The sequence below is a fragment of the Phycodurus eques genome, chromosome 2 (assembly GCF_024500275.1).
Source record: "Phycodurus eques isolate BA_2022a chromosome 2, UOR_Pequ_1.1, whole genome shotgun sequence".
NCBI classification, from domain to species: Eukaryota; Metazoa; Chordata; class Actinopteri; order Syngnathiformes; family Syngnathidae; genus Phycodurus; species Phycodurus eques.
The window spans coordinates 27,091,185-27,232,365 of NC_084526.1; the positions used below are offsets into that span (position 1 = coordinate 27,091,185).

The 141,181-nt window shown below is 40.8% G+C and overlaps 4 protein-coding genes across 11 annotated transcripts; all 4 read left to right on the top strand.

Annotated features, from left to right (window-relative positions):
• The first annotated feature begins 5,100 nt into the window (after positions 1–5,100).
• Positions 5,101–84,822, top strand: LOC133399064 (ephrin type-A receptor 6-like). 3 transcript variants are annotated; one of them, XM_061670159.1, is made up of 21 exons: positions 5,101–5,604; positions 16,755–16,819; positions 34,947–35,075; positions 35,566–35,715; positions 35,793–35,954; positions 36,052–36,280; positions 56,510–56,665; positions 57,595–57,936; positions 74,963–75,087; positions 75,371–75,533; positions 77,432–77,537; positions 78,290–78,360; positions 79,226–79,351; positions 81,774–81,959; positions 82,060–82,121; positions 82,215–82,430; positions 82,505–82,672; positions 82,738–82,931; positions 83,212–83,316; positions 83,747–83,896; positions 84,119–84,822. In XM_061670159.1, exons 1-21 carry the CDS (start codon positions 5,523–5,525, stop codon positions 84,231–84,233), a joined length of 3,102 nt encoding a protein of 1,033 aa, XP_061526143.1. In that variant the 5' UTR covers positions 5,101–5,522; the 3' UTR covers positions 84,234–84,822. The 3 variants fall into 3 exon arrangements, with proteins under 3 accessions (XP_061526143.1, XP_061526144.1, XP_061526145.1); XM_061670160.1 differs by having other exon boundaries at positions 82,523–82,672; XM_061670161.1 differs by lacking the exon at positions 83,212–83,316.
• A 1,086-nt stretch (positions 84,823–85,908) lies between these two features.
• Positions 85,909–101,262, top strand: arl6 (ADP-ribosylation factor-like 6). Of its 6 annotated transcripts, none has more exons than XM_061670165.1 (9): positions 85,909–86,087; positions 88,859–89,005; positions 89,187–89,248; positions 89,327–89,395; positions 89,471–89,565; positions 90,156–90,285; positions 92,034–92,089; positions 92,197–92,250; positions 101,210–101,262. In XM_061670165.1, the coding sequence occupies exons 2-8, from the start codon at positions 88,886–88,888 to the stop codon at positions 92,220–92,222; spliced, it is 558 nt and encodes a 185-aa protein (XP_061526149.1). In that variant the 5' UTR covers positions 85,909–86,087; positions 88,859–88,885; the 3' UTR covers positions 92,223–92,250; positions 101,210–101,262. The 6 variants fall into 6 exon arrangements, with proteins under 6 accessions (XP_061526149.1, XP_061526151.1, XP_061526148.1 ...); XM_061670167.1 differs by lacking the exon at positions 101,210–101,262 and adding an exon at positions 101,127–101,145; XM_061670164.1 differs by lacking the exon at positions 101,210–101,262 and adding an exon at positions 98,023–98,249.
• LOC133399066 (high-affinity choline transporter 1-like) lies at positions 101,210–113,800 on the top strand. Its single transcript, XM_061670169.1, has 10 exons — positions 101,210–101,297; positions 101,793–102,018; positions 102,710–102,823; positions 103,406–103,410; positions 104,120–104,273; positions 104,378–104,526; positions 104,900–105,043; positions 105,219–105,372; positions 110,896–111,113; positions 111,205–113,800. The coding sequence occupies exons 2-10, from the start codon at positions 101,835–101,837 to the stop codon at positions 111,877–111,879; spliced, it is 1,797 nt and encodes a 598-aa protein (XP_061526153.1). The 5' UTR covers positions 101,210–101,297; positions 101,793–101,834; the 3' UTR covers positions 111,880–113,800.
• A 14,368-nt stretch (positions 113,801–128,168) lies between these two features.
• Positions 128,169–129,974, top strand: LOC133415866 (BTB/POZ domain-containing protein KCTD12-like). The gene has a single exon (XM_061702384.1). The coding sequence runs from the start codon at positions 128,446–128,448 to the stop codon at positions 129,289–129,291; it is 846 nt and encodes a 281-aa protein (XP_061558368.1). The 5' UTR covers positions 128,169–128,445; the 3' UTR covers positions 129,292–129,974.
• The last annotated feature ends 11,207 nt before the right edge of the window (positions 129,975–141,181 follow it).

The following is a 141,181-nucleotide window of genomic DNA, read 5'->3' on the forward strand; positions in this document are numbered from 1 at the left end:
CTGGTTCGGATGCCTCCCGGACGCCTCCCTGGCGAGGTGTTCTGGGCCCATCCCACCAGGAGAAGGCCCAGGGGACGGCCCAGGACATGTTGGAAAGAGTATGTCACTCGGCTGGCCTGGGAACGCCTTGGGATACCCCCCGGAAGAGCTGGACGAAGTAACTGGGCAGAAGGAAGCCTGGGCTTCCCTGCTAAAGCTACTGCCCTAAACCTATTAAGAAGGACTCAGCCAGCAAGAAAAAGAGGTTTTTCAGTTCTCCTGCTTGCGCCTTTGCCCCTCTTGTACTCTGGACTTTGCTGCAATACTGTGATTTATGCAATACTGTGACCTTTCCCAAGAGCAATGATATCAATAGAAATTAAAACAAATTGAAAAAATATTTTTCGAATTTGGAGGCTCCACTCTTGTGAGTGTATGCGATGTTATTGAGAGAAAATAAGATGAAAATTACATGCTTTATGACAATATAAAAAAACTATATATGTACTGGTATGTTTTTCAGCACACAAATGGAGCTCCAGTCCGAACACAAAGCGTAATGTGAGGTTAAGTTGCAGGCAAATCAATAGAAATACAAAGACAAAAGATGCTTGGCATTCAAACGACAAATAATCGTTGGCTTGTAGTCATTGAGGGCTAGAATATGTCTGCTATGAGCACTAGCTAGCCGAAAAAATTCAGTTTCAGCTGTCAAAAAGCTTTTGGCAGTGTGCCTGTTTCTTTTGTGTGAGGAAAAATGCCATTATGTTTTCCTTTGCAATAGGAAAACTCATGTGGCGTTTGAAATAGAAATTGGCTCTACCTCCAGTAAGCACAATTGGCTTTGGTATGTATGTCTCTTTGGTTCAAATAACAATTTAAATAAAATTTTACCAGTAACCACATTTACAGTCAACATGGAAATATGTATTTACTGATCACGACTATCTGCAGCACATATCATGAGAGTTAGTTATGGGGCCATGCTGGGAAAAAAAAAAAAAGAATCCATCTGCTCAGCCACTTTAAGAGCAAAAATAGAATTGAACGAGTACAGCATGTTGTTATGCTACATTCACTCAGCAGGAATTAAATGAGAGAATGTATTAAATTGAATTAAATTGAATTGACCATTACAGCACTAAAGCACATGCTAACAGTCTCTCAAACAGCAGGTACTCTATAGAGAGGATTAAGCAGTATATTGAAGTGAGAAATGTAGCTGGAAAAAAATTTCCCTGGTGTTTATGCAAATTTTTTCACAATTTAAAACAGTTCCAATGTTCTCAATAACATGTCAGGGAAAATGTATGACAAAACATGAAAATGTTTCGTCAGAAATACCCCAAGAACAAAAATTATAGATATGTTTTTACAGCAAATATTTTGCCATCGGCCAATGAAAGCCAAGCTGTTCTTCATATTACAATTGGGGAAGATGAGCGATCCAATCAGAGCATAGCTTATTTACATATCGCATATTGATGAGAAATCCATCCGTCTCAACTGCCAGCTGTAAAAGATCAACTATAGAATAGCTTAAAAAAGGACTTTCTGGGCATTTTCAGAATTCTCCAACAAATCCGATAAAAGGAATTCAAAGGTTATAAAAAATCTGATGGCATGGGACCTTTAATGCTAATACAATTGTCCCTCATCAAATCACAGTTCAGTTTTTGCGGTTTTACTGCATCGCCCATTTTTAAATTCATCCATCCATCCATTTTCTGTACCCCTTTTGCTCACTAGGGTCGCGGGCGTACTGAAGCCTATTCTAGCTATCTACGGGCGTGAGGCTCGGTACACCCTGAACTGGTCACCAGCCAATCGCAGGGCACATATAAACAAACAACCATTCGCACTCACATTCATACCTATGGGCAATTTAGAGTCTTCAATCAACCTACCTCACATGTTTTTGGGATGTGGGAGGAAACCGGCAATTTGGAAAATCTATGTTTTATATATACCAAATATTACTACTATTAGTTTTATACAACCTTCACATGCTTTATTGTTACATTGTAAGTACTAGCTCTGTGTGCATACTAATTGTTCCCAGCCATGTTATGACTACTAGCTGTTTTTCGATAAAGATAAATTGAGTGCAGCTGGACAAAGATAATTGTTTTGCTTTCCTTCTCTATCTCTCTCACTTCGATATAATCAAGGGGTTTTCTTTCTGGGCTTCAGTAAGGGGTGACAAGTCATAAGACTTACCTTTTCCTCTCTTTGCAAATACTTTTCTATCTTTTTTGTAATACAACCCCAATTCCAATGAAGTTGGGACGTTGTGTTAAACATAAATAAAAACAGAATACAATGATTTGCAAATCATGTTCAACCTATATTTAATTGAATACACTACAAAGAAAATATATTTAATGTTCAAGCTGATAAACTTTATTGTTTTTAGCAAATAATCATTAACTTAGAATTTTATGGCTGCAACACGTTCCAAAAAAGGTGGGACATGTGGCAAAAAAGACTGAGAAAGTTGAGGAATGCTCATCAAACACCGGTTTGGAACATCCCACAGGTGGACAGGCTAATTGGGATCAGGTGGGTGCCATGATTGCGTATAAAAGGAGCTTCCCTAAATTGTCAAATTGTCATTCACAAACAAAGATAGAAAGATAGATTCACAAACAAAGATAGATCGAGCTTCACCTCTTTGTGAACAAGTATGTGAGAAAATAGTCGAACAGTTTAAGGACAATGTTCCTCAACGTACAATTACAAAGAATTTAGGGATTTCATCATCTACGGTCCATAATATCATCAAAAGGTTCAGAGAATCTGGAGAAATCACTGCGTGTAAGCGGCAAGGCCGAAAACCAACATTGAATGCCCGTGACCTTCAATCCCTCAGGCGGCACTGCATCAAAAACCGACATCAATGTGTAAAGGATATCACCACATGGGCTCAGGAACACTTCAGAAAAACAATGTCAGTAAATACAGTTCGGCGCTACATCCGTAAGTGCAACTTGAAACTCTACTATGCAAAGCAAAAGGCATATATCAACAACACCCAGAAACGCCACCGGCTTCTCTGGGCCCGAGCTCATCTAAGATGGACTGATGCAAAATGGAAAACAGGTGGAACATGATTTGCAAATCATTGTATTCTGCTTTTATTTATGTTTAACACAATGTCCCAACTTCATTGGAATTGGGGTTGTAATAAACAGGTTTTGTCAGTTGTGGGGACTTCTGGAATTTAACCCACACAATGCATGTGGGACTGATATATGTTTTAACACTGCAGCTCTGCTTTGACTACTGTTTCAAAATGATTTTTTTTCACTCTGGACTTTTGTCAAGCCTAGCTGATTGTCATTGGTGGAGAAACTGTGTGGGAGTGTAGTTATTAGCCCCGCTGTTTTGCAACACTGGGTTGATAGTCCAGAACAACTCAGTCAGACACAGTCAGAAATAAGCAGATAACTAAATATTTTGTTCGTTGTTTAATTTCGCACTTGATGGGTGGCCAGTAAATCTAATTTTAGCTAAATTCTTCCACTGTCAGCTGTCACTGTCTCTGGTGCTGAAATACCTAACGTTCTCTGAGTTGCCACAAAGGTATGTTTGGAAGAAATGTGGGGGGAAAAACACGCAAAAAAAAAGAAAATTGGAACATGCGGTGAATTAAATTGATGGATGAGTTGATAAATAAACGAGATAGCTGTCATTATAACATAAATAAAAGGTGAATTGATAAATATTAATTACACAAAAAGCTCAGCAAAGCAGCAGCTCAGCACTCAAAAACAATGTTCCAAATTGCAGACAAAACAAACAAACAACAGTAGCTACTGAATGCTACTGAATGGCTGTACTGCAATATAACAAAGTGACAAAGAAACCATGGCTGGAATATACATTATGGGCCCTGTTTTCGTGAACAGCATAAATCCGGCACAGCGAGAGGCATAAATGTGCACCAGAGGCGTGTTAGACTGGTGTCGGTAATTTCATGGATGGACGCTGTTTGGCGGATCTGTGGGTGGGCAGGCTGTGCCATTGTGCAAGTGTTTACAGCTGACTTAATTCGCTGCCAATTAAAGTGGCTCCTCTCATTCCCTTTAAATGTGTCACACTTACATGGAGACATCTCTGTGTGGAAGATGACAAAGCGCAATCACAGTGATCCATGCGTGAGTGGAGCATTGTCACTGCTCTAGCCATAGTGTGTCAACAGACAATATGAGCGGGCATACAGAATGAGCTGATGATAACTGCTACTGACTTAAATATGTCCAAGGCTCCAGTGGACGGTTTGTGATATGGTCGATATGGGCAGCCGCCCAGGGCACTCAACTCAAAATGTTGACTAAATTCTTCTCTGCCAGTGGAACGCAGTTACCCAAACATACAACAACCAGTCATTTTATCTTCCACAAATCCACACTGGAGGTCAGGACATGCTGTCAATAATGTTCAGAGTGACACTCACACAAATAGGTTGTTTCACAAGCAACGGCAGCATAAATGTTTGGAAAAGGGCGAACAGTCACATCCTACATAAGCATATTGTAGATCATAAGTACAATTTGACATTGTATGGTGTGTATGCGTGTAAAATGTATTTTATGCTCGTACTTCATGGTATGCTGGTGATAGAATCATATGCATCACTTCACGTGAAGTGCTGCATTTTTACTCCTGGGTAACCACACATGACTGTTTGCACACAAAAAGAAGCACAACAACTTTCAAGAATTTAATAATGGATGAGTGCTTTGTTTGCGCAATCTCTGTTGGTAAGCAAGGCGACTAATTGTCTTGAACAAGGACATATAGTGCATGTGCGTGTATGCTTCCAAATGTGTGATGTGCATATTGTGAATTAGAAACCTATCTGCTTGACTGTGTTAGTACATACTGTACAGTCCCAGACACGTTAATGCTCCAAAACCACATAATCTAATGTAGCTTTATGAGTTGCACTATAGCATGGAAGCGTAGGGCTTCATATTTCCACCCTTCCATATTTCCATCTCTCAAGCAGAAATCACGAGGCAGAAATAAGATAAGGAACAGAACATCACTTGTAACCTACTTGTTCTGTCCTGTTTGTGCATAAGGGAGAGTGCGCAGAGGAGAGTGAACGAGAGAGAGAGAGAGTGAGAGAGAGAAGCGGTAAATCCGGATCTTCTTCCTTCATCTGCCTTCTATTCTGCCTTTGGAATAAAGTCATTCAAATGACATACGGCACTTTGCCCTGAAAAGTTGGCAGCTGAGCAAGACTCCGAAGGAGCCCGCCAGTTGTCTTATTTTGGAAGTTGCTCCAGATGAAGTGTTGCTTTTTTGCGCGCGCTATGGCATCGCGTGTCCATCGCCTTTTCGCTCACCTCCAGCTGGAGCTCCAGAGGGACGAACAGCGATAAGAACAACGAGTGTGGACCACACGACGACCTCGTGTGTTTGGACACCACGGCGTCGTTTCACGAAAAGCCAGTAGCTTTGATTTTGGAGGGTCTATTGAGGGCTGCGAGCACCGCTGTAGCGCCTCCGGAGCGCACCTGTCTGACTCAACCATGTTCTCCTGTGGGAAGTACTGCCTGCTTCTGATCCTGCTCACCAAAAGTATCCTGGCCGACCCAGGAGTCTCAAACCAAGGTGAGAACACGTGTCCGGCACCTTATTGACAGCAAATGGTTTAAAGCTGGAATTAACTTCATTGAAACAACAAAAACACGGGTCTAGCCTAATTTCACGGTACACGCGTTAACCAGTCTAAAAAAAATAAATAAAAACTAGTTTCCATTTTAGAGAAACCTACTGTATATACTGCAGTTCATATATAATGCTGGATGTTATATAATCCCACTGGGGCTCGTGATTGCATTTCACAATGAGGTATGTTTCTCCTTCCGTTCTACCACCACCGGTGAAGTCATATTTACCTACAGTAATACACAAAATTGTACTATATGCATACATGTCTATCTATATAAACAGGTGCATATTCATGTATTAGAATATTGTAGAAAAGCGAATTCATATAATTAGTTCAATTCAAAAAGTGAATACAGATACATTAAAAAAGTAGGAAAATACATGACAAATCATTTGCATTGTTTCTAATGTGATATTCTCATATCTTGAAATGGTTGATTTGAGTTTCCTTTTGTTCTCAGCTACAGGCCTAATCATCAAAATAAAATACAAAATAAAATCAAGAAATTTCATTTTATTTCGTGAATCCAAGAGTTTCCAACAATATTCAAATGTATTGAGATGGACCTGTATATATACAGTATACTGTTAAGAGACTGAAAGTGAGCAGGTGGTGGAGGATGTTAATTAAGCATGGTAAAAATTAACCTTAAATGTTGCCCTCAAAATAATGTCTGCCTCACATTCAGGAGGTCAGGGTTCGAATCTCCATTAGAACATCTCCGTGTGGCGTTTGCATGTTCTCCTTGTGCTTGCGTGGGTGTTGTCCACCCACTCCATATCCTCTCCCGAAATCTTCATCGATTAATTGAGGACTCAATAGAGCCTCTGTGATTGACTGGCGACCAGTCTAGGGTGTACCCTGCCTCTCGCCCAAAGTCAGATGGGATAAACTCCCTCTCACTCGTGTCCCCAATGAGGATATGCGGCGTAGAAGATGGATAGATGGGTAAATCTACCTGCAGTCGTAATCATCTTTGTTTTTATGAACTATTTTCAAGAATGTGCAAGATGAAGTGGTAGTTTGTCTCCACAAGCGTGCTCAGGGTTGAATTATGGCAAATGCTGTGACATTGTTCTCAAACTCTAAAGTCTCAGGGCAGAGAAACATTGTTCCAGTGACAGGGAGAGTGAGAGTAAATGGAAGCCTCTGGCAACTCACCTCTAGGGGTGCTTTGGACCTGCCATTTCCCACCTCTGTGCTTTTTTTGTTGATATCAGACATTTTGGCTTTGAATGTCCCAGACGTATCGCTCACAAATTCACACCCCAGTACTAAAACATCAGGATTTGATCTCATCTTAGAGAGGTGGATTCTTAATATAACAAGACTTTCTGAAATATTTCCAGCCAAAATGGGCAGTATCGTATGAGGAAAGATTGGATATCATAATAATGTTATCGACTCTGACTTATGCTCATAAACCACAGGGGCAAATGGTCGCCTTCATGTCAATCGCCTCTTGAAATCTTCCACTTCACACATTGACAGAGGTCAGTTTAATAATATTCTTCGTCGAGGGTCTGATGTTTAGGATACACATTTTCAAAGATGACAGACAGCCCCTTTCACTAGCCAAATGTCAGAGTCTCCTTCACTTTATCTTTGTGTGTGCATCGCTTTATGTAAGTGCTCCGAGTTTTCCCCACAGGATGCATGTCTGCCTGCTTGCCTGTCTGTACTGGAGACAGGCTTGAAGGGGACGGAAGGCATATGGGAGAAACTTGATAAAACTACGTGAGGAGTTTAAAATGCACTCACAAAGAGACAATACTGACTAGATGCAACGAGTCTGAAATACAAAGTAGGTGATATGTATTTGGCAAAAAAAAAAAAAAAAAAAAAGAATTCAAGTAATTACTAAGTGGCTTGTAAATGTGAATATTGTGTAAATAGAATTTTTTTTAATTTTTGTTTTTTCAAATCATGAGTTGACCCGATACAATTATTGAGCCGGATCGCCATAAACCAATATTTGTCCATTTAATATCTTGCCAATCCATCAAAAGTCATAGCGTTACCACCATGTGGCACACGAACATGAAAGCTTTTATGGGGCAAAGAACGATATTAGGTAAATTAAACCTGATTAAAAATTGACACCTCACTGTCAGGTAGGACTAAAACATTACATATTGTTTTTGGGGGTTAATGTTAAAAATTTCCAAATACTGATTCTTTTGTAATATAAGGTTCAATTTAAAAGCGCTGACTGGTAACTGTATCTAGCTCTGTCATGTTATAATTGAAAAAAAAACCCAAAACTTTTGAGATAGTATTGACTTTTCTTCCGGTTTGATATTTGTAAATAAACAGGAACCAGTATTTTTATGTGTGATGCATGCTATCCATGAGGAACGGCTAAACAGTGAGTACAGATAAAAAAAATAATATTATTGTGTAGGGTGTTGTGTGTTTACAGTAAATGTATGATGCATCAGTTAATGAGTGATTGACCATACATAGCCATTGATTGGTATTATAGTCTTTTTATGATTGAAAAAAAGCCCTTAGATGAGAAATTTGTACTACAATAAAAAGACCACTGTTTGAAACGAATATATACATTTTAAAAGCATATTCATAAATTCACTGTTCATCATATTTGCAGTAATTTCAGTACATAAGATTAAAGTTACTAATTTGTTGGATTACTGTAATACTACATGAAAGTAAATACTGCAGTTTATCTCTTTTTAGAGGAAAATGCAATATCACTGTACCATTGTAAGCTAAATTAAAAGTTGAATGACCTTTACGATCTAAAAAAAAATTACAGTAAATTCCCATTGTGTATTGTGGATGTTAATTATAAAAAACTGTATTCTCCGTCAAAAGTTCTTACCCAAGCATTTCTCTGCCCATTTTCCTTTTGTAAAAAGACGGCCTACTGCTGTAGATACAGTTGCAGCTGCAGCTCTTAAATTAGATCATATTATGTTTGCGAGGAATCAGAATTTGGCCAACAACAGCAAACATCTGGTGGTGCCGAGTGCCGACATCTGCTTCGTCCACATTTCATTGCCTCTTTGTGAAGTTTTTATGCAAGATATGTTACGTTATATGTGTTTATGTACAGTAATATACATAATATAAAATAAAATCATAACATAACATAACAGAGGGACAAAATAAGAAAGACAAAAAACAGAAAACAATCATCAGACATGACACACACGTGCTCGCAAAACTCCCCGCTGTGATACATTCACAAAGTATTGGGTCGAAACGCTCCATCGAGGTGGTGCGCATGCTGCATTGAAAATGTAATATGTATTTAACTATGATTAAAAGTGCCTTAGACGCAGAATTGTCAAAAATATTGTGATGAGAAAAAAAAAAACTGAAGTAGTTAGGGGGTCCAATCCAGTCCTTTATTTTTCAGAGGTATCCCTTTTGTTCTTACAGCTCGATTTTCATAGCAGAGGGCTGTAGGGTGGATACACAATAGGTTTACAGTCTTCCTACTATATACCTCCTATATATATATATATATATATATATTATATAAAATATGTCTAGTTGTGTGTTTATTCTAGATTGTTTTTTGACCAATGTAGTTGGGGAAGTCCTTTGGTCAGAGCAGATCAATGCCAGAGTTCAATGATCATTATCAGCGAGTGTTTCTCACAGTCTGTGAGAAGCTGACTGCTCCCCATTATCTTAGTATTTAGGGAGCCCAAATCCCTCCACTGTTATTTGAATTGACTGATAGCTCTTAAAGAATAGGGTCATTGTAGTATAAAGGATGTAATTGATTGGAAGAGGTATATAAATTAGGTGAGTGTTACCATCTTAATTGCATTGATTTTTCCTGGCTTGTACATGGGTGAGTAGAAGTTTGCCTCCTTCTGAGAACAAACATTTACAACATTCATGCCCCCTGCATTTTTCTGTCTTCTTTTCTGATCTCCCTCTGGGAATGAAAGCTGGTCCGGAAACCTTTTTTGCTGTTCTTTGTTGTCTGTTGTTGTGGCCTTCCTACAGTATCAGTATACAGTAGAGTTGTTTGTGGAAACATTTGAGCAAGTACGTTTGACATTGTCGGTCCCTGAACACAACAGTCAACATTGCATGCTGCACAATCTAATGAGATTCAATACAAAAATGTTATCTTAATGTTTTAAATGGCATTCTTATTGTGGTGTCGATTTAGGAATACAGTATAAATATCTTTATTATTGTCGGTTGTAGTGGTGTAAAACTGCACTGAACAATACTGGGGATGTTTCTCATGTTTGCCCCTTTCATAAAGTCAGATTAGGTTACCAAAATACGAACAATATCTGTCAGTATACTCACTGCATCTAATGGACACAATAATGAATGCATTGCTAATATCTCCGATTGTCAATTAAAATAGTCAATCTCATAAATTGTGCGGATGGACCTAAAATTGTGGCTGATGAAGGTAACAGCTATGAAGTATTCATGCACTAATGCACAAATCACAATGAAGTGTGACATGAACTGTGCATCAACACATACATCAACATATAAAGAAGGAAAGATAGTGAAGCTGTTGAAATATTTCTTTTGTGTGTGTTTAAGGTATGGTGTGGTATTATTTGGATAATCAGGCTCATGTTTCCCGTGGCCACAGCAGCCTTGTTTGCCTGAAATATGCATCATGGTGCATAGTCGATTTTGGCCTTTTTCTCTAAGCTCTGAAGGCTCAAAGGTGCACCACGTTTCAGCCAGTGGTCTACGCCAGATGCCAGTATGTTCCCTCTTGGCGCGTCACATTCCGATGGTGTCCCTCATATTTGTCATGTTCTGTCAAGGTTTTTTTTTGGATGAAACGTGGACGCCGGGCAGCTTTTTAGCATGTTTGTGGCCTCGGAAGAGTCGAACAAACCTACCCGTCTCGAGTCATTGGGGACACACACTTTGGCCCAATAAATGTTTAATATTAGTTTTCTGTCAACAACTAATTTACTCATCCATTCCTTGTACCAAAACATGTAAAAGAACCCGTTATTCACATACACAACGCACAGTGCGCTCTCATTGCTAGAAAACACTGTCTGTCTGTCTCGCTTCCTCCCTGTATTGTATTACGGACTGTCAGGTACCCCATTCTACACTTTAAAAATCTTGATGGGAATCTACGACAATCATGACTTGTCATGTTTTCCCATCCCTTGTCCCCATTCTGTTCCTGTTTTTTGATCGATTGATCAATAAATCAATCAATCAATCAATCAACATTGAATCATATATAAAACCATCCATCCATCCATTTTCCGAACCGCTTATCCTCACTAGGCAATGATACCAAAATAAATGGTACAGAGATGTGATGATAGATGCTTTCAAGCAGTTGAATCTTGTTTTCTTGTGAGTTAAAGGTACAGGTTTACACCATGTGGAAAGTTTCTGTATTTTATATTTATTTTATATTTATGGAGTCATCTCTTGAGTTTTAATTCTGACAATATACAGTACCTACCTCTGGAGTATTCTTGACTTATTTCAATGTTGTGAAGGGATCTAAAGCTTTTCACCTGCTGAAGACAAGGCGAAGGCAGGCCAAAGCCCACAAATCAGCAGAAACTGAATGTGGACGCAGTGACGGCAGACGCAGACTGCAGCCTTGTCAGTGACCGCAAAGGATATCATCCAAGTTTTAAAAAGCATAGTATATATAGTATATAACAGTGTATTTAAAATTATGCTAAATGTCCAAATATGTTTGAGCCACTGAAAATACATCCTATATAAAATCATTGTAAGTCCTGAATAGTCAGCTCAATATTTTTGAAACCTTTGATTCTACACATCAATAACATTTAAATTACCTGTCACTGGGATTATTTGATGTAATGCATCAAAAATGAAATATAATATACATAAATCTGTGTCCGTTTGTAAACTGTAGGGGTAGAATGACTTCATCATTTTTGTAGTTGACGCGAAGGTGATGATAGTTAAATCAAGGTCGAGTAATCCATGACGTTATTGATATTGTTTTCAGTCTAAACTCGCTGTGCAATTTAAAAAAAATTAAAATAAAAACTTGTGCGTGCCTCAAAAGTCCAAATGCAAGTTCGCTCACTCACTCTCCCTGCCGTCCCTGCGCAGATCAAATCACATTTAATCACTCGCTCATCCAATCCTCTTCAGATACCCAGTCGGAATTTGTACAACTCTAACACCAATTCATGTGACAAAACTATAGGGTCGCTACTTGCTGCAGTAGATAAGAATAGTATATATTGTAGTTTTAAAAAAAAAGGAAATGGTTTTCAATAATGAGTTGTAGCAAAGAGTCAGTTTTGTTACATGGATTGTTGCAAGCGTTGTATAAGATGCGACTGTCTTTGAGACCCTGAAGATCCCAAGCACACAAATCTGACTGTAGAGAGGACCACTACACTAACTGTTTGTTTTTCGAATAAAGGGGTTATTGATCGACCATAGCTTGTTTCTGTTTCATTTTGTAATCAGGCGCTACAGTATACGTGAGTGGCGAATAGTCGACATTAAGCTATAACCTACATTGTATAGTGGCAAATTCGATGTGTCGACTAGCCAGTTCAACCCCTAGAAACTGTATCACACATTTGTTGAGTTGAGTAAGACAATCTCACAAACGCAAATCTGCCCTTTCAGTCATCCATTATTTCCTGGTTTGGAGGCTACTTGACAGGAATAAAGATTTTATGCTTATGTCTAGATTATGGTCTGACTATACTGTATTTAGATTGGTGTGGAAGAGATAGTGATCAAGACATTGATGGGAGTAAAACAAATGAGATGCCATCAAACATTGCACAAAGCATTATATGGGAAAATATTGGTCCTTTTGGCCTGTGACATGGCCACCCTGTCATCATAAATCAGCCTTATTTAAGTGCAGAGAATACGTGCTGGCGGGGTTTTTCCTAAATTTTAACTGCTTCATTGAGTCTAATCAAAGGTTATCTGCTCTGTTCCGTGCGACCAGTGCATTAATCCACATATGGAAAAGCCAGCTGTCATGCTGGAGTGGCAGGTCATCTCAAGATGTGACTCTCAGGTTTATGATGTCCACCACTGAAGTGGGACAAGTTTTATTGATAGAGTGGAATTAACTGTCTGTGTAGAGACAAAGGAAATTGCACATTCATCATATCAAATTGGCTCACAGGGTTTAACCAGATAATGACTCTCTTCTAACCTGAACCGTGACCAGAGAGGAGAGCTCGAGATTATTCTTGTTTGTACTCATGCATAGAGAAAAAAATAAGTTGTTAAAACAACTCTGACTACCAAGAACTAACACATAGATCGGTTTACTGTTGAACACATTAATGAGGACATATTGTAAACACATTTGGGTTAAGGGGATGGAGCGACTGTATGGTTAATATGAGATTCTCCCTCGTTTTTGACAAAGCAAGTGAAAATGTGCATCATGTGTTTGTTTCATTGGACAAACAACGAACATTTTTTTAGGTCAAATCACAGGGTAATTACAATCTCAATTGCACTCTTATTTTCTGATAGGACAGCTGATTGCTTTTGGTTTTGGTCCCAAGAGGAAGAACAATAAAACCTCCCATATATAATACAGTATAAAAGACAGAGTCAATACAGTACTTTATGTTAGGAGTACAGTCAAGTCAAGAGCTGTTCGAACTTTGACCACTAATGTCAAATATCATACCAACAGCAGCAGGACATTTGCTCAGCAAAGAGAAATAATAACCTCAGAATTAATAATTCACAATTACAAGTGGTACAAAACTCACCAGGAACCGCTGCAACTAAAAATTCATGAGGTTCTGCCTCTGCTACAAAACCTACCTACAAGTCTGAAGACGATCGAATCTGACTCTGCCACCTGTATAGCAACGAGAAGGAGACGAGTAACTGTCTTCTGACGTGTTGTTTAATTATTACCAAGATATGCAAACATTTTTTTAAATTAAAACTAAAACACTTGGAGCTTTAAAATATAAAAACACAGACCATGGTCCCAAGTAAAACAGTTATAAAAAATGCTCTAAAGGGAATTTAGTATGGAAGTGTACACACTAGTCAATTTTGTTCATAACCATTCTTTTTTTCAAAATTAACATTACAGCAACTTCTGTTCACCATCATAGTGACAACCTCCTTCAACAGACATTCGGCAGAAGACATCCCCAGTCATAAGGATAATTGAAAATGCATAATTAAAAAAAAAAAAAAAAAACTTATCTGTGTGAGTATTGGATGTCAAGGATGGGACTTTCAGATGATTGCAAAAGCCTAATTTGCAAATACCATTTGCAGCAATGACCGGAGAGAAATTGGATGTTTCTAATTTGCAGTAATTGTCACTGTAAATGGTTAAAAAGATACAATCTCAATCTGCTTTGCTAGTTTGGATTTTAGAAGCCTTTTGTCTAAGCATGGATTGCATACCCATTCCAGAGTGGCTCGATACATTTCATAATGACGTGAACAGATTTATTTTTAGGGGAACGACTTCTGCTGCATCTCACTCAGACACTAGTGGTGTCTTTCTGCAGTCTTCCACCGCAGACGGCAGTGAAATGTCTTTTTCAGTCACATGTGTCTGCTTAGATTACATTTTATTGGAAAAGTCAAGTCAGATTAAAAATGTGTCTTTAAATTAACAATATAATCTGTGGCTACTAGAGGTGGGACCAAGTCGTTGCTTTCCAAGTCACAAGTAAGTCTCAAGTCTTTACCATTAAGTCCGGAGTCAAGTCCCAAGTCGAGACAGGCAAGTCCTGAGTCAAGTCGCAAGTCCTTCACTTTCAGTTTCGAGTCGTTTTGAGTCATTTTAACATCAAAGTAATAATATATTTGAATATAATTAATATTTATATATTTAATTAATATATACTTATATATTTAATATCTATTTAAAATCCATTAATTTATCAAAACAAATTTGATAAACAAGTGCATTGAACCTTTATAAGAAAGCTAGGGGACTGATCAAAAATTGTTCCCCTTCAAAACCGATCGACAATACGTTTTCAGTTATTCTATGAAAATGATATGCTATGACTCACTTTATTTCTGAAGTTTCATTAAACAGACCTGGCACAAAATGAGAATTTGCATCCAGTAGTGCTCCAACTAGTAATCGAGTTTCCTACTGACAATTATTTGGAATAATCAAGTAATCGGATAAAATATATTTTTGTTTGATAAAATAGAAATTATGAATACACACGTCAAAATGAGACATTTCACTTAATAATGAATGAGCAATTGGTTTCCTCTTTTGGATAATCAACAGTATTTTTCTTAAATTCACATTGTGCATATAGCAGGAAACTGCATTTTCTTGTCTAAAAACATTTCTAGTGAGGCAATTTCAAACACAAATAAGAAATACATACATGTAAGCTAAAACAAAAACATAAGGCATTAATAATAAAAAAAAAAAAAGGAACCCAGGTTTGTCATCTTGTTTCAAAGGCACAATTTTACCCAACTGCAGTATCTCAGTCAGAATACTAGGGGGCACTGCGTAAAAATATTATGTCAAAAATAGGCGAAGAAGAAAAAACAAAGACTGTTCCTTCATGTCGAATAGATGGTAGCTGTGTGGTGATCGGTAAATGCTGCTAAAGCTAACGAAAACAAGCATACATGATTCAAGATGCGCGATTCCCACAATGCAATTGGGATTGTAATTATTTATTTTTTTTGCAATAATTAACGTCCTTGTTGACTCATTGTCGTTTCTGTGGATGTTACCATTACTTTGTGGATGTGCATGTGTACATGTGTACCTTACCTAACTGCCACATTTATTTCTGATTTATACTGTGCATTCCCCCCCCCCCCAATAAAACCATTGCTTTAAGTAGTGTCTGAAAGAGTGACGTCCTGGTCAATTCCTCATCTTCAATCAACATTGTCCCAGATTATCGCACTACTCGTCACTTTAAACCACATACACTCCTTGAAGACTCAGTGCCCTTTGCACAATGGTTATTGCACTGGACTATTGCAATATTAGTCATTTGAACTGCTCTAAGTGCTAGAGTACTCTGCATCTTTTTGCACAATTGTCCAAAAACATTTTTTTAAATGTACCGGCATTACCAGATAACTAGCAACCCTTTACTGCTCAGCGACTGTTTTTTTTTTTGTCAATGTCTTTATGTCTCAAAAGTGTTCTGTGTCAATTGACTGTCTGTTGTTGTACTAGAGCGGCTCCAGCTACCGGAGACAAATTCCTTGTGTGTTTTTTGGACATACTTGGCAAATAAAGATGATTCTGATTCTGATCTTGAACATGCCCAACAGGGTGTTAGCTGTTAAAAGTAACTACAGGCTATAATTCAGCTTGAGTATGGTGGGACACCTGGGTGATAGGCCTATCTGAGAACATCAACTTTATGGTTACATTATTCTGAAATTCCTGCAAGAAAATAACCATTGACATTTTTGAGCCATTGAGAGAGAGATGCAGTGTTCGTTTTTCAATATCTTGGTAGAAGTCTTTTCAAGTCAAGGGCTCGAGTCGGAGTGAAGTCACGAGTCAATGCTGTTCATTAAATTCATGACTTGAGTCTTACTTGAAACCAAATCATGTGACTCGAGTCCACAACTCTGGTGGTAACCACAGCTAATACTGAACGAGAGCTGGGGTACATTGAGTCATAATGGAACCTGTCCTATTCATAAAATATTAATATTAGTCCATGTGATTGGATGTTGTAGTGGCTTGAAAATGTCTTTCATCCTTCAAACTTTCAAAATGTTCTTATCCAATTTGGAACAATCCCCCTTGACCTCATCACAGGACAGTTCTTATCTTCCTGACTTTCCCTTAGATGGAAGCTAGGTGTCTATTAGAGCTGTGTTGTCCTAGACCTTCCAAAGAGCTGTTATTTCACACTTGGTAGAATCTGTTAAGGCCGGTACGACTCTGCTGCTCATTGACAGCTTGATAAGTATTGTCTGTTCTCTTCCCATTTTGTTGTTTCCATTTCTCTTTAACTTCTCTGTCCAACCTCTTTCACGCCCACCCTCTTCATTCTTTGCCGCACTTCTGCCCCTCACTGTGTTTGAACCGCCCTGCTCTTGCTCTTTCCTCTCCATTTTACATGACTTTCTGTGCTCTTTCCAGTGATTCTTTTGGACACCACAGCAGTACTGGGGGAACTGGACTGGAAGACCTATCCTGTCAATGGGGTGAGTGACATTAGCAATGAGAAGAGTGAAATTTGTATTGAAAGCCTATACCCTCAATAGGCTATAACCAACTGATAAACCTAGACGACTAACTGCAAAAAAACCTCCCCCTTTTTATGTCAATAGATGGCCTGTAAACAAAAAAATACTGTTGCATCTGATGGTCATCTGAACTTGCACTGTGATTTGTATATCAAGAGGAAACAAAATATCCAGACATCAAGGTGCCCCCCCAGCAATGATTTAAAATGATGAAACATTTGCAGAATATCACGTCATGTCATCCATCTCTGAATAGTAGGGCTTATGAAGCAAAATCCATTAAATAGTGATGCAACGCAACAGCCAAACAGCCAGCCAGCTTAGAGATTCAGCTGATTCAGAAGATATTGCAGAGTTGATGACTATTATTTTCCAGTATAGTGTTCTCATCTCATGTATACTTATAAATCTAATATACACACGCACAGTGTAATTATATCAAATACAAATGTTTTAGCAAACATTCTAAATTTAAAAAGACAACTATAATGGGGCGGCACGGAGCGAAACTGGTTAGCACATAAGCCTCACAGTTCTGAGGACCGGGGTTCAAATCCTGGCCCCGCTTGTGTGGAGTTTGCATGTTCTCCCCGTGCCTGTGTGGGATTTCTCCAGGTACTCCGGTTTCCTCCTACATCCCAAAAAACATGTATGGTAGGTTAATTGAAGACTCTAAATTGCCCGTAGGTGCGAATGGTTGTTTGTTTATGTGCCCTGCGATTGGCTGGTGACCAGTTCAGGGTGTAACCCGCCTCTCGCCCAAAGGTAGCTGGGATAGGCTCCAGCACGCCCGCGACCCGCGTGAGGATAAGCGGAACGGAAGATGAATGAATGAATCCACTACAATGGCACTCAGTAAAACACAACACAAGGCAGGCTAAAGGTATCTTTTATTTTTATTTTATTTTGCTAATGAGTAGTTATGCACTGAAATAAAAATTCTTGACCAAAACTGAAAATCAAAAATGAGGAAACCAAGGCCCAAAACTGAAAACCGAAACACGGAAATAAATTACAATTGCATTTATAGCTATGACTGCAGTTGCCAAATTCACTTCCAGAACAATTTTTCTTAATTTCCATATTTTTAAAATTACATCAAGAACATTAACGTTGGCCAGTTATTGCAGTATATTATGTAATAGGATAAAAGTAATTCTGTTCAATAGTAGTACTTAATCATTACTCTAATCGCAATCGTTAATAAATTACGGCTTCAATATTTGCTATTTTAATGTATTTAAAATGCTTAAAATACTTTGTAATGGTGGACGGATTTGCAACCAAATGTCTTCTCTTGCATACTACTTTTGTATTTCCTGTATCCACTACTTCTGCTGAAACGATGCAAATTTCCACTTTGTGGTTTTCTTATATTCTAAATATATATTATATTAATGTACTTTTAAATTTATAGGCCCATTTTCTCAAGTGACGTAGTGGACTAGCGGAGACGTACCAATTAATTTCCGGTTCCTGATTCCTGCCCCTGTGTGGCTGTCCAGCATTGTTGTGTATTACAGCATTCTAGACACTTTTTAATTTGTCTGCTACTTTGCTCTTCAAAGTTGTTTATCCTGCATGGTTCCAGCCACACCTACGTATGTTTCAAGTGCAGTACCACCCAATCAATTATTTCGGTGTTTTGCGACTTCATGCCACGATTAGCATAGCGTCCACGTCTTTTGTTAATTACTCCTCATCCTCCCTGATACATGTCCTAAGTGAAGCTTATTCACTGCCACACAGGCGAAGATTATGCTACATTGACGCTACATTGATGCGGAGGGAATTTTCGCCTCTGCAGCTTTGCATCGCATTTAGCCCCGTTAGCTGTAGCTCATAGTTAGATGGAGTAGCTCAAAATAGCATGCAACAAGCATTCCACCCTTAGTACCCAAAAAGCAGAAAGCATCAAGGTTGGGTGACTGTTCAATGTGTCATGAACGGAACAAAGGACAGGACCCAAAATGCACGACTAATTCAAATGGACAGTTTCAAAAAGAGAGGTTTAATAAACGGGCAGAGGTCAGTACACAGGCAGGCAATAGTATCACAAAAATGTGAGGCAAAAATGCAAGGTCAATAACCAGAACAGGGTCTAGTCTTACTATGAGTCGGTGACATGGAAACAAGGTACAACAAACTGGCGACCAGAAAGAATCAGACACGAGGTTAAATGCATGGGGTAATTAGGGTAAACGAGGCACAGGTGGGGAAGATGCTCTCAGGAGCAGATCTGTACGAGACAGGGTGAAGACAACAACCATAACACATACCCATGACAGGTCTACCCATTTTTTCACCTGCAGTTATTTTTAAAGTGCTCTGTAGATAAAATTTAGTTGAGCTGAGTGTTAGCAAGTATGTTTCCCAGTAAATCCCATTCCCAGTTTTGCATTTTAACATGCTGTATTTCACTGTGGGTTTACACTGCCTTGTTTGCATTCACTGTGGATAACTGTAGCCCAAAATGGCCGCCACATCCCACAATGCTTCACAGACATTGCATAGTGATTTGATAGGGAACACACCAGATTATTTCTTCCTAATAAACTAAAAAACTTTAAAATTATTTCAATTTTGTGCTGTATTTGTTTTTAACGACACACTCATAAAAAACAAGGTAAACATAAATTTGTCCTTTATGGTATTGTAGAAAAGATAAACAACAATAGTAAAATCATGTAACCATACCCAGAAACTGAACTCTCTTATCATTTAATGGATTCTTCTTCGGCTTGCAGGTGTTCCTAATGACTTAACTATACTTTACTCTGTAAATTTATTTACAGTATATTTAGGAGAATTTAGGACATAATATATTCCAAACCACTGTTTCTATGAAAACATTACAGTGAGCATTTTGCACTGTAGCGTGAATAATAGCAAAGGCCTTTTATTGAAATGAGCACAATTGTAACATAAGCCATTTTATTACGCAAAGTGTGAGATTTGTTGTGGCATTCACTTACCTACAATATATAAATCACACTTATCCTCAAACGTACTATAAACATGATTATAAAAACAATATTCTGTACATGTTTGAAACAAAAACATAATGAAAGCATTGGCATGTAGATCTTTGTTCAGTAGGCTTGCAAAGAGCTCAGCTTAATGAGAAATCGCAGTTGATTTCATTCTTATAAATGTATCAGATGAAATTGTGCCACCATCAGCATGGAGCAACAGTCATTTTTCTAGAATGTCAGGCCTAATTTAGAACATGAAATGATAGCTGAACATTTTGTGCTCTTGGCTGTTATTAAAAAAAGTATTACCGTAAATCCTTTGCAGCAAAGCCAATATAAAGCAACAACATAGAGAAAAGGTATGTGGCCAAATACTGTTCCCATCTTGGAAAAACATCTCCCAAGAAAAAAACTCAGGAGGTTTCGCTGTAGGATAACATTGGCTGTAATTGGTTGACCAATAACACAAAACGTCACCACGCAGATTCACATCAAATCAATAATTCATCACAACTGCAGAGATTTTACGTTATTTTCATAATGCTTCTCTTTGTTTAGCCTGTAGGGAGAAGATGACAAATTGGGCAGTTGTAATTTAAATCTCACTGCTATTTGCCAGGTTGACTTTCTCCACTGTTGTTATTGATATAACCACTGTGTGTGTATGCATTTTGTGTGTGTGTGTGTGTGTTAAGATGAATATGCAGTACGTAGCGTTTTATCAATTAAATGCCTAACATCTTAATCAAGTTTTGCATAGTTAGACTTTCGATTCATAATCTGTCAAAGTTCACATTTTATGCCTTTCTTGCCATAATATGATGCTTCTCACATTATCACAACACCAGTGTAATTGCAGTGCAAGGATAACTCATGACCACAATAATAATGAGATACTGTATGTTTTTGGCTGCTGATTAGGTTGAACATGAATAACCTGAAGTAATTTAAAGACCGTTATCACTAGGCTTTACACGATCAGGATTTTTGGGGCCGATCAGTGAGTTTAAAAAAACGATCACCGATCCGATCACAAGATGGAGGAATGTGTCTATTTAAATGACCTGTTCATTTACTGTATATTCTTGTGTACCTAATTGCTCCAAAAAGTATATTTACAATAAATAATGTATCTTTGTTCCTCTATTTATGCCAGTGAGGCATAGTAACAGACAGAACAAATGAATGGTCTTCTATTAGATGGCAGGAATTAAATACAATAATTAATGTATCCACTTTTTGTGACATTTTTGTTTGTTGGTGTGCCGTGAGATTTTTCAATTGTAAAATATGTTCCTTGGCTCCATAAAGGTTGGAAATCACTGCTCCAGTCAGATCGTATATTCTCATCAGTCAAGTCAAACCAACATTACAACATGACAGAAATAATGGGTGCTAACTTACTGTAATTAAATTACTTCATCCATTCATCCATCCATTTTCTGAGCCGCTTATCCTCACTAGGGTCACGGGAGTGCTGGAGATTATCCCAGCTATCAACGGGCAGGAGGCGGGGTACACCCTGAACCGGTTGCCAGCCAATCGCAGGGCACATTTAAACAAACAACCATTCACACTCACATTCACGCCTACAGGCAATTTAGTGTCTTCAATCAACCTACCACACATGTTTTTGAGATGCGGGAGGAAACCGGAGTGCCCTGAGAAAACCCACGCAGGCATGGGGAGAACATGCAAACTCCACACAGGTTGGGCCGAGGATTGAACCCTGGTCCTCAGAACTGTGAGGCAGACGCTCTAACCATTCGTCCACCGTACTGCCTAAATTACTTTATTTTTAATTAAATTACTTCACCCACACCGAAACTTTAGAGCATGGTTCGACAGAACAGAACATATTTACGTCCAACTGTTCGTGCAACCACTTGCTTGCTAGGGTACATGACATTTTATTGCCTGCTTGTTTGTAAAAACGGGATGCGGTGGTATCGGAATACAAGTTTTTATTGCAGTAGTCTGACATAGTGCAATCGTGAAAGAGCAAATTTGGCTTGTAGTCTGATCCACGCATTACATGTTGTCTGTCTCAGACGTGTTGTCGGTCCCACAGCGCCATTGTTTTTTTTTAATAACTTTATTGGCCATCAGATATTTACAGTACTACGTCAAAAGACACGCGACAAGGCTAAAAATAAACTAGCTTTTGGATTCAAATATACTGTGCACGATGGCAAGGCGGAGTAAATGTCTTTTGCGGCGCCGATCAATTACATCATTGATCGGATCGGCGAATTATGACATTAAAGCCGATCAGCTGATCAGCATAAAATGCTAAATATCGGCCGATACCGATCAGATCGGTGTAAAGTCTAGTTATCACATTGACATTGTTACTTTTTCATTGATGTTCATTGCTCACAGCAGGTTTCAAGACATCATTCAAAAATGTAGTATACACTGTTTGTGGCTTTAAAGCTCCATCTTATCTCATTTTTAGCCAGGAAGAATCTTTCTGTTGGTTGAGCTCAGTTGTCAAATATATCTTCCACCAGTTGTATCCAGGCCCACTGGAAAATAGAAAATGCAAAAAGAAGAATTATAAAGTTATCACAGTTTATGGAAAGTTTGCAGTATTTGAATGTTTTTGCAGTGATCGGACTTACCAAATGCTTCTTGATGTCACAGAAGAAGAAAGAAGAGCACCATGAATTTGAGACCACTTTTCAGGCAGCTTGCCAGAGAGAATATTAATGTGTCTGAAAACAATCTGCTGGAACAGTGGAGCCTTTTCCGAATGGAATTCCACTTCATAGAATGCTAACAAATCGGGTGACCCATTTCCAGTTCATGGTGATGTACCATTGGCAAAACCCTGCTAACACCTAGCAGTGGCGTGCAAAGCTCACTCGCTGCCCTGGGCAGGATCTATTTTTAATGCCCCTTGAAAACTGATTGTTGATGCTGCCAAAACCCTGTTTGGATGTACCCAGGGGCACCGTAGCCTACACCCCCACACCCCTTTGCATGCCACTGACACCTAGGAAGGTACTTGTGAGTGTGTCTGTGTGTGTGTGTATGCGTGTGTTTGTGTGCATGCGTGTGCGTGCATGTGCGTAACAGTTAATAGGCTCAGTAATTAGTCAGTACATATCTGATGCAGCCCATCTTTCAGACTAGAGGCCAGAATTTGTTTTCATTCCTTTTTTAACAACATCTTTCATGTCACATCCCAAGGGTGCATTTTAGAACACTGAAGAACGTGGACTAATAAACCATAGTCATTTTCAGTTTGAGAGCATAACGGAACTTAAATTACTTAATGCTGATCTTATGCAAAGTATGAAGTCCTATTGATGTTATTAATGTGTTTTTCCTACAAAACCAATAAGTAGGAAACCGACATAGTCAAGCGTAAAAAACTTCATCTACTGTGTATGCAGTGTCAAATTTGCAAAATTGTCTAATTTTGATTTCATTTGCAAAACTCTCTGGTCATCCTCTTATGGTTTATGAAATACATATAACTGTTGGCTCCCAGTGACAAGACCAAACAAATGGAATCATGCTGAAATTAAATCATCCATCCATTTTCTGAGCCGCTTATCCCCACTAGGGTCGCGGGCGTGCTGGAGCCTATCCCAGCTGTCATCGGGCAGGAGGCGGGGTACACCCTGAACTGGTTGCCAGCCAATCGCAGGGCACATACAAACAGACAACCATTCGCACTCACATGCACACCTACGGGCAATTTAGAGTCTCCAATTTATGCATGTTTTTTGGGATGTGGGAGGAAACCGGAGTGCCCGGAGAAAACCCACGCAGGCACGGGGAGAACATGCAAACTCCACACAGTCGGGGCCGGGGATTGAACCCGGGTCCTCAGAACTGTGAGGCTGAGGCTCTAACCAGTCGTCCACCGTGCCGCCAAATTAAATCATATACGTATATTTATATAGTCGGTGGATGACTGGTTAGCACATCTGCCTCACAGTTCTGAGGACCCAGGTTCAAATCTCGCACCGCCTGTGTGGAGTTTGCCTGTTCTCCCCATGCCTGCGTGGGTTTTCTCCGGTTACTCCGGTTTCCTCCCACATCCCCAAAACATGCTTGGTAGGTTGATTGAAGACTCAGAATTGCCCGTAGGTGTGATGTGAGTGCCAATGGTTATTTGTTTATATGTGCTCTGTGATTGGCTGGCGACCAGTTAATGGTGAACCCCGCCTCTCGCCCGAAGATAGCTGGGATAGGCTCCAGCACGCCCGCGACCCTAGTGAGGATAAACGAAACAGAAAATTTATATGAAGGTTGTATGTACATATATATATATATATATATATATATAATTTTATTTGTATTTGTATTTTTTTATTTTATTATTATTTTTTTTTTTTAAATTAGGTCACTTTTTACATTGACAAAGTACTGAGGTGCACAGAGACAACTGCCACTCACAGTCGGACTACTTGCATCTCTTCGTCACTTTGCTGAAGTGCAATTAAACAGACAGAGAAGACCCCCAAGCTAGAGAAAGCTTGCATGGTGAGAAAAGGGAAGGTATTTAATAGTTAGTGAGACAACCAGCTGATGTTTTTCAACCTCTGTAGTGATATACATGACATAAACCTTAGAAGCCACTTTTTTAGCTTTATGTTACAGTTAAAATGGCATTCATTCACGAAACACATCTAAAAAGCCAGCCTTATTTATTGAGGAAAGAATTAGCCTGTCTACACCTCTGCAACACAGAAACAGTTGAAACACTGAAAAATGACTCCTGGAGTACCCCCCACAGAACCCCCCGAGGGACATGCCTCATCCAAGTCCACAAAGCACATTGTAGACTCGTTGGGCGAACTCCAGTGCATCCTCCAGGATCCTGATGAGGGTGTAGAGCTGGTCCACTGTTCCACGGCCAGGACGAAAACGAAACTGCTCCTCCTGAATCTGAGATTCGATTTACAGATCCTCCTCTCCAGAACCCCTGAATAATCCTGAGTGTGATCACCTTGTAGTTGGAACACCCCCTTTTGGGACCACCACTCCTGTCTGCCAATCCTGAGGCACTGTCCCCGATATCCATGCGATGTTGCAGAGGCTTGTCAGCCAAGACAGCTCCACAACATCCAGAGCCTTTAGGAACTGCGAGCAGATCTCATCCACCCCTGAGGCCCTGCCACTGATGAGCTTTTTAACCACCTCAGTGACTTCAACCACAGAGATGGGAGAACCTGCCTCAGAGTCCCCAGATTCTGCTTCCTCAGACGAAGGTGTGTCAGTAGATTGAGGAGGTCTTCGAAATATTAGGCCTACCGACTCACAATGTCCCGAGTTGAGGTCAGCAGCGCCCCATCCCTACTATACACAGTGCCAATGGCGCACTGCTTCACCCTCCTGAGATGCCAGATGGTGGACCAAAATTTCCTCGAAGTCATCTGGACGTGGTTCTCCAGAGCCTCCTCCCACACCCGGGTTTTTGCCGCAGCGACCACCAAAGCTGCATTCCGCCCATACTCATCAGCTGCCTCCAGAGTCCAACTGGCCAAAAAGGCTCGATGGGACTTCTTCTTCAGCTTGACGGCATCCCTTACTGCCGGTGTCCATCTACGAGTTTGAGGATTTCCGCCACGACAGGTACCGCCCAGGTTATGGCCACAACTATGGTTGGCCGTCTCAACAATGGAGGAGCGGAACATGGTCCACTCTGACTCAATTTCCCCTGCCTCCCTGCCGGAGATGGGAATTTAAACTCCTCCTGATATCGGACTTTGCCAAAAGTTCCCAGCAGGTGTCTGAACTAGTCCCTGGTTTATAGGCAAAAACAACAGTCAGGAGCCATCCCATCACCCAAGGTGGAGGGAAGCTACCCTCTCATCCACCGGGATGAACCCCAACGTACAGGCACTGAGCCGGGGGGAAGTCAATCACCCGACCCCCTGGGCCCCCCCTACAGGTGGTGAGGCCTTGGGAAGGGGGACCCACGTTACCTCTTCTGGCTTTGCCTGGCCGGCTTGCCATTGAGCCCCACCTCCAGGCCTGGCTCCAAATGGATGTTGTTTATCCAAAACAACATCCATTTATTGTCATCATCATAGAGGGTCTTTGAGCATTCTTTGTCTGGTCCCTCACCTGGAGATTTTTGCCCTGAGTGACCCTAGCAGGGGCATAAAGCCCCTGACAACTTAGCTCCTTGGATCATTGGGACGTACAAACCCCCACAATACAGCAAGGCGATGGCTCAAGGATGGGTAGTGCAACAAATGGTGCCGCTTCCGTTGGTTACGGCCGCTCCAGTTTGACATTTTATTTTATTTTTCATAGTCCTATCTATTGAACCACATTTTGAATAACGCCTTTTAGCTGCCTCGTCTCCGTACAGAAATGCTTTGCTTTTTAGTTTAAAATGCCTTACTTTACCCAGGATCCCGATACCATACTTTGGCCACAGATAGAATCACAGGTCTGTTTTGCGCTCGTCTGTGCCATAAATCCTTGCGGCCCGGACCAAGCTGCTGCCTTTCCAGCTACCCTGCCACTTCATAACCTGCTGGCTACCTAACCGCTGTCTTCATCTTTCTTGCTGCTGTGTTGTGTTGTGTGTTTCTTCCATGCAACGTGCCATGGTCGGCCCCTCGAACGATGACATAATTTCACCTTCTGTTTTGACGCTTCCATTATTTGTGCAGCTCATAGGAACAAGACTAACGCAAGCCTCCTTTTTTTTTTTTAACAAACTTTATGGAGATCTTGGTAAGGTCACAATGCATACATGCATAGAAGCGATGCTCACTAAGTCCAAATGGGGCCGGCCGTAAACAACGGAAGTGGCAGCATTGCCAAGCTTCTCCACCTCAGCGTCTTGCCTGCCATCTTCCAGGGCATTTACAGCTTCCTGATGGGCAGGACAGGCAGGTGAGGCTGGGGGACACGACCTCATCCAAAGCACCGGGGCCCCCCAAGGATATGTCCTCTCTCTGCTGCTCTTCTCTCTCTCTACACGAATGGATTCACCTCAACACACACAGCTGTCAAACTCCTGAAGTTTGCAGACGACACCACAGTCAACGGCCTCATCAAAGACAGTTACGAGTCTGCCTATCGACAGGAGACGAAGTGGCTAGAGCATTGGTGCGGCCAATACAACCTGGAGCTGATTATGCTCAAGATGGTGGAGATGATCGTGGACTTCAGGAAACATCCTTCACCACAGCTGCCCCTCACGCTGCCCAACTTCCCTGTGTCGAGACCTTCAAGTTCCTAGGAATTACAGTTTCTCAGAACCTGAAGTGGGAGACCAACATCAACTCCATCCTGAAAAAGGTTCACCAGAGGATGTACTTCTTACGGCTGCCGAGGAAGCATGGCCTGCCACAGGAGCTGTTGAGCGAGTTCGAAACAGCAGTATAGATTCCGTCCTGTATTCATCCATCATAGTCTCGTTCCGTGCTGCTACAAAGAAGCACACAATCTGAATGTAATGGACAGTTTGGACTGACAAAATGATTATCTGATCCCACCCGCCCACCCCCTCTCTGGAGGACTTGCACGCTGCCAGGCTGTCCCTTGGAGATAGGGTGAGAATCTCGGTCACCCGGGAGGGGCTCAGAGTAGAGCCGCTGCTCCTCCGCATTGAGAGGAGCCAGCTGAGGTGGCTCGGGCATCTGTTTAGGATGCCTCCCGGACTCCTCCCTGGTGAGGTGTTCCAGGCACGTCCCACCGAGAGGAGACCCCGGAGACGACCCAGAACACGCTGGAGAGACTACATCCTTCGGCTGGTCTGGGAACACCTCAGGATCCCCCCGGAAGAGATGGATGAAGTGGCTGGGGATAGGGAAGTCTGGGCGTCCCTGCTAAAGCTACTGCCCCCGCGACCCGACCTCAGATAAGCGATAGAAAATGGATGGATGGATGGGTAATCTAAACCAGCATTTCCAACCTTTATTCAGCCAAGGCTCTTATTTTACATGAAAAAGCGTCATGGGTGTCTGTTATGGTTGTTGTCTTCCTCCTGTCTCGTACACACCAGCTCCGAAGAGCATCTTCCCCACCTGTCCCTCGTTTACCCTAATTAGCCCATGCATTTAACCTCCTCTCTCATTCTTTCTGGTCGCCAGTTCGTTGTACCTTGTTGTCACATTCCAGCATTCCTTGTTTCCACATCACCGACTCTTAGTAAGACTAGACCCTGTTCTGATGATTGACCTTGCCTTTTTGCCTCACGTTTTTTGGATACTGTTGCCTTTACGGATTGCCTGCCTGTGTACCGACCTCTGCCTGTTTATTAAACCTCTCTTTTTGAAACTGTCCATCTGAATTGGAGTCGTGCATTTTGGGTCCTGTCCTTTTTTCCGTTCATGACAGAACAAACTGGCCATAGCATGGACCCAGCAGACTTAGACCCGGTGTGCAAAGCCCTCCAACCGCAGGGTCAACGCATCTTGAATCAGGATGAGCATTTTGCTGCCCTCCACCTTTATCTAAAGGGACTGTCAGAGCATCAGAACACTATGATGAGAGGTGGCCTCACAGTTTGAAGTGCTAATGAATATGGTTCAGAACAAGGAACCAGCTGGCACAGCACCTGATGACACCACTGTACCACCGTTTCCATGTGAAGCAGTCACCATGCAGCCACCTGCCATATCCGCTGCTGTCTGCCCACAGCTCTCTCGACCGGAGATGTTCTCTGGAGATTCGGGGAATATTAAGCCGTTCATCACTCAGTGCGAACTCCACTTTGAGCTGCAGGCAGCTTTCTTCCCCACCGAGCGGGCAAAGATCGCTTTTGTCATTTCCCTCCTGACTGGTCGTGCGGAGGCGTGCGCTACTGCTGAATGGAGCCACAATTCCGTCACTTGTCATTCTTGGGCATCTTTTGTAAAGACTATGGACCAAGTTTTTCAGTATTCCACACCAGATCGTGAGGCAGCTCGGTCCCTTGTCACCCTACAACAAGGCAAGTGCAGGGTGTCAGATTACGCGATTGACTTTCGCATTCTAGCAGCTGAGAGTGCAATAACAGGGTACTACATGATGCATTTTTTCAAGGATTATCCCCCGCCATCAAGGATCATTTGGTCCCACTAGACCTGCCGACCGACTTGGACACTCATCGCTCTCGCCAAAAAGATCGACAAAAGGGTTTTGGATCGTGAGCTGGACGGAGATCGGTGGAAGAATGCACCACCGCGCACTTGGAGGACGGTGACCAGCCAAACCAAGGCAAGATCCCCTGTTGCCAGTCTCAATCCACTGGCTAGCGTCACCACGGATGAACCCATGCAACTGGGCAGGTTCCGTCTCTCCCCTGAGGAACCTCAACGCCGGTGACCAGCTAAAACCTGCGACCCTGTATCGATTACCGGGGTCTCAATGAAATATCTGTGAAAGACAGGTACCCTCTTCCTCTCATCTCCACCACCTTTGAGTTCCTGGAGGGAGACAAGGTTTTCACCAAACTAGACTAAAGAAATGCGTATCATCTAGTCAAAATAAGGGCGGGGGATGAAGGAGAATGTGAATGAATCACTGGCAGCCGGGATTATTAGCCGGGATTATTCGGCCATCTTCATCCCCTGCGGGAGCCGGATTTTTCTTTGTGGACAAGAAGGACAAGACTCTGCGACCCTGTACCGATTACCGGGGTCTCAATGACATAACGGTGAAAAACAGGTTCCCTCTTCCTCTCATCTCCACCACCTTTGAGTTCCTGGAGGGAGACAAGGTTTTCACCAAACTAGACTTAAGAAATGCGTATCATCTAGTCAGGATAAGGGCGGGGGATGAATGTAAAACGGCATTTAACACACCAACGGTACATAATGAGTATTTGGTAATGCCTTTTGAACTAACTAACGCTCCAGCTGTTTTCCAGACCTTTGTCAATGTCTTGCGTGAATCGCAAATTTCTACAGAAAGTTAATTAAAAATTTCAGTTCAATAGCCTCGCCTTTGCATGATTTTACCTCGCCATACAGACCCTTTGTGTGGAACCCGCTTTGTCAGTCAGCTTTTCAAAAACTAAAATCGAGCTTTACCTCCGCTCCCATCCTCACTTTGCCAGATCCCAAACAGCAGTTTGTTGTAGAAGTTGATGAGTCTGATGCCGGAAGAGGAGCAGTGCTCTTCCAGAAATGTCTCAAGGATGGTAAATTACATCCTTGTGCTTATCTCTCAAAAAAACTGACTCCAGCCGAGAGAAATTATGACATAGGTGACCGTGAACTGCTGGCTGTCAAGGTGGCTTTGGTGGAGTGGAGCCACTGGCTAGAAGGGGCTCAGACCCCATTTTTAGTATGGACGGATCAGTATCTCAAGTCAGCTAAAAGATTAAATGCTAGGCAGGTTAGATGGGCTCTATTCTTCACAAGATTTAATTTCACGTTATCCTACCGACCTGGTTCTAAAAATGGTAAGCCAGATGCTTTATCGTGTATTTTCTGCGTGGAGAATTCTTTGTCCGACCCTAAAACCATTTTGCCCATGTCGTGTTTCATTTCTGCTTTTGTTTGCGACATTGAAACTGCGGTAAAAGAGGCTCTGAAGAACACTCTTAGCCCTGAAGATTGCCTTGAAAACAGGCTTTAAGTGGTCCCGACCTTAAGGGAAAGAGTCATCCACTGTGCTCACACTAACCGGACTGTATGTCACCCAGGCATTGCCAAAACTCAATCTGTGGTCGAACAGCGCTTTTGGTGGCCTAATGTTAGACGAGATGTTATCCATTATGTCAATGCTGCTAACAAGCCCTCTTGTCAACGTCCTTCTGGGGAATTGCGACCACAACGTCCATGGTCAGACTTTTCCGTAGACTTTGTGACAGGAATACTGGCCTTTGAAGGAAATACCACCATTCTTACAGTTGTTGACAGGTTCTCTAAGATGGCACACTTCATTGCACTGCCGAAACTCCCCTAAGCTAAAGAAACTGCCGAGTTGATGATAAACCAGGTATTCAAGTTTCATGGTTTTCCAAAGAATGTGGTATCGGATAGGGGCCCCCAATTTGTTTCACCATTTTGGAAGGAGTTTTGCAAATTAATAGGTGCTACCGTTAGTCTGTCTTCTGGGTTTCATCCTGAAACTAACCGACAAACTGAGAGGCTGAACCAGGACCTGGAGACTGGGCTCCGATGCCTCGCGTCACAGGAGCCACAATCCTGGACTCAGAAGCTGGTTTGGGTCGAGTTCTCTCACAATTCTCTCCCCTCTGCATCCACTTGTCTATCGCCTTTTCACATTGTGCATGGTTACCAACCATCTCTGTTTCCTGCCATGGTCCCCAAGTTCACTGTTCCATCTGCATTGACCTTGATGAGATGCTGCAGGAGGACCTGGGAGCGAGCCCACCAAATGCTGCTACGCCAAGGACGGTCCTACAAGACCGCAGCTGACCGTAGGAGGACTGCAAAGTGGGTCAGCGAGTTTGGCTCTCCACCAAGCATATTCCACTCCGGGTGGAGTCCCGGAAGCTCGCTCCCAGGTTCATTGGGCCCTTCCCCATCACAAAGGTCATCAACCCTGTCACCATGAAGCTTAGGCTCCCAAGGTCGATGCGGGTCCACCCTGCATTTCACGTCAGCCTGCTCAAGGCCGCCTGGGAGTCCCCTCTGGTCCCGGCTTCCAGGCCCCTTCCTCCCCCCCCCCCGTTTCATGGACGGGGGCCCTGTCTTCATGGTGAGGCGGCTGTTGTCATCTTGTCGGAAGGGGAAGGGAATTTCAATATCTGGTGGACTGGGAGGGCTACGGGCCTGAGGAACGTTCTTGGGTGCCGTCTGGGTTTATCACGGATGACTCACTCGTTCGGGACTTCCACATTGCGCATCCTGGGGCTCCGGGGACGTCTGGGGCCGGCCGTTAAGGGGGGGTACTGTCATGGGTGTGTGTTATGGTTGTTGTCTTCCCACTGTCTCGTACACACCTGGTCCTAAGAGCATCTTCCCCACCTGTGCGTCGTTTACCCTAATTACCCAATGCATTTAACCTCCTGTCTCATTCTTTCTAGTCGTTGTACCTTGTTGTCATGTTCCAGCATTCCTTGTTTCCACATCACCGACTCATAGTAAGACTAGACCCTGTTCTGATTGTAGACTTTGCATTTTTGCCTCACGTGTTTTGGATACTGTTGCCTTTACGGATTGCCTGCCTGTGTACCGACCTCTGCCCATTTATTAAACCTCTCTTTTTGAAACTGTCCATCTGAATTGGAGTCGTGCATTTTGGGTTCTGTCTTTTGTTCCGTTCATGACAAAAAGTGTGAAACCTCGGTCTGTTTAGTTGAACTCAAAGCTATTATTTTATTTTATGAATGGCAACATTAACATGGTTAATTAATTGCTCTGCCTGTCACACTACGTAGCTGGCATAGATAAATGAACAAAGATACATTATTTTTTAGTCAATATATAATAATTTTGGGGACCAATCAAGTTGAATAGGATTATTTCCTGTGGTACAGCTCATGATATCTCATACCACAGTGGTTGAGAATGACTGACCTCAACAGGAGTACCATGCAAAAACGTCCCCCAAAAAAACTAAAACTCAAATTTGTATTGACATAAAATATTACATGCATAATAATTTATAACAGTGTATACATTGGAATGTGTGCTCCCAAACCCAAAAATGTGTCCACTATGCAATAACCCCAGCTCATACATGGGTGGGCACTGGAGATACATTCTATCACTAAACATTTGGTTTTATGAATACACACAGTAAAAACAGAGCTAAGCAAAAGCAAAGCAAATGTATTTATATAGTGCATTGCATACACAAGGTAACGCAATGTGCTTTACATGATAAAAAGCATTTAAAAACAAAGAAAAAAACGCTTATAAACGTTTAAAACATCCATCCATCCATTTTATGAGCCGCTTCTCCTCACTAGTGTCGTGGGCATGCTGGAGCCTATCCCAGCTATCATTGGGCAGGAGGCGGGGTACACCCTGAACTGGTTGCCTGCCAATCGCAGGGCACATACAAACAAACAACCATTCGCACTCACATTCACACCTATGGGAAATTTATACTCTCCAATTCATGCATGTTTTTAGGATGTGGGAGGAAACCGGAGTGCCCGGAGAAAACCCACGCAGGCACGGGGAGAAAATGCAAACTCCACACAGGCGGGGCCAGGGATTGAACCCCAGTCCTCAGAACTGTGAGGCAGACGCTCTAACCAGTCGGGTGACCAGTGCCACCATTTACCATTTACAGCGTACAGTGCAAGAAATATCATTTAAAAGTGGAAATGCTCTAAAAAGCATGGAAACAAAGAAGAGTTTTTAACTTGGACTTAAAAACATGTACACATGGGACTGACGTCACTTCTGTTGCCAACTTATTCCATTTGTGTGCAGCATAATAGCTCAATGCTGCTTCACCATGTTTCCTTTGGACTCTGTGCTCCACTATTTGACCTGAGTCGGTCGATCTCAGAGCCCTGGGCTTATATTCCATTAGCATTTCATTCATGTGTCAGGACCTAAACCGTTTCGTGATTTATAGACCAGTAGCAGAACTTTAAAATCTATTCTAAAGCATACTGGAAGCCAGTGTAAAGACTTTAGAATTGGAGTAATATGCTCTGACCTCTTTGTTCTGGTCAGAACCCGAGCTGCAACATTCTAAATGAGCTGCAGCTGTTTAATGCTCTTTTTCGGGAGTCCAGTCACAAGACCATTACAAGAGTCAAGTCTACTTGATATAATATCATGGATGAGCTTCTCCTGGTCTGCTTGACACATGCAAGCCTTCACCTTGGATATGTTCTTCAAATGGATGAAGGCAGTTTTAGTAATTGATTTGATATGACTGTTGAAAGTCAGGTCGGAATCTATCAGAATACTAAGGTTTCGGACTTGGTCTTTAGTTTTTAAAGAGAGTGACTCCAGATATTTACTAACAGCAAGAGAAGATTTTTGATAAGATAATATTTTTGACAGATGCAACATATTGAAAACATTGGTGGAACTGACTCTGAATTATTGTTATATTTTTAATGGACATTGCATGAGGGAGGTGCATAGGTTGAACATTTCAAGTGACAAGTTAACAAGTAGTAATACATAAGTATTAGTGTGTGTGTGTGTGTGTGTGTGTGTCCATCTGTCCAGACGAAAATGCGTGAGGCATTGGTCACTGATGTTGGACGAGGGGCATGGCCCACAATCTCTTTTGTAGTTCATCCCAAAGTTGTTCCATGGGGTTAAAATCAGGGTTCTCATATTCTTCCACACCAAACTCATCTAAACATACCTTCTTGAACCTTTGTGTACTGGGGCACAGTCATGCTGGAACAGAAAAGGAACTGCTCCAATTGTCTTGGTATCTAGCCCAATCAGTGATTGATTAACTAGCCTTACAATTTGTTTTCTGCTGCTTATCATGTCTTGGGTCACGGGTGAGCTGAAGCCTATCCCAGCTGACTTTGGGCAAGAGGCGGGTTACTCTCTAGACTGGTATTGCCGAACTAATTAATTAAAAGGTGTACCCCCATGCTTTTGTCCAAATACTAGTTTAGTTTGTCTGTGCTTATGCCGGCGGCACGGTGGACGACTGGTTAGAGCGTCAGCCTCACAGTTCTGAGGACCTGGGTTCAATCCCCGGCCCCGACTGTGTGGAGTTTGCATGTTCTCCCCGTGCCTGCGTGGGTTTTCTCCGGGCACTCCGGTTTCCTCCCACATCCCAAAAAAACATGCATAAATTGGATACTCTAAATTGCCCGTAGGTGTGACTGTGAGTGCGAATGGTTGTCTGTTTGTATGTGCCCTACAATTGGCTGGCAACCAGTTCAGGGTGTACCCCGCCTCCTGCCCGATGACAGCTGGGATAGGCTCCAGCACGCCCGCGACCCTAGTGAGGATACGCGGCTCAGAAAATGGATGGATGGATGTGCTTATGCCTCACAGAAATCAGCAAGTATACATAACTTGTTTAAAAACGGAAAAGGCAATTTTACACCAAACTATGAAACAAAGTATGATAACTTGATTTTGCTCGCAAAAAGTGATTAAACGGCCAAAAAAGGCTCACCTATTTGTCTTTTGAACACAGAACAAAATGTTTTAGCTAAGGGATGTTTTTCTTTGTTCTCGGCAGAGTTAAAGTCCCCACGCCCGTCCCCCTTCTTCATTTTTTTTTTCCAGTGGGATGCAATCACCGAGATGGATGAACAGAACAGACCAATCCACACCTTCCAAGTTTGCCATGTAATGGAGCTAAACCAAAACAACTGGCTTCGATCTGGATGGATACAGCGGCAAGCAGCACAAAGGGTCTGGGTTGCTTTACACTCTCACTATATCCTCAATATTGGTGGTCTATGAAACTAATCAGAGAAACAGCGTGGGCTGGGTATGTCACAGTGTGTCATATTTCCATTTCATACACTCATACATACATTCATACGCATACTGTAACTCTTGTCGCTTAGAAATTCATAAGTGCTGTAAGAGGACATTGTAAAGATAAACATGCAGGGAAGGCAGCCTTCGAAGTAATATATGCAAGCCTATGCCAACATATACAGATTCATCAGTAAACATAATTTTAAATCATTCATGGTACAGGAAGGTGTACAGCCTAGTTTGACTGAACCCTAGGTATATAGCAAACATTTACGATCCAAGAGTTTATAGATTTGCCAAATGAATCATTTTCCACAAGTACGCAATATTGTTTTTTATTTTACTAAAAATTTTAGTTTTAAAAGTAAAAAAATATTCTTGTGGCAATTGTTATGAATGTATTTACGTTTCCATGTAGGTATATGTGGAGCTTCGTTTCACTCTGAGAGACTGCAACTCCATTCCTTGGGTGTCTGGCACCTGTAAGGAAACCTTCAACCTCTTCTACCTACAGACGAATGAACCACTGCCTTCAGGGACACGTTTTCGGCCCACAGACTATGCTAAGGTTAGTATTCACAAAATTTTGCAAAAGATCTTGTGTGAAAATGAATAATCTAATAAACAATTTATGGTTACTTCAAGGTTGATACCATTGCAGCAGATGAGAGTTTTACTCAGACAGATCTTGGCGATCGTGTTCTCCGTCTCAACACTGAAGTCAGGGAGGTGGGGCCATTGGCACAGAGGGGTTTCTATTTGGCCTTCCAGGATGTTGGAGCTTGTATTGCTCTTGTCTCTGTTAAGGTTAGTAGCAGCATTGAGCGGAGCTGCTGCTATGAAATATTCCTTATTATTAATCTCGCATGGCCAGCTGACCTACCTATTTAACTGTTTATTTTAGGTGTTCTACAAACGCTGCCCATCGACTCTGCGGAATCTGGCGGTATTTCCTGACACTGTACCACATATGGACTCTTCTTCTCTGGTGGAGGTTAAGGGCTCCTGTGTCGAAAACGCAGAAGAGAAAGACACGCCAAAATTGTACTGTGGTGCTGATGGAGACTGGTTGGTGCCACTGGGTCACTGCGTATGTAGCATTGGCCACGAGGAAACGGATGGCTACTGCCAGAGTAAGAACTAGTTTTGGCATTTTTGTTCAACTTTAGGCCTGCTTAATCACTTTGCAAGAACAATGTGGTAATCACCAATGTATATGTTGTTGCAAATGCTTAGGAACATTTTTAAGCACATCTGAGTGTCAAACTATTTGTAATTTAAATTTAATTCTTTATTAATAGATGTTATGTATTTTTATAGTTATACAGTATTATAGGAATCCAATTAGATTTTTAATTTTATCATTATGTTCAGTACAGCTCAGTTTTTTTCCAAGTTGTTGTTGGAAACATTTATTTGGAAAAGTCAAAGTCGGATTCATGCAAAATTCCGACAAACTGCAATATATTGCAAGCCTCTGAGAAGCAGCAAGGTGCCACAGACTGCTGGAAAAAACTAAGAAAGAAGAATAGTTGTAGAATAGGAAGAAGCTCGGCTAAATGTTAGCTTCTCTGGCAACTACATGGTGGTAGCAAACTCTTTTCTGTCATGTGACGTGAGAAAGTTACACAAACATTAAACACAACCAGATGTTCCTCCATTTGTGGCCGGCAATAGTGCGAGCATCACGTCACTTCCTCATTGGCTCTCGTTCTGTTTTACGTCACAATCATGGAGTCGCTGGCTGAGCCAAACTTGGTTTTTACCACACACATGAGGATTTGCAATTGGAAATATTGAACGCCTTTAACATTTTTGATTATCGACTCTGACCGCTTTCAGAGCAGATTGGAGAGGAAAATCATTCTTAACGCACGCCACACCACAAGATAATCGGTCAGGGCATCCAATAATTGGTCCTTTGCTGACTGATGAGAAAAGGGGAAAAGTGCTCAAATTCAATCTTCAGTATGTGTGTACCCCACTTAAAGAACTCTTTACAAGACCATTGTAGATATTCTTACTTTCTTATGAACACATTATTTTAATTTTGGGTGAATTAGGCCTGATGTAAATTTACTGAAAATATTGAGCATGTCAGAGAAAAAGTAAAATAAATACAGTAAATAGGATGCTAAACAAACCTAATTTTGCTATATGCAATTCTGAAATCTGAGCCAGAATTCATCAGACTAGATGAATTAGCTTTGTTTCAGCGATCAAGTTAAAAAATCATGAATTACAGTATATCCAAAACTGTTGACAAGTCGTTGACTTACGCTGGTAACGAACAAACAGTTAGTAGCAGATCTTTCCTTTTTTGTGTGTGTGTGTAAAAATGAGCAAGGCAGTGCTACTGACGAGTGGTGCGGTGGGATTCTTTTTCATGTCTAAAGACCTATAAGAACCTGTGAGTTGATATGTTAGTATAACCTATGTTCTTAGTGATCCCAGCACAAGCAATTAAAGTCTATAGTGTGTCCATCAAACTTATTAGTGAATGAACACCATATCACATGCGTGTTAGTCAAGTGGTCTGTGGAGTTGCGGAGCCGGCACATCGAGGAAGGGTGAGCCGCCACCCCCGCCCCCCCACAACCAAAGGGGGGGCCGAGTCAGCAAGCCCGTCCAGCAGGGGACCCAACCAGGGGGACAGCACCGACCCCCCAGGACCTAGGGAGGTCCCGAGCCCGACCAAAGCGCCCAACCATTCCCAAAGGGAGGGGCACGGGTACCGGACCACCGCCCCACATGACCAACCTGACCCCCGACCCAGCAAGCCCCCCCACCACCTCTGGAGAGCATGGGGGCCCCACCCACCAACAAGGCCCAACGCAGGAGCCAGCAACCACCCAAAAACGGTCATAGCCCACCAAAGCGATCCCATGTTAAGCGCCCGTCAGAGGTGAGAGGAAGGCAGGGCCCAAAGGGCCCAGGAGTCAAGCCAAGAGAAATGTGAAAACCCACCGCCCACCCTATTACTATGGTTACCTGGTCCCCGACTGGCAACCATTGTCCCTGTACCGTGATTGTGTGTGGTGGGGTGTAGTGCATTAAAATTGGAGAAACTGGTGGGGGTGAGGGCAACACGGACACAACTATACCCTAGAGGAGCACGGGGGAGCAGGTCCAGCATCCCCAGAGGCCAACCTCGTAAATCCAGAAAGTTAGGGGTTACAATACATGCAAGTGACTCTGGTGTGCACGGTGGTATAAAATGACAAGAAATTATTTGGTGATATTACATTACATTTACATTAAACATTACATTAGGTTTCTGTATGACATTCGTGTCTCAGGCAAACAGAATCAAGCTTCACCATTTTAATGAAAGGTGACCAAGTTTTCTTAGTTATCCATTTTCTTATTATGTTTGGCAGGGATATTTTCTAGTGTTATACTTTATGACAAAATGTTGCCATTGGTTAATGTTGATAGGTTGTTTATTTTTCCAGTTTAACTGTATTGTGTTTTTAGCGATAGCTAGAATTACAAATATTGGTTGAGAATGTTTATTTAGAAGTTCTATACCTTTTAAATCATCAAGCAGACAAAGATTAGGTGAAATTGGAATCCTATTGTTCAAAGGTGAGGAAAATTTCTGTGTAACTAGTGACCAGAAGTGCATGCAAATAAGTGCCTGGAGCATTTTCAGTACAATGAGTGAATATGTTTGATATTGAATAGCCCATTTTATCCATACTATATTGCGTAACGTGTGATCTATGGAGTACTTTGAACTGGATTAGCTGTAAATGACTGTTTTTTGTCATTGAGAATGTGTTTCTACAGATTTGTGCTCAGTAATCAATGTCAGTAGACACTGAGAGGTCTTTTTCCCATATATATATATATATATATATATATCCATCCATCCATCCATTTTTTGAGCCGCTTCTCCTCACTAGGGTCGCGGGCGTGCTGGAGCCTATCCCAGCTATCATCGGGCAGGAGGCTGGGTACACCCTGAACTGGTTGCCAACCAATCGCAGGGCACATACAAACAAACAACCATAGGCGGTACGGTGGGCGACTGGTTAGAGCGTCAGCCTCACAGTTCTGAGGACCCGGGTTCAATCCCCGGCCCCGCCTGTGTGGAGTTTGCATGTTCTCCCCGTGCCTGCGTGGGTTTTCTCCGGGCACTCCGGTTTCCTCCCACATCCCAAAAACATGCATTAATTGGAGACTCTAAATTGACCGTAGGTGTGAATGTGAGTGCGGATGGTTGTTTGTTTGTACGTGCCCTGCGATTGGCTGGCAACCAGTTCAGGGTGTACCCCGCCTCCTGCCCGATGACAGCTGGGATAGGCTCCAGCACGCCCGTGACCCTAGTGAGGAGAAGCGGCTCAGAAAATGGATGGATGGATGGATATATATATATATATATATATATATATATATATATATTATTGAGGTATTGAATATGTTGTAAATGAGTTCAGCATAGAAAAAACATGGAAACAGAAGACAAGCAAATATATTACGAGTTAAACATACAAGCACAAGTAGCATGCGAATACATATGTGTACGGTGGAGGCGGGGAGGGGGGAGTGAGCATTCAGTAAGTGGGGGAGCGGGGGTTGGCATAAAGAAGGGAAAAAGAAGTACCAAAGAAAAAGATAAGTGAAAAGAAAATGAGGGAAATGACCCATATCAGTGAGTGGAGGGTGAAATAGGATGTGCGCAATTCCCTTTCCCCCCCCCCCCCCCTAAACAAATTACTATTACTTATTAATTACAAATCTTTCTACACTACATACCAAATATTAGAGCATACTTGAAAGGAATACTCATCTATTAGAACCCAAGGGGTGAGTTTGTATTGACAAAACAGTTGACCAATCTCTGTATAGTTTGTCCACAACTAGTGAGGTGCGTTTTCCTTGTTGCCGGTAATTCTTCATTAGAGGGTACAATAGTTTGCATCACTTGTTGATTTCGCGTGGAAACTAGTCATTCATCCCAAAGTTTACCCTTCAGCTCCCGTCCTTTTGAATTTACAAAGACTTTCAGCTGGAAATGTTCAAATTTGGCGATGACTGGACGGGGATGACTCCCTGCTCGCGCTCCTCCTAGCTTGTCTTACTTGGTGGAAGGTGACGTTAGCGAGTGTCTCCTTCGGAATTTTCAGCGCTGTCAACATTAAGTTTTTTACTTGAGCCTCTGGATAATCAGGTGTACTCTCGGAAATGCCGGAAAAGATTAGGTTATCCCGCATGCTTCTTGACTGTAAGTCCAGCATTGCTTCTTTCATTTTTTTTTTTCTTTTTTCTTTTTCTAGAGAACTTCCATCTCTGTTGTCATCGCTTTCATGGCTGACAAGTTCGGCATTGTGCTCTTTTAGCTCTCTGACTTGTTGGTGTTTGAACTCCAAGATGGTTTTGAGCTCCTTAATTTCCTGGTGTAATAGATCGAGAAGTGATATCTTATTGTCACACACTGAGTGGACTTGAATATGGGCATCGAGAGAGCAAAGTTGTAAATCTTCAGTGCTAGTAGACGAGTTAGCCTTTCGTCTTTTCAGCGGATGGCTGCGGTCGTCATGGTGGGCTCTGCTAGCTAGCATGAAGAAGCGATCGAACGATCCATCGATGAAATCTTCGAGTGGCTCCACAATGGTATCTTGACGTCCGCAGGGATTGGAAAAAAGTCATCAATAATAATCAGCCCCGTAACAAGAGAAAAACAAAAATGGATGAGGAGCAAATGAAGTCTCAGGGTTGCTAATCTGATTTTGCAGCATAGTCGCCAAAATTTCATCTGGGAAATCTTACAGTCTCTCACAGTGTCAGAGCATGTCGCACATCACAGCCTCCTGGGTGGAGAAAATTAATGAAAAAGAAATATAAGAGTATAACTTTCAGTGGCGGTTTCTCATATGGGCGATATGGGCAGCCTGTGGGGGGCGGTGTTCGGCAATTGAAGGTTGGCGCACATTGCACATACACTTTGAACTGCTGTTTTGAAAATAGACCAAAACAAAATCTGACCCTCCCCAGGGTCCCATTCGGTCCAGAACCGCCTCTGATAACTTTCCATCACATTAACAGACATACCTCACTGGTTTTGTAGTTTTTGCTTGAGATAGACTTAAATAAACTGCCAGCCACAAAGGATTATCTCGGGCTCTCGCTTTCATTCTATTTTTTTCTTTACTTTAATTCACTTCCTTGTCTTTTTATTTTAATAATCTGTTTATTCCTGGGATTGTCTGGCAACCAGTTCAGGGTGTACCCTGCCTCCTGCCCGATGACAGCTGGGATAGGCTCCAGCATGCCCGCGACCCTAGTGAGGAGAAGCGGCTCAGAAAATGGATGGATAATCTGTTTATTCCCCTATATTCCCCCTTCCTTCATATTGTTTCTCATGACCATTATTTTATCTCTAAAATCCAAAATGGGCATGAGTAGCACGTTCTGACATTTTAAAATCTGATCTCATAATGACGTCTCTGGAGTCAATTGTGTTGTTGCAGTGGGAAAGCAATACTTGTCACATCAAAGTGTTTATTTGTCCATTTCTATTTCAATAATTGCCACATTGTTGGAGAACCAGCATCCATGAAATATTTTTATGAGACCAGAGAACGCTGATAAATACCACAAGGTTTCTGTAAAAGGCTTTTTGGGATACGGTACTCTAATTAGTTGTATCAGCATTACTTAATGTGCCCCGAGAGTCAGACGAAAAGTTTACCGCAGCTGTTGGGTTGCTCTGGATAGTTGCTGGCCTGGTTTCTCAATTAGTGCAGACAGAGTGAGGGGCTAGCTAGCTAATTGCCTTCATTTTTTTGTTCCACTGCTAATTTAGCTTGCGTCTTGTCCTTTCTAGAAGTCCCCCAACCCTCTTTTTCATTTATAAGACTCATAAATACTCTAGTAACGAAGGCATGTGGTAAATTAAGACACTCTATATGGTTACAGATGAAGTGCACACACTGTCATTTATTTTACAGACTGAAAAAAAAGAGTCTCAGCAGGCCCAATTGAAATTCAGATGCAAACCGAGTGGTAATTCAGTAACTGCAGTTATTAGAAGGAGCCAACGGTCATTGGCACAGCCCGTATGTAGGACAAGCTCAAATATATCATTTGTTAGCTACTGTTTGTACGTTGTACTCTTTTATCTGTATCTTTCACATTTATTCTATGTATATTGTGACAGTTTAAAGTGTTGTAAAACACCACAGAAGCCTGACAAAAGTGATTACTGATGAGACGAGTGACGGTGCCCTACATTTATCCTCCATTTTGGTTGTCCCCTGCTGACAGTAGTTTGACATTCTCTTTTCAAACAGAATTGTACTAGTGTCACGCGAATCTTAACTTTCACTTCAATGAACAGGACAGTAATTCAAGCACCATCAAATCACATGGCCCTTGCAAAGTTACAATTCATCAGCATTATAACGTAATTGCCCAAGTCACTTTTAAATGTTCTCGGAAAACAAGAAAAAAAAACACAACAAAATTCAACGAACAAGAACAGTCCAGTTGCCTCAATTCAACCTGACTGGTTCACCATGACCTGTATGACTATCTTCACAGACATGAAGAAAAACAAAATATTTAGCAAGCATATTGTTATTTTCTTATGGCTATTGTGAAGTGAGTTAAAAATTACGGGCAATTCTACCATTAGGCTATTTGTTTATTATGAACATTAAATTCTATAAACATCATATATGACAGTACTGCACCTTTACAATTATGCACAAATTGTCCTTTCATTGCAAATCATGTTCAACCTATATTTAATTGAATACACTACAAAGACAATATATTTAATTTTCAAACTGATAAACTTAATTGTTTTCAGCAAATAATCATTAACCTAGAATTTTATAGCTGTTCCAAAAAAGCTGGGACAGGTGGCAAAAAAGACTGAGAAAGTTGAGGAATGCTTATCAAACACCTGTTTGGAACATCCCACAAGTGAACAGGCTATTTGGGAAAAGGTCGGTGCCATGATTGGGTATAAAAGGAGCTTCCCTGAATTGCTCAGTTATTCATAAGCAAAGATGGGATGTCAGAAAAAAGTCGAACAGCTTAAGGACAATGTTCCTCAACGTATAATTGCAAGGAATTTAGGGATTTCATCATCTACTGTCCATAATATCATCAAGAGATTCAGAGAATCTGGAGAAATCACTGCATGTAAGCGGCAAGGCCGAAAACCAACATTGAATGCCCGTGACCTTCAATCCCTCAGGCGACACTGCATCAAAAACCGACATCAATGTGTAAAGGATATCACCACATGGGCTCAGGAACACTTCAGAAAACCAATGTCACTAAATACAGTTCGGCGCTACATCCGTGCAACTTGAAACTCTACTATGCAAAGCAAAAGTCATTTATCAACAACACGCAGAAACGCCGCCGGCTTCTCTGGGCCCGAGCTCATCTAAGATGCACTGATGCAAAGTGGAAAAGTGTTCTGTGGTCCGAAGAGTCCACATTTAAAATTGTTTTTGGAAATTGTGGACGTCGTGTCCTCCGGGCCAAAGAGGAAAAGAACCATCCGGAATGTTACGGACGCAAAGTTCAAAAGCTAGCATCTGTGATGGTATGAGGCTGTGTTAGCGCCAATGGCATGGGTAACTTACACATCTGTACATACAGGTTTTAGAGAAATATATGCTGCCATCCAAGCCGGGACCCGCCTGCTTATTTCAGCAAGACAATGGCAAACCCCATTCTGCACGTGTTACAACAGTGTGGCTTCGTAGTAAGAGTGCGGGTACTAGATTGCCCTGCCTGGAGTCTCCCATTGAAAATGTGTGTCGCATTATGAAGCGTAAAATACGACAATGGAGCCCCTTTGCTTTACAGCTGAAGCTTTACATCAAGCCAGAATGGGAAAGAATTACACTTACAAACCTTCAACAATTAGTGTACTCAGTTCCCAAACGTTTATTGAATGTTGTTAAAAGAAAAGGTGATGTAACAACAATGGTAAACATGACCCTGTCCCAGCTTTTTTGGAACGTGTTGCAGCCATACAATTCTAAGTTAATGATTATTTTCTAAAAACAATAAAGTTTATCAGTTTGAACATTAAATATCTTGTCGTTGTAGTGTATTCAATTAAATATAGGTCGAACATGATTTGCAAATCATTGTATTCTGTATTTATTTATGTTTAACACAATGTCCCAACTTCATTGGAATTAGGGTTGTATACCACTTGTAGGCCTCAATATTTTGCATAAAATCATTGTACACGGGGATTCCAGTCTCAGCCTATCCATCACCACTGCAAACAGGAAGGGGCTCAGGGCTGATCCCGAATGCAGTCCCACCTCCACCTTAAATTCGTATGTCACACCTACAGTACACCTCACCACTGTTCTGCTGCCCTCGTACATGTCCTGTATTATTCTAACATACTTCTCTGCAACTCCAGACTTCCACATGCAGTACCACAGTTCCTCTCTGGGTACTCTGTCATAGGCTTTCTCTCGATCTACAAAGACACAATGTAGCGCCTTCTGACCTTCTCTGTACTTTTCCATCGACATCCTCAAGGCAAATAATGCATCTGTGGTACTCTTTCTTGGCATGAAACCATGCTGTTCCTCACAAATACTCGCTTCTGTCCTGAGTCTAGCCTCCACTACTCTTTCCCATATCTTCATTGTGTGGCTCATCAACTTTATTCCTTTATAGTTCCCACAGCTCTGCACATCACCCTTGTTCTTAAAAATGGGCACGAGCACACTTTTCCTCCATTCCTCAGGCATCTTCTCACGCGCTAGAATTGTATTGAACAAGCTGGTCAAAAACTCCACAGCCACCTCTCCTAGATGCTTCCATACCTCCACAGGAATGTCATCAGGACCAACTGCCTTTCCATTTTTCATCCTCTTTAATGCCTTTCTAACTTCCCCCTTACTAATCATTGCCACTTCCTGATCCACCACACTTGCCTCTTCTACTCTCCCTTCTCTCTCATTTTCCTCATTTATCAACTCCTCGAAGTATTCTTTCCATCTAGCTAGCACACTGCTGGCACCAGTCAACATATTTCCATCTCTATCCTTCATCACCCTAACCTGCTGCACATCCTTCCCATCTCTATCCCTCTGTCTGGCCAACCTGTATAGATCATTTTCTCCTTCTTTAGTGTCCAACCTCACATACATGTCATCATAGGTCTCTTGTTTGGCCTTTGCCACCTCTACCTTTTCCCTATGTTGCATCTCAATGTATTCCTTTCGCCTCTCCTCGGTCCGCTCAGTGTGCCACTTCTTCTGAGCTAACCTTTTTCCTTGTATGATTTCCTGTACTGTGAGGTTCCACCACCAAGTCTCCTTCTCTCCTTTCCTGCCAGAAGATGCACCAAGTACTCTACTGTCTGCCTCTCTAATCACCTTGGCTGCAGAGGTCCAGTCTTCTGGAAGCTCCTCCTGTCCACCAAGAGCCTGCCTCCCCTCTTCCCAAAAAGCTGCACAACACTTGTCCTGTCTCAGCTTCCACCACATGGTTCTCTGCTCTGCCTTTGTCTTCCTAATCTTCCACCCCACCACCAGAGTCATCTTACACGCCACCATCCTATGCTGTCTAGCCACACTCTCCCCTACCACTACCTTCGAGTGGGTAACCTCCTTCAGATTACATTGTCTGCACAAGATGTAATCCACCTGCGTACGTCTAAAGCCGCTCTTGTAGGTCACCCTATGTTCCTACCTCTTCTGGAAAAAAGTGTTCACTACAGCCATTTGCATCCTTTTTGGAAAGGACCATCTGTCTACCACCATCTGTCCCTCCAAGTTCCTTTCCTGGATGCCGTACTTACCCATCACTTCTTCATCACCACTATTTCCTTCACCAACATGTCCATTACAATCTGCACCAATCACGACTCTCTCTCTGTCTGGGATGCTCAGAACTACTTCGTCTAGCTCCTTCCAGAATTTCTCTTTCACCTCTAGGTCACTTCCTACCTGTGGTGCATAGCCACTAATCACATTATACATAACACCCTCAATTTCAAGTTTGAGCCTCATCACTCGATTTGATACTCTTTTCACCTCCAAGACATTCTTAGCCAACTCTTTTTAAAACAATCCCGACTCCATTTCTCTTCCCATCTACACCATGGTAAAATAATTTAAACCCTGCCCCTAAATTTCTAACCTTTACTGCCTTTCCATCTGCTCTGCTGTACACACAATATGTCAACCTTTCTCCTAATCATCATGTCAACCAACTACTGAGATTTTCCTGTCATAGTCCCAACATTCAAAGTCCCCACATTCAGTTATAGACTCTATGCTTTCCTCTTCTCTTTCTCACGAAGAACCCGCTTTCCTTCGACTTCGACCCACAGTAGCTGAATTTCCACTGGCTCCCTGCAGGTTGACGGCGCCGATGGCGGACATTGTTAACCTGGGCCACGACCAATCCGGTATTGAATTCTTTGGTTGAACGCTCATATTTGTTTGGCAAAGTTTTAAACTGGATGCCCTTCCTGACGCAACCCTCTGCATTTATCCGGGCCGGCCTACAGTTTGCACTGGCTTGTGCCCCCCATAGGGCTGCATTAAAAAAAAAAAACTGGACTAATAATGATGAAGCAACATGGTGACCGACTGGTTAGAGCATCTACCTCACAGTTCTGAGGACCGGGGTTCAAATCCCGGCCCCGCCTGTGCGGAGTTTGCACGTTCTCCCCATGCCTGCGTGGGTTTTCTCCGGTTTCCTCCCACATCCCAAAAACATGCATGAATTGGAGACTCTAAATTGCCCATAGATGTGAATGTGAGTGCGAATGGTTGTTTGTTTAAATGTGCCCTGCGATTGGCTGGCAACCAGTTCAGGGTGTACCCCGCCTCCTGCCCAATGATAGCTGGGATAGGCTCCAGCGCTCCCGCGACCCTTGTGAGAATAAGCGGCTCAGATAATGGATGGATAATAATGATGATAATAATGATGATCCATTCATTTAACTGGTTTCTACAATGATTCAGAGGGTTCAATGTCCATTGTTCACATATTTATGAACGAAATAAGGTACCTGTACGTCTGATCCACCCCACGTCTCGTGTGTCTGTCTGCCTGGAGGCGGGCTAGACCTGGTTTTGGTAATTTCATGGACTGGAGCACCCCCAGCACATTTATAATGGGATGTCTGCACTAGTCTGGGCATCACCACAGCCACCTTCAATCCTGTCCAATCGAAGCTGGTTCTTTCATTTGCTTGAAAAAGCACCGCAAATTATCTCTACTGTGTATGTAGAGACGACTCAGCGATCCATGTGTTTACTGGAGGATTGAACGTTAGTGGTATTCCTTTATTAAATACTGCATGAGTGAAATATTTCCATGGACCTCATTGATCTATATCCCCTTCAACGTTCGTTCATTTCCACGACTACCCCCTCAAGATGGGCCACCATTTGTATTGTGGCTCATGGTGCCTTTGACTTTTCCTTGTTTTCTTCCAATCAACAATCAGTGTAATAACAACCAAAGTTCTATTCATAATGCTCCTATACATAAAGACAATTACTTACTTAACTATAGAGCCATCTCAAATCTCCCCTTCACAGCCAAGATTGTCGAGTAAGTGGTTTTTAATGAACTCAGTGATTACTTGAAATCATATTGACTTTTTGACAAATTTCAATCAGGTTTCCGAACTCATCAGAGCACAGAATCAGTTCTTATCAAAGTGCTAATAATATAAGGTTGCATACCGACTCGGGAAAGGTGTCAGTTCTTGTCTTGTTAGAGCTGTGGCGATACATGAGTATGAGTTGATCATAACATATTGCTGAACAGGTTGGAAACAAGCTGGCACGGTGGACGACTGGTTAGCACATCTTTCTCACAGTTCTGGGGACCGGGGTTTAAATCCCAGCCCCGTCCGTGTGGAGTCTGCATGTTCTCCCTGTGCCTGGGGTGGGTTTTTGAATCGCAATGACATATGGGATCCCTGACTGACCTTTGATCCCTCAAAGGTCAGTTTTTGGACCCCTCCTGTTCAGCATCCTGTTCTCCTGTTCAGCATGTATAAACGGTTGGTTCAAAGTTTTTAGAACCTTAATGTTGAATATCATAGCTATGCAGATGACACACAGTTATATCTAGCAGTGTCTCCAGATGACCACAGTTCAATTGAGGTGTTGTTATCACTGTCTAAATCAAGTAAATAACTCGATGAACCAAAACTTCCCCCAGTTAAACGACAACAAAAATGAGGGAATTGTTTTTGGCAGTAAATAAATGATGTTTTCTGTTAGTAAATACCTGGAGTCACTCTCTCTAAAAAACAAAAACCAAGTCCAAAACCTCAGTGTGCTGATAGATTCTGACCTGTTTCAGTAGTCATATCAAATCAATTACTAAAACAGCCTTCTACCAGCTGAAGAACATATCCAGAGTGAAGGCTAGCATGTGCCAAGCATTCCAGGAGAAGCTCGTCCATGTTTTTATCTCAAGTAGACTTGACTACTATCATGGTCTTCTGACTGGACTCCCCCAAAAGAGCATTAAACAGCTCTGCAGCACATTCATAATGCTGAAGCTGTGGTTCTGACCAGAACAAAGAGGTCAGAACATATTACTCCAATTCCAAAGTCTCTACACTGGCTCCCAGTCAGCTTTAGAATACACTTTAAAGTTTTGCTACTGGTTTATAAATCATTCAATGGTTTAGGTCCTGAATATACAATGTGAAACAAATGCTAGTGAAATATAAACCCAGGATGGCTCTGAGATCTACAGACTCAGGTCAAATAATGGCGCACAGTGTCCAAAGCAAACATGGTGAAGCGGCTTTTAGCTGTTATGCTACACACAAATAGAATAAGTTGCCAAAAGAAGTCAAGTCAGCACCAAGTGTCAATGTTCTTAAATTCAGGTTTAAAACTCTTCTTTTTCTCATGCTTATGACTGAGTATTTTCGAGAATTTCCACTTTTAATTGATCTTTCTTGCACTGTACGTTTTTTATCTTTATTTTTATATGGATTTTTTTTCTCTTCATTTTTAATTGTTTTAAGCTGTCTTTCATTTTCTTTGTTTTTAATCATGTACTTCACATTGCGCTGACCTTGTGCAGGAAATGCGCTATACAAAAAAAAAAATTGCTTTGCTTTGCTTACAATAAATAGCGTGAATCCCGATTGTTTACTACACTTTCTACTCCATGTCAAGGTCATCTTGAAACAGATTACACTGCTGGGACAGATAAATTCTGGCGGGATACAGGGCCGCTGGCCACGCCAAAATTCAGAAATATCCTTGACTTTTTGCCTGATCACAAAGCTTTGTGTACAGTATACTGTATATGGCTGTCTATACAGTGGTCCCTTGAGTTACGAATGATCTGACGTATGAGTTCTCCTCTAAGTCACAAACCTACACTTCTGACAAGTATCATTATCATGAAAGGGGGATGAGGAGTAATCAACTGGAGATGACAGAGAAGCCATGCTAAGTGCTAAGCTATCGTGAAATGTAGTCACCCAAACAATTTAACAATAATTAATGCTTAGGTACACTATACCCTTTTCACAGGCTGGAACAGGATTACACTAGAGAGTATAACCAACCATGACCTGCAAATTAGTAGGCAATTTGTGTCTACAGAGAAAAATAATACTATGTAGACCTCATTCATATATGCTAGTCATGCCCTCTAAGTTGTGTGAATGGAAAAGTTCAGTTTTTTTTTTTTTGGGGGGGGGGGGGGGGGGGTGACTAAAATGTTTTTAGTTTGAGTGACAGATTTTTGGGTGAGTTTTAAAGTTTTTTTGGTAGTCGTGAGACATTTTTGGATGTGTTTGACAGTTCTATTTTGTGTGAGATTTTTTTGGTGCATGTGAGAGTTTTTTGGTGATTGTGAGTTTTTTGGATGTGAGAATTTTCTGGTCAGTGTGAAATTTTTTTTTGGTGTGTTTGTAAGGTTTTTTTTTGGTGCATCTAAGAGGATTTTTGGTGTGCATGAAAGGTTTATTGGTGTGTGTGTGTGTGTGTTTGTGTGTGAGGTAAATTTTATTTTTGGCTTAGACACCAAATCAGATAATAAAATAATTGTCTTAAAACACAATTATTATATCAGTGACATCTTTTGAATTAGTAAAATTTCTGATAGAAAATGTGATCAATGGTAATCCCACTGCATTGCCTTGTAATCAGGGATTTAGTTCACATTAATAATTGTCATTGGACATGGTGAACTTTTGCAGTAAAACAGCAGTGCACTTTGCAAGTAGTTGCAGGAAGTTTAGGCGTGAACTTGCGATGACTTCTGCTTTCTCCTCGTTTTCATTTTGGAACACTGCTTCAAAGGGAGCTGTGATCAAAGCTGTCTGAGAGGCAGCATGGGGAACGAGTGAGAGCCGGAGAGGGGGAGAGAGAGTGAGAGAGAATAGGGAAAACCTCAGCGCTCCCAAATATGAGCAGAGCTTCTCTCCAACATGTCCGTCTCTCCCTCCCATCAGCCTAAACAAAGGTATCAGCACTTATCAAACCCTGCTTTTCACCCCAATAGCATGCTGCTAGACTGTTTTGACATCTCTATCGAGTGCCTGATTATTCTATTCCTTTCATTCAGTGTCAGCCACTAGAGGATTACTCAAAGATAGTCTGGTTATATCATGACCTAGATAAGGCAACATCATAGTACTAATGCTATTTGTTCCACATCCTTTCATCACACCATCATATTCCAACGGAGACACTGAACTACAGGGGAAGCTAATAGAGATGTCTTTTAAAACATGACTAGAATCCCAATATAGATGCATATAAGACGAAAACCCACAAGTGCGCTGAGCGATTGCACAAAATCTAAATATTTTGGCTCCAGTCTTTTCAAATGTCATGTTCTGCGGCGAACAGCTCGTGTTTCATTTTGAAGAGCAGATATCAGTCTTCACCATGCCTCTCCTTATCGTCTAGCTGAAAAACCTCTTTGTGGTATTTTGCGCAGTCATTGTTAAAAACCTGACATATTTTTAGAGAAGCATCAACAACAACAAGCACAAGTTTTGTGACATGCCACTGAAATATATCCAGTCCAAACGCAATATAATGCTTAATATTTCATACAATGTCCTACTAAATTCCTGTGAGTAACATACTGAGTTGAATTGTTAAGCAAAAGTTCCAGAATAAATAAATAAAAACACACAGACACACACACACAGCCTTTCTTTTCTTTGGCTGTGACCCTGAGTGCCAGAGGTCAGTTTGCCTTACTTAGCTTTCACACTGCTCTGCTCTCCTATAGTGCTTCAAGGCCCTGATTGGGTTGGAAAGTAATGCGGGATGAGCGATGAGGAAATCAATACATTCTCTTAGCTGTATCTGAGTCATTGTCCATTAAGGACTGTGTTTACTCCAGCCTTGAACGCCATCCTCCCAGACTGGAGCGTCACTCATTTTCTGTGAACTCCCTATCTGCATATCAAAGCACAGAGACCAGGGAAAACACACTTTCTGGCTCCATCTGTTTCTGACAACGAAAAGCCAAGAGAAAACTTCCAGCTCCTCAGGTCCAAACAACTTTCATCAAGTGTGTCATTACGTTCATGCAAATGTGCATAAGGCCCTGCAGGTGATCTTGTTTCATCAGTGTATTGTTACTGTCCATGAAAATCTTGTCCATTTTCAATCCAATTTATAACCACAATTTCACAGCAAACAATGTTATACCACACCATGAGCAACTTTATTAGACTGATTCCTTCATGTGTGTTTGACGTTTGAAACGTTCAGGTTCAATTTGGGAGTGTAGGAAGGGGGGGGCTAAGCGTAGTTTAGAGGTGCAAAAAAGCTGGGAATCTCCTGCTTATGTTACATCCAACTTAAAACACAGGTAGAAAGGCAAGATGCCCTGTTTTCTCAACGTTCGTGATGTCGTGAAAGCACTGCAGCATAACTCTAATTCTATAAAAATGATTTTGGTTCCGGGATTTCTGTTGATTAAAACAGAGCAACAGGAATCATTTCTTGTCTTGATTTAAACAGAATGTTGGAAGGGCATTTTTGATGGATAGTTCTGGTAGCCAGTGCAGATACCTAGTAAACCATAATGTTCTAAAGCAAATTTAAAATGTCAAAACATCAAAATCAATTGTGAAAAATGATTGGAGCACATAAGCAAAAGTGACAGTGTAGGTCTTATGTGATACGACTTGGACTCTATTTTGAGTTTAATGATACTTCTAAATTAAGTCCTTGATCAATTTGTCAGTCCATCATTTTTCCAGTTTTGTGTTCCTGGAAATGAATACGTCAGTTCACTTACAACAGCAAACTGGTTCACAGATTGCTACACTAACAACGAGGGGACAACTTGTGTGCATGTGCATAGTGCTAATGTTAGTCTAACTGTAATAGAACTATATTCATATGCAATACTGTCAAATTATATTGAGGAGGCACATTCAGCACATTATGGTCTCACTTTCAATGAGGAGCTTTCTTACCTCTAAAGCAAATTTGCATTTTTCAAAAAAATAATTTATGAGGCCACTATTGGTTTGCATTGTGAATACATATTTTTGTGAAAATTTTGCCTTTCATGAATAAGAATGCCCTGGCTTATAAAATGCCATAGAACTGATAGTGAACAAATTGGATTTAAATTGCTTTCTGAAGGTGATCTTTGTAGCTTCAAGCAGATTGCAACAAACAGCTGCAAACTCAAATCTGTTTCTTGCCTTTGGCACAACCTCATCATAGGCACAATGTAACATTCAAGCGAATATGGTTGAATGGTCAATAACTAGGTGAAATGCCAAAATAACTCTTCTCATTAGGTGTAAGCATGGACTTGATTTTGAATACCTGACTCGGCATAGATACAGATATTTCTAATCACTTATAGTATGTACATTTAATTTTGCAGACTTGCATTTGTCCTTGTACATTTGATTGTCACTCTTCCTTGTGTGTAATCTGGCTTTTGAAATTTGTATTCTCTATACAGAGTATTGCGAAATCCCGAAATGCAAATTTTCCACTAGTGCAACACATTTGCTTGCTTATTGTGTCAAGAAAGTTAGATCAATAGCGGTCTCATGCTGACATGGGAGGTTACATTCTGTAACCAGTCTTACTTACAGTATATAAGCTACTGCAGTACCTTAGGAGTCCCCATGCTAACTATGAATGTATTAAGTCACAGGAGCAACCAACATCTTTTTTTCATGGCTTCAGAATTGATGGAAAGGCTGCAAAGGTCAAAGTTTTGTATTTTTTTTTTTTTTACTAAATGCAATCGAAACACACATGCTTATTGTCTCTACACATCAAGCAGGCATCACTGATGGTTCACTGGCCTGACAGGCAGTGTGGGTTGAGTTCCCATTCAGTGACGGTGAGAATGTGAGTGTGAATGGGTGTCAGTCTCAATATGTGATTGACGACCAGTCACTCTTTCGCCCCAAGTCAGCTGAGACGGGCTCCAGCTCCCTGCGACCATAAACAGGAGAAGTGATACAGAAAATTGATGGATGGATGTTTATGATGTCTGTTGTAATTAATGTTTAAAGGTTTATAGCTTCAAGGAGTCTAAATAGAGTTACAGTACTGATCTATTGTCTATCTCGTGGTCTATTTACAGTTAAATCAGATTATACAACACAGCATAAATACTTGTATGAAGATGTATTATGATGGAGTGCTGTATGCGGATACAGATCAATGAAAGGAAAAGAAAAGAGCTATTTAGAATAACTAGCTGGAATGTGTATGGTGTTGTTGGATAATATTCTAATGCTAAAATAATTATTCATGAATTCATTTTTGCCATAGTTTTTTTTTTTAGTTCTATCATTATGCAACATACAGGTTATGTACCATAGTTTTCACCCTTGCACACATTCTGACTAAATTAACTGTGACTGCATTATTAGTGGTCTATTTGTTCACCAAGATAAAGTCAGGGGAAAAGGAATCAATCCACAATGTGTTTCCGTCTTCTGATGGAAACACATTGAAAAAAAGTATCAGACAAATATATTTAAAAAAGGTGAAAATTGGGGCAGGTAAAATGACATGATAGGAAAGGAGGTTAAGGCAATGGAAAGAAATATGTTTGTCGTTTGAATTGCCGAGAACCTGACTTAGTCATGAGGTGTAGCTGGAATACATGGCTCAGTAGAATGACCCAAAATAAATATGTGGATATATTTTGAGTGAAAGAGGTCTTAATGTTAGGTTATTACTCTGCTAATAGCTTTTTAATGTGCATGAAAAACATACATTATGATAGAACATCTTTTGAAATGCAAGGGTCTATACTATTATTTATGGACCATTTCAGTTTTTAAGTATGAAATAAGCCAATACCACCAATAAATAAGATGATAACTGTGGCTTTAAAACATTTGTCTGTCTGTCAGTCATTCACTCTTTTCAGAGAGAATCTTCACAGCCATTCTAGTATTTCTGACTGGGTTGTAGAAAACATCAGCATTATGGGATGGATATTTGCAGCTCAGAGTAAAATATACTTGCAATATTCAGATGGACTGCTATGAATTTTGCATCAGATATCCGAGGTCTCGCCTGACTGCGGCGCATCAGCCTTTTATAGACTCCATTATAACCTGGTCTAAAAGAAGTTGTCAACAAAAACTTTAGGCTTCTTGCAACAAAAACCATTGTCAGTCTACGCCTAACTTTGCCGGGCGGTAAAAGAGAAAGGTTCTCAAGGGACTTTATGAAAACATAACAACCGTATTATCTTTTTAACTGGATGTGCTTTGCCTGTGCAAGCTCCATGTGAAACCTTCACTCCGCACTCCCCAAAAAGACATGAATCCTGCCTCAGCATACTCCACAAACATTGTGGATATGCTTTGTTAAAAACATATATTGCCCCTCACAAACACATACAGAACAGGTGTCCAACTCAAGGCCCAGGGTCCACTTCCGGCCCGCCTCATCAATTTAGAGTATGTGGCCCCCGAAAGAAAATCATCTGCATCATTTTCTGTGATTCTTGCTAAAATGTGGCCCAAAATTTAAAATCGTCATATATAGTAAATAATAAATAAACATTGAAATATTGCAAGGATTTTTTGTTACCAAAACCCTTTTTACAGTAACTTTGATAATTGTTAAATAAACTATTACTGTTGACTTCCGATTACAAAACTATTGATCCATCAAATAGTTGTCTGTGTGTATTATTATGGTGAGGCGATGAAACATTTTCATGTTTTCACAGTCATAACGCTCCTCTGAGGGAAACCGTCCCAACAATGTGGCCTGCGACAAAAATGAGTTTGACACGCTTGACATAAAGTATACTGTATTTTAACTGAATTTGTTTAAGTATCAGTGCACATTTCTATACAAAACACTAATTAAAAATGAACTTTTTAAAATAACCAAGTATTTCTTATTTTTTAAATATATAATTTTGCCTCTAGACCATAATGGATTAGAAATATAACAATATACTATTCATGTTTAATTACAATGATATGGGATTTCGCCATTTACATACAAGACTCATTTCATGTTGAGTACCTCGATTATCAGTATCTTTCTGTAAAATTTAGTCTCTTGCATGGTATGGTTGGCACAATTTTTACACCGAATGCATAGCCCACCAATGTTTTATCCGGGCTTGGGAGCAGCAGTGGCTGGGTATTGGGGCACTGTTGATGTATTTTCCTTCAATAAGGAAATGATTCGGTCATAAGCCACTGAATGCATTTTGAATGCAAATGAATGGAATAGTCTTGAATGGCCAAGTCAGTAAACTATTGGGAACCATCCTGTGTAACATTCTTTTCACATACGGAGGGCAAATTGTCAGAAGCAAGACCTACAAAAACTGAAGGTTGCAGTAGAGGCCGGCCCGGGTGTCTCCAGGGAGTGAACTCAGAAATTGGAGATTTCAAGCAGTCAACGATGGATTTTTATTTCAAGTATTGAGAAATATGCAAGATTTTTGTGTAACCTCAAACTAAATTGGGTTGAAAGTCAACACCAGTCACATTTTGATGGTTTTATTTAAAATACATTGTGATAGTATATTAAGACAAAAATCCTAAAAACTCTCTCACTGTCCATATACATCCAAATACACTGTACTCTACTGTAATCCACTGTACTGTAACTGTTAACTAATCACCATGCTTTGCTTTTGTACATAATCCCACTAAATTCTCATCAGAATAGGTTTGTGTAAGTCCTTAAAAAGTAACTTTTTACTTTTAGTGAGCACGCAATTCAGAAAATGGTACTACTTTTACAGTGTACACTGTATCACAGTGAGCAGATCCTTTGTTTGAGAGCTAATAGGAAAGTGAAAGTTTTAAATTTCATGTCATGAAGGAACACCTTTTCTGACCGATTTTCTTGTCTGCTTCTTGCATCTTCCAGCGTGTAAACCTGGTTTCTTCAAGCCGTATGCTGGGAACATGAAATGCTCCCAGTGTCCTCTACATAGCTCCAGCCATGACCAGGCTGCCACCATGTGCCACTGTGAAAAAGGCTTCTACAGGGCTAACAAGGACCCCTCTACCATGGCTTGTACAAGTAGGCGCAGTTTAAGTAGCTGCAAAATAGTGACTCATTGTGTCTGTTTTATAACTTCTCTCTGTATAACAATAATCCCTTCTTCCCTTTATGTTTGTGCTTTTCAAATATGTTTTAAATCACTACGATTGGGAGCAATGTGAATAAAGTATGTGGCTTCACCATAGCCTCAAGTTAATGTGTTTTCTAGAAATATAATAATAACATGTATTTATAATATATAATATCTTTGAAATTGGCAACTGCAATGCTGGAATAAAATACAGAAGCTTATGACCACCACCCACCAGCTCACCCACACATGTACTTTAAATACCCACTTGCCGCTGTAGTTATATTCACTTTGCAAAATAAAATACTTCATTGCCAAGTAAGAAGCTTCATCACACATGTATTTCTCAGTTTAAAATTAGACTGCTCTTTGCCCTAAGGCCCTTGTTTTATTTTGTGCGTGTGAGTAGTTTGATACAAGAACCTCCTTTAAATCATTCCTGTAAACACCTTCCTACCCCAAAAAATTTTCAGAGTAAGGTAGAATTCTAACAAACATTGCAGTGTGCATTGCAGCTCATTTCATCATTATATTCAACTCTTGAGAGGCAATGTCACTCCAGTTTTTGCCTCTTAAGTTGGAAGTGTATTTATTGACAGTGTAGTGGTTTGTCATCTGACTTCAGTGACCATGTGAATGTGAATGGTTGTCTGTCTCTATATGTGCCCTGTGATTGACTGGCGGTCAGTCCAAAGTGTAGTCTGCCTTTTGTCCACAGTTAGCTGGGATAGGCTCCAGCTCCCAATGACCGTGAACAGGATAATATAATCGTTATAGAACCATATGGATGGAAGTTGTTGTTGTAACATCATGCACAGGTATCGAAACACATTGTGTACTACCTGTATGGTTTGACTTAGTTTCTCTTTCCTGTCAGGACCTCCATCAGCACCCAGGAACCTGCTGTCATTAATCAATGACACGGCCCTTTTCCTGCAGTGGATGCCTCCAAGTGACACAGGAGGCCGCAGTGACATCACCTACAATGTCCTGTGCCAGCGCTGCAATGGCGACAGCGGTGGGATGCAGTGTGATCCTTGTGAGCCGGACCTGAGATTCATCCCACGGCCATTGGGTCTGACTGGCTTCTCTGTGGCCATACTAGATTACGCAACACCTGCCAACTACACCTTCCTCGTGGAGGCTGTGAATGGTGTATCTGGGTTGAGTGTGGCTGCACGTGCGCTGATAAACGTCACTGTCAATACACACCAAGCTGGTGAGTGTCATTTTTTAATATGCTACGAGACTTTGAGTTTGTTTGACTGTCTTTGGGAAGTTCAGTTCAGGTTTGTAGGTTTATAATTGGAATATACTGTAATTGATATTGACTTGGATGAGATCCATTATGTTCGCACAAAATATACATTTTTGTCTGCAAATATTGGTAAGGCATCTGATATATTGTTTTGTTTGTAAATGCTTTTCACTGGGATTGGCTGCCGTCCATTTCAGGGTGTAACCCGCCTCTCGCCAAAAGTCAGCTGAGATAGGCGCCAGCACAACCCGCGACCCTAGTGAGGATAAGTGGTTCAGAGAATAGATGGATGGATGTAAATGTATTTAATTAATGTTAATATAATACATGTGGCAGCGCGTTTGGGTAGTGGTTAGGACGTCTGCCTCATAGTTGAGAGGACCGGGCCCTTATTTATGAAGCGTGTGTACGCCCAGAAGTGTGCGTTAGGCAGGCGTATGAACATTTCCATGCAAAGTATGGGATTTATCAAGTCGGACTTATGTGTGGGTACGTGTAAATTTATACACAGCTCAGACCATGTGTACACACAAAACCTTGTGGTAGAAAAGTAAAACTACGCATAGAATACACTAAGAACGTCACACATCGAGCTCCTATCGTCCCCACGGCACTTTTGGCCACCTGGACATTTTAGCAGGAGACTGATGACATATGCTACATTTACATGCTACAAATCGACACCAAGCAGAATCATGCCTTGTCCCCAATAATGCTTGCAATATGAATATATGTTGTCCTCCTCCAGTTAAATAAAGATAATTCTCGTCTGCGGGCCGTGATACGGATTTTGGCATTGAGTTTGATGTCAAACTATTCTTTATTTCCGAGATTGCTCTTTTCTCTCTGATCCAACATAATTAACAGTAGCGGTTAAAGTCTCCCACATAATTTTTTTCCTTTTGTTGGTAACACCTGCATTAATGGCTCTAAACATTATTCTACGGTTTGTTTCCACTTCTCAGACAAATACAGATCAATGTCGGTCTCTGAGATATTCATTTTCTCCTCCCTCTTTGCCATGATTGTAAAGTGGGAAGTAGTCCATTCTGCATTCTTAAAGGGATTGCTGCTACCCTATACGGTAAACTTGAGGTCTTTCTCAATGCAATGATGCCAAACGAGTGCGACCGCGGCAGTTTAGAACAGGTTGGATTTACCCACACTCATTACTTACTGGTGTGCGTAGGACAGGTGTCCGCACACTTGATGAATGTGGATTCTTTTGTACTTACAGATATTGTGAATTTCAGTCCGATGAACAAATTTAGAAGCTGTTCTATACATGCTTTGATAAATGAGGGCCCATGATTCAAATCTCAAATCAGGCCTTTGTGTGGCATTTCCATGTTCTCCCTGTGCTTGCATAGCTTTTCTCTCCATTCCAAAAACCTGCACGTTAGGTCTAAATCTAAATTACGAATTAATTTGAATGTAAATTGTTCTTTGCCTACATATACCAACTGACTCGCCGGAGACCAGCTTAGGGTGTACTAAGCCTTTTGCCCCAAGTCAGCTCCCACTCACCCACGACCCAAATACGTACAGGTGGTTTGTAGAATTCATGGCTGGATAATTAAGTTGTGATTTTACTTTATTTTCACAATACCAGAGGTATTTTGTAAAGTTAACATGTGCATAGTGGGATTCAAAAAAATGTGAAACACTTGTTAGTTTAAATTTGACAAAAATATGTTTATAAAAGTTGGCATTCTTGCACAAAATTACAACGATATTCTCTTTTGCAAATATCCATCCTATCACTGCCTAAAATGCTGAATTCACACTCAAGCTCAACTACTTACAAAATATTCCACATCAGGTCCAATACAAGTGTGCCTGCAAAATTGGGTCATCATTTTAGTTAGCAGAGAAATCACGGTCATGAATATTTATGTTAATATCTTTGGCGTGACATACAGTATGTATGCCATTAGTGCTGACAGACAGTTACTTACAGTATTTGTTTTGAAGCCATATTTGGTCTCTTGAGCTTTGTGTTTTAGTTACCAGTCTCGGTTTCTCTTTTGTGCTGATAATGTCAAAAGGTGAAGCCCATTTTGGCGCTTGGCTCGACCACTGTGATGTTGAACTTTGTCTTAATTTGCAGATCCCTGCTGGTCTGAGGTCATCTACAGTGTCCAGTCCTCAGTGGTGCTTTTTCTTGGCCTTGAATTAGGAACCCAAAGTTCATATGAAATTTGAACTCTATTCTGTGGAGACAAATATAGATTGAATTATTGATGGATCAGCATAAACTGTGGAAAAGATGGAGAGCTGATGAATAAATTATGAATGTTGCATACACAGTATATGGGATACATGTGCTTATACCTTCCTTTTGATTGTACAGAAAAGCAGAGCTGGGATAAACGTTAAGCCCGCCGTTAAGACACTTTGTTTGTCTTAACGTCAAAGTTAATCTTTGTCTAACTTCGTCTTGTTTGCAGTAATAGGCATCACTGGAATGAAACTATTGCAGTACCAAAGATTGCTATAGAACTTTATATCTGCTGTTGGTGGTTACAGAATAAGATGATAGAATATCACACAACCCCTGACATGAATAGAGAGTGGCTGGATCCAAGAGCAGTCGGAGGCAGATGTGAAAGGATGAATAGTTTATTGATGAAAGGTAATGGCGGTGGTCCTAGGTGGGTTAGCAGGCGCGGTGTGGACAGGTGGCAGGCAATGGTGAGGACAGGCGGCTGGCTTGGTGGCAGGAATTACGTGGATCAGGAACACGGGGGGGGAAACACACTGGAACAAGGAGACATAAGAGTGAAAAAGGGAACGAGGAATAGGGTGACTTACGGGAGGTAAATGGGCCGTGGTACCACTGAGAGTAACTGCAATACTTCGTGAGGATTTCCTGGAACAGGCAGGTTTATATACCGGCTACAATAATTGGCGGGGTGGAGACAGGCTTAAGCAACGAGACGTGGAAGGTTGGGTGAATTTTGCGATCACGGTCCGTGAGCTGTTTGTTGCATGCGGCGGACCGGGTCAATGCCGCACGGACCTCATTCCATACAGTCTGGATCCGTTGCTTTTGTTCCTTGACTGCGGGGACTGCCACTGCCCGCTCCTGCTCCTTGAACAATGGTGGTTGGTAACCATAGCAAGCCATGAATGGGGACATACTGGTAGTGGAACTGGTGAGGGAGTTGTGGGCGTACTCCATCCACAGGAGGAATGAGCTCCAGGAGGAGGGGTTGCATGGGGCTACACAACGGAGAGCTGATTCCAGGGATCGGTTAGCCCGCTCCGTCTGGCCGTTGGTCTGTGGATGATATCCCGATGACAAGCTGGCTGCTACGCCCACCGCTTTACAGAATTCCTTCCACACCAGGGATGAGAAATGAGGACCTCTGTCAGAGACAATATCGATGGGAATACTGTGGAGTCTAAAGACATGCTGGACAAGGAGGTCAGTAGTTTCAAAAGGCGGATGATAGCTTGGGGAGAGGTATGTAATGGACAGATTTGGAAAAACGATCAACAATGGTGAGAATGACAGAGTTACCTTCAGAAGGAGGTAGACCGGTAACGAAGTCGAGAGCAATATGGGACCAAGGGCAGCTAGGGATAGGCAATGGACGCAGCAGCCCAGCTGGGGGCAGGTGTGAAGACTTCCCTTGGGCACAGACGGAGCAGGCTTGGACGAACTCCCGGGTGTCTTGAACAAGGCTGGGCCACCAGAAATGCTGCCGGATGAACTTAATGGTGCGGGTGATTCCAGGATGACAGGTGAGTTTGGAGGTCTGAGCCCACTGAAGAACGTCAGCGCGTGCAGAATCTGGTACGAACAGGCGGTTTGGTTAGGGTGAGTTTTTTGGGCTTCCTTAACCACCAGTTTGATTTGCCAAGTGGCAGCACCAACGAAGCATGAGGAAGGAAGAATGGGTTCCGGTTTGTCAGGGCTGGTGGGGGGTGAGTAAAGTCGAGACAGGGCATCAGGTTTGCCTTTTTTGGATTCAGGACGGAAGGGGTGATTGAAATTAAACCTGCTCAAGAAGAGAGCCCAGCGAGCTTGTCGTGGGTTAAGGCGTTTGGCAGAACGGAGGTAAGCGAGATTCTTGTGGTCGGTCCAAATGATAAATGGTTGTTCAGTCCCTTCCAACCAGTGCCTTCACTCTTCCAAGGCCCATATAATGGCCAGTAGCTCTCGTTTGCCGACATCGTAGTTCCTCTCGGCAGGGGACAGACAACGGGAAAAAAAAGCACAGGGGTGCAGTTCCTGGGTCGTGGGGTCCCGCTACAAGAGGACAGCCCCTGCCCCCGTGTCCGAGGCGTCAACTTCGACCACGAACTGGAGGGATGGGTCGGGGTGGCAAAGAATGGGCGCACTGGTGAACAGGGTCTTGAGTTGGTGGAATGCTTGGGATGCTGTCGGGGTCCAACGAAAGAGGGAGGTGGTGGATGTGAGGCTAGTGAGAGAAATAGCGACCTTGCTGTAATCGCGGAAAAACCGACGGTACAAATTGGCGAAACCAAGGAAACGTTGTTGTTCTTTGTGGGTGGTGGCAGTGGGCCAGTTAACGACTGCTTGGATCTTGGCAGGGTCGGGTTGTAGTTGACCTTTGGAGATGACATAGCCCAGGAGGTGTACAGAGGAGAGTTGGAATTCACACTTTTCAGGTTTAACATTTAGCCGGTTTTCAAGGAGACGCTGAATGACTTGGCGTACATGGAGGCGGTGTTCTTCGGGGGAGCGGGAGAAAATGAGGATGTCATCAAGGTATACAAATACGAACCGGTTGAGCATGTCATGGAGGACGTCAGTAATAAATGTCTGGAAAACTGCAGGGGCGTGGGTTAAACCAAATGGCATGACCAGATACTCGAAGTGTCCGATAGGGGTATTGAAGGCGGTCTTCCATTCGTCCCCCTCTCAGATACGGATGAGGTGGTAGGCGTTCCGTAGATCCAATTTGGTGAATACCTGGGCGTCACAGAGGGGTTCAAATGAGGGGTCGATGAGGGGAAGCCGAGATTTATTCATCACGGTGATATCATTGAGACCACGGAAGTCAATACATGGGCGGAGAGTGGTGTTTTTCTTTGCAACAAAAAAGAAGCCGGCCCCAACTGGAGAAGAGGAAGTTTGAATGATCCAGTTCTGTGACCTTGTCCGGAGACGGAAGCAGTTGGAGAGGAATTTGGAGCTGGTGAATTATGGCTTCATGAATGAAATTGTCATCGGCACCGGAATCAATCAGGGCAGTGATGGGGGTGTTAAGAGCCAAAACAATAATGCAAGCGGGAAAGGTCATGCGAGAAGGAGAGCTTGTGGGGATGGAGGTTTGGCTCACCATGACGCTCTCAGGTTGCGGTGAGCCTGGTCTTTTGGCCGGAGGGGACATGTGGAAATAAAGTGACCGGTTTGACCACAGTAGATACACAGCTGCTGGGCGATACGACGCTGACGCTCCTGTGGATCTAACTGTGTCTTAGCAACTTGCATGGGCTCTTCAGTGGCTACGGGGAGTGACGGAAAGGCAGTGACTGTGCGGGAGGCGGGTGTGAAGCTGACGCCGCAGAGCTTGGAGTGTGAGAGTTTTTCGCGAGCGAACCCCCCTCTCTTGTGTACGCTCTCGCAGTCTGTTATCCAGACGGATGGAAAGGCCGATAAGATCCTCGAGAGAGGAGGGCTCGTCGGACTGCTAGCTCATCCTTGAGCTGCTCGGAAAGACCATTGTAAAAAATCCCCCGAAGTGCTGCGTCATCCCACCCACATTCACCCGCCAATATCCGGAACTCTACGGAATATTCCGCTGCAGAATTAGCGCCCTACGTGAATGTGAGGAGACGACGGGTGGCTTCTTTGCCCTGAACGGCATAGTCGAACACTTGACGAAGTTCAACGGAAAAGGAATTGAATGAGTGGAGTCCCGGGGAGGAGTTTAGCCATAAGGAAGTGGACCATTTAGCAGCTTTGCCGCGGAGGAGGTTAGTGACATACGCTACTTTGGATTGTTCGGTGGGATAACTATATGGTTGAAGGTTGAAAACGAGTGAGCAATTGAGTAGAAACTGGCTACATGCACCTAGGTCCCTGGAGTAGGGCTCGGGCGGCAGAACATGAGGTTCTTTATACAAGGGATGGTGGCGCTTACGCTGCGGGCTCGGAAGGCATACTTACAGGTGGAGGGTTAGCTAGCATCGTCAAAGAAAGGAGGGATACCTGTTGTGTGAGGGAGTGTAGGGATTCCGTGAGTTCTTGGAGAGTCTTTTCTTGTTTTCCTATGTGGGCTCCTTGAGAGTGAGTACGTTCATCAGTGCCTCCGGAGTTGCTGGGTCCATAATGGCCGAAGTATTCTGACACGAATAGAGTGGCTGGATCCAAGAGCAGTCGGAGGCAGATGTGAATGGATGAATAGTTTATTGATGAAAGGTAATGTCGGTGGTCCTAGGTGGGTTGGCAGGCGGCGGTGTGGACAGGCGGCTGGCAGTGGTACCACTGAAAGTAACTGCAATACCTCGGCAAGGATTTCCTGGAACAGGCAGGTTTATATACCGGTAGTGATAAGGCTGATTGGTGATAGGTGCTGAAAACAGAAAAGGGAGGGGAGGGAGAGAGAGAAGGCAAAGCGCCCTCCCGGCTACAATAATGGAACTGCAGGCAGTATATTACAACCCCAATTCCAATGTAGTTGGGACATTGTGTTAAACATAACTAAAAACATAATACAATAATTTTCAAATCATGTTCAACCTATATTATATTTAATACACGACAAAGACAAGATATTTAATGTTCAAACTGATAAACATTATTGTTTTTAGCAAATAATCATTAACTTGGAATTTTATGGCTGCAACACGTTCCAAAAAAGCAAAACAAAGTTAATTTAAGACCATTTATTGTGGATACATTTGCCTTAGTTTATTTCATTTTTTTTTAAATAATTGTTTTAAAGTGATATTGTGAAATGTGTGAATTTGCACATTTATTTTTTCTACCTAATTGATGTTTATGCGCTTTTAAAAAAAATAAATAAAGTAGAAGGTACTCATCAGTTACTCAGTACTCAAGTGAATACTTACTCATACTCAAGTAATTATTTAGAGGACTACATTTTCCTTATATAACCCCAATTCCAATGTATTAAACATAAATAAAAACAGAATACAATGATTTTCAAATCATTCTGTACACACCTCTGGACAATTTAGAATCTTCAATTAATTTGGGTAGCATGTTTTTAGAGTGTACAGGAAAACTGTATTATCTGCTGCAACCCCACATTACTGAAGTGCTAAACACAAGATGTTTTGGAACCAAATTAAAACGAGCTCAAAGAGCATGAACCTTGGCCCAAGAAATGTTCGTAATAATAATAGAGTGGGTTTCATCATACGACCGCAATTGAGAACTATGTTCACCTTTTTGTGACTTTAACACTGACCCTCTTTCCAGCAAAAACAAAATCTGAAATGATGATAACCGACCTTAACGAAAATTGTAGAATGATTTATCAAAAATGCCTTGTCACCACTAAGTTCTTGTTTTTACCATTAAATATCTCAGAAAGTGTTACTGCATATTTTTATCAGCTTTATGAATGTACCTAGAGTCTTGAATATGCCCTTTTAAGATGAAGCAACATATTTCTAAGTTTGTATTTTACCAAGCTGAAATGTTCTGCTTTTGGGTTGTCATCATATGGAAACCAGATGTCAGGTATGTGTGTCACAAACCATCCTAAAGCCACAAGACTGACAGGAGGAAGTTGGGATGCAAAATAATCTCTGGTGAGGAGAAGCAGCCTGGGGGGGATGTTCCCATTAGGGTGCAGAGAAAGGATTAACTTGTCAAACTGCCTCTACTCAATTGACATACTGTAAACACACACACACACACAGACACACAGACACAAGCGCGTGCATACACGCACACACGCATATACACACATACACATGTTCAGGTATTGACACTTTTTGTGCTCACCACCTACTTACTCTCTTGCATGTGTAGACAGCAACCCACCTGCTTTCCTTATTCATTATGAAATTGTAAATCCAATGAAAATTGTTTCATTCCATAATTGAGAATTAGGGAAGTGATTTTCAGTTCAACCAAGAGAAATGAATAAGAAAATGAGAGAAGAGAGAGTTAAAGTATAATTGATATTTAAATCTGACAGTAGGATGAAGTGGATCACGTCGTCTTATGAATTAAGTGCTTCTAGTCCAGTGTGAAGGACACTCTCTCTCATGAAGCTTGACACTGGAATGAAAGCAGATGGCTACAGAAATCTTCATGAGGGACAAACTTTGGTGGGACAAAGTAGGTAGGACATATCTGTAGTTGAGACGGGGCAAAGGGAAGTCAGAGAACAGTTTGAATGGCCTCACATGGTTGGCAGAGAGGCTAGCCTGTAAAGCTATGGTTTGAAGAAATGAAAGTACAGTAAAGAGATGGGAAGATGGGAGGAAACTGAGTTCCACAGACAGAGAGATGATCTGTTGCTATGGTTCAATTTTAGTATGGTAGTTGTTTAATTATCTGCAACTCAATAAATAATGCACGTGTAACATTAAAAATTCTAATAAATCTCAGTTTAGAGAGTGATGTGATATAAATTCTTTGGGCACTTGGAAATTCAACTGTAGACTGTTATTTATGGATTTATTTATTTTTTCCTCAAGGGGTAATTCAGGTTTTACTGTTCTGCATAGTATTGTTGCACAGTACATAGAGAACAAGACCACACATATGCAGACATGTGGGGAGGGTTGTCAACATGAGAACTGAGGTTGGGGGTTTGTCAAACGTGACCCTTCAGTTCCCAAGTCTCATGAATTAGGTACTGCCATCCCATAAATTCCAGACTTTGATTTTACTGTGGCGGCACGGTGGTGATGGGTTAAAGCGTCTGCCTCACAGTTCTGAGGACTGGGGTTCAACCCCGGCCCCGCCTGTGTGGAGTTTGCATGATCTCCCCGTGCCTGTGTGGGTTTTCTCCGGGCACTCCGGTTTCCTCCCACATCCCAAAAACATGCATGGTAGGTTAATTGAAGTCTCTAAATCGCTCCTAGGTGTGAATGTAAGTGCGAATGGTTGTTTGTTTATGTGTGCCCTGCGATTGGCTGGAAACCAATTCAGGGTGTACCCCGCGACCCTTGTGAGGATAAGCGGCTCAGAATATGGATGGATGGATGATATTACTGTCTCTTAATGAAACTTGCTGAGGCTAATTTTAACACTCAGGAAAGTTACAAATATCCTTGCCGGATAAAACATTAAGACTGGGCTACTTAAGGTGCCACAGAGGCAAGTTAGACCTGGTGTTGGTATTTCTTGGATCAGTGCACCCAAGTGAATCTAAAAGAGGGAAGTCTGTGCTGTTGGGGGCGTGGTCACAGCCTACTTCAATCCTGTCCAATCAAAGCGACTCCTCTCATTCCCTTTAATTTGGCGTATCTCTGTCAGACAGTGGAGACAGACTACACAACATTTATTTCGATACCACCGTATTCCGTCTTTTCCGATCATTGGGCTTTATCTTGTCAGATCAAACACTGTTGAGGAGGTGTGACCAGAAAACGTGTCATCTTTCACTGCAATCGGATACAACCATTACAACAAGTTACTGTCAAATGATAAATCACTGCGACAATGTTGGGGAGAAAAAAGAACAAAAAGAGGAAAAAAACGTGCAGTGTCATCGGGTCCTCGTGCGTGACGTTTTGGGCTATCAATTCAAGTATTGCTTAAGGTATGTTCACATACTTTTAATACAATACGGCTCACAAGCGGGGAACAAAACGTCATTTAGCCGAGCAAACTAGTGCGAGCACTAACGTTGGTACGTTAACATCCCGACGTTCTGTCAACTCCTGCTCTAAAGCTTCGGTAAACATTGGTTTGTGAGCGTGAATAAATGTTGACAATGGCGACCAAGTATGTTGACAACGGCAGGCACAGGAGGCAATACGCCGTTCACAATACGCTCCTGGAAGGATTCTTCCGGGATCCTTCGCAGCTCTGTCGTCACGACCATTTTGATGTCGTTACCTACAAATGAATGTGGTTTCATGTTTGGTTGTGGTCGGAGGGGCCGTGGGAGCAGAATCACAGCCACCCTTCTGTCAGACTGCCCCAGGACAGCTGTGGCTACACAAGTAGCTTACTGCAACCAGGTGTGACTGTGGAGTGAATGAATAATGTGTGCAATCGTAAAATGTCTTTGAGTGTCTCGAAAAGCGCTATATAAGTGTAATGCATTATTATTATTATCATTGTCATACATGTCTTCAGAACCCGTACCCTTGATGAAGCTTTTGAGCTTGGGGAAAAAAAGGGGGGAAAAGATCACACAGCGCCACATCGAGTGAGTGGGGAGGTTGCTCTAGCATGGCAATGTTCATCTCAGCCAGGTACTGTCAGATGCTCAGAGCATTGTGAGGAGGCACTTTGTAACTTGTAGTTCGGGTTTGAAATATATATTTTGGGACACCAGTTCTGCAACCTTTCTGACACACCACGTCAATGATTATGTGACAGACCGAATTTGTGTCTCATTCCATTTCCTGTCTTGATTGTCTAGGGCCACCCTTTCAGTACAAAATCACTGTGACTGGTACCCCAATGAAGGGGGCCAGTAACTTTGGTACTCCACGAGAGTTGAGTAAACTGAAACGAAAAGAGTTGTAAAGAGTAAAAAAAAAAAAAAAAAAAAGAATAAAAGAATAAAAGACAGATCAATTACAGTTTGACAAGTGTTTCTGAGTCGAGAGGGGTGATGTGTCTGATCTGGCTTTGTATGTGGTCAGCAGTCTAAAAATGTGGACATATCCTATGTAGTTTCTTCAAGCAGCCTCATGAGCTGGACGCACTGAGTGACGGCAACAAGGAAAGAAAAAATAAGTGACCATTTGCATATATTGACGCTTTATCATTCAAGCCTGGTTGAAAGATGGTTTGGTTTGGTTTCTTTTTGATTTCTTTGTTTATTAGGTTGATGGTTTTCGTTGATACGCTAACACTTCTCAATGCATCAGTGAAAGGCGAGAGTGCAGGACAATCACTTGAACGCATTCAACAGTGAACTGCACTCTGCCCTAAATATACTGGCGTTATTGCTCAGCAAAGCGTTATTCAAGCAATATTCAACCCTCAAATTTCACTGCACTGCAAAGAGGCACAAAGGAGCAAAGATGACAAAACAATAGCTTCGTGTACGTTGTATGTGTTAAGACAAATAACTTCAGTATGTCGAATAAAAATGAGTCAGTCTTTGCCAAGAGTAGTTATTATATTAAAAATTGCACACCTCATTTATTCTGGGAAGCAGAATAAATGGAAAAATTAGATGAATACAAAAATTCATCCATCCATTTTCTGATCCACTTATCCTCACTCGGGTCGCAGGCGTGCTGGAGCCTATCCCAGCTGTCATCGGGCAGGAGGCGGGGTACACCCTGAACTGGTTGCCAGCCAATCGCAGGGCACATACAAACAGACAACCATTCGCACTCACAGTCACACCTATGGGCAATTTAGAGTCTCCAATTTATGCATGTTTTTGGGATCTGGGAGGAAACCGGAGTGCCCGGAGAAAACCCACGCAGGCAAGGGGAGAACATGCAAACTCCACACAGTCGGGGCCGGGGATTGAACCCGGGTCCTTAGAACTGTGAGGCTGACGCTCTAACCAGTCGTCCACCGTGCCGCCACAAAAATTCATATTACAGTATATTTATTTTATAAATGGGGCACAATAGTGTAATGTAAAAGAATATGTTGCCTCCACTGCACCTGCCCACCTGTGTTCAGAGCCCCCAAGACACATGCTTTTCCCAGTTGGGAACAAGGCCATACATGTGCAATCTAATGTCATGTTAAATGTGGCCAAAATTTCAACTAATGAGGTCATGTCTTTTGCTTTGTTTTTTCTTCTCAGTGTAATGTGTTGTCCTTATTTGGGGAATTTTCTTGCATTTACTCTTTGCTTTCTTCCTGTTCTCTGGTGGGCTCGCTTCTGTTTTCATCGACCTTCCTTTGGGAATAAGGCCGACATCTATTTATATGCTCAGATGCTGCAGCGATCCAACCCCATGAGACATCTTCACAGCTCTCCCAGCTCCTGCCTTCTCTTCTTCTTCGCTTTCTACCTCATGTCCTTTCCATATACTGTAATTAATATCTCTGACTATGCTACTATTGTATTTAACGATAAATACTATTGTATTTATCGTTAAATCAATTTACATCTCTTTACTAAATTTGTTTTTCAGTTCTTACAGATATTCTGCTGTTTTTTTCTATCTGTGATTGCTTTAATGTCGACAAATATGTGCTCATCAATAAAGGAGCTTGTGCTTTATTATGTTGTTTTTTTCCAGCATATTTCCACGTTATGGCAGCAATATGAAGGGTAAAGTGAGGACAAATGTCACAATATTAACAAATCTTCTTCTTTTCCTTTCGGCTTGTCCCTTTAGGGGTCGCCACAGCGCATCATCCTTTTCCGTGTAAGCCCATCTCCTGCATCCTCCTCTCGAACACCAACTGCCCTCATGTCTTCCCTCACGACATCCATCAACCTTCTCTTTGGTCTTCCTCTAGCACTCTTGCTTGGCAGCTCCATCCTCATCATCCTTCTACCAATATACTCACTATTTCTCCTCTGGACGTGACCAAACCATCGAAGTCTGCTCTCTCTAACTTTGTCTCCAAAACATCGAACCTCGGCTTTCCCTCTGATGAGCTCATTTCTAATTTTATCCAACCTGGTCTCTCCGAGAGCGAACCTCAACATCTTCATTTCCGCCACCTCCAGCTCTGCTTCCTGTTGTCTCTTCAGAGCCACTGCCTCTAATCTGTACATCACGGCTGGCCTCACCACTGTTTTATAAACTTTGCCCTTCATCCTAGCAGAAACTCTTCTGTCACATAACACACCTGACACCTTCCTCCACCCATTCCAACCTGCTTGGACCCGCTTCTTCACTTCCTGACCACACTCACCATTGCTCTGGACAATTGACCCCAAGTATTTAAAGTCCTCCACCCTTGCTATCTCTTATCCCTGTCGCCTCACTGTTCCCCCACCACCCCTCTCATTCATGCACATATATTCTGTCTTACTTCGGCTAATCTTCATTCCTCTGCTTTCCAGTGCATGCCTCCATCTTTCTAACTGTTCCTCCACCTGCTCCCGGCTTTCACTGCAGATCACAATCTCATCTGCAAACATCATGGTCCACGGGGATTCCTGTCTAACCTCATCTGTCAGCCTATCCATCACCACTGCAAACAGGAAGGGGCTCAGGGCTGATCCCTGATGCAGTCCCACCTCCACCTTAAATTCGTCTGTCACACCTACAGCGCACCTCACCGCAGCTCACCGCACCTCACCGCTGCCCTTGTACATGTCCTTTATTATTCTAACATACTTCTCTGCCACTCCAGACTTCCGCATGCAGTACCACAGTTCCTCTCTGGGTACTCTGTCATTGGCTTTCTCTAGATCTACAAAGACACAATGTAGCTCCCTCTGACCTTCTCTGTACTTTTCCATCGACATCCTCAAGGCAAATAATGCATCTGTGGTACTCTTTCTAGGCATGAAAACATACTGTTGCTCGTAAATACTCACTTCTGTCCTGAGTCTAGCCTCCACTACTCTCTCCCACAACTTCATTGTGTGGCTCATCAACTTTATTCCTCTATAGTTCCCACAGCTCTGCACATCACCCTTGTTCTTAAAAATGGGCACCAGCACACTTTTCCTCCATTCCTCAGGCATCAGAGCTAAAAAATAAATAAAAAAAAAAACTTCATAGTTAAAAGTCTAGTGATATGTATGCATGGTGATGCATCCATAATAGTTCCCTTCAATGTGAGATCCCCTCCAGTAATGTGGAGCTCGGCAGGGATTCTCCTCCACCAAGCGGTGTGAGATGTGCATTTTTAGTTACCCAGTCGCACTGAAAATCATTGCAGTTGCTTATTTTAGCATAACTGTGATTGTTGATGCGCCTGCTGAGAGGGTTCCAAATCATATCTCACATCTTAATTGTTGTGTTGTATGTACTAGTATAGTGGTAATTTGTATTTTGTTCGATAACAATATTAACTGAAAAATATGCATGTCGTGATCGGCTAAATTATTCTGATAAGTATGCATGCATATTCTCCCTGTGCTTGTGTATTTCCTTCGAAATTGCCCATAGGTGTGAATGGTTTCCTGTTGCTATGTTTTTAGCCAGCTTACAGTCCACCTCTCACCCTTTGTCAGCCCCCTTGTGACCTTGCAGAGCCTAAGCAGCATAGCAAAAGGATGGACATCTCTGTAAAAGCAATATAAACAATTATCTCTTGCCAGGTCTTGTAGGCTCTCCTCACTATTCCGTTGTGCCTCATGTTTGCCTACAGCAGGCTGTGCGGTTTTCAAAGAAGAAATGATCACCTACACCTTGCCCTGCATCAAATTGATCAACAGTGAACTCTGTTCTAATTAGCAACTGACTGAAATAAAGGAACATCATTTAGTGTTGCAGCTTCAGCAGCTACTGTATATCCCTCAGGATGGGTATACATTTGAAAAAAGGATAACAGAGAGATTTTGACTCAATCAAGTTAAATGTTGTCTTTTCCTGTTTAAAAAGATCAAAATATGAGATGAATGTAAATAAATTATATTGTCTTATTATTATGGATAATACAGCATGCATTTATTTTCATTTGAAAATGCTCTGATCACACAATTTTACACATGATATCAAAATTATACATATATTTTAGACTGCTGCATTCCTGCTGGAGAGACAAGAAAACTTCTCTACTGACAAAAAAATAAATAAAGAACTGTCATCATTAAATTTGATTTGCAAAATTTGTGTTGGCGACATAACCAGATAACAGTTTATACTTGTTTATACTTATACTGTTTTTGTTCATAGTGTTCATTTAGTTTTGATGATGTGTAAGCTATTAATACCTGTAGCAGTCGACTCAATTAAGATACTGTATGTCTCTATTAAGGCGGCACGACTGGTTAGAGCGTCTGCCTCACAGTTCTGAGGACCGGGGTTTAATCCTGCATGCATTTTCTCCCCATGCCTGCGTGGGTTTTTTCTGGGCACTCCGGTATCCTTCCACATCCCAAAAAACATGCATAGTAGGTTAATTGAAGTCTCTAAATTGCCCTTAGGTGTGAATGTTAGTGCGTATGGTTGTTTGTTTATATGTGCCCTGTGATTGGCTGGCAACCAGTTCAGGGTGTACCGCGCCTCCTACCCGATGATAGCTGGGATAGGCTCCGGCACTCCCGCGACCCTTGCGAGGATAAGCGGCTCATAAACTGGATGGATGGATGGATGTCTCCGTTAACCACCTTCCACTACGCATGACAGGAGGGTTGTGTGTTTCCAAGAAAACCAGAGGTCGGCAAATGTACAATCAGGCCTTACAATGCTTAAAGGAAACATCTTGGTTTTTGTAAATGACCCATTTTGACATGAATGAGTTTCAACCGACTGTTATATCTATCAGTTAGGTGATTATAAATGAAAGAAAGCTTTTTTGTCATATGTACTGAATACCAATAATTTATGCGCTAGAAAGTAGATGTTGGACAAACCTTACACGAACACACTGTATTTTTCCACCTTGGGCATGAGTTTTACAGCAGTCAGCATTAAACTTCTACATTGCATGCTCACCGTCTCCCTGCTCGATTTTGCTTAAAAATAGCTGCAGTGGTGGAGCTGCTGAACTGTGAAGTGTCGGGTTGAGTTGCTGCTAGAAAATCTTGGTTTCATGACAAGATGTGAAGTATCGTCTTCACCCCACTGCCTGCGACTTACTGTGATGCATCACCTCTCTGAAGTGCTGATTTCTGGCTTTTGGCCTTTTGCGTCTTCTAGGACGGTCATCTCCATCTGCAGATGATGATGACCGTTTGGAGATGTCACAACTTCACAAGGCTTGAATTTGTATTCAAGTAAAAACTGCACAGCTTGCTTAGCAGTTATAGGAACCAGGACACAACAGCACCTGAATACATTGGTTCTGTTCTTTTGTTTCCTACCAATGTTGAGCAAAATGAATTTGAGAGATATATTCAAATACATTTACATGTGGTATGAAAATAAATTATGAATACAAAATATGCTTCTATCAACAAAATACTTGTGACCACATACAGTATTTTTGAGAGCGTCACATTGGCAAGACTGCACATGGATCTTTTAGTTTGCTTCTATTGAGTAAGAGTTTTTTTTTTTAATAATTGATGGTAAATATTTTGCTCTCTCTGAGATATTTTTGCATCATCTGACATCTTACATCTAAAAAAATCAACACAAAGAGTTAATGTCAATGACAGTCGCAATAGGTGTACTGTAAGTAGCAAAGTATAACATGCCTAATGTAGATCATGCATTACACTTTAAATTCTAATATTATTTAACATTGTGTGAATCCACAAAGTCATCCCATTTGTTTTCTTCGTCTTGTGAGTGAGGGTTTATATTATGTACTGTATGTGCCAGCGGCACTGTTTTCAAGGTATTTGTGTGTGTGTGTTTGTTTTCGATTTGTGAAACCCTATCTCATGATGTCTGAAGATGCATCAGAAATTGTGTTTTGAAGACACCTCTCTGAAACACTAGAGAGTCCACTTCAATCAATGAATAATATCTGATGTGTGCTTCTTAGGACATGTTTGCAGACTACAGTCGATCTCTTTTCTTTAGGTGTGTCTTTTTGTCAATATGGTCTATATGGACTTATGTTTTATATATACCAAATCGGTGTATATCAAATACATAATATTCACATGTGAGATATCTTCATTCAAGTAAACTGGTCAACCGATTGATTTAATTTAAAAGTAAGTCTGATTGTTAAAGTGCTGGATGTAGAGTGATGGGTACTCATCGTAAAGAACATTATGATGAAAATAGTCATTTAAAGTTCACCTGTTAGCTTTGGGAGTTGTGTCATCTCGGTGGTCCCATGTGTCCTCAGGTCCTGCTCTGGTGGGTGTCATCAAGAAGGACTGGTCCTCTGATAACAGCATTGCCCTCTCCTGGACCGAAGAGGAACATCCGCCCTTAGACATTATGGACTATGAAGTCAAATACTATGAGAAGGTGACTCAATAATCTACTGCTTACTTTAAAAGATTCAGTGGTATTAACAGGTAAATTCAATAAACTGCCCTCGATTGAAACAAAAAAAGATGTCCAACTAATTGTTGGGCAGTTTCTGGATAGTTTAATTTGTGTTGTCTGCTGTTTTTGTAGTTACAATACTAATACTAATAATAATTTTCATAATAATAATTTGCAATGTGTATATCGAAACCTTGATATAGGTTCATCTGCTGGCCTTCCGTTATCTGCATTAGTTTTTTCGCTCCTCTTTTTTTTTTAGGAACAGGAGCAGCTGAGCTACTCGTCAACACGGACTAAGAATCCTAGTGTGGTGGTAACAGGCCTCAGACCCTCAACTGTCTACGTCTTCCATGTGCGTGCTCGAACAACCGCTGGCTACACAGCATACAGCTCAAACTTTGAGTTCTCGACTGTAGCTGAAGGTATGATCAACAATCATTTCCTGTAAAGTCACAAAGGACAATTTATGTTAATTGTTTCATATGGATCAGTGAAATTCATCAGTCCTTCTTCAAGCATTAACCCTTTCTTTAGAATTATTATACGCTAGATACTCACTTCATGCTGGGCAGCTGTACTGAAATAGTTTTCATGCCTACAGTGCATACGGAAAGTATTCAGACCCAATTACATTTTTGCTAAAATCATTTAAGTTCATTTCTCCCCTCATTAATGTACACATAGCACCACATATTGACAGAAAAAAATGGGATTGTTGAAATTTTTGCAGATTTATTAAAAAAGAAAAACTGAAATATCGCACAGCCATAAGTATTCAGACCCTTTGCTGTGACACTCATATATTTAACTCGGGTGCTGTCCATTTCTTCTGATCATCCTTGAGATGGTTCTACACCTGCTGAGAGTCTAGCTGTGTTTGATTATACTGATTGGACGTAATTAGAAAAGCCACACACCTGTCTATATAAGATCTTACAGCTCACAGTGCATGTCAGAGGAATTGAGAATCATGAGGTCAAAGGAACTGCCTGAAGAGCTCAGAGACAGAATTGTGGTAAGGCACATATCTGGCCAAGGTTACAAAAGCATTTCTGCTGCACTTAAGGTTCCTAACAGCACAGTAGCATCCATAATCCTTTAATGGAAGACGTTTGGGACGACCAGAACCCTTCCTAGAGCTGGCCGTTCGGCCAAACTGAGCAATCGGGGGAGAAGAGCCTTGGTGAGCGAGGTAAAGAAGAACCCAAAGATCACTGTGGCTGAACTCCAGAGATGTTGTCGGGAGATGGGAAAAAGTTCTATAAAGTCAACCATCACTGCAGCCCTCCACCAGCCGGGGCTTTATGGCAGAGTGGCCTGACGGAAGCCTCTCCTCAGTGCAAGACACATGAAAGGAGTTTGCTAAAAAACACCTGAAGGACTCCAAGATGGTGAGAAATAAGACTCTCTGGTCTGATGAGACCAAGATAGAACTTTTTGGCCTTAATTCTAAAGCGGTATGTGTGGAGAACACCAGGCACTGCTCATCACCTGTCCAATACAGTCCCAACAGTGAAGCATTTCCAACAAGGAAATGACCCTAAGCACACAAGTAAAATGACAAAGGAGTGGCATCAGAACAACTCTGTGACTGTTCTTGAATGGTCCAGCCAGAGCCCTAGACTTTTGGCTGTATTAGCTCAAAAGGGTGCTTCTACTAAGTACTGAGCAAAGGGTCTGAATACTTATGGCTGTGTGATATTTCAGTTTTTCTTTGTGAATAAATCAGCAAAAATGTCAACAATTCCGCTTTTTGTGGCAATTTGGGGTTCTATGTGTACATTAATGAGGGAAAAAATTAAACATTTTTAGCAAATGGCTGCAATATAACAAAGTGAAAAATGTAAGCGGGTCTGAATACTTTCCATACTCACTGTATATAATGTCCTCCTGCTTCTAAAGCTGAACTATCCAATGATGTGAAACTTCCTTCGGGATACACTGAACATTTCCATTCATATATTAACACTACTAGCCACAACATTATGTACACCTCCAATATGTAGTGAAAGCCGATAGAAAGTGTGTACAAATAATAGTATGGACAGGTTTGATTGGCATGATCAGCGATGTATTAATTTTTCTTGCTTTATTATTGGGGTTGTTGTTTTTTATGGGTCTAGCACTGCAGTGCATTAATTCCTAATATCTGTTGCAATCATGTAACTAAATTCGGTACTGGTAACCAAAATACTATAAAACTTATAATGTGAAAAAATACTGAATGTAAAAAGTAACACTAGATGTAATGGTTGAATTGCTAGGTCTCTGACTGTGTCAGTCACAGTAACCGCCCTCTTTTTTTCTTCTTTTTATTCAGATCCTGATGTCGCTGATCAGGGTCAAGTGTTGGTTGTTGTCACGGCGTCAGTTGGTGCCTTCTCACTATTGGTCATCCTTACCCTCTTATTCCTCATAACTGGACGGTGAGGCACTTCAGGCCACTTAACTGCATGCGTGCACACATTTGTACGCACTACGAGGCACTACAAGTCTCCGAATGGAGTCTCTTTTACCACCAAGCAGGCACTCTTATTTTCCAAATGACTGAACACATTTTCTGCTTAATTACTCAGCATGTAATGCACCAACCAGCCTTTTGATCCATTCCATTAGCTCCCTCTGGTTAGCTCCGATTCTTGTTATCAGTGAGCCTGTGGTTCACTGAGTTTTTTCATTACCAGCAGTTCGTAGTAAACAATGAAAAATGACCAAGAAACAGTCAATCATTTTGTTAAACTTTAGCTGATTGGGGTGTGATCTGAGGTGACAGTTTTCTCAAATGTAACTCCCTGCAAAAATAGGAATTTAGAACTTGCTCCACTTAACAGTTGATTCAGTTTAAAATGAAATAGATATTAATTGAATCAAAATTGCTTGCGAAGAATCTGTCTTACTTGTGAGCTTTTTTTAATAACAATGCCAGGATCATTTTAAGTAATTCATGCTTTTAGCTCACTTCAGAGTGAAGAGTGTATGAATTATTCTAGCTTACGTGAACTTTTTTATGCCCTGGTTTTGGCTTTCCTCGGGCTTCCTCCTCAAGATTCCAAAAACATGCATGATATTGAACAAATGTGGCTTGATTTGACTCTACAACTTGATTTGTACTGGCAGAAATGAGTCACCATGCATTTAATATTCAATTCTTTAGTACTAAATGTGTTCACCCTCACAGGTGTCAGAGGTATATCAAAGCCAGGATGAAGTCACAGGAAAAGAGGAGGACACGTTTCCGTAGTGGCCATGGTAATGATCGGTTTTGTTTTATGTTGACTGTGTTATAGACATATATGGATTATTCTGTTTCAGTTGTTGTTGTTGTTTTTTTTTTCAGTTTTAGCAGTTTAGCTTTTCTTTCCATGTTTAAATCCACTTGATTTTCCTTTGGCTTCAATAATGTCTTCCAGAATAAAAGTTGGTTCTCGTGAAGGTTTAAATCTAAAATGTGAGTTTTGTCCTTTGCACCTCCTACAACCTCACCTCTTAAACTTGGAGTGAATAAAGATGGTTTCCTGTATGATGTGATGCTGTAATAGCATATAAAAGGGAATAATTGATTGCTGTAAAGTCCTTTTTTGCAGAAATTGTATCATATATTAGTTAGTTATGTTTGATGCCTTTGTAACGCTAACCCTTCAATTGGACTTCCATTTTATCATCTAGTTGGGTGACAGTAGGGGATTCATCAATAATGTGTTTAAAAAAAAAAAAGTTATAGCACAGAGTGTAGTCACCCTGGAGACACAGAGTTAACTGTAAACTGAAATCTAGGTTAGAAGAAGCCCTCAAATCCTTTCAGTTTGAACGGACGCTGCTATAAAGTTTGTCTTCTCCAGATGAAGTTTTCATACAACGCAGCATGTCCACAGCCTCTGCGGACGCTCAAGCCTGGCAGCCTCTATTGTTATTTTTTGCGTTCCTCAGAAGCATTTTTCAGCTTGATATTCTTGTCTGCACTTCTTGAATATAGCAGAAACATTCATATTCATATTACAAATATTAACAAGACAAATAAATCACACAGGTTTGCTTCGTTGAACAATGTTTCTGCCAGAGCTTCAAATTAATGTAGAAAATTAATGTTGACGTGTTGTGTTACTTCTCTTACCAGTTCCATTCTCTGGCATAAAGACTTATGTGGATCCGGACACGTACGAAGACCCCACTCAGGCTGTGGAGGAATTTGCTAAAGAGATAGACCCCTCATCTATATGCATCGACAGAGTGATTGGCACAGGTGAATGTAAATAATGTAGACCCATACTGGGGGTACTAAATAATCGACCAAGTACTGTATAATAATATGCCGGTATAGTATATAAATGACCCTTGTCTGGCCTAAGGCATATTGCAAAAAAAGGCCTGCAAAGTTTGCAAAAAAAGTGGAACAAATGGGGCTTTATAAGAAAAGTAGCATTTCAATGCTTGTGAAATTTCACCACCTACATTGTATGATATTTTTAAAAGAGAAAAGATACCAATTATGTTCATTATCAGAGCAAAGCATTTTCATTGATTCCTTTTTCTACAAACATCATCTGCTGGGAACAGTTTGCCAATCACATATTTTCTGTGGCTAATTGAAATGAATAAATCAACTTGCAGTAAAAAAAAAATACATTTATTAATATTGTCAAATTCCGCTTATCCGCAGGACTAATCGGGAGAAATGTCCTGACCGACTCTCCGTTTAAAGGGTTAATAGCCCATGTTGTATAGCAGGAGCTTTCTAAGCCAGTGTCGAGATGAATTCGCCTAGGTGTGCTAACTGCCTTTAGTTTTACAGAGCCAATCCGGTCTGCTCTCACTTATCATCCCTTGATGAGTAACCACACAGAGTAAAAGGACAATAATGTGAGCGCTCCGTTTTTACAGCAGCTCCATCTCTCATGAATCGTTTGCACTTGTTATTGACCTAGTAGATTTAACAATCCTTGTTAGGACCGTACGGATTTGTTTTTTTATTAAGCCGAAGTGATATCGATGAGTTACTTTTTGGGGATAGTATTACAACACAGTGAGATTAGTGTCATCGGCGTTCATTCACTTATAAGAGGTTGAGTGGTAAGTATGAGAGTACTCATATTTATAAGAATGACAAAGATAGAAAATGATTAAATCAAGGTTTTTAATATAGTGATTAACAAGAGATATAATGATAATAATATGACAGCAAGGGTATGTAATAGAGTAAATAATGATCATAATAACAAAAATGAAAAGAAATGGAAATAGTTAAAAATGTAAAATCATAAAACAAGTATATCCTTTTTGAGTGAGCTTTAAGGGGTGATCAATTAATAATAAGTTATTTTGGAAAATAAGAATCTCTAAACAGCTGACTAGCCCTTCTCCCTATTCGCGCAATGTCGATGCCGATCCTTATAATTACCTTATTACAATATTCCTTTAGTCTTACCCAATTAAGGAGGAAAATCCCAAAAAATAGAAAAGCCATCCAAGAGCCTGATTAATTCCTCCTGTCAGCCTGTCCCCGTCATTGCGAGAGAGAAGAACGTGCATCTCCCTACCCTTTGATTGATAAGAGAGCCCCGTCCGTTGGTGTGTAAGGCTTTTATAACCTCGGTTGGGCTCTGACCCCCCTTTCCTGGAATGTTCTGTGTTACGACGTTTCGTGTTACGACGTTTCGTGTTACGAGGCAGTTTGTCCTGTAGTAACCTTTCACTTCCCCTTCCCAGCGTGGCCTGAAGTGACCTTCAGCGTGGCCTGTAGTAACCTTGGACTTCCCCTTTCTAGCGTGGCCTGAAGTAACTTTCAGCGTGGCCTGTAGTAACCTTTATCTGCTCACTCAAATAGGTTTCCAGCGAATACATTCAGTTACAAGCACATTTTCATATGTCTTGAACTCAAACAATACATTCCATAACACCATGTTAATCGTAAAGCAATATGCAATAAATGGGTATATGTCATATGTCAAATAAATGTATTATACATTCATGTGAATTCAATTCTCTCATGCATTCAACAGGTTTGTTCTTGTCTTTTGTAGTACATCTTGTGCTGCGTCATCTGAGAGTGACAATTCTACACAGGTTACAGTCTTTGCACAAAAGCAGTTTCAAAGCATCTGTCTAATAGTAATACAAAAGTAGAAATAAGGTAAAACAGCCTTTCTAGGTTTGATGTATGCAGTATTAAATGATCTTGTATAGGAGAACATCAAAGAGAACATATACATCAAAAGTATTTTAAGGAAATAATATTAATTAGATTAGATTTAAAAGTTGTTGACTCTCTAATATGTGTATGTTTATTGTGATATGGATATTGGTAGTAAGGATATTGAGATATCATAAGTTTGAACTGGCGACTCTTAATCATGATCTAAATTTGGTTTGGCTACCTCTGGTGGTTGAACCAGGAATCGAACTGGGGCTGAGCTCACTGACATGCACCCAGCCACATAAGCCAATCACTATCTTTCACACCATCGCTTCACGTGGCTTGGCAACCTACTTGACAATATGCCACAAGTTACACACTTAAAAAATTTACTTTATCCATATAATGAGCTGCACAGTGAGCTAGTGTTTGGCGTGTCTGCCTCACAATGGTGACATCGTGGGTTTAAGTCTCAGCTCAGGCAATCCTGTGCATGACTACATATATTCATATAGAGTAACTACTCCGACAGGGGAGTTTGGAGAGGTCTGCAGTGGTCGTTTGCGCATACCTGGAAGGCTGGACATCGCTGTGGCAATAAAAACCCTGAAAGGCGGCTATATGGAGCATCAGAGGAGAGACTTTTTGCGTGAAGCCTCAATCATGGGACAGTTTGATAGCCCCAACATCATCAGACTGGAGGGAGTGGTCACCAAAAGTAAGCTGCTTCTGTGCGATTTGTGTTTGTAGATGTCTTGATAGCTATTTTTTTAGTTGGAATATTTCTTTTTACCTTCACACCGCACGTGTTTCCTCAGGCAGGCCTGTGATGATAGTGGTGGAGTATATGGCAAATGGAGCGCTTGACTCTTTCCTACGGGTTTGAATATATTGTCACATAATATATAGTGTACACTTCTTTCCACATCATTTTTATTTAAGTACCAATTAACCTTTCCATATTCCTCTCCAGACACGTGATGGTCAATTCACTGTGCTCCAGCTCGTCGGAATGATGCGCGGTGTTGCAGTGGGCATGGCCTACCTCTCAGACATGGGTTACGTTCACAGAGACCTGGCGGCTCGCAACATTCTGGTCGATGAAAACTTGGTGTGTAAGGTGTCTGACTTTGGCATGTCCAGAGTCATGGAAGAAGAGACAGAGGCAGCATACACTGCCACGGTGAACGTGAGTGTTTGATTAAGGTTACCTGCAGGTTTTGTAACTCTGCTCAAGTTCTGCATCCTTAAACGATTATTCAGTCTTACTTTTACCATCAGGGAGGAAAGATACCAATACGCTGGACAGCACCAGAGGCAATTGCTTATGGAAAGTTCTCCTCAGTCAGCGATGTCTGGAGTTTTGGCATTGTCATGTGGGAGGTGATGTCATATGGCGAGAGGCCATACTGGGAGATGTCCAATCAGGATGTAAGATATAGACATTAGAATGACAGCAGTTGTACCACGCCTCATTCTCTTTCCAATGTTCTCAGGTCATTTTATCAATGGAAGAGGGATATCGATTACCTGCTCCAACGGGCTGCCCTGTCACGCTGCACCAGCTGATGTTGCACTGCTGGCAGAAGGACCCGAGTCAGCGTCCACGATTCAACAATGTGGTCTGTTTCCTCGACAAACTCATCATCAACCCCAGTGGTCTCCTCACTCTCGTGAATGAGTCACACAAGTACGTATTAGCTCACACATACATTGGATGAGAGGAGCAAATCAATGGCTTGGCAGGTTTAACAATAACATACAGTCACATACCTAGACATTAAGTACATGCTCACAATCAATATGAGTGTAGAATTTATATGTGCCTTATGAAGGTAGCTAGCGGAGACAATAGGATTCTCATCAGAGACCACACCAGAGCTCCACAAAGGCAGAACGATCCGAAACGTGTCCTTCTTACTTATTGGATTGCGAAATCATGACAAGCAGGCCATACTGTTCCACTCCAGCCCTGTAGGTGCAGCACCATCTGCTGGATCTACTTGGTCACTGCACCACATGGCTCCAATGCAAAGGGACTGTAATGGCGAAAAGAGAAAAGCATTATTATCAGAGTAAGTACATATAGTCAACATTTATACCGGCCTTTTTTTTTTCTTACAATATCATGTGATAATATCAAACTTAAATAAAGAAAGGGGAAAGTGAACAAAGGGCAAATGGCTCTGCACCTATGCAGTATTTAGTTACGGTAATTTGTTAGTTCTCCGCCCAACACTAATTAATTAAAATCTCATGGCGGCCTTAAATCCGGCATACTGACAAACCCAAATGAAAACAAGAGGTAAAAATAGTATTTACTGTATTGTAAGGTACATAAAGGACACACGTTGGAATGTTTTTATGTACAGTAGATGTGTAATGTACATTTCACATGTATGCTTAAATGGGCCTCACCTCATGGGTGGGCCTCCGAAGGATAGTAATTACTGTATTCTTGCTTCTAATCCATCTGCTCGTTACCTTTCCTAAATCCTGTCTCAGTTTCCCTGATTCTCCTGATGACATCCCCGACTACCCTCTCTTCATCTCTATCGGAGACTGGCTTGATTCTATCAAAATGAGCCAATACAAAAACAACTTCATTGCAGCAGGATATACAACGCTGGATTCCATTTCAACAATGAGCATAGAGTGAGTGAGCCCTAATGTCTATCGTAGCATTTTCTGTTCATAGCGTTTGACTTGCCAATTGGATTTTTTTCCTTCACTATTACAGAAGAAGTGTTATTCGCCCAAAAAAGAAAGTATTATTCCAATGTTTCTGTTGCAAACTGAACAAAAAAAATATTAATCTCTCAAAGTGGGTTGTACTAGCTTCGAATGGTTCTTTCAAAACTGTGTTTTTCTCCTCAGTGACATCAGGAGAATTGGGATCTGTTTGATTGGCCACCAGAGGAGAATCATAAGCAGCATACAGTCTCTGCGACTGCAATTTCACCACATCCAACATACTGGCTTTCAAGTGTGAGGCCATCAAACAAAGTCAGACTGTGCGCATACATTTGATAAATTGCACACCAGACTGCAGGGTTTAGTAAGTGCCACACACTGCTGAAGAGAGAAATCTGGACCTTGACAATGTGGAGTCTGGTGAACATTTGTCACACGGTCATCATGTCATGGATCATTGTCAATGCGGCCACTCAACAACATCTGATAACCTCAGTCAGCTCTGGCGAAATGCGGTCTCATTAGCTCAGCAAATACAGTATTAGCATTCATTTGAATTTAAGACTTACAGTACTTTTCTCCTGCGTTGATCCAAGTGCCAGTCAATGCCTCTGCTCTTTCAAAGTGACAATCTCACGGTTTTGATTGACTCAAATCGGATACCTCAACACCAGAGATAATGTGGAGAGAACGTTTGGTAATGTATGCCACAGTATGTTATTTTGATTAAAAAATGTATTGGTAGTTTATTAAATATTTCACCAGGAATCGAAATTGACAAAATGGTAAACACAATCCTCTTTTTGAACTGAAGACGACCGAATGTCAAAAGATTTTATAGAAATGTGTTTTATCCTCATAGTATTACAATGTGTCTTGTACTGAAAGTCACGTGAAAGGTGTATGTTTCTTCCTTAATAAACAATTCTATTTTAATCCATTGTTTTCCCTCTCTGACTTCAAACACAGGCATATTTAGCGTATTATGACACACACAAACGCACGCACGCACGCACACACACACATGCGGTGACAACGGTATCCATGGATGCACAGACACACACAATAACCCTGACCTCTTAACTGTCACTTAAGAGACTGACACGTTTTCTGGACATGAAGAATTGTCATGTGAGTTTGTCAATTGGGTGCTTATGTGGTATCGACGAAGGGCATGGAGGGATGAGTTGTATGTCAGACACTATGTGCAAACAATTAGATTTATTGTTATGTTAATAGTTTGCTTTTGTTGATTTGACTACTTTACTCACAAAAAGTTAGGGATATTAATTTTTGGGGTGAGACTTCAGGATGAACCTATAATGCACCATAACCATGTGGGTGAACTTAATTTGACTACATTTTTGAAAGCACATTTCCAACTGTTCACTATTTCAGTACTTTTTGCACAACTCGCTGTTCTGAGTGCTTAACAGCAAAATTTACAACAGGTGTTTTTTTTGTTTTTTCCAATACAGTATCCCTATTTTGGGGGTGGGGGGGGGGGGGGGGGGGGGGGGGGGGGGGGGGGGGGGGGGGGGGGGGGGGGGGGGGGGAGTAGTGTACCTGTGCTATAAAAACTAAAACATTTGAACATAATTTGCATTATGTTATAAAATGTGTTGTTGTTTTTTTGTTAATCCCAGATTTTTATAACAATGCCAATCATATCGATTTATTTGATGAATATGAATGATGTCATTGTGGGTTTAGTAAGAGGAACTTTAATTGAAACTTTGTTGGGCCTGCAGGTAGCATGTTTGAGTCGATAGCAACACGGTGGTGATAAGAAACTAGAGCACTTAAATGAAACACACACGTACACTACAAACATGAAAGAGTTATGGACATGTATTTGTGAAATCAAAGCAGAAAACGATTTCGTCACGTATGCCGCGTTCGTTAACCATCCATCGGAGAGACGCGTTTCCCGATAGCAGGGGGCGTTCCGCTTTTTGTTTACTGATTTGGAACTGTAAAGTCCCGACTCCCCAGAATGCATCATAACTAAGAAGCGTATCCTGGACACAATGAAATCGCGCACGAGGATTGAATGAAAACACTGTGGACAGGATTTACCTGTGATGGAATAAATTTGGCCAGGCTGCTGTTTTGTGCACACCGGCGACAAGAACACGAAAAATAATCCCAGGTAATATTCAGCAAATAGAAACAAAGGCGTCTGTGTAAACGTTACAAGTTGCGTGCTAACGTTAGCGCCGCTAGCTCTCACGTTAGCTGTTTATACAGTTCCATTTGTTTGTTTTTGCAAGTGTTGCAGCTCACGTGGCACACATTTAGACGTTGCTATTTCTTACTTAAATAAATCATCTGGACTGAAGCGTAACATTGGCGTTACCAAGGGGTTAGCTCAGGCTAACCTGTGTGGTGACAGAGAGCAGATCAGATTAACTAAATAGGACCGTGGCTGTTAATTACGATACAATCTCTTTAGTCGGGGTTAACGGCTAACGAGCTCATAAAAACATGACTTCCTGTCGATAACCCTGCAGCATAAATGAGGATCAACGTAACAAGTTGTCGGTTCTTTTTGGAATTACAGATTTGACTTAATTGTTTAACAACTCAATGTTACGTGTTTAAATTATGACCAGTTTACAATTTGGGAAGCGAGGTTCTTGTGACAACTTCTAAGTAATGCTTCCACAATGGAGATTAACTACAGTATTAATGTTCTTTCAGATATCTGTGCATCTAAAGCGTTATTCGAGATACTAATGTCAAGTGATTACGCGCAGTGAGAGATGCTGACAGTGAAGTCCAATAAAAAAAATAATATCAAAGCAATCCTTACGTCATGCCACATTTTCTCTTCTGTGGACACCTTATCTTAAGACATCAAAGCAATCAGATTGAATGCTTTCGTAAGTGCTATGATCTTTCTTCGTTCATTGTTGATACATCAGAGCAGAAATAGTCCAACATATTAAAAAGATGGTGACCTTGGGCTAAACCCTATCACAGCAGACTCAAGTGTGGTAAATTGACCCTGCACAGATCACCACCAACACAGCAAATGCACATGTTGCACATAAATAACTACACCAGTGTCAACACCAGACCGTTAAAAACACAGAAGTAAATAATAGTAAATAAATGTTCCCAATATTCGAGGACCTGTTTTGACTTCATAACGTTCAGGGGGGCGCCAGTCTGCCAGAGAGACTCCTGACAAGGACTCTGACAGTCTACATTTTTGGTGTGTTTTTTTTCTATCCCTAATCATTTACTTTTACAGTGACACTACACAAAAACAATTGGACCAGAGTTAGCTGAAAGCTCATTTCCATCTGCTGTCCCTGGTCAGGTAGACAAAAGGAAAAAAACAACCAATCAACCAATACAGCACAACAACTACACAATATAAAAACATTACACTGTATAAAAAAGGGGCTTTACACAATCAGGATTTTTGGGGCTGATCAGTGAGTTTAAAAACCCGATAACTGATCACACCGATCCGATCATAAAATGGAGCAATGTGTCTATTTAAATTACTTTTTCATTTACTGTATATACAGTGGGTACGTAAAGTATTCAGACCCCCTTACATTTTTCACTCTTTGTTATATTGCAGCCATTTGCTAAAATATTTTCTACATTTTTTCCCCCCTTCATTAATGTACACATAGCACCCCATATTGACAAAAAAAAGTGGAATTGTTGAAATGTTTGCAAATTTATTAAAAAAATATATCACACAGCCATAGTTTGTCACGAAAAGTAACTTCACACGACACCGGTGAAATCTGACAACAAAAGTAATGGACCCAAACGCTATAAAACGTTAATTCCTTTACCTACCCACCGATGAGACACAAGGTTAGTGTTTGTGATGCTGGAAGATGTTTTTTTGAGTTTGTCCCAATTCATTGTGATGTAAACTTGCTAGTTTGACCTTTGGTGAAGTTTTCGCTCAATGTTAAGCTTGGAATGCGACTGTTTCTACTGTTTCTGTTTCCAGTATGGTAAAGTGATTTATTTTATTTTTGTGTCTGCTCTTACGTTGGTTTGAAGACTAAAATAAATGCTAAAAACCAACAGTGCAAGAGTGCAACCCAGCGTTTAACTTGTTAGTTGCCTCAATGTTGGCATAGATGTATTTTATTGTCACCCAATTGACTTGACTGAAGTTCCGTGCAGTGTAGGCTGAGGCTGGGAGCGAGAGGGAACGCATCAGACTTCTTGACATCGTGAAAGCCTCCTTTGCACAATACGATCTTATTCCAAGTGTTGCACTGACTGGTCATTTATTTTAACAAGGTTAATACTTGTGTTTGCCGCTGCCGTTGGGCACAAGCACGGCTTTGTGGGCGTTCTTCTTCGTTGGTTCTTGCCGCTTCGTTGATGTTGGCCACTTTCTTATTCAGGGTCGGCGGACTGTAGGCATCAAAACTGGGAACTGAATTTTTAAAATTCGAACGATCCCGGGAGAAACGGAATGTTATTCCCGGTTCCAATCGATTCCTGATGCCCAACCTTATTCCTGACCAACTGGTGCTTTTCGATGCTGTCAAGCTTGCATTGACAGGAGTCCGTTGATGCTGCGGTCGCATTACCAGCGTTCCAATACATATTTGATTTTTATCCACATTTGAAAGAGGCCTGATTCTGAACTGAGGTTATTGAACTTCTTGTTTATTTTCTTCCTTTTCTTCTCGTGCCACTTGACAGCAAAACATCTGGATTGTGTGACATTAACAAATGCTGTGTAAATTCAGCCTGAGTCTTCAACATGTATGTTTTTGGATAATGGCATTAAACTGAAGTATGGGAATGAATCAATGCATCTCAGGGACAATAAGCAAACTTATCCCCAAGTTTAAAATGCGTGACAAAACAATACTATTTTCAAAACTGTAAATGTTTCAACATTCACAATGAGATTATCCCTTCTTCTAGAGGAGCGAAAGTGGTTGCTTGCTGCCAATGGGGCTGTTTGACAAGTTGGCAGGATGGCTGGGCTTCAAGAAAGAGGTGAATGTGCTCTGTCTTGGCCTCGACAACAGCGGGAAAACTACCATCATCAACAAACTCAAACCGTCTAATGTAAGTCGACCTGTCGCTTTTTAATGGGAATCAATCTATGGGGTCTAATCAAAATGAATCTTGTAGATTCGTCAGTTACGCACTACAATAACATTCAACTGAAGAGTCCCCTACTACTTGAGTTCTATGACTATATATTGACCATACGGCTTTAACAACATTTGAAATATTTAACTCGCAGGCTCAGGCACAAGACATTGTCCCAACCATTGGTTTCAGCATAGAAAAGTTCAAGACATCCAGGTAGGTTTTCATCATGAGACAGTAACTTAATGTTGTGTATGCAATACAACTTGTAACTTGTGTCTTTTCTTTGTGTAGCCTTTCTTTCACAGTGTTTGACATGTCAGGCCAAGGCAGATACAGAAATCTGTGGGAGCACTACTACAAGTCAGTTTGTAACAGATACATTGTTGTTATCTTATTAATGTTTATTAATTTTGCACAAATTGTTGTGTTGTTCAGGGAAGGCCAGGCTGTTATATTTGTCATTGATAGTGCGGATAAGCTAAGGATGGTTGTGGCCAGAGAAGAATTGGACACGTTATTAAATCATCCTGGTAAGTTTTTTTTTTTTTTTTTTTTTTTTTTTTGCGGCATCCTTTTTGTGGGAAACAATGGCAGTTTCAAACTGATTGCCTCTGCCGAAGAGGTCAACTTTTTCTTATTGTGGATTTTTGTCAAAGTAATTGTTTTATGTGCAACTCGCTGGTTACAAGCGGCCTAATTTTACATTTTAATCATCTCTGCCATGTGCAGGATTATATGAAATGTATGCGACTGATGAAATTTCATCCAGATCCAATCCAAATTTGGCAGCAGTTATTCAAACTGAACATGAAAAAGTCAATTCAATTCAGCATGTTTGTTTCATGATAAATATAAGATTTTCTTGGAATTTACCTTTCTTATGTAGGACCTTATCGTGTTTGATTTAGTTGATCTACTTTTAGTTCTCAATATCTACGATCATAGCATTTTACTGGGCTGTGTTCGCTGTTCACGCTGGTTGAAATTGATGTTTTCCATTTTGTCTGTGTGTTTGTATTGTTTTGTTGTTGTTGTTGTCTCATTGATTCAATTAAATCGCACTGCTATATTATTTTTATGATACAACCATCTGACAACCTCCCTGTTTGTCTCAAAAAAGACATTAAACACAGGCGAATTCCCATCCTGTTCTTGGCTAACAAGATGGATGTCAGAGATGCTCTGTCGTCAGTTAAAGTCTCACAGCTGCTCTGCTTGGACAATATCAAGGACAAACCTTGGCACATCTGGTATGACCATATTTGCATTTGCACTGCAGTCTGCTGTGAAATCTGCCTCACTTTTGTTTGTAAACATGCAGAAGTTAACATCCTCTCCTTAGAGTTTAGTAGGAAATTGTGCAAAGAGAACTAAAAACACTATGTACTGTGTTTATAACTGCTAATTTTCAGCAATGAGAGTAAGCCTTGTACAACAAAGCTTTGCAGTGATGACCTCTTTCTGCAGCACACTCCACAAGCATGGCAGACATGCTAAACACATAAGCTATATTTTGTCACAATTAGCATTCTTGGATATGCCAGTGAAGTAGAAAAAATAAATTAGCGTACTTGATTACAGAACATTACTTGTTTGACTAAACATTAGGGTTGGGTATTGTTTGAATTTGAGCGACTCTGGTCCCAATTCCGGTTCCTCATTTTGATTCCAGTTCCAAACGAGTCTCGATTCCGGTTCTTTTAGGGGGCTGGGTCAAAAATGTTTGCATAGTTTAAATAAAGGGTGTCCAAATTATGAACATCCATTTTCTTAGCAGCCCGCAGCATAGACTACAACGAACATTTGACTCGGGGTTCTTTATAACCAGTATCAATATCAAACCCTTGAACTACAAGGTAATGTGTGTGGAACTAACCCAATTGACTTAATATTAATTAATTAATGTTTCAGCTAAAAGTTAAATACAGGATTGTTAAAATAGTTATTTGCAACTGTTTTATCATGTCAAATGGTTTATATGTGCAAGTTTTAACTTGACTTACTGTTTTAAGCATGTAGCCTTTTATTTTGAAGGGTACACACTGGAACTCAGCATTTTGGCACGAAAAGTAACTTCACACGACACCGGTGAATTTTTTTTAAATGAATGGAACCAAATGCTATAAAACGTTGAGTCCTTTCCTTACCCACCGATGAGGCACAAGGTTAGTGTTTGTGATACTGTGAGACAACGTTTGTGAATTTTCTCCTAATTCATTGTGATGTAAAGTTGCTATGGTAAAGTTTTAGCTCAATGTTAAACTTTTTTTTTTTCCTGTCGACTCTTACATTGTTTTGAAGACTAAAATAATGCTAAAAACCATCAGTGCAAAAGTGCAACAAACCGTTTATCTTGTTAGCTGCCTCAATGTTGGCATTGACGTATTTTATTTTTTTCACTCACCCAAGTGAGCTCCGTGCAGTGTAGGCTGAGGTTCAGAGCGGAACGGCGTAGGACAGACTTCGGCACATTGTAAAAGCCTCCTTTGCACAATATAATCTTATTCCAAGTGTTGCACTGAAGTGACTGGTCATTCATTTTAACAAAGTTAAGACACATTTTTGTTCGCCGCCGCCGTTGGGCACAAGCACGTCTTTGTGCACGTTCTTTGTTGGTTTTTGCCACTTCTTCGGTGTCGGCGGACTGGAGGCATCGAAACTGGGAACCAAAATTTATACATTTTTATAAATTCTGGGATAACCGGAACGTTAGTCCCGGTTCCAAACGGTTCTCGATTCTCGATGCCCAACTCTACTTAACATAAATGTTTACTTATGTTGACTTTACACGTGTGGAGGCAGGACTTTTTTCCCCCCTTTTTCTTTTTTAACAGAGAGCTAGTCCGGCATCTGAGCTTCCTATTTTTCACATTTGGAATCATATTTGTGGGCTTAGCATTTAGATTTTTGCTAGTAACTTGTTCAATAGCAGATGTAAAATATGTTCAAATTTAACATATCATCTAAAACATATTATTAATGTTGGTGTTTGTTTCAGTGCTACTGATGCACTGAAAGGAGATGGTTTACAGGAGGGAGTTGAATGGTTACAAGGTAAACTGAGTTGTGTGTGTATTGCTATATAATATAAAAAAATATTTTCTCAAAATGAAAATGTTAATTTATTGTATTTGTTTCATTTTTTTAATGCTTTTTTTCAGATCAAATTAAATCGATGAGAACATGAGGGTGTGAAGCATCTTTCATGGAAGAAGGTACCAAAAAACATTCTGTAGACATCTGTATGATATGATATCATTGGGGGGGGGGGGATATTTTACAGATGTAGTGTTATTCTTTTTTTTAATCCTTTTCTTTTAATTTCCCTTGGCTTTTGTACATAGTTCGTGTGTATAGTGCATCATTCACTCAGTCGTATTGCAGTTTATTTTTTTATACGTTCACAAACTCTCCATATATAGTATGTGCGTTGGCAACATCCATTCTGTAAAACGATTATCTCAAACAACCAAAAACACTCAAATGTAAAAAAGACACTTTTAGCTTATGATTATTTTGATAGTACATAATTTTACTGTAGAATAGGTATATACTGTAATTCACTTTATCTGTGGCACTAAAAAATTTAATAGAAATGAATCAGCAATGCAACATAATTGTGCCAATATCATTTGTTCCTACACTACCATACTTAAGAAAGTCCGCGACTGCAGTAATTTGAAAAAGTACTATCAATGTTTAATTTCTTACTCTTTTTCTTTATGTACAGTGAGTACGGAAAGTATTCAGACCCCCTTAAATTTTTCAGTCTGTTACATTGCAGCCATTTGCTAAAATCGTTTAATTTTTTTCCTCATTAATGTACAAACAGCACCCTATATTGACAGAAAAAAAACGGAATTGTTGAAATTTATAAAAAAAGAAATACAGGAAGTCCTCGAGTTATGACGTACTCGACCTACGACGTTTCGAATTTACGACGCCCGTGCCTCGTCCGCCATTTTGTCCCCAGCACCATAGTGTTTCTGCTTAGCTAGTGCATAGTGCTTGTCTGTGTTTGTGCCAGGAGTATCTTTGCCTTTTTCGCCCTCCTTTTTTTCACACTCAGCAGTAATGGTAAGTACAGCATCTTATTTTTTATTTTAATGTATTTTTGTTTCTTTATACGAAGCGTTAACCTTTCCTGCTACGGTCACCTGACTGTGGTCGGGAGACGCAGGGTTAACTCCCTTCTCTCGTTGCACAGCTGAGCTGGGTGGCGGCAACAATAAAGGCACGAAGCACCGATTTGCTGCTTTAATGGCTTTATTTCCTCCTCTGGACATTCAACGTCAACGGGTCCTCCGCTAATCGCTACTCGTCCCCGGTCGCCGCTCTCACACACATGAGCTTGCTGTCACAATCACGTGGGGCAATACCCGTAACGCAAGTATTTTGCCGTAAAGTTCGATTTTTAACGGTGAAATCCGACTTACGCGGAAATTCGTGTTACGTCGCCAGCGTAGGAACGGAACTCGTTCGTAAATTGAGGACTTTCTGTACTGAAATATCACACAGCCATAGGTTTTCAGACCCTTTGCTCAGTATTTAGTAGAAGCACCCTTTTGAGCTAATTCAGCCATGACTCTTTTTGGGAATGATGCAACAAATTTTTCAGACCTGTATTTGGGGATCCTCTGTCATTCCTTCTTGCAGATCCTCTCCAGTTATGTCAGGTTGGATGGTGAACGTTGGTCGATGGTGAACGTTGGTCGACAGCCATTTTCAGGTCTCTCCAGAGATGCTCAATTGGGTTTAAGTTAGGGCTCTGGCTGAAGAACAGTCACGGAGTTGTTCTGAAGCCACTCATTCGGTATTTTAGCTGTGTGCTTAGGGTCATTGTCTTGTTGGAAGGTGAGCCTTTGGCCCAGTCTGAGGTCCTGAGCACTCTGGAAAAAGGTTTTTGTCCAGGATATCCCTGTACTTGGCCGCATTCATCTTTCCTTTGATTGGAAAGTCGTCCTGTTCCTCCAGCTGAAAAACACCCCCACAGCATGATGCTGCCACCACCTTGCTTCACTGTTGGGACTGTATTAGACAGGTCATGAGCAGTGCCTGGTTTTCTCCACATATACCGCTTATAGAATTAAGGCCAAAAAGGTCTATCTTGGTCTCATCAAAGCAAAGCAAATTTATTTATACAGCGCATTTCATACACAAGGTAAGTCAATGTGCTTTACATGATTAAAAGCATTTTAAAACAGGAAAAAAACAGCTTATAAACATTTAAAACAAAGAGGAAAAAATACAATTTAATATCATTTAAAAGTGGAAATGCTCTCAAAAAGTGGGGGGGGGGCGGTCAACCTGGATTTAAAAACATGCACACTTGGGGCTGACGTCACTTTGGTTGGCAACTTACTCAATTTGTTTCCAGCATAATAGCTAAATGCTGCTTCACCATGTTTGCTTTGGACTCTGTGCTCCACTATTTGACCTGAGTCTGTCGATCCCAGAGCCCTACTGGGTTTATATTCCATTAGGATTTCATTAATGTATTCAGGACCTAAACCGTTTAGTGATTTATAGACCAGTAGCAGAACTTTAAAATCTATTCTAAAGCTGACTGGAAGCCAGTGTAAAGACTTTAGTATTGTAATAATATGCTCTGACCTCTTTGTTCTGGTCAGAACGCGAGCTGCAGCATTCTGAATGAGCTGGAGCTGCTTAATGCTCTTTTTAGGGAGTCCAGTCAGAAGACCATTACAATAGTCAAATCTACTTGAGATAAAAGCATGGATGAGCTTCTCCTGGTTTGCTTGACACATGCAAGCCTTCACTCTGGATATGTTGTTCAGATGGTAGAAGGCAGTTTTAATCATTGATTTGATATGACTGTTGAAAATCAGGTCGGAATCTATCAGAACACCAAGGTTTCGGACTTGGTCTTTGGTTTTTAAAGAGAGTGACTCCAGGTATTTACTAACAGCAATCCTCTTCTCTTTCCTGCCAAAAACAATTATCTCAGTTTTATTGTGGTTTAATTGAAGAAAAGTTTGGCTCATCCATTAGACAGTGACACGGCACCTAAATTCAACTGTAAAGATGTCTGCGCTCCCAAAAAGATGCAGAAATTGTCAATGAAACTCAATGATAGTGCAGTACACACTTCTTTGAGCCACTTATTAAATTGACTGAACCTAGAGAAATGTTCATCTCCAAATCATACAAGTGGGAATGGTCCACTAATAAAAACCTCAGCATCCAAACATTGCACTATTGTTAGGAGATCAATGAAATCTCATTTCAGTTGCAATATTTCAATATTTTGCATTGACTCGCGCCCTTTTTTTCTTGCCCTTCGCTGTAGCGATCGTCCACGGCCGATCACTCGGGGTTGAAGCAGCCCGCAACGCAGACCAGCCGGATTCCTCTGTAATCTGCTGATATTGTGTCCTCCCTTTTAGATGTTGTCCCATATCTTTGGGCTTTGCTCCCAGTAAATTCTAGGGAGAACTGCTGGATGGTGCATTACCGTTTCCACATTCCACATCTGTCCTCTTTGTTGAGCTAAGTGGCTGTCTGTGACATCGGTAGAGTGGTTTCATTCCACGACTGTCCATTTACATCCATATACACTTCAAGACTGTGGATTTTCGTTTCCAGGATTGACATCCTCTGCAGCAGTCCGTGATAGTCCTCAGTGGAAAAGGGAGGCATCTTGATTGCTGGTCTTGTTGCTAATGGCAGGCTTGTGCTAATTAGCAGGCTATGCTCACGTAATGGTGAGAGGGTATCAGAAAATATTGGAATATAGCAACTGACTGTAGCTACAAAAAAAAAGTACAGTCCAACAGGTTTATAAATATCCAGGAGTCACTGTTACTAATTTTTTTTTAAAGAAAAATAAGGCTCATCAGCAAGAAAAAATTTAAACAGAAGCGAAGCAAGAAAAGCGAGCAAAAAAAGTGTCTGCACTGTACGACAGCGAGGGAGAGTCTAATCAGACAAGAAAATGTTATTTCTCACCATCTTAACTCCATGCGGGCTTTCATGTCTTGCACTGAGGAGAGGCTTCCGTCGGGCCACTCTGCCATAAAGCCCCGACTGGTGGAGGGTTGCAGTGATGGTTGACTTTATAGAACTTTCTCCCATCTGCCGACTGCATCTCTGGAGCTCAGCCAGAGTGATCTTTGGGTTCTTGTTTACCTTGCTCACCAAGGCTCTTCTCCCTCGATTGCTCAGTTTGGCCGGATGGCCAGCTCTCGGAAGGGTTCTGGTCGTCCCAAACGTCTTCCATTTAAGAATTGTGGAGGCCACTGTGCTCTTACGAACCTTATGTGCAGCATACATTTTTTGTAACCTTGGCCAGATCTGTGCCTTGCCACAATTGTCTCTGAGTTCGTCAGGCAGTTCCTTTGACCTCATGATTCTCATTTGTTCTGACATGCACTGTGAGCTGTAAGGTCTTATATAGACAGGTCTGTGGCTTTCCTAATCTATAAGTATAATCAAACACAGCTGGACTCCAATGAAGGTATAGAACCATCTCAAGGATGATGAGAAGAAATGGATAGCACCTAAGTTAAATATATGAGTGTCACAGCAAAGGGTCTGCATACTTACGGCTGTGATATTTCTGTTTTTCTTTTTTAATAAATCTGCAAACATTTCAACAATTATTTTTTTTCTGTCAATATAGGGTGCTGTGTGTACATTAATGAGGAAAAAAATGAACTTAAAGGATTTTAGCAAATGGCTGCAATATAACAAAGAGTGAAAGATTTAAGGGGGTCTGAATACTTTCCGTACCCACTGTATAGCCACAGATCCTAAACCGCACTTTTATCTTCCTTCCTGAGTGAGGCATTTAAAAAAAAAGGAACAAATCTTCTGGAATGTCTAATCCCAGCCTGGTAGTCATCATGGCAGTCTAAGCATTGTCTTTCACACGTTTACCGTATCTCTTTCAGTCTGTGTCTGTTTTCACATGTATTTATGCCATCATTCAGTTTTGAATGTATTTTTAACATTACATTGTTGACAATGAGCAGTTAAATTTTTTTTGGTTTTGGACATTTGACTTTTGTTTCAACTGTTTTAGTTTGCAAGCCACACACACAGGGATGCATGTGTCAAAGCCATCATTCATCGCAGCTAATACATGTGCCGCTTTCGTTCAACATTTCAGTTTTTGATTATTCTTGGTTTTCGTTCATGTTTTTGTAAAGCTTGAACATGTTCTACTTTTAGGCGCTGTCACTAACCAACCGTTATCAAACCCCACCGTTACTTTAATAAGGAGGCTGTCATGTAAATTTATCAGTTTTATTTTTGCCTTATTTGATGGCACAACTGAAAGTAAACTTCACAATCAGTCAGGCTACTTTTCCAATTAAACTTGGACATGTGGGAAAACATCAGTCTTGTTTTAATATATATCCATGGTGTTATTTGTTTTAGACTGAAGGTATGAACACTGGATGTTGTAATCGATTAGCTAAGCTTGATTATCCATGTTTAGTTTGGTTGATTATTGAGTACAAGACAACACACACAGTGTTGCTGTGATAAAGGTAAAATACTACACATCAATAGTCTTTTCATTGCTCTAAAACTTAACTTAAACTTAAACAAGACAATTCTGTTTGATGGTGCAGTTTGTGTAGCTTTCAGCTCATTCTCAATGTCCTCCATATATGTATTATGATTTGAGGGCAGTGCAAATTCTGTACACATATGTAACTATTGGTTGCTTTAAAGACAGCATTTTGTTTGTAAAATAGCTTTTATTTATAAATGAGTATAAAACTACCCTCAAAGCATGATGTTAGGATGATGTAAGATGAACCGTGAATGGTCTTGGTATGTATCTTAAGCTGGATGTATTTTATTTCAGTGTATATGTTTTTCAAAGAATTAAAAAAAAAATTGGGGTGGAGAAGATTTTGCGCGGTGGTCTCCTCGTGTCTCATTAATTTGGTTGTGTGTGTGTGAGTGCGTGCCCGTGCATGTCTCTGACTCTTGCTCACTCTTCCATCCAACAGCCCTGCCAGCAACAGCTGCTCATTAAATGTCCACCCAGTGGGCCCTGAACTCTTAAAGACACACTGTTTAAATGGCTCGATGATTTATTTTAGGCTTTCCAAAGTGTGCCTTTTTATTCGTATTTGTTTTGATGAAACATGCCTTTGTTAATCCAGCAAGTTTTACTCTATACCTTTGCACACATTTCTAGAAAAGTGCAATATTAACAGTCAGCCTTTTGAGGAAATGAAAGATGTAATTTATGTGAAATAAAATAAAGAAATGTGTTGCCATTCTGACACTGCTGTGGAAACCAATTCATTGCGAGCCATTGGTGAACTTGAAACCTCTATCTCTTCTCTTCTTACTTCTACGTAAACTGAGGACCCTCTTTAATTTTTACTAGCCACCTCTGACCCACCCAAAAAGGGTCCCCAACCCACTAGTTGAGAATCTGCGCTTTTTTTTAGATGATGGCACCAGTGTCGCACATGATATATCATTACCAATTGATATTGGTTAAACCAACTTATTTTATGCAACAAAACAGTTTTAATGTTGGAGTACTTTTAATTGATCTGGTCCAATATTTGTTATTGCGCTTGTTAGCATATGAGCAGGTAGTCACTAGCAATGAAAGGCATTTTGTGTGTTAGAATATGCTTCAATAAAGTTGAGTGCAGCAATCATTTTTGAGGGAATTCAATTGAGAAAAAAAAAAGGAAAGTCGGAAAGTGGAACAAAAAAATTCCAAGAACGAGGGAAAGAAAGGAAAACGTATCTTGTCTCACAGGCAGTGCATATAATTAAAATTGTTGAAGCTTTGTGAAATTCGTTATGAAATCTAAATTATCTGTTTGAATATGTTATTTATTTCTTCAAAATGTCTTTAATTTCGTTTTCCCATGAAGTAGTTATTCAGATATTTATATTTCAAATGTTAAGATACACTGTCGCTGAATGTGACGTGTCTGTGTCCATGTGACTGAAGCAATTCCAACGCTTTGCCAGCAGGGGGCACTGCCTATGCTAAAACGTCTTCCTAAATTTCAATTAAGCTTCTGTTTGTATGCGTATGTGCTTACCCTGCACGCGTGAGGAAGAAAGTCAAGATGTGTCATTATCCCTGCTGCTCTCCAGGAGTCATCCTATTTGGGGCTTTGACACGACTACCATACATTCCAGGCAGCCGGTCCACCTAATTGATGGACATGGTGCTTTTATACAATCAAGAAGGTGTACATCTCCTGTCTACCTCATGAATGTGCTTTTATTTGCTTAATTGTTACGCATAAATTAAATTGAAATTGATAGCCCCTCCGTTTAAGTACATCTGCATAATCCAGTGTAGTTATTTTTTTAAACCAAACTTTACTCACCCAGGGCGCGCGCGCACACACACACACACATATATATATATATATATATATATACACACCACCACACAAAATGTTGCAAAAAGTGAATAAGTTAATTATGTAACTTCTGCCATCTAGCGGAACAGCATTGGATTCTTCTGCCTTCACTATAAGTTACTAGCGTAGATAGATGAAAAAGATATTAAGATATAGACCAGTGAAATTGGATACATTGAATATTCTGTACGCACACTTAAACACGTGGACAAAATTAGAAAAAAAAAAAACAATTAACTATAATGGTGTGAAACTGACAAAAGTAATAATAGAACACATGTACTGACAAGTGATGAATATAAATCAGGCATTTTGTTTTGTTTTTGTGGTCCAACAAAATTATGATTTAAAATATTTTTTTTTTTAAAAAGACAATTTTGAAAATGGCCAGGATAAAATTGATGGTACCCTTAACTTACTATTTTATTGCAGAACCTTTTGAGGGAAACTGCAGCGACCCAACACTTTCGCTAACTCTGAAAGAGACAGCTGTCCAATAGTATATAGTTTATCAGGTCTCTTCAGAGTAGTCCATGTTTTGTTCTTAGCCATTCTTGTTAGCTGTGTGTTTGTGTCTTTATCCTTTTGGAAAATACATGAGCTGCAGTTGTGACCAAACTTTCTGACACTATTTAAGACACCCTGTGCCAGATTTAGAAAAGCAGCCCCAGAACACAACTGAGCCTGCGGTTTTAATCAGTGTTGTAGCTGCAAACTGCACTGGAGTTGCACTATATTACACTTCTCTTTGAGCTCATTAGATTTTACAGGTGTACCTATTGCAATACCAAGTGAAAGAATAACTTGGGAAGAAATTAATTTGAATGAACCATTAAGTTAAAACATTACGGAAGCATATTGCATTCACTTGGATTTAAAAAAAATAAAATAAATTCTGAATAATGTTTTTGAGAGCTTTGTTTTTTATTTTTTTTCCCGTTTTTCTGAGTATTTTTTTTCTGTTTTTCTGACAATTTTTTTTCCCACCTGTTTTTCTGACTAATTTTTTTTCTGAGTTATCGGGACACATCGAACTCACACGAACTGCAAGTGACTCTTTGATGACTCGGTAGTAAGCAACATGACTGGCTTATTTAGTTTGATCAAGTTTTATTTTTATATGGGTTTAAGACACTGGGATATACTCCTGTCTTTAAGTCACATAGATGTTATTGTTATTAGTCATTACAAAAAAAATTGTCAGGAAAACAGAAAAATAAAAAATAGTCATAAAACGGGGGGGGGGGGGGATTAGACAGAAATACTGAGAAAAATAATTAGTCCGGAAAACAGAAAAAAATACTCATATAAACAGGAAAAAAATATTCAAAAAAACACGTTGTTTTTTTTCTCAAGTGAATGCAATACGCTTCCGTAAAAAATAGCTTGATTTGATACATACCCTATTGTGATAATTTACAGTGTCCTTTGGTTGTTGCGTCAATGCTTCTTTTTTTTTTTTTAGTCTCAAAAAAACATTTGTAGTGAGTCAGCTAATAGGGCTTGTGAGTAGAATGCGACAAATAAATCAATCAATGACCTAATAGGCCGAGCTGCCCCCAATAGAGACTTTCATGTGTTCATATCTAATAATGCATGAAGGGTTTACTGTAATGGTTTCAGTCAAGTTGACATGGTTAAAGCCCAGATTTGAAGATTGGCGAAGTAATTGAATCTAAGCATGCATGACGTGTTCTTGCATGTGCAAGGTGATCATTGAGGGAGGTGGGAGGCTTTCGATTCCTCTGACGTGTGTTACTCGTCCTCTGACGGTACCTGTCCCCCTTAAAAGCCCACCAAGTCAGCCGAGAGACCTCCGCCATTGTCTCATTGGAGCGCTCGTCTGAGGAGCCCAGCACATGCCTCTCGGATCTTCTCAGGTACCTTTAAAGTCATCTCAAGCAATTTGATAACGCTGTCGACGAGTTTATTTCACTTGATTTGTATTTTCTGTGACTTAACTAATGCGCCAAAGAAATCTATCGTGCGTAAATTACGCACAGTAGGTTTACTACAATGAAACGGGTTTGAGCAAAAATCTCAACGAATTATATTTTTGATCAGTGGTGATGTATCTGCGTATTGCTGTTAATCATTTCATTTAGTTTGTGCGGAAAACTGCATTGAACAAAATAAGCCCAAGCTTCCACATCTTAAAATACATTTCAACAGTATTTTTGAGACGTCTCCATCTCGTGCATGCATTTCTTTCTTTCTGACTCAAATTGTTGTCCTCCGATTCATTTTTGTCACAGCACTACAATCTAAATTAATTCGTCGTTTCCATATGATAGAAAGTACTTTAAAATCAATAGAGTGCGTTAAAAAAAAGAACAAAAAGATGAGCATCCCGTATCTCTCTGCGCGCTCTCTAGGTCTCCATGCGTCCTTGTTCCTAGCGGAAGACCGGCGCGACCATGACCATCCATGTCGAGGGGCTTGTGGCGATCGCGGTCTTTTACCTCCTCATCCTCTTTGTGGGCATTTGGGCGGCATGGAAGAACAAACACACCGGCGAGGCCGAGGGAACCGACCGCAGCGAAACCATCATGGTCGGAGGCAGAGACATTGGATTATTCGTCGGCGGATTTACCATGACCGGTAAAGCAGGCTATATTGTTTTTGTTTTTTGTTGTTTTGTTTTTTAATATCAAAAACAGCGAACTGACTGATTCAATGAAATCGCGATATTCAGTTGCATACATTCGTGTGGAACAACATCCTTCAATTCTTTACTGGACACTTCATTAAGTACAAAATAAATAAATCCATTTGCTTTTATAAAGTCAATAGTGTTCTTTTTTTTATTGACCTTGTCAGGCCAATAGGTATTATTTAAATATATGTTTAATAATTGTTTACATAAATGTAAAACTATATTTACATCTTTTTAATCTAATATTTTGCTGGATAAGGCAATCATATATATATATATATATATATATATATATATATATATATATATATATATATATAATCCTCAGTGTTTGATGCAGTATGCATGTATTACTGCAAAGTAGCCTATACAAATTCAACAAGTAATACTTCTAATCAAAACTCTTATCATAGCCTTTGTGAAAGCAGAATTTTGAATATATCTCTTGCATCCACTCTCATTCGATGTGCAGGTGTACCTAATGAAATGGCTAGTGACTGTAGATATATTTTGTAAAATGTCATACCTGGATACACCCTGCAGCCCTGCATGGGGTAAAACAATGCAATTTAGGAGTAGAAACTGACTGCACTTTGGATTAAGGTTGAGTTTACTTTTTTCCCCTGGTATTTTCAGCAACTTGGGTTGGAGGAGGATACATTAATGGCACTGCTGAGAATGTTTATCTGCCAGACTATGGCTTGGCTTGGGCACAAGCCCCCTTTGGATATGCCCTCAGTCTTGTTGTCGGTGAGTGAGGCTACTGTATTTATGATCTGTTTTCTTGTCATTGTCATGTTTTAGGATCATTTTAAACAATGCCATTTATATGCCTCATGCATGTTTTTGTCCATATGTCCAAACGCTCATGATAATCTTCTTGATTGTACAGTATATTGAAATGCTTGGTCTGCGCATAATGTGAATTTTCTTTTTCTTTTCTTTGTCCTGCCGGGAGGCAATTCAAATGGCGTGTTTGTGTGTGTCATCGGTTGGTGAATGAGGAAACAGGGCTAGCGTGTTTTGAGTACGTTGAAGGTAGAAAAGCGCAATACAAGTGTAAGCCCATTTACCATCACATTTATTAGTGACTTGTAATGCAATGAATTCCAAACATATTTATGACAGCACCTATCTTTTTTTGGGGGGGGGGTGGAGATACTGTACAGTGTAGAGTGAACCCATGCATATTCGCAGTTCGGCATTTATAAATTTGCCTTTTTTATTTATTTTTTGGGGTGGGGCTATCCATCCATCCATCAATCTTCCGTACCGCTTCTCACTAGGGTCGCGGGCCTGCTGGGGCCTATCCCAGCTGACTCTGGGCGAGAGGCGGAGTACCCCCTGCACTGGTCGCCAGCCGATCGCAGGGCACACATAGACAAACAACCATTCGCACTCACATTCACACCTACGGGCAATTTAGAGTCTTCAATTAACCTATCCTGTGTTATTTGCTGAAAAACACAAATATATGCTATTTTTGTGCTCTTTGCGTCAAGGAAACAATTTTAAGTGGGTGGAACAGTAGTCCTTTGCTACCAGCTTGTGACATCTATATGCCATTACGAACCTTTAAGGGGGAGCATCAATATCTCTTGGTTTTTAACTATTCACAGTAGAGCGTGGTCCATATACCATCGGATAGCGGAGCCTCAGTTTACCCGATTAAGTGTCTGGTACTTATATACAGTATTGTAGTAGTAATGATTTACAACACTGGGTTATCAGCTTGCTAATTGCCATGCAAGCAATGAATGGTAAACAAGCTTACTTTTTATGCAAATACAACATCAGTTGGCAGGAAGATGCCACACGACAGCAACTTGCACCATTAATTTTATTACCTCTATATATATTTAGACATGACCTGTGAAAGCATTAAAAGCTATCTAATTGTAGTTGAGAAATTCTTCTAGTGTTCTCTTTTAATATATTTTTCCCCACCATTTATTTATGCATTTAGTCGATTCTTTCAAAATCTTGAAGTGGTGTATCCTGTAGCATCGCTGTGTTAAAATACATGCATTCTTTGTCAAATAGGAGGACTTTTTTTTTGCCAAGCCCATGCGCTCGAGAGGTTATGTAACCATGTTAGACCCGTTCCAGCAACTGTACGGCAAACGCATGGGCGGCCTTCTCTTCATACCCGCATTAATGGGGGAGATCTTCTGGTCCGCCGCCATCTTGTCGGCTCTTGGTAAGTTTATGACTGCCTTAATGCGGCTCATAAAAGCCATGGTTTGGTCTTGGTGACATCAACTGTGTCCCATAATCCTTTCACCTGCGTGTTTGTGACCTTAGGTGCCACTCTCAGCGTCATCGTGGACATCAACATCAAAATGTCAGTGGTTATCTCGGCCCTCATTGCCATCTTTTATACGCTGGTGGGTGGACTTTACTCAGTGGCTTACACTGATGTTGTGCAGCTCTTCTGCATCTTTGTCGGCCTGGTGGGTACATTTTGAGAGAATGTGAAAAGTAAATAATTGTTGTCTCTTGTACATTTGCTGGACACTTTAGTCGCTATGCTGGCACAATGATAATGAGATTCGCTCCATGTACCTTGTTGCCATATTTAGCCATATGATGGGGCAAAATATTAGAAACACCCCTCATTTTGAGGCAGTTCTTCACCATCAGAATCTACAGCCCTGAATTAAAAAAAACAAAAACAATTTAAATTATTATCGCTTTTGTAAAGGCAAAAAAAGATAGATTATTTGATATTAGATAACGCATTACTCCTCCTGTCAGGACTGCTAAGTGTACAACAGAAATGTGAGGGGTGTGTATTTGTTTTAACTTAATATTTTCTATGTGCAGTGGATCAGCGTGCCTTTTGCTCTGACCAACCCAGCCGTCTCAGACATCATGGTGACTGCAGTGAAGCATGTCTACCAGTCGCCATGGAGAGGCAGCGTCGACAAGAGCGACACCTGGGTCTGGATTGACAATTTTTGCCTCCTGGTACATTGACCCGTTACTGTGTTTTATTTAATGACAATGGCACTGTGGTTTAGAGTTTATTTTTTAAGTTTGTTACCTAGGTTGTGAGCAACAGGTTGCTGCATGGTTTAGGTACAATAACGAGTCATGGTTACATTTTCAGATGTATTTTATTGTTGTGTAATCTAACCCTCAGATGCTTGGAGGAATTCCTTGGCAAGTGTATTTCCAACGAGTCCTATCTGCTTCCTCTGCTACCTACGCACAAGTCCTCTCCTTTATTGCTGCTTTCGGATGCCTCATCATGGCTGTCCCCTCGGTTCTTATTGGAGCTATCGGGGCCTCCACAGGTTAGGGCGCTCACACGCAAAGAAACATGCGTATGAATTAGGTTTGTGTGTGTGTGTGTGTTTGTGTGTGTGTGTGTGTGTATGCTGGTGTTTGTGTTCATGATTGGTGTGTGCTGCGCAGGTTGGATCCATGTTGCCTTTAGATCAAAGAGAGCTGGGTAAATAGCAGCTGTTTCCACTCATTTATAATCTAGCAGCCATCCGTTTTAAATGTTACCTCAGAAGGAGGCAAGAGACCAAATTATTGGATTGCTCTCCAGATATCTTCATGTCAGATTCTTCCATGTAGACCTGAATACTCACCACTGAACGCCGTCTTTCCTGTCCTCGTCTAAGTCATTATCCTGTAGTCAGAGGTGGATAAAGGAGCCAAAAATCGCACACAAGTAAAAGTACTGTTACTTTAGAATGATACGACTCAAGTACAACCCCAATTCCAATGAAGTTGGGACGTTGTGTTAACCATAAATAAAAACAATACAATGATTTGCAAATCATGTTCGACCGATATTTACTTGAATACACTACAAAGACAAGATATTTAATGTTCAAACTGATAGACTTTATTATTTTTAGCAAATAATCATTAACTTAGAATTTTATGGCTGCAACACGTTCCAAAAAAGCTGGGACAGGGTCATGTTTACCACTGTGTTACATCATCTTTTCTTTTAACAACATTCAAGAAACGTTTGGGAACTGAGTACACTAATTGTTGAAGCTTTGTAAGTGTAATTCTTTCCCATTTTGGCTTGATGTAAAGCTTCAGCTGTTCAACAGTCCGGGGTCTTCGTTGTCGTATTTTACGCTTCATAATGCGGCACACATTTTCAATGGGAGACAGGTCTGGACTGCAGGCAGGCCAGTCTAGTACCCGCACTCTTTTACTATGAAGCCACGCTGTCGTAACATGTGCAGAATGTGGTTTGGCATTGTCTTGCTGAAATAAGCAGGGGCGTCCATGAAAAAGATGTTGCTTGGATGGCAGCATATGTTTCTCCAAAACCTGAATGTACCTTTCAGCATTAATGGTGCCTTCACAGATGTGTAAGTTACCCATCCCATTGGCACTAACACAGCCCCATACCATCACAGATGCTGCCTTTTAAACTTTGCATCCATAAGACTCTGGATTGTTCTTTTCCTCTTTGGCTCGGAGGACACGAAGTCCACAATTTCCCATAACAATTTGAAATGTAGACTCTTCGGACCACAGAACACTTTTTCACTTTGCATCGGTCCATCTTAGATGAGCTCGGGCCCAGAGAAGCCGGCGGCGTTTCTGGATGTTGTTGATAACTAGCTTTTGCTCTGCATAGTAGAGTTTCAAGTTGCACATTCGGATGTAGCGCCGAACTGTATTTACTGACATTGGTTTTCTGAAGTGCTCCTTAGCCCTTGTGCTGATATCCTTTACACATTGATGTCGATTTTTGATGCAGTGCCGCCTGAGGGGTCGAATGTCACAGGCATTCAATGTTGGTTTTCGGCCTTGCCGCTTACATGCAGTGATTTCTCCAGATTCTCTGAACCTTTTGATAATATTATGGACCGTAGATGATGAAATCCCTAAATTCCTTGCAATTGTGCATTGAGGAACATTGTCCTTAAACTGTTGGACTATTTTCTCATGCACTTGCTCACAAAGAGGTGAACCTCGCCCCATCTCTGCTTGTGAATGACTGAGCAATTCAGGGAAGCTCCTTTTATACCTAATCATGGCACCCAGCTGTTCCCAATTAGCCTGTTCACCTGTGGTATGTTCCAAACAGGTGTTTGATGAGCATTCCTCAACTTTCTCGCCACCTGTCCCAGCTTTTTTGGAACGTGTTGCAGCCATAAGATTCTAAGTTAATGATTATTTGCTAAAAACAATAAAGTTGATCAGTTTGAACATTACATATCTTGTCTTGTAGTGTATTCAATTAAATATAGGTTGAACATGATTTGAAAATCAATGTATTCTGTTTTTATTTATGTTTAACACAACGTCCCAACTTCATTGGAATTGGGGTTATATAAGGAAAATGTGGTCCTCTAAATAATTCCTTGAGTATGAGTAAGTATTCACTTGAGTACTGAGTAACTGATGAGTACCTTCTACTTTATTTATTTTTTAAAAAGTGCATAAACATCAATTAGGTAGAAAAAATAAATGTGCAAATTCACACATTTCACAATATCACTTTAAAACAATTGTTTTTTTTTTAAAAATGAAACAAACTAAGGCAAATGTATCCACAATAAATGGTCTTAAATTAACCTTGTTTGTTGAAACATGAAAACAGCACAATAGGCCCACCAGACAGAGATGATTAATTATGTAATTATGTATAATTTGACGGTGGCCCGGTGGGCGACTGGTTAGCACATCTGCCTCACAGTTCAGATCCCGGCCCCGCCTGTGTGGAGTTTGCATGTTCTCCCCGTGCCTCCGTGGGTTTTCTCCGGGTACTCCGATTTCCTCCCACATCCCAAAACATGCGTGGTAGGTTGTTTGAAGACTCTAAATTGCCATTCGATGTTGCCATTAGATGTGAATGTGTGCACAAATGGTTGTTTGTTTATATGTGCCCTGCGATTGGCTGGCGACCAGTTCAGGGTGCCTCGCCCGTTCAGGGTGTCTCGCCCGTAGATGGCTAGGATAGGCTCCAGCACGTCTGCAACCACTGTGAGGATAAAGCGGTACGGAAAATGGATGGCTGTATAATTTGACTATACAGTGGAACCTCGATGGAACCCATATAGCCAATTGTCCGTTACATCGAAGTACTTTGTTTTTTTGAGGCCATATTACTGTATAGTACAAATCTGTTGGTTTTTTTAGTTTTTTTCGTGGGCTAAAACGCCCGGTACAGTACAAAGTTATTGTAAATAAATATAAAAAAGGTTGAACATTTTTTCAAATTTCATCCAATCTCACCACGTCTTTGTGCTTGGTCATGGTGACATTGTTGACATACAGCACTCATCATAGGCGAGTCGCTTTCATGAGTCGCGAGGAATTAGTGTTCTTCCTAATTCCAAATGTGTTGTCAAAGGTGAATGGCTTGAGAAAAAAACTCGTACTGTTCCAAAAATAGCATGTTCCAGACTCCAAAGACTCCTCAAAGTTAACGCCACAGCCATATGCCGCTGTTGCCCTGCACTATGTACAGTTGTACAATAGAAAATAGTTATAATCATCGTCACATGGCCGCCACATCAATGCCCCACATTCAACATGGCTGCCATGTAGGCATGTCTTTTGGAATTAGATCTACTATTATTGTATATCTGTGACCCGGAAATATGTCAGTCCCATTCTCTGCCTGCATTGCGCCACAACGCCAGTAAACAACAGTGGCCAATTCTGGAACTGACAAACTTTGTCAACAGCAGTTTAAGTGACAAATCCCCGGGCGCTTCAGCTGCCCCCTGCTCGAGTGTGTTCCACCAACTTGTATGTGTTCACTGTGATAGGTAAAATGCAGAGAACAAATTTCATGTGCATGCATGTATGTTCATGACAATAAAAGGTGATTCTATTCTATTCTATTCTAAATGGAAACTATTTCTGGACACAATGTTCAGACCCGACGGTCCATTTTATCCAATATCCATTATATGGGGTCCATTTTATCGAGGTTCCACTATATTGAACTTTAACATGTCGATTTACCACATTTATCAACAATCCTGACATGTTTCATTACTCAAAAACAACGTGAGTTCTGCCAAATTAATCTTTATCTCAATGTTGTGGATACATTGCAGACTGCTTTTCTCCATGCTCCTTTTGAAAGCACACAACCCTTTCCACAGCAAGGAACAGAGAACCCCAACGGGTCTGATTGGGTCAGAGAAACTGCAAATTGCCTTCATGTGGTGTGGTTGATATGCCGGTTTTACTCCGCAGGGCATTACATTTTGCAAACGCATGCTGAGACAGACTCTCGTCTGTTTCTCAAGTTCCAAGTCCAGTTCTTGTAGGCTGAAATGTCAACATTGTAGGCAGACACAGATGACAGTGCATGACATACTTTTAGTTGTTCTTTTTTGTGGTCCACCCATCCATCCATTTTCTATACCGCTTATTCTCACTCAAGTCATGCATGAGCTAAAGCCTATCTGCAAGTTACTTATAGATTTCTGACATGTTTCACATAAATAACTCACTTTAAAGACTTTGCTTCTGTGTGGGGCCGTGGGGACTGTGTGCGGTCATGTGTCTGCCTGGCTCCGTTAAATTGGTCAAATGGAGTTAAATGTCACTTACTTTGGACTAGTGAAACAGAGTCACGTGACAGGAAGTCTCTCTGACATACCAAATCGATCACACAAGCAATAATACATACCTGTAGATAAAATAAAAGTAGCGAGCTGATTGTACCCCAATGTAGCGGATTAAAAGTAACGTTTCTTCTTGACAAAAATACTGTACATGTAAAGGTAAAACGTATGTTGCATTAAAACAACTCTGACAAATACAATGTATCCAAAAGTTGCTTCAGTAATTGTAACAATTGTAACAATAAAGCTTACTACGACCCACCTCTAACTTTACGGTATATCTGCAGATGTTCTCTTAAGTCGAGCCTTTTTTCAGCGTAATACTATCCTGAACAAAATTATTGTTGCCAGATGATTTTACAGTAGAGGCCACTGGTGGTGTATTAGTTCACATCACTGGGGAACAATTTGAAAGAACAATTCTGTTGAGTTAGATTTTTATGCTGATTCAAACAAAAATTGGCATGCTGATTCCAAAATTGCAGTCAGTTTTTTTCTAGCATGTCAAGTTTTTTCTCCACAGCTTACCCTCCAGATATGCAAAATTCCACTGATTAGCTGTCGTAAGACTTGCCAGCGTATTACGATTGGACTCATCTACAGCTACGTGGCAACTATTTGGTGCAGTCACAATTGAGACAGTGCGGTGAGAGGTGTGTGCAGCTCCCAATAGGTCATTACTATCAATATCTGCAAACAGAAAGCTAGCATAGTAGGAATTAAGAGAATTTGTGCCATATCCTTTGTAAGACATAATAGTGTTAAATAAACATTGTAGTCATGCCTGTTTCTTTCATATCTCATTGTATGTCAATATTTAAAAGGTTTTATAAATCAAGCACATATCTGTTAAGTACAGTATGTTTCCTATTTTTTTTCAGAAAACAGGGCTCTATAGTTCAACTTCACGATAAAAACTGATATCAATTTTGGATTCCGCACCCAAAAATTTGTTAAAAACAGCTGTCAGACCTAACTCAACAAAAATTGGGTTCCCCGGTGTTACTTACAAGCAGTTGGGGTGGGATCAATTCCAATTCAATGGGTCTTTCTCAATCACCATACTATTGACTGGTGAGCAGTCCAGGGTGTAGTCCACCTCCTCTTACTGTCAAACCTTATTTTGGAGCAAAAATGCGAAACTTTGAATTTTTATTTCAGGTGGCTTGATGTTGTATTTTAAACAAATGAATGGTACTTGTAAATTGTAACCATCTCTCTAAATAAGTCCGATGGATGTCCCTCATTCAGACTGGAACCAAACAACATATGGTGCCATTCCTCCTAAAGAGAAGGAAGAGGCCGATATGATTCTCCCCATCGTTCTCCAACATCTCTGCCCGCCATTTGTGTCTTTTTTTGGCCTGGGCGCGGTGTCTGCTGCTGTCATGTCATCTGCCGACTCGTCCATCCTGTCAGCGAGCTCCATGTTTGCAAGGAATATCTACCAGCTGGCCTTCAGACAGTCGGTCAGTGGTTGTGGTTTTTTTCCTCTCAATTCTCAAACTCCATGAAACCTTTTTGTCATAATTAAGTGTCCACTCCTCTTTTCCTTCACAGGCATCGGATCGCGAGATTGTGTGGGTCATGCGCGTCACCATCTTTGTGTTCGGGGGTCTTGCCACGTTGATGGCGCTGGTTACGGGCACAGTTTACGGACTGTGGTACCTCAGCTCAGACTTGGTTTATGTCATCATCTTCCCCCAGCTCCTCAGCGTGCTCTTTGTCAAAGGCACCAACACATATGGCTCGGTAGCTGCTTACTTCTTTGGTATGGTGCTGCGTGTAGGTGGAGGGGAACCCTACCTGCATCTGCCCCCTTTCATTTACTACCCCGGATGGACCACGGAGCAGCGCAAGGACCACATTACTGGACAAATGGAGGATGTTGTCGTTCAAAAGTTTCCTTTTAAGACAGTCTCTATGCTCGCTTCATTTCTGGGTAACGTTGCGTTTTCCTACCTGGCCAAGTACCTGTTTGAGAGTGGCAAGTTATCTCATAAATACGACTTTCTCGACGCAGTTGTGTCCAAGCACAGTGGCGAGATTATGGATAAGACAACGCTTGTGACCCGTGGCAACAATATCGCGCTGTCTGAGATGGCGCCTGTCAAACCAAGGCTGAGCGTGACTTTGGCGGCCGCCTTCACGCGCCGCGACACACTGCCAACAGACACTGTGGATGAGGAAGAGGAGGAGTCAAGCCCTGACTCCTCCCACCATGACGAAGAATGAAAAGATCAGGATGTCATTTTTAGAGGAATGCAACAGAACTGGTCCAGCTGCGAAACAAAAAGAAGACAATGCGCAAACATCCTCCCGGGGGACAATGAGGTACAACACTGACTGGTGGTAGCTGGGATACTATGGTCATTTCCAGAACAATATGTTCTCACAAAATTAGTTTGTAACACACATTCAAACGAAACTTTTATTTCCAGCACCATGAGAGTCACGACATCAAAATTAGCTTTGTGTACATGCACCCCGCAGCACCAGTCCTGCTTCAATATACTGTACTCCACAAACAAATGCATATACTAATATGCATTCTTCATTTTCTATACCACTGGCACTGGAGTCTGTCCCAGCTGACTTTGGTCAAAGACAGACGACACCCAGGACTGGTCGCCAGTCAATTACAGGGCACATTTATTGCTGACAGCCATTTTCACTGACGCCATCACAGAGTGGGAACTGGTTTGGCGAGTAAGCTACTACATCATCAGTGACCATATACTAATATATTGTTAACAATTAATTGCAATGAGCCAGAAAATAAACATTAGAAGTCGGTAGCAATATAAAGTTATTTGAATAATATTTATTTCTAAAAAATATATTTTTGTTGAATAACCCATATTATCCTTTTTTTTTATTGTGACAAATTAAAGTGCATTACTTTCTGTATGAAACCCTGCTAGTGTAAGAAAACGCTCATCAGGAAAGGTAGCGTAGCAGCTTATTGATTGCACATGAAGTTGTCTTTCTGTGAAGTACTGTATATCATAAACACTCTCACAAACTCTCATATACGGTGGATGTGAAGTAATATCAGCATCTGTTTGAAAAAGATACTCCGTTTCATTATCATTTTGTCTCATGTGTCAACAATCAGACAATATTAAACTGCACAAGTAGAAAGAAGACATGAAGCAGTTTTAGAGCACAACTTTAGTTTGCAAGTAAAAACACTTGACACCTGTAAACCTGGTGAAGTCAAAGAAGATGTGACGTGAGAGGAACCTATGCCGTATCCCTAACCAGTTATCTGATGTTATGTGTAGGTAATATATTCAGATTTATATTGGGAACACAGCATGAGGAGCACCGTCAGTATTTTTGTCCAAGATGACTTTGAAGGGGATCCTTGAGACATTGCGTCTTCTCAGCCATGCTCCCAATCATTATATTGAGATTACTGGATATATTGATATCAAATGTAAATCATCACATTAAAAAGATTATGATTACATAAATGAAATATATCAAACGTATTAACTTGCTCCGACAAACTGATTTTGTTACTGATTATTGATATAAGAAAACAAAATATCTAATGACTGTGAATCAACAGGCAACTCATCCATCAAGCTCAATAGAACCTATACAAGCAATAGTGACAATAGTTGACTTAAACCATTACAGTAGCTCTCTTAGAGAAGCGGACTTCACCTGAAGCATCAATGTAAATAACACTGTTATTCTGCTGCCTTAATGTAAATCATGTGAACAGATATCTGAATTTCCACAGAACTGACTGTACTCTGGTCAAACTGCAATGAAAAAAAAAAAGATGAATGTAATCTCAAATCATCTCATTATATCAAAAATGTAATTTGCTGTTTGTGTTGGGTATTTTTTCGCAAGTCAAATTGTCGCAGAATAGTATGTCCGCCATTTTTTAAATTATGAATCTGTAACGTGTGTGTTGTTGATGGCCATGTACAGCTTATTTTCTCTGTGATGTCTATGTTTATATAAAAATGGGGAGAAAGGCATAGAAATAACAAATTGCTGATTAATATTTATCATGTAAGAAGGAAGGATGTTATCTAAATGTTGATTTATTTTTGATGTCATAGATGTAACAATAAAAAAATGTAAGATTATAATGTAGAAAAACAGTACATAAAATCTACTTTGGTATAGTAAATTGTTTTTATTGGGAGTATTTTATCATTGAATTTAAAACATTTTGAAACTGTGGTACACAGTAGAAGTGTTTTTAATATGGAGATTAGTCATTGAAATTTGGAAATGACTTTTAGGCAGTTTAATTAGACACTACAGTAGTTATACGAACACTGAGTTTTTAAATTATGAAAGACACATTAGTGCTGTCCTCTGAATTTTTGAGGAGCACAGGCTTGTTTGTTTGTTGAGTTTATAGTTTCTTTACAGCATCTAATGCCACGGCTTTCTTTTCTAGAGGCCCTCAGGTCAGTTAAAGGGTAGACAGAGAACATGTCTGAAAACGGGAGTGAAATTACGATCGCTTGGGTTGTGTCTTTGTCCCTATCGGTGGCCATAGTGAAAGACGGTGTCTCAAAATAGCTCTCCCTCCCTTGTTATTTACATTACCTTAAGTGCTGTGCTCTCGTCTTGGACTCGAGCAGGAGCCGCTTGGGTTAGGCGGAGTTACTGGTGGTCAGTTCTGATGCACTTGGATGGGGGGTTTAGCATCTTGGCGCCTGTTGCCATGATATCCACCCAAAGTAGTGCGCAAGAATGACGCTGGTGCCCCACCCATCCCCTGCACCTCCTCCTTCATCATAAGTGTCTTTTTTTGTGTCCTTGAGAACTAAGACCAATCCCATAAAATGGACAGGGTGGGGGGGTCATCCCATCTCCATTCATGGCAGGTGCATCACTGAGCACTCTCCATAATTAACAATTATGGAGGAAAACTGTCGCTCGTCCGAGTCAATCCATTTATTTAGTGCATTACGGAGGAGGAGGAGAAGGTTGGGGGACGGTTTTGCGTAGTACTCTGGCGAAGAGAATGTTTGGATCGGAACCAAAAGAGTCATTCATTCATGATGACTCGATGTGTTTAGCTTGCCCTATGACATCTTTATCGAAGTAATTGATTGTGTGGTCGAAGCAGATTTTGATCTTAAAATTGTGCTGTCCAGCAATGAACAAAAGGGTCTGGCCGTCTCGTCCTCAGAGTTTTAAACCATGACACAAATCAAAACTAGAAAAAAAAACTTGCATTGTTGAAGAATTTTGTTCCATTCTTATATTTCTGTAAATACATATTCCCACAAGGCTGGATATGAAAATTATCACAACCTTTAAAATGATTTGATTTCAGTCTCACAAGAACTACACGAACTATGTCATGATAAGACCAGATGATCAAAACAACCAATCAGGTTGCTTTGATGTCATTTTTTATGCTGCTCTCGGGCCCTGGGTGCATACTTGAATGGCATCTGGGGATTGCAATGATTTTACTATGATGAATGTTAGCACTCCCTTTATTTGAACTTGGTGACAGCCTTTATACAGAGGTTGCGAGGAAGTTGCAATTTCTAGTTTACTATACGTACTTCCCAGACCACTTCATCCATGCATCCATTTTCATGACTGAAGCGGGGTACACCCTGGGCCTGGACTGATCGCAAGTGAATTGAATGTCGTCCAGTAACTACAACTCGTTTTTGCTCTTTAAGAGGAACCTGTAGTACTCAGATTAACCCTCCCAAGCAATCCAGGGCTGAGTCTCTGGAAACCCTGTGCTTGACCAGTGAGCACCCAGGGCTCTACCCCAAAGTCAGCTCAAGTAGATTCCAGCTCCCTGGTGACCCTGAACATGCTCACATAATGGAGGCCAATACACTACAGTATGTCAACAAATAGAACATGTCAGTTATGTCCACAAAAGGAGGGTAAAAAGTATAAACACAAACTATTACAAACTAATGCCAGTCTTTCATCCTCCCAAAGACAGAAATACATCCAGCATAATACAAATACATTTAAATCAGTGCTGTTATCATACATGCAAATCAGTCGCCTTTTGACGAAATTCGCCGTTTTGAACTCAAAATAGGCCATTTCCGTGAATCGCACAGATCCGATGAGTTTTTCTGACGTGACTACATTTATCTAATTAGTTTACGGATGTTAAAGTTAAATGTATTAAGCGACGGAGCGCTGTTAGGAATTATGTCACAACACAGAATGAACTAACTACAAATTCAGAAATGGCCAATAAAAACAGAAAAATATTGTACGTAATATTTTCCTGGAGGATGCATTTGGGATTAGCCTTTGAAGTTGGTAATAGTGAATAATGAAGTGAAACAGACTGATTGTAGTCAATTCTTTTCCAAAATGAGAGCGCTTAAATAGAACGATGCTATTCATGTGGTACAGCTTGCAGCAGGCATCAGGTGCAGGTAGAGATGGGCCTGCCTCAAGTTGGGGCCAAAACAAAATGGCAAAGAAATGAGGCAAATTGAATTTTAATCCTAAATTTGTACATCAACATGTACTTGAGCGGTGTAAATAAAAAAAAAAAAATTCTGCGTGAAGAAAATGTGTTTATTTTGCCTGATTGTACTCTTCAGAGTCTTCCAGATTGCTTAATTTATGTTAAAATCAAAACAGACTCCCCCCTACAATTTGTTTTTGGTCACCTTTTTAATGCCTTTGGTGTTTGCATGTCTGTGTTATGATATTTAATTCTTACTACGTTTGTCTTGACATTGGAGGTGCTAGCTGTATCTCATTATCCTGAAACTTGTATCACATTTTCAACACATACATTGTACTCCTACCAGTTGAATTTGGATGGTTTTTCTTTTAAGTCATCATTTACTTTGTCTGATTCAATGACAGTCTGTCATAAACTCCTTGCACATACATTTTAATAATACTTTAGAAGTTGATGGCATTTATTGATTGATTTACAGTATTTATTTATTTTTCAGTTCAACTTTGATTTCAAAATAGCAACCTTCCCTTCCCTTTTGCAACATCTCAGTAAATTCCAGAAAACTTACCTTTTGCTGTAAAATGAGTGATTGAATTCTGGATCAAAAAGATTTCATTCTCCATCTCATCAGGTGCTTCACTATCATGATGACTGTTCCATATTTCTGCCCTTTTTAAGTAATGTCCTCTCTAATTTAACTGCAAGCCTAATGCTGGAAATACAGTTAGAGGATGAGGTAAGAAAAGTAAACTTATGTGATGAAAGATTGCACTGTTGCTAAAAATTTAAAAAGTGCATGCAGTAAGTGTTATGTAAATCAATGGATTTTTTAATCACAACTATTAAATATATCAGTGCATGCATCACACAGCACAAGATATTGTCATGTCTTATTGGTTCCCATATATCTCTCCATCTCCTCCATTAGCCTCTCCAAGCAGCAGAGGAGAATCGTGAGCTAAATGAATGTAGCGGCTTCTTCAATTAAATCAGCCAGAAGAATCGAATTATCTGACCGGCCCCACAACCACTCAGACTGGATGCAGGTCGACGAACTGGAGCTCAGTAGGGGTACACGCCAATTGCTGTACAATCGGTGACACATGGCCGCAGATTAAGTCAGTCAGAATAAGCTTCACTGATTTGAGGTTAAAGCTGCAAGCCAGCGGCACGGTGGACGACTGGTTAGAGCGTCTGCCTCACAGGTCTGAGGACAGGGGTTCAATCCCCGGCGTCGCCTGTGTGGAGTTTGCATGTTCTCCTCGTGCCTGCGTGGGTTTTCTCTGGGCACTCCGGTTACCTCCCACATCCCAAAAAACATGCATGGTAGGTTAATTGAAGTCTCTAAATTTCCCCTAGGCGTGAATGTGACTACGAATGGTTGGTTGTTTATGTGTGCCCTGCGATTGGCTGACAACCAGTTCAGGGTGTACCCCACCTCCTGCCCGATGATAGCTGGGATAGGCTCCAGCACTCCCGCGACCCTTGTGAGGATAAGCGGCTCAGAAAATGGATGGATGGATGGGTTGCAAGCCAAACAGTTAAAGTAAAATCACAGAGATTAGAGAATTGCCATTACATTTGTTTCATGTGTATGTTTAAACAAATAACTGTCTGAATGGGAAGTGTCAGGTGCACAAAGAGCTGTCACAATATTTCCTTCGTATTGTTTCTAATTTGTGTTAGACTTAAAACATATGCAGTACAGATTGGCGAATTTATGTCCAGACAACTTTCATTTGGAGCATGTTCCCATTTGTGTGTTGACGATAGTACTTATTGTATTTGTAGTCAGTTACATTATTTTTTTTCTTAATGAGTTGAAGATTTTAAACTGTAATTTACCAAACTTTCCCATGATTTAATGCAACTACACCCAAGTTGAGCTTTTATCTAATTTATCGATGGAATGCATGACAAATTATACCTGAACACTGGTTACCATCATGCATTTGTAGTAAATAAATGATTGTTGTATTTATTTTTCTTGGCATTTAATTTTCTTATATACTATAGAGCTTAGAGTATACATTACATGTTCCAATATATTTTCCTGTCTGACATTTCTATACATTTTCTGAAGTACTGGAACTGCTGTGTACTGTAATGCTGTGATTAGCTTAATATTGTAGTAGACTTCGTCTGATTTTGTGTTTCCATCAGTGGAAGGTCCTGTCAACTTCGTCACAACGCAGTGCTTTCATAAAGACAGAAAGGATGGACAGCCTTTTTTTCCCCCCTGCCCATAGAAATGCAGTGGGGAGAATAATGTAGGGACCGCACAGTCATACAATAGCTCACATTAGCCCCTGGGGACTGGTTCACTCTCGAATGGAGGCTGAGAGGAGGACGATGGATGGGACCCATGTGAACCCTTCACATTTGTGGACACAGTGGGGGAAGTAAAGCTCTCATATTTAGAATACAATGTTTTTCATTTCTAAGGAACTCTTACCATCATAGTGAATGTATAACACTATGCATTAGTATCATTCTACACAACTAATGGGACTGCAGCAAATAGGATAAAGAATGGATGGAAATGATGGGGTGGTCGTCACACCTCTTATCTCATCACGACGCACATTGGCCACCAACCACACCCTGTTCTGGGTGGTTTTGTGTGTGTGTGTGTGTGTGTGTGCGTGCATGCGTGCGTGCGTGCGTGCGTGTGTGTCTTTAGTATCATTATCAGTGCTCCGGCTGAATCTGAGCCAGAGAATCCATTAGAGCTGATTGAAGAGGACAAGGGTACAGACATTACCCTGATAGAAGGTGACGATGACAACACACACACACACACACACACACACACACTGAGTCACACACCCAAGCCCAGTCACACGACTTCTGAACATTTGCCATTCATGTAGATGACGCACTTTGCGGTGGAGCCACACAAGAATTTACAGGTCTCAGCTCTTAGGGTGATTGCATGATGATGATGATGTGTTTCAAGGAAGACAGTATAGTAATATATTTAATATCCTACATGTATCCCAGAGGGAAATATTTGTATAATTCCTCGATCAGACTACAGGATTTTAGCCCCGACATTAGGCCGATTTGCTATCAGGGGCCATTTCCCAGAAAGGGCCCAACATATTTTGTCAGGCATAACAAAACTTCGAATAGTGTCAGATAATCCACAACCAACGATTTGGCTCTACGGCGCCAAAATGCAAAGTCTAGAATGTTTGATTTTTTTTTAATATCTTCCGTGTAGTGTGACATATCAATGACAACCCTCCAACAGCGCGCCTTAATGTCGACCAATAGGATTGCGTATTGTGACCGGCGCATCGCCTCCAGTGCTTGCCGTTGTCAACATGTATTCATGCGCACAAACCAGTGTTTACTGAAACTTTAGAACATGATTCGACAGAATGCTGGCATGTTTACGTGCAAACATTAGTGCTAGCACTAGCTTGCTAGGCTACATACCGTTTTGTTTCCTGCTTGTGAGCTGTATTAAAATATATGAACATACGCTATATTATAAGTATTCGCTCACCTGCTTTGACTCACATATAGATTTAAGTGACATCCCATTCCTAATCCATATGGTTCAATATGATGTCGGTCCACTCTGTGCAGCTATAACATCTTCAACTTTTCTGGGAAGGCTGTCCACAAGGTTTAGGCGTGTGTTTATGGGAATTTTTGACTATTCTTCCAGAAGCGCATTTGAGAGGTCACACACTGATGTCGGATGAGAAGGCCTGGCTCTCAGTCTCCACTCAAATTCATCCCGAAGGTGTTCTATCGGGTTGAGGTCTGGACTCCATGCAGGCCAGTCAAGTTCATCCACACCAGACTCTGTCATCCATGTTTTTATGGACCTTGCTGCGTGAACTGGTGCAGTCATGTTGGAAGAAGAAGGGACCACCTCCATACTGTTCCCACAAAGTTGGGAACATGGAATTGTCCACAATCTTTTGGTATGTGGACTGCAGAAAGATTATAACCTCTTCGCACTATACGCCTCAGCACCCGCGGACTCCGCTCTGTCAGTTTACCCCTACCACTAAAGTCTACCACTTTGCAGCTAAGTTGCTGTTGTTCCCAAACGCTTCCATGTTCTTATAATACAGCTGACAGTCGACTGTGAAATATTTAGGAGCAAAGAAATCATGACTGGACTTGCTGCATAGGTCGCATCCTATCACAGTTTCATGCTGGAATTCACTGAGTTCCTGAGAGCGAGCCATTCTTCCACAAATGTTTCTAAGAGCAGTCTGCATGCCTAGTTGCTTGATTTTATACACCTGTGACCATGGACGTGATTTAAACACCTGATTTTTGGATGTGTGAGTGAATACTTTTGGCAATATAGCCCAAATATATAGCCCATTCAAGCCTTGAATGGAGAGCCCAAAACATCGTCTCCTGAGCACCAGTGACAACCAACTTTTTTTTTTTCTAATACAATATACTGTATGTTTTCCCGTTAACCAGTGATACGTTTTAAATACACTTCTTGCATAACAGTAAAGACAGAAGTGCTTAATGGCCAAAAAAAAAAAGGAACTGTTAAGATCCTGAGATGCATATTTGTTAGTTTTCATGGAAAAGTAATATAAAGCAATAGGAGAAAAATCCTGTATATCCAACAATGCAATTAGCATTTTTTTTTTTTTTATTTAGGACACATAATGGAGAAAGCATTTTGGCATTAACAGTGTGAAAAATATCATATAATATATATTTCTTAGAAACAATTATTACCTTTTGAAAGAGAAAACCTCCCGATAATTCAAATACACATATGATTAAAATTAAATGACTTCCAAAATGGCGGCACGGTGGCCGACTGGTTAGAGTGTCAGCCTCACAGTTCTGAGGACCTGGGTTCAATCCCCGACCCTGCCTGTATGGAGTTTGCATGTTCTCCCCGTGCCTGCGTGGGTTTTCTCTCTGGGCACTCCGGTTTCCTCCCACATCCCAAAAACATGCATGAATTGGGGACTCTAAATTGCCCGTAGGTGTGACTGTGAGTGCGAATGGTTGTTTGTTTGTATGTGCCCTGCGATTGGCTGGCAACCAGTTCAGGGTGTAACCCGCCTCCTGCCCGATGATAGCTGGGATAGGCTCCAGCACACCTGCGACCCTAGTGAGGAGAAGCGGCTCAGAAAATGGATGGATGGATGGACTTTCAAAATGAAATTCAGTGGGGCATGTTTTTACGGTAATAGATCAAATTATTTGAAAATGACCCATAAACGACACTAGTGATTCTCATCCTTTCTCTCCCATTTTTTGGTCCCGACCCACCAGTTGAGAATCTCTGTACTACACCTCAAAGAACGAATCCACCAATATTGAAACCTGCTCCACGTTTGAGCAGTTTCGATGTCCAGTGCCTAGCTCAAAGGCACAACAACAGTGCTCGAGAAGCTGACTATCATATCTCCAATAATGTCATTGACAAGTAACTACTGTGAATTTGTGATTTGCTATAAAATCTTACCATAACTCACTTACTGGTCATACAGTTTTTCGAGATACGTGCCGACGATTGGCTGACATTTTACTTTGACGAGGCAAGCAAAAATTTGAGACAGCAGCGCTGTAGGGTAGCAGTGAACTCAACTCACTTCAAAACAAGCAGCAGTTTGGCACATGGCAGTGGACAATTCTTCCAAAAAGAGGTTTCAACCTGTTTCGTGGCACTCCCAGTTGAGGTTTACAAACTAAACATAAAACAAAGAGAATTACATGCTGTGTAACTAAAACAGCCAGAATACTTTGCCTCAAGGGCTGCTAGCTTAATGCTAGCACATAATGGAAATATAATATGGGCTAATTAATGGCGTCTATGTGTCAGTGTTAAAATGATTTCAGCAACAGATATTTGAACACAGACGGTGCGAAAAACATTGCAAAAATGTCAATGAGATAAGCTCCAGCACACCCGCGACCTTCAATAAACAGTAAAGAAAATAGATGGATGGACAAAGGAAACAATGAAATAATGAACGATATCAATGAACTTCTGTATGATTTTCTAATGTATTGCGATGCACCGACTGAGTAGTGTATGAAACGTGAGATATGAGATAGCCGTGGCAACACTCAGATGATGGAATGATGGGTGTAAAGAGCACAGCGATTGTTGGAGAGCTCACACTCCAGTAACCTGCAGATTGACAGTGTTTGACTGGGAGTCTCATCAAAGACGAGGGAGGGTCACAGGCATGGTAAGATCATAACACGCTAGTGCGCACACACACATACATTCACAAGCACAAAACTGTACAACAATATGCTGCAATTCAGTTGCTGAGAATTCTCAAGCAGATACAAAATGCAATTACCAGTGAGTACTTGTTAATTTCTATGCCATATTTTTTTATTGTTTTTATTTTTTGGGACAGTGCCATCATGCTGAAAATCTATTCTTGTCAGCATCCCTGCATGGTGTAATAAGACACAGTACTTGTAGCCAGAAGCTTACATGTCATATTAATTTGGGGGAGTTTAACGATTTAATTGAAACATTCTGTTTTTCCAGTGTAGAATGATTCTAAAACATACACTGTAGTACATCTACATGTTTGAATCGATGATCACACGTCCAAAAGCACAGAGGAATGGTTGAAAAGGAAGCAATTGACTGTTTTATAATGGTCAGCAATAAGTCCTGATCTCAATCCAATTGAAAATCTTTGGGGGGAAGCTGAAATCTGCCCTTGAGGAAAAGAACCCTGCAAATGCAAATGTTCTTCAAGAGCTCGAACAATTTTTCAAGGAAGAGTGGGAGAAAATAGCACATGAGAAGTGCAAAAAGCTTATAGAAGGATACAAGAAATGTTTGGAGGCTGTCATTCCTGCCAAAGGGTGTGCAACCCAATGTCTGTGCCAATATTGCTCCACATGCTATATTCAGTTTTTTTCTTTTAAATTACAATATCTAAGTTGAAAAAATATATATTTTTGGGGGGGATAAATTACTTCAGACTTCCAATTAAAAGATCCTGATGATATGAGTTTGCGATATTTCCATTAATTTCTGAATATATACAGATTATGCAAAAAATGAAGGGGTGCCAATAATGGTGAGCACAGCTGTATGTACGTGTGTGTGTGTTATGTGTGCAAGGATGGATAGATGGATGTATGGTATGTACAGTACGTGCCTATATACAGTATAATTGTGACCCCGGGTCTATCAGACAAAAACTTGTGCTCCTACTTATTGTTTTTTTTTCTCAATTTAAGTTTTTTTTTCTTTTAACATGCAGTACATGCAGGAGAAAAACTAGAACTGAAAACCAATCTACATTAGACGTAAATATACTGAGACACAATGTACTGCTAGTCTGAAAAAGAGTAGGAAGAAGAACATCATCATCATTGAAAATGTATGTTCTATAATCATTTCACCCTGGAAAAAAAAGATTGAATTTGATGAGAATTAAATATTTAAATAAATCTGAATTCCATGCCCATGATGAGTGTATGTAAAAATCTGACCAAAACTGTATACTGCGGACTGGAGTGAATTTAATTGGAAGTAAAATTTGTGTAATAAATAAAGAAGAAGAGGGGAAAAAAATAGTGGAAGGTAGTTTTGCCTGTAATCTCCATGAATTCCAAGACAATCAAAGACATATGAAAGACATATCTTTATTTCTCACTATTTTAATTGGCACGTTAATTCCTTCATCCAATTATGCTCTGGCAGACTGCGAGAGAGAGAGAGAAAAAATTGACCTTTAAAGGAACTGACATGGACACAATGAAAAAGGTGTGCATGTGTGTGCGTGATGGGGGATGATTCATTTTCCATTAATTCACTTTCCATCAAATTGTAGATTACGACTTTTATTATTAGACATAGCTGAGGCAACTGGTGTAACGTTACAGTTCGTGTTAAACTGTGGTTTATTATAAACGGTGATTATTACCCATTACTTTTCAGTATTTTGTCGGTATGGTGCACCTTCGAAACAATTCCACTAGATGTCAATAGCATGCAAGGATTATGGCAGTTTTTTGTTTTGTTTTTTCAAACGGATGTAACCGTTTGAAAAAAAAAACATTACTGTCAGTGGTATCCGGTTGCTGTGATGGTTCTTAAAAAAAAAAAAAAAAGATAAAAATAAAAATAAAAATAACTCCTGACTGTAAACAAACCGGACATAGTCTGTGCAAGGAACAATATTCTACAAGGTGCACCTGTGAAATATGTAAATCTGTAACTGTCATATTCACACTGAAAAATGTGAAAAACTGTGGTCAAACGCAAAGTGAAATGCATATTTGCAGACGCCTATCAAAAATAGTCCTGTAACAACAGGTCCTATCCTCAGTTTTTAGTGACACTGATAAGACACATTTAATAATTGGTTTATTAATGGTGATAATAAAGTCTGTGACATGATTTTTGTCAAAATACCCTTCCACCCGATTTTTTTAAACAATTACACTGCTCAATTCTAAGTACAGCTTTTGTTACCATGACACGACAAGGCGAGCACGACAACTCGCCCAGAAGGTGAAGAAAAATGTGAATGTCCATAAAACAGTAAAAACATGAATTGTATTTTCACTCGTCAATTAAAGTAGCGCATTTGCACACGTGGCGCTTGCAGCAAGACACGTGTTCAAACATAGAGGCACTCCGCTTCCATGCCGACAGCTTCGCCAAAGTTGAAACCGTAGAGCACGGGCGACAAACTTACTTTTGTAGTGGGCCACATTATAGTTACGGTTTCCCCCAGAGGGCCGTTATGACTATGAAAACACAAATGTTTAATTGCCTCATCACATTATTACATAGACACAACAAATGGATAGATAACTAGTTTTGAAATCAGAAGTCAAGGATAATAGTTTGCTCAACTATTGTTCTAGTTACGCTAGTTACGTCTTTATTATGGCAACAGTTCAACAGTTTATGGCACAATGCATGCTGGGAGCCTCACGGCTTCACAATTCTGCTTTATGCAAAATACAGTAACACTGTGTGACGTCAAAGAAAATCCCATGATGCAGTGGAAACTACTTAATTACTGTAAAATCACTTTAAAGTATTTTACTGTAAGCTATGTGATAAATAACTGTAACATTTACATAAATGTGAATTTTTAACAGTGCACCTTCACTAAGGGCCTGTCCCAGGTGAAGAAAAACAAGCCCAAACCATGACAGGAGCTCGTTTGATGTCCGTCCTGCATCTGAGACGCACAAAAATGATTAGGGATGCATGAAACATGATCAATCTGCATCCAGAGATGCACAACATTGCTTAACTACGTATGTGTGTCAAGTGCTTAAGTGACTCACCATCCACTAAAAGTACGAGTCCTGTCTTGATGCTAGCCAGTAGCCAATCAGAGGTAGAGTAGGGCTGGTTATCGTGCCATAAATACAACAGAGACCTTTTTTCCAGACTTGATAAATTGTCATTGTTGTGGTAACACCCAGTGCACAGATCACAAAAGCAGCGCGCTGCTGGCGGAACGGCGTTGGCTCCGCAGATGCACACAAGTGGGACACTTTTGGGGAAGACAACAATTTCTTCATGGCTTAAAGTACTCTGGCGTAGTGCCGTAAATCTGGGGTATGATTTTTTTGACAAAAAAAAAAAGAAAAGAAAAAGGCCCTGTATATGTGTTTTAAAAAAGAAAAGAAAAAAAACCCGACACATCACACACACATGAAATGCGACGAGCATGGCAGATAGAGATGTACTGCGCTGTAAAAACGTCTACCATACGGTTTGTAATTGTATGACTATCTTAAATTTTCCTCTCACTGTCACTGAGGGGGAGTTAGTTCACTTGAATTTTTCCTTCGAGGGGGGAGGCAGTGCCGCTCGCTGCGGGCTGGGTGGACAGGCTCACCAGCTTTCGCATGCGGGAAGCAGAGCAGCCACAGCCTCGCAATTGATCGGTAAAGAGAAGCCTGCAGGCTGGGGGAGTCTGTCTACGCCTTGGCAGCCCACAGTGGCCAGCCAGGTTGCCGCTCGGTGCCAAAATGAAGCATATAACCGCGAGGAACGTTTGAAGTGCAGTGCAGTTAGCGGGCTAGCTCGCTCGCTAGCGGCCTTCTTCATCTAAACACAAGCAAGCGATCCACCATGCTGTCACATTTTGGTTATGTGGGCTGGCCGTCGCTGGCTAAGCACAATGGCGTGGCCAAAGGCAAACCCAGTCGAATCGGGCCTTTCACATCCACATGGACTCAAGTATTGTACTCCAGTTCAGTTTTGACAAACAAAGGGGAGTACTGGATGTCATGAAGGCCAAATTTTTCCTGCATTTTAAATCTGTTACAATTATCTAACAGCTTAAATTACTGCATATAACCATTTTTATATTCTCCCCCTGTCTAGTAAATCATATTTACCACCCAAATTTTTCAATATTATTGTTGATCATCAACTAAAACTAAACTTTCCTGAGCTCAATAAAGTCCTTAAAAAAGTTATTTTGTGTAAAAGTACAAATAACCAGGTCATTTTTTTCATCAGATGGTTATCTGTTCATAAAGTAGTTATTTATATGATAATAAATTGGTAACCCATTTATAAACTGATGATCTGTATGCAGTAATCCCCCCTCCATCGTGTGTTTTTTTTGTTGCATTAACGTCACTTAATTTTTTTTGAAAGGCATATAAACACACCTGAAACAATACAAACATATTCAAACACAAATATTGAGAGAGAGCAAGAACAATGGATAACACAAAAATATTGTACAAACAGTATAAAAAGTAACAACTGTGATAAAAATCTGCAATATAGCGGGACCGCGAAGCTAGAACTGGGATATAGTGGAGGATTACTGTACCTGTATTCCGTGATGATAAATTGCAGTGACTCATTGTTCCAGGGCTGGGACTCATTGTTTCCATGACATGTGCATCTGGGACTCACATTGTCACAAGTGTAAAATGATCTATGCATGACAATGCCACCACCATTCTTCACTGTAGGCATTTATCTGTATGTGCAGTGTTGTTTTTGCTATGAACATGCTGTACATTTTGGAATTATGGCCCCAAAGTGACATTTATCATGAGGTTTTATTTAAAATTCTTTATGGCCCCCAGAATTCTGTACCTGTGTTTTGAGCTGCCCAGGGATCACATTAGCTGATTTCACCACCAGTAACTTCTCATAATCGCCTTGCGAGTTCTTCCAAAGTCTTTGGTTTGGAACAGTAGACTTTCTGCTTTAACCAACCCCAAAGAAAAACCTCACAGGGTGTTAAATTGGGACTCCTGGCTGGTGACCAGTGCAGGCTGTACCCCGCCTCTCGCCCAGAATCAGCTGAGATGGTCTCAGCTGATTCTGGGCGAGCCTGCACTGCACTGGTCACCTGCACTGGTCACCAGCCAATTGCAGGGCACACATAGACAAACAACCGTTCGCACTCACATTCACACCTATGGACAATTTTTAGTCTTTGATTAACATACCATGTATGTTTTTGGAAAGTGGGAGGAAACCGGAGTACCCGGAGAAAACCCACACAGGTACAGGGAGAACATCCATCCATTTTCACTAGAGTCGTGGGTGTGTCGGAGCCTATCCCAGATATCCTTTGGCGAGAGGTGGGGTATACCCTGAACTGGTCGCCAGCCAATCACAGGGCAACAGGGAAGAGAGAACATGCAGACTCCCATTCACCGACAACAATGGCAAAATGTGGATCTTGCATGAAAATCCAATCCCCAATATTCCCCAAAGCACTGGTGACTGGCTAGATTTCACCTTTCACCAAGGTAAGGCACCTTTCGATATTCATGGTGAAGAAGGAATGTAACCAAAGTAATGTATGACGTCCTTGCACACCACGCTGTTTCTTAAATTCCCATACATTAAAGAAGAAAAATATACAGATTCAATTCTTATCCATATTATTTCTGAAGCTTTATTGAGGCAAGGCAAACATTTGACATTAGAAACATCTCAAAGTTGTTTGTTGTTGTTATTATTATTATTATTATTATTCACCACACACACACACACACACACACAAAGATCTCAAAGAGTATGAATGTGTGAAATCCGGGCCTGTTAAATTGTACAAAGCTGCCATACTTGGAGCAAGCCTGCATGATTCATTCTGCTGTTGGAAAGCAACAGGTGTGGCTACAGAGGTCGCTTGTACCTTCTGCCATCTAATGGAAGAGCATTTAAATGTTCTGTCTGGCTGTCACTATACATTATTCAACGTTTTCTACAAGTACTTTACATTGGCGCGTAGTGGAAGGGTTTCTTCGAGAGTCGAGACTGAAGGCAGCACCAAACTCCCACTGAACAGTTAAAAGCTGCGCTGACTGTCGTGGCGCTTCTCCTCCCACTCAGCCGAAGCCATATAACAACGCATCTGAAAATGAGCGACACGACCAAACTGTCTTCCCCTCAACCGCGAGCAGAGATGGCAGAGAGAGACGGCCAAAGCTCGACGTTCCCGGACATCGTGGAGCTCAACGTGGGTGGTCAGGTGTACGTGACCCGGCTGGACACGCTGACGGCGGTGGCCGACTCCCTGCTGTGGGCCAAGTTCAGCCAAAGTTCCCCGGACGAGCTTCCCAAAGACGCCAAGGGTCGCTTCTTTTTCGACCGAGACGGCTTTCTGTTCCGCTACATTCTGGACTACTTGCGGGACTCGGAGCTCTTCCTGCCCGAGTTCTTCAAGGAGAGGAGGCGGTTGCAGAAGGAGGCGGAATTCTTCCAGCTACCGGAGCTGTCGAGGCGCCTGGCGGCCCCCAGCAAGGACGGCTCTCCCACGGAGGACAGCGGGGAGCCGGAAGAGGCCGAGCTCGCCAGCCCGACCGCCGCCTCTCCCTCTTCGGATAGAACGCCGCGCTCGCCGGGCGCCAGCGCGGGTTACATCACGGTCGGCTACAGGGGCAGCTACACCATCGGCAGAGACATCCAGGCGGACGGCAAATTCCGCCGGGTGGCCAGGATAACCGTGTGCAGCAAGATCTGCCTCGCCAAAGAAGTGTTTGGGGACACCTTGAATGAGAGCCGAGACCCAGACCGACCCCCAGACAAGTACACGTCCAGGTACTACCTCAAGTACAACTTCCTGGAGCAGGCGTTCGACCGGCTGGCCGAGGCCGGCTTCCACATGGTGGCCTGCAACTCCACGGGGACGTGCTCGTACGCCAGCAGCGACCCGGGGGAGGACAAAGTGTGGACCAGCTACACCGAGTACGTGTTCAGTCGGTGAACTCGAATGATGGCTTCATGACCCTGGAAGAGCAAGTTGACACTTCTTTACCCGCTGTTTATTACATATAGTTTGCCATGTGTTTTGTAGGTACAGTTTGTGTGTACTTAATTAAGTGCGGGGTCACCGACGTTTGATACACACTTGTCAAATAACGCACTTGCTCAAATTACCTTTAATTTGATGTCATTACATTTCATTGATAAATATCAATATGCAACATTTTATTCCCAATTCACCCCCCTGCCCCCGCCCCCAAGTGATTACAGTTCATAATCACTTCTAAAACATTCCTAGAAAACAAGCAAGGACATACAGCACATGAAACATGAAATGTAAATATGTTTTCTTTGGTGTTTAAATGCACATACTTACTGTACATGTATTATTGTTTTGGTCATATTACTACACGACTTAGCTTTAGAAATTGTTCTGGAATAATTTTTAAAATCCCTTTGTTGCTAGGGATTTCTATCTGGTACGTATAAAAGACAAGAACATGTTAATCAGATAACTAACTTTATAGTAAAATATTTGTATTTCAATAATAATAATCTTCAAGACCGGGAGTCAGATTGGCTGATTCTGATTCTCAAATTAAAAGAAAAAGCCAAAAATAGGATGTGACATATGTATGATCTGTGTATTAAACTATATTGAATAAAGTGTGACAAGGCAATACACATCTCTCATGTTCACTGTCATGATTTAACAGCTGGCATCCATTAATTTTCCGTACCGCTGATGCTCACTCGGGTCGTGGATGTACTGGAGCCTATCCCAGCTGACTCTGGTCGCCCTGAACTGGTCGCCAGCCAATCGCCGGGCACATATAAACAAACAACCATTCGCACTCACATTCACACCTACGGGCAATTTAGAGTCTGCTATTAGCATGCATGTTTTTGTGATGTGGTAAGAAACCAGAGAAAACCCACGCAGGCTCGGGGAGAACATGTAAACTCCACACATACGAAGCCGTAATTGAACCCAGGTCCTCAGAACTGTGAGGCAGATGTGCTAACCAGTCGTCTGCCAACGGGCATCCAAATCCAAAAATTTCACACAACAAGCACAACGAGCAATTGTCATGTCTCATCTCCATTAAATTGGTCTTTGAAATGATTTGAAATGATTTTAATCTGCACACTCTGGTCCTATTTAAATGATATCCGCATGTGTCAGTAGTGTGAATGAGTAGATGTGTCCATACATTAAAAATAAATACAAAGTAACACTGTTTCTTGCACATGCATGGTGTGTCTTAATCAAAAGAGAAAGAAGAAGAATTTAAACCACATTTCCGCTGCAGCTCTGACACAACCACATTTGGAAGATTTTATGTGCAGTTCTATTGAAAATACAACAACACTTGTTGGCCAAACTAAGTACAAGAATAAACTCAACTCCTTCACAGTATATAGTGGCTCAGTTATTTCCCCTGGTCAGAAAAGCAAGATGGAGGAAAAGAAGGGGATTTTTCTTTAATAAATCAAATGTCTCTTCTTTTCAGTGATCCTGGGTCACAAACTAAAGCAGTACTGATACAAAATACTTGGTTTGACTTTGTTGGAGTACAGCACTGTGTGAGAAAAACACACAAAAATGTACAAAAGTTGGCCATTGGCACAAAAAAGTACTTTTTTCCCCCCTCAATCCCAAATGTCCAGTAAACATCACCATGCATAAAATAAAATCTCTAATGTCCATCCAACAGGCAAAGCTCCCTCCTACACAAAGCAGCATCAACAAATCTGCTGTCATCTGACCCTAACATCTGGTCCGGAAATAGGAAGGATGACTGTGACTTTTTTTTTTGTTGAGAAATCGTTACACAAAGGACATGGTGTTCCACAACCAGATGAGTAAACTGAAACGGTACAAAATTAAAAATGCATGCTAACGGCCTTCTCAGTCAGACTGCACAGCAAATAAAATGAATGGCCAGAGACAGGATCAATTAATTTACATAATTTTGCAGGGGTCATAAGCAGAGGTGGGTAGGAATGCGATACATTTACTCCATTACATTTACTCAAGTAACATTTTGGATAAATTGTACTTGTCAGAGTAGTTTTAATGTAGCATACTTTTGACTTTTACTTGAGTATTTATGTTAAGAAGAAACAGTACTTTTACTCTGTTACAGTAATCTACATGCCGCTCGCTACTTTCATTTGTCAATAATTGCGTGTCATCTATTTTTAGACTTCCGTTTTTTACTTCTGTGTCCGGCTCCATTGCTCCAATCCACTGTGATTACCACAGTGTGATGTTTGACTTACGTTCACCAATCACACAAAAAAGTCACTTGTCCGCACACAAAGTCTTCCATTGGGCTTCGTGGCCCAATCAAAGTGAGTCGTGACAACCACGCGCAACTCGTGTTTACATTACAGACTACGAAAAACACCAGCTTTAACATGCAGTGTAATTTTGTCACCGCCCAAACTTGTGTATTTCAGCCCACTTCTAACTTGAGTAAACACCTCGCGTTAAGTTGCAGATGTTTTTGCTGTTGTTTTGGCTGTGCATATGGCAAGATTTGTACTATTTTATGGTCACAAGTAACTGTTAACCATCCATCTTTTGTGACCGGTTAAAACATAACATCTCTTTTGCAATGGTGACCTGGCCAAGAAGGCAGCAAGTTAAACGTCAAGTCCAAGTAAATCACATTGAAGTTTATTTTAGTTGTTTATTTTCACCTCCACTCCCCAAAAGATACAAAAATAAATCAGTTGAGTTGTACAAATTCTAGGTCCCATTAATGGTGGAAAAAAATGAAAATGATTTATTATGGTCAAAATTCTTTTACAACACAAAAACCTGGCATTTGAACATGGGTGTGTGGACTTTTGATATCCACTGCAGCGTTGTTCCTGTTTTTGCAATCTGCCTGGTGAGCCTACAGTATTGTGCTTTTTAACAAGTAGAAACAGTATAGTATAAGACCATTGCTTGGAGCTGAATTTGTCTTAATTTGTTATTTTACAAATATTTTTATTTTATAAAAATATGATTCATTATGTTTTAGGTTAAGTGACATTCTTCAGCAATATCTGAATTTGCACATTTATATTTTATTTAGTTATTTTAGTTTATTTGACATGCAATACTCTGACTTAAAAAAATAAAACAGAAGTTATTCACTAGGACATAAGTAGTTATTTTTCCACGGAGTACTTCCTTACTCTTATTCATGTAATCATTTGGAGGACTACTTATTACTTTTACTTGAGTTATATTATTCAAAAGTAGCAGGACTCTGACTTGAGTACAATGTTTGGCTACTCTACCCACGTCTGGTCATAAGTGATCAATCGTCAGTCCTTTGTCAAACTAGTTTAGAAGCAGGCCTGTGTGTGCATAATGGTCTGTGATGATTTAACCTTGTACAAAACACATTTAAGTCAATATACTCTATTGTTAGATATGTCCATGAGAAAACTGTCAACCAGACACTAGAAATCCGTATGTACAAAGCAACCATTCACTGGTGGAGGACACAACAAGTGAGCCAAGACCATTTGCAGAGTATCTGGCATTCTTCGAATTAGCGTCACTAAATCTTTCACACTTATTCTCTCACAGCTTCTGCCGTTTGTTAACTGTGACCTGCTTGCCTCCAATTCTGTTTACATTTTCATACCTTCTGCATTGCCTCTGATATTTTCATACCTTCTGCATTGCCTCTGATATTATAACATAAAGTGTCACTTTATGTTCACAACAGCAACTAAGATGCATTTGTTCTTTGTTGAAAACAGCCATAACTGAAAATGAAATCTGAACGCCCTACGCTACATTTATTTATAAAAAAGAAAAAATTAAAAAACTCTCCCTGTTATTTGAAAGGTCTCATTCTTACCCACTCTTTTCATTTGCATCATCAAGTTGTATTCATGTCTGTCCGGTTCTTCCCAAATATAACACAAGATTGAAACAGATTTATCGATTAGATTTTCAAAGTACTTATTTTTAGTCAGCAGTGTGACAATGTGAGCTCGTCCATTCCAAGAAAACATCCATATGAGCAAAGAGCCAAACAATCATCCCTGTGAAAGGCAGACTGTTGTTTTGTAAACCAGAACGACTGTTTTATGTACAGCATATTATTTTTGTGTTGCAAGTCATCAAGCGTCAAATGCAGGGTTGTGACCTAAGTCACCAAACATAAATCTTTCCAGGGAAAGACAGAATCAATCAATTTCCCTCCATCTATTTACTATACAATTAATCCAGTTCAGGAGTTTGGGGAGCATGGAGCCTATCCCAGCTGACTTCAGACAGAAGGTGGATTACACCCTCAACTGGTCGCCAGGCAATCACAGGGCTCATATAGACCGACAACCATTCACCCTCACAACCACACCATCACTGAGTGGGTACTGAACCCACACTGCCTGCGCCGAAGTAAGGCGAGTGTACCACTACACCATCAGTGTGTCATGTCTTTGTGTGGAAAGGAATGGCAAGCTTTTGCGAAAGCTAAACATTTCGGTACAAAAGCAACCTCTTACATTGTACAATGAACTGCAAAACAAGGACAGCGTTCACTAAACCGATCGTCAAAATTGCCGCTGTTACAATGTCAATGTAACACTTGAAAGCAGCGCCTATGTTACAACGGGAAAGTTGCATGTAATTTATTCGTAGACGTTTAAAAACTAAAATCATTTTTCCATCTTAACTATTGAGCCGTTTTAATGATTTCACAAGGTTTTCATGGCAGCATGGAAAGGGAAAGGAGTCTGTTGAAATGTAAGCGGTGCAAGCATTTTCAAATTGTGCGGCATAAAAAATTACAATAAACGATAAAATGTTATGAGGTTTACTGCTGAGGAACTAATTGTTGGAAGGGTAACAGTGTAAATAAAATGAAGTCAATGTAAATATTTAAATTTGGCAGCAGCTGGTGTACAGTTGTCTGAACTTGATTCACATTTACGTTACATGAGTAGTTCCTTGGCAATTTCATTTTCATATTGTGTCAATATTTAAGAGTTCAAAATGAAACAGTTCAAAACGGTTGTAATGGCACACAAGGAGATTTCAAAATGGCACTGAGGCCACATATTTGCAAAATGTTACATTTACAGATGTAGATCTAGATGGTTTGTTTCACAAGAGTTTGCTTCGCAAATCGCTCTTGGGAAGAGTTGGATGTTCCCCTGCATGGATAATCAGATTAAAACGAGTAATGTAGTCTTAGCAAGACAAGCAGCCAGTGTGTCATGCTGAAGTCTTTCAGGAGAAGAGGGAAACCATTCTTTGGGCCAAAAGCTTTCACTCTAAAAAAATGTTTTTTATTGGATAAATCTCATCCAATTCTGCTGCTGTCAATAGCCATTTGTGTTAGCCGTAACCACATCTTCGTGACGTGATAAAAAGATATTGGAAAGATTACCTTACATGAATTATCCATGGGCGTCACAAGGTTAGAAACATCTCTGAACACCTTAAAAATACATTTCCCAATGTTCTGTCTAAAAAGCCAATATTCTGAATAAGTTCCTTCTTTGTTTTACATTTCTTAATATTTTGTGTAGTAAATGGAATTCACAAAATTTGGAGAGACTGGGTTGAACCATGATTTACTGATATTTACGTCCTCTTTACAATATTGCGTATTGTCTCATTACATGACTGTGATCCCCTGTGACATATTTTTTTTGGTTAAATTTGATTGTAGTTTTAAGGTCTTGAGTTGGTGAATACACCTAGTGGGCCACCCTGTTGTCCTTCCATTGGTTTTCTGTACCGCTTTTTCTCATTAGGGTTCTGTTTTAGCTGGAGCCTATACCAGTTGACTTTTGGCGAGAAGCAGGGTGCACCACGGAGTGATCGCAGGGGTCATGTGGACAAACAACCATACACACATTCACATCAATGGGCTATTTTTTAAAAGTCTTCAGTGAACCTAATTTAACATGTATGTTTTTGGCACGTGGCAGGAATCCCGAGTACCCATAGAAAACTCATGCAAGAACAGGGAGAACATACAAACACTACACAGAAGGGCCTGAGCTGAGATTTGAACCCAGAACTTCTCAACTATGAGGCAGACTACTCTATCATGTTTCCAACAACTAATTGGGTTACTGCAAATACACATTTGGTTTTAGCCACAGTGACAACCTACATTACACTGGTACTTTCATTCTATCAAATATTCAGCCTAAACAAATCTCCAAAGTAGCTGTGAGAGCCACTAAAACAATGCTGAAGGTCAAAGTATACAGTTTTGTTATTGTTAAAATGGAAAACCACTTTATTCATAAATTTCAACAGATGTTTTTTTTTTTGAGGCCACAGTCACTTCTCCCAGTAATGAAATTGAACAGCAGAAAGATTCTATTGTACTATATTCTACTATGAGTTGAATAAAAATCTGTCAGCCAGATAAACACAGGCATTGCAAAAAGTCATTGTATTTAATATTACTCTGATTAAACTTGAATGAGGACCATCGCAGGACTGTTAAAGAATCACAGCAATCCCCAGATACCAGACAAATATTCACCAAGGGGATGTGATGCGTCAGTAAAGGAATAACAGCAATTAGAAGGAATGGAAAGTTATTTGAGGCAAAGTCACAAGATCATTGTCACTTTGTTGCTCTTCTAACCGTAACCATAAAGTATGCTATTTCAGAGCCAATTTGTGATAGGCCTGAGGAAAAAAATGACCTACCCATCATTAATGAGCATTACAGTTTGTCCGTTTTCACAAAAATGTTTGCATAAACAAGCTGGTAAAGCAGTGACATATCCACAGCTAATATTCCTTCAAATATGAAACAAGGCAGTTGTTTGCAGCTCTTTATGCTTTGTGTTATTTATCTTACTAGAGGAGGGTAAATGTTGCCAGCCTCCACTGAGCTGCTCTCACCACACAGCGGCAAACCGGAGATTGGTGCAGCTCCCAGTAAGAAACGCTGAGCCTTACACTATGCTGGTAAACCATGAGGTAAAAGCCTGCCAGCATTCAACAGCAGCAGGGAACAGAGAGGAAGCGAGGGAACATCCTCCTCCCGCTGCTGTGGCTGCTTGGGCTTCCTCTTCACACCAAGTGTGCCCCACACTCCCATTTAGCTCCCCGATAATGTCAGAGCTTTCTGAAAGGGCAAGACATGAAGGAAGCTGATTAGAAGTCCATCACTGATCTTACACCATCCTGTGGGTGTGTTTCGAAAAGTTGAAGGCGTTTTTATTTTAAACAAAAATATACATTTGTATTACGTTTTGTGTCGCTATTCATCTGCTCAAAATAGTGTTCATTATCCATGGTGGTCAGCACTTGGTTTCGGGGGGTGAAGAAAAAGCTTTTTTGAGTGTTTCCTCTGTCAGCTGGTGTGGTCTGATACTGAAAGTACTGCATGTGTTTGATGCACACTTTGCTACTGCCAGTTGAGAAACAAAAACATGATAAAACATAATTGGCTGCTTTGTAGTATTGCTAGTATAGGTGGAAGAGAATAAAGAATATCACTCCATATAAAAACGTTTTATCCAATAAGTAGTTTGTCTTGTTGGGAGTTCTGCAAAATAATCTGTGCCAAATTAAGAAACCAATCCAGGCTGTGCACATTTATCTGGATGTACACCTAAATATTATATTACGTATTATGCTGCCCCACCACTTTTTTTCCTGTTAACGAGCGCACACACACACACACACACACAAAATCTATAATTAAGTGTTCTGGCCAGCTCTTGCCATACAAAAGCACTATTTTATTACCACATTAATAAACTGTGAACATTGTGTTCAGCTTGTACATATTATAGTTTATCACTTTCAATCCAATCCAGCTTTATTTGTAGAGCGCTTTAAGAACAACACAGTTGACCAAAGTGCTTAACACAGCATAAATTAAAAACTGAAACAGGAAAGAACAACACAGATAAAATACCAAGGTTACCCTGTAAGACCAATATAAAACAGATTTACCAAAGTTAAAAACAAAGTTTAAAAAAAGTGTATTGTATAGGCATCAACTCTCTATCGGACACATGAAAAATCTGCCCTCCCTTCCCATCGAAATGTCACCCCTGACAAACAGTTTCTGGGAAATGTTTAGCAGATATGTTCCACTGCAAGGACACTTGCCAGATATGTCTCGACTCCACACTGCTTCCTGTGTCGTCCACACTACGAATATGAGGTTGACACAGTTTGTTAATACTGTATATAGTCCGTTCCAAAAGTATTGGAACGGCAAGGTCAATTCCTTTGTTTTGTTGTATACTGAAGACATTTGGGTTTCAGATCAAAAGATGAATATGAGACAAAAGTTCAGAATTCCAGCTTTTATTTCATGGTATTTACATCTAGATGTGTTAAACAACTCACGACAGAGCACCTTTTATTTGAAGCCACCTACTTTTCAAGTGAGCAAAAATATTGGAACATGTGACTGATGGGTGTTTCTAGTTGCTCAGGTGTTGCCTTTTAGTTTGATTGCTTAAACGAGATGGTACTTGTTTTTGGCTTTGGGTTTCACCTGTGAAAACTGCATTTGCTGTTAAGCAAACATGAAGACCAGAGCGCTGTCTATGGGAGAAAAGCAAACAGAAGAGGGAAAATCGATCAGAGCTATTGAAGAAACATTGGGCATAGCCAATACAACAATTTGGAATGTCCTGAAAAAGAAAGAAGCGACTGGTGTACTGAGGAACAGACATCGAACAGGTCAGCCAATGGTATCAACAGCAGTTGATGACAGAAACATTGTGAGAGCTGTGAAGAAACACCCAGACAACAGTCAGTGACATCACTGCCAACCTCCACAGGGCAGGGGTGAAGGTATCACAATCCACTGTTCGAAGAAGGCTTTGAGAGAAGAAATATACAGGCCATACCACAAGATGTAAACCACTTGTCAGAAAAAAGAATCGGAAGGGCAGATTGGATTTTCCAAAGAAAAAACAGATGAGCCACAAAAGGTTTGGAACAAAGTTTTCTGGACTGATGAGACCAAGATTAACCTCTACCAAAGTGATGGAAAGGCCAAAGTATGGAGAAAGAAAGGATCTGCTTAATGATCCAAAACACAAGCTCATCGGTGGAGATGTCATGGCTTTGGCTTGCGTGACTGCTTCTGGAACGGGCTCACTAGTCTTTATTGATTATGTAACTCATGAGTGTAGCAGCAGAATGAATTCTGAAGTCTACAAAACAATTTTGTCTGGCAGTTTACAGAAAAATGCATCCAAACTTATCGGGAGAAGCTACATGACAATGACTCAAAGCACACTGCCAACATCACAAAGGACTTCATCAGGGGGGAAAAATGGAAGGTCTTAGACTGGTCAAGTCAATCACCACACCTTAACCCAGTAGAGCATGCATTTTACCTCATGAAGAGGAGACTGAAGGGAGAAACCCCCAGAAACAAACAAGAACTGAAAGAGGCCGCAGTAAAGGCTTGGAAAAGCATTTCAAATGAAGAATGCAACAGTCTGGGTGAAGTTACTGGGTCACAGACTTGATGCAGTTATTGCAAGTAAGGGTTATGCTACCAAATATGAAATGTTATTCACTTTAAGTTAATTTAATGTCTGTTCCAATTTCCTCACTTGAAAAAGTGGGTGGCTTCAAACAAAAGGTCCTGAGTTGTTTAACACACTGATACCCCCGAAATGCTCCCCGGGTGCTTCAGCTGCCCCCTGCTCCAGTGTGTTCCACTAACGTGTATGTGTCCACTGTGATGGGTAAAATGCAGAGAACACATTTGGTGTGCATGCATGCATGTTCATGACAATAAAAGATGATGAGGATTCTTCTTCTTGATGTAAATACCATGAAATGAAAGCTTGACTTCAGAACCTCTGTTTCATATTTATCTTTTGATTTGTAACTCAAATGTCTTCAGTCCACAACAAAAACAAAGGAATTGACCTTGCTGTTCCAATACTTTTGGAGGGCACTGTAAGACTGACGCTAAACCACAACAGACTATTGAAGGTCGAGTTTAACACGCTCATTTGGTACCATATCCCGTTAATCACATTTTAATGTCACTTTGTCAGCATTTCATTTACCCACAAATGTCTGAAGCACTGTAGGGTCCAAGTTGGAAACGGTTGACTCGATTGTGCATTTCACAGAGTAGGTTTTCTTTCAAGGACTTGTATCTTGAAGACTTACAGCACATGAGCTGCAGAGATAGTACCATAGAATTAGATAAAAAGTGAAGAAAATTCAAACATTTGCAAAGATAAGAGTTTTAAAAGGGCGGCTGGAGCAGGAAGAAGTCAGCTCACAGATGATAAACCTTTTAAGGAAAGTCAACAGTAATGGTTTTCTAGGGAGGAAAACATTTTCTTTGAACACTCTATAACAACTTTAGGGCCTCTCCAATCAAAAATAGATCAAAAGTATTGACCATATACACATGGGATTTAACAGGGAAAAAAAACAACTACATTCACAGGATATTCTGCCAAAACAAAGGCCACCATAAGGTCACAAATCAAAACAATCACATTAGCCTTGGAAACTATTCTCATAATGCTGTGGATGGGAAAATATGGCTGACAGGTCTCCCGCCATATTTTAAATGACTTCTTTTTCATCCATTTAAACATGTCCATCTTATAAACCTTATTAGATTGAATTACCATTGGCTGTCTCTTGTTTGTGGTCCAAATTATTTCTTTAGCAGTTCCAGAAATAGGTACAGCCGCATAGTATCATGCGATCCATTACAATAGTTGGATCAAAAATGTGATCCTAACAAAGATTGTTCAATTTGAACTGGCACCATCAGATGTACGAGTTTGTTTAGAAACAGTTGTATATCCTACTAAGACGTGTTGAACCGTAATATATTCAAGTAGCTGAATAGGTAACCAAAATATTGGGAACCCCTATTAATATGAGTGCAGTACAGTGCTGTAACTTTAGATTGTTCATGCAGCTGTGCCGAATGTTGTGGCCAGTAAGTGCATTTTTCCACATTTCCTACACACGCCTTAAGTTGATCATAAGGTCAAGACCTATAAGCAATCCTGATCATATGGAGCATGTCAACCCCCCCGCCCCCAAAAAAAGAAGTCTCTCCTTAGGCTTTTGGGGAAACCAGGCTCCCTCATCTCTAACGTGACTAGGTCACAGTAAACTACAAAAGTGGCCATCTATCACTCTTGGCCCATATTCAATAACCATGTTTATTTAGAACTCATGTCTCCAAATGATCTCACGGGAGGAACGTTAAACCTGACGAAAATGAAATACTACTCATCAATTCTTCATAAACCTAGATGTGTATTAGGAAATTTCCCAATTGTGGGACTAAAGGCCGTCTCATTTGAAAACAACAAATACAAGACTGCTCATATGACCAGTAGAATTACAAGGTAACCTCTTATATACCATAGTTGCTGCGAATAAATTATTTACATTACACTCACAGCTTAAGTATCATGTGCAGTTTTTAATGTTGCTTTTGTGTATACACTGCAGGTTATACGGTGAGTCTACAAGCACAAGTGTCAAATCATGCTGTCACAGAATGACTCTTGAATAGATGAAGCGACCCAAACCGCCACATACAGAGCAGCACTTCTCTATTTATGCACCACAGGGCCCAAAACTCTTCCGTCTTCTCACCTTGCTTAATTTCCCGTAAAGATAGTTCCAGACTTGGTCAAAACATCTAACTTTCCCCCAAAAATAGAACAGAGTAGCACTCACAATATGCTCTTCAAAGATGATTATGAATCTGTTAGGATCATGACCTTGCTAATAATGTAGGTGCATGCAATGTACATATAAATCTTGACTTAGCCAATTAAATGTAGATATTTAATTATTCCAGTAAGTTTTTTTTTTTTCCTTCTCCAAAACAGAAGTGTTATCCGCAGATAAACATTTAAGGTAG

What these genes read in the sequence shown, in the direction of transcription:
- LOC133399064 (XM_061670159.1), top strand. Translation starts at nt 5,523, where the DNA reads ATGTTCTCCTGTGGGAAGTACTGCCTGCTTCTGATCCTGCTCACCAAA. An exon ending in AGCGGCAAGCAGCACAAAGG is followed by an intron (nt 35,076 to 35,565) that starts GTCTGGGTTGCT and finishes GTTTCCATGTAG; the next exon opens with GTATATGTGGAGCTTCGTTT. An exon ending in TTGCTCTTGTCTCTGTTAAG is followed by an intron (nt 35,955 to 36,051) that starts GTTAGTAGCAGC and finishes TGTTTATTTTAG; the next exon opens with GTGTTCTACAAACGCTGCCC.
- LOC133399066 (XM_061670169.1), top strand. Translation starts at nt 101,835, where the DNA reads ATGACCATCCATGTCGAGGGGCTTGTGGCGATCGCGGTCTTTTACCTC. An exon ending in CGGCGGATTTACCATGACCG is followed by an intron (nt 102,019 to 102,709) that starts GTAAAGCAGGCT and finishes TGGTATTTTCAG; the next exon opens with CAACTTGGGTTGGAGGAGGA. An exon ending in TCTGCATCTTTGTCGGCCTG is followed by an intron (nt 104,527 to 104,899) that starts GTGGGTACATTT and finishes TTCTATGTGCAG; the next exon opens with TGGATCAGCGTGCCTTTTGC.
- LOC133415866 (XM_061702384.1), top strand. Translation starts at nt 128,446, where the DNA reads ATGAGCGACACGACCAAACTGTCTTCCCCTCAACCGCGAGCAGAGATG.
- arl6 (XM_061670165.1), top strand. Translation starts at nt 88,886, where the DNA reads ATGGGGCTGTTTGACAAGTTGGCAGGATGGCTGGGCTTCAAGAAAGAG. An exon ending in ACAAACTCAAACCGTCTAAT is followed by an intron (nt 89,006 to 89,186) that starts GTAAGTCGACCT and finishes TTTAACTCGCAG; the next exon opens with GCTCAGGCACAAGACATTGT. An exon ending in CTGTGGGAGCACTACTACAA is followed by an intron (nt 89,396 to 89,470) that starts GTCAGTTTGTAA and finishes TGTGTTGTTCAG; the next exon opens with GGAAGGCCAGGCTGTTATAT.